At 40.1% G+C, this 144179-nt stretch overlaps 3 protein-coding genes across 3 annotated transcripts; 2 read left to right on the forward strand and 1 right to left on the reverse strand.

The window, feature by feature from the left end:
* Window positions 1-2304: 2304 nt before the first annotated feature.
* On the reverse strand, window positions 2305-112322 carry immp2l (inner mitochondrial membrane peptidase subunit 2; the record flags this gene model as incomplete). Its single annotated transcript, XM_084555546.1, has 6 exons — window positions 2305-2999; window positions 8146-8248; window positions 18263-18328; window positions 90949-91052; window positions 95796-95937; window positions 112273-112322. The coding sequence occupies 6 exons, from the start codon at window positions 112320-112322 to the stop codon at window positions 2874-2876; spliced, it is 591 nt and encodes a 196-aa protein (XP_084411672.1). The 3' UTR covers window positions 2305-2873.
* Window positions 34249-37309, forward strand: LOC311495895 (leucine-rich repeat neuronal protein 3-like). The gene has a single exon (XM_084555543.1). It carries the CDS (start codon window positions 34264-34266, stop codon window positions 36367-36369), a length of 2106 nt encoding a protein of 701 aa, XP_084411669.1. The 5' UTR covers window positions 34249-34263; the 3' UTR covers window positions 36370-37309.
* A 10444-nt stretch (window positions 112323-122766) lies between the features above and the next one.
* Window positions 122767-136616, forward strand: znf277 (zinc finger protein 277). Its single transcript, XM_084554773.1, has 12 exons — window positions 122767-122987; window positions 123508-123715; window positions 124118-124206; window positions 124431-124513; window positions 124816-124907; window positions 125751-125861; window positions 126534-126666; window positions 127841-127908; window positions 128141-128237; window positions 130387-130429; window positions 132320-132494; window positions 133861-136616. The coding sequence occupies exons 1-12, from the start codon at window positions 122960-122962 to the stop codon at window positions 134039-134041; spliced, it is 1308 nt and encodes a 435-aa protein (XP_084410899.1). The 5' UTR covers window positions 122767-122959; the 3' UTR covers window positions 134042-136616.
* Window positions 136617-144179: the final 7563 nt, after the last annotated feature.

The following is a 144179-nucleotide window of genomic DNA, read 5'->3' on the forward strand; positions in this document are numbered from 1 at the left end:
TCGAGCTGCAGGTTTGACAGGACGAGTTGCAGCAAGAAAGCCATTGTTAAGATGTCAGAATAAGACAAAGAGGCTCGCCTGGGCCATGAAACACCGCCATTGGACTACTGAAGACTGGAGGAAGGTATTATGGACTGATGAATCAAAATTTCAAATCTTTGGTTCATCACACAGGATCTTTGTACGCCGTCGAGTAGGAGAGGATGGTTCCACAGTGTGACATCAACTGTCAAACATGGAGGAGGAAGTGTGATGGTCTGGGCCTTTTTTTTCTGGATCCAGGGTCGGTGACTTGTACAGAGTGAGAGGCACCCTGAACCAAAACGGCTACCACAGCATTCTGCAGCGCCATGCAATACCCTCTGGTATGCGCCTAGTTGGTCATCCTACAGCGAGATAATGACCCAAAACACAAGTCCAATATCTGAAGAATATTTGATTTCTATTGTAGAAAGAATGCCACGAGTGTGTTCAGCTGTTATATCTGCCAAAGGTGGCTACTTTGATGAGTCAAAAGTTTAGAATACATTTTGGTCTATAAATTGATTCCATGATTTCTTTTTCAACTCAAATTGCTCGTTTGTTCTATGCTTTCATTTCAGAGTGCAATGAGACACTAAACTGAATAATTTTCAGTAAAAAAATGGAAAACGTGGTGTTCTAAAACTTTCGACCGGTAGTGTATTTCATGTAATCAACACTTCTTATTAAAATCCTGTGCATACTTTGCATTGTTATTGACGCTTTAAGAATAAAAAAAGAAATTCATGATGTTGTAGTAGGCTGAAGTCATTGTGTTGCAGCCACTGAGTGACAGCTAATGTTACAAACATTCAAAGAGGCTCATTCAAAGGGGCAGTTGCAATTCTATAAACAAATTTAACTCCACGGTGCTCAGATGGCATGGATATTTGCTGGAGCATAATCATATCCCAACAGAGTGACTCCAGATCAACTTTCTGCCACAAAAACTTTTTGTATGGAGAGTTGATCTGGCTTCCAGGCTACTCTGGTCTGTGAAAATTTCAAATTTCCAATAAGATAAAAATAAAATAAAATCTCAACATTCCTTTCAGTGGTCACTGAGACAACTAATTCACTAATAAAGTCTTTTTAAAATTGTATTGCATTTCCTGTATTAGAATATTATTGGTATTATAGTTTTATAGTCAATGTTTTGCAGTCAGTTGGATTGTGGGGCTGGTTTAAAATATAGTTGCTTTTTATAGTGACAATCTTTTTCCTTTGTACTTTTCTGTGTACTAATCGAGTAAATTCAATCAATCAGAATCGTACTGAAAAATAGGGTTGCATCAAGAGTCTTTGTGTTGACTGATGGAGGAAGGAGTCTGGTAATCCTGAAAGTCTAAATGAGGCCGTATCTCACCACGGTGACACTGGTATCCTAGCAGCTGCAAACGATGGCGTTTGTTGGCACGGAAACTGAACAGCAGCTTAGAGACACACACACACTCATACACACACACACACAGACTGATCAGTCTGTTCAGCTCTCTGTAAATAAAGTAAATGCAGGATGCAAAGTACCAAGAAATGTGCAAACACAAGCTTTATTACCCTAAGTGGATGTTACTCAGTCAGAGCTAAATAGTACAACAGCAATATGTGCAGTGGGAATTAAATTCATTTTGGTCTGGATGTCGCAGTTTATGTGCAGTCTTCTTTCATAAAACTCAAACATAATCTATAAAGCTTTAACGTAGGATTCATTTGACACAAACATTCACAGGGCATTTAAGTGAATCAATTATGCAGATGTGAGCCCTTCGTTGTATTCAGCCTCAGTGTGAGGGATGAGTGCACCTGCATTTAGCTCTACTTGTTCCTTCCAGAGTCCAATTATTATATGTGACACAGCTGTTAGCATCGCAGGATCAACAACTACATCTAAAGGCTCCATTTATCTGAATATATCACAAGTGCTCCCTCAGTTTGATTTAAGGACATCCATTATGTACCTCTTCAAAGATAGAGCTTTTCTGCTGTGACAGGAGTCAGCTGGCTGCACATGTAGCCTACTCTCTTGTGTGCTTTTACTGTAAGTGAGACTTGAGGAAACCTTATTGATATGGCTGCAGGTTACAGACTCATTTGTCTTCCCAAAGCATTTTGACCTCTCAAAGGATTAATAAAGAATTGAAGGTTTCTGTGAACCTCAGCCGACAGTTGACAACATCAGCAACATGTCTGTGAAGGTTCTCTGTCATCCAGGTCATGGTTAAAAAAAAAAAAGGCAACTGGACAACTTGTCCGTAAGCATATGAGCAAAAACTTCAAACATCACAACTGACATTGCACTTTAATGGGTCCTTAGCAACAAAACAGCAATGTTTTGCACACTCACAAAGTTGATCAGATTAGCAGTTGTCCAGAATTAAACCACAGGAAGACAGAGATTCCTCTGTTTATAGTTGATGTTTGTTTGCCAAATGAAAGACATGACAGTACAATACTACATGCACCTTGACTCGAAACTCACTTGGGAGAAAACTTGAAAGAATTTAGCTCTATTTTGAATGTGGTAGTGGTACCTTTTGTGGTCAGAATGAGTATTTCAACAAATTACAACAATAAATAATACACCATTTTCTTCTGCCTGTTTTCAAAGACAATCTTGGTAAATCTTTAGATCAAACACAACCGGACCGTGGCAAAATTAACAAAACACAAACTCAGTATGTAGTCAATGCAGTTTATATAAAAGCACTCACATATTCACAGAGTGTCTTTCTTCTCCTGAGTGACATTTTAGAAAAATAAAAGAGATACAATATATTGTAAAAATGTGTTTATACAGAAACTGTGTGTGTGTTTGGGTGTGTGTGCGTGAGTGGGTGTGTGTTTGCCATTCGTCATCCCTCTTCCTCATCTGTATCCAGAGGTCCTCGGTTCGGCGGGAGAGATGGTTTGATTCGTTGCCAACGATTTGGTGGCCAGATGATGTGCGAGGCCCGGCCATGAAGCAGCCCTACAGACACCTGTTCAGAAACAGATAATATCTTAAGGTATCCGGATTAGAGATTCCCTAAGGTGATCATGGGAGTCTCAAAGATCATCAAGGAATGCACCAATAAACAACATGAGAAAGCTAACACCTTCTCTACTTTTACTTTATTTAATAAATGGTCTTGTATTTTTATAGGGATTTCCTACTTATTGGTACTCAATAGGTAGCCTGGGTGTTCCCATACTGCTTTGCGCGCGATTTCATTCTCGCTGCAAAAGCAGTCTGGAAACCATCGCCCTTATTTTCGCCTGAGATAGGGAACCAATCACAGGGGGGGGGGGGGGGGGGGGGGCAGCAAGACGATGACGACGTCTATGCGCGACACCGAAGCTTGTAGTGTGTTAATCCAACATGGCAGCGGACCTAACGTTACCGTTCGATGCAGCCTTAGACAGTGTTTTAAGTAGCTTAGAACGCAAGTTTATTTTAAAAAAAGAGCAACGTTTGGCGTTGAAAGACTTCATTGCCAAGAAGGATGTGTTTGCTCTGCTACCAACAGGCTTTGGCTATGAATCGCGCGCAAGGCAGCATGGGAATTACCAGGCGCATTTGATAGACATTTGTAGCGCCCAATAAACGGTTCTAGGCATTTGTAAAACCACGCCTCAAATACGAGAAAATAAACACGTAGTTTCCAGACCAGCATCTCATTGAGATGTGCAGTCGCGTCAGCCAGGCTACTCAATAGGTAGAAAATAAAAACATTTTATAGTCACAATATCACATCTACCCATTAGTCCATACAAGCATACACACATTCACATACAAGTGTCAAGCATAGCTGTCTACTCTGTGGGTTCAGTGTCTTGCCAGCCCACTCTACCTACTGAGCAACAGCCACTCAAACCGACACTGCCTGGCCAACAAAAAAGTCGCCACCTGGATTTAACTAAGCAAATAGCCTCCTATTGGATAATTACTGCATGGGAGATTATCTTTCAGCTGGCAACAAGTTATTTAACCCCAAGTGATACAATGAGTAGCTTCTCATTTCTTAAAAACCACGTTGAAAGACATATCCTATGCTCAGGTCTAGGTTCAACAACATTATGTGTCCAAAGAATGACTGACTACCTGATTATACTGAATGACCAGGTATTCCATCAATGGATTTTTAGTTCCCTGATGGCACAGGCATATTCCAGTTCCAAATCTGAACTAATTACTCACCCAAGAGCCAACAAGAGACAACTCTGCAATTTTAAATGTATACTGAGCTCCAACAGAGGGAGTGCTGTCCCTTTAGGTAAAGAATCAAAAGTTGATGATATAGAACACAGGATGGAGGACATAACATGGTGTTCCCTACTCTCATAAGGAAGACATATTAATTAGTGTAGGTATTTGGATCATCTATTCATCTTTCTTGTCTAGATCAAGAGCACCTTTCACCTATCAGACACTTCTGACTCTGAGCTTAGATTATTTTGTGACGTCGCAAAAGGAAATCTCTTTTATAGTATTATTTAAAAAATGACACGTGTATTACTGTGCAGCCTTGGCTTAAGTGTTTTTTAGTATTGAATAATATAAGTCTGAAATTAACAAAAAGTAAAGAGCCCATCTGTGTTAACTTTTAATGCACATATAAAATGAAGACTAAATAATATAAAGAGCCTCAGTGTATGCAGATAAAAGCTTGAAGGGCAGAACAATGCCGTCTGGTTAACATTCAGATCAATGTTGAGAGACTTGCGGACATCAACATCAGAGATAATTAGAAATGGCTGACAGCTGAAAATGTGGTTGCTTACTGCTGTCCAGCATCGCCCTCGCTGCATCACTTAGAGCTGCTTTGCATAAGGTTAAACACACACATGCCAGAAATGTCAAATGCTTTTAATGATGCCTGATATCTCTCAAAACCAGGCATCTATATTAAACACCATCATGCTGTGTTCATCTCTGTCTTTAGCGTAATCTTTAGACAGTCGGTGTGTTCTTGCCTATGGTGTGATGCAAGGTCTACTGCAGTGAGATGATGAGGTGTTTGGTTTAACTTTTAGGTGTCCCAGCAGCTGATGGAGGGCTGTAGTCTGGGCAACTGTTAAAACAAAAAATAACGTCTAATCTCAGATCAGCTGCAGAACAGCTGCAAGGCAAGATCCAGTTTAATAACATAAAGTAATGAAGGAGCAGGCTAGTGGGCTATTAAAGCAACAGTGAGAAATTAATTTGATTTATGTAAACAATATAACACATTTCATAACCACTGTTAACCTAGGAGTTTCTTTAAGAACTATGTTTATTGATCAATATCAATATATTCCTTCTTTCTGTAATAGTAGCTGAATGATTCCTTGTTCAGTTATTAATTCATTCTCTTTGGGAATACAACTTTTTCACATTGGAAAAATATGCTAATTATTTACTTGACTGAGCAGTTACATCAGAAAACCATTCCAACTTCTAAACTCAAAATAGTCTGTCTAGAATTAGATAAAACCAACTGTCACAGCAGTTACTCACATTTAAGCAGTTTTTTTAAATTTCAGTTCTTGAATAGATCTTCTTGAAACTTGTCATTTGTTTTTGTTTTTTTTGGGGGGGGGGGTGTAAGTGGTACATTTTCTTTGAAACTAGCTTTGACAGCAGTTTAATTCTTTATTTCACAACTGTGTACATTTTGTTTGTACACAATTGTTTGTGTTTGTCTGGTTTCTTAGTTTATTCTTTGCTACATTTCCTACGTTCCCTTCAAGGTTCCCCACTTTCGTTTCTCATTTTTAAGGTTCATTGAGTTCTTTAATCAGTTGTTCACTCCCTTTTTGGTTTTGTCTATTTCTCCTCAGCTCTTTCGTAGGATCACAGGTTCATGATACTTCCTTGGTTCTTAATTCATTTTCTTGCCTATTTTCTTCCATCTTATACAATATCTTCCAAGTTTCATAATTGGTTCTTCTTTGGCTTCTTCACTTTAAGATGATCCTTGGGCTATTATTTGTTTTCTTCATTCTCTACTTTGATTTTCTGAATCCCACAAAGGTCCTTATTTTTATTCTGTATTTTCTTGGATGATCGGTTGCTTGGTTCTTTATTTGACACAGTGGTTATTTGTGTAAATCACGGGTTCATCCTTCAGTTCAACAGTATAGTGTGTTCAGCATTTTGGCATCATGGTTGGGTATGAAGGTCAGAAATCTCAGAAGCTAAGTTCTGCCTGACTCACAGGTATTGATCACCAGCTGCCATTTTGTACTTTATTATTTTGTATTTATTGCACATTTAAACGCTTTAATAGACAATACTTCCCACAGAACGAGATCGACTGACATAAAACCCTGACTTATCTGCTTACTGCTTTCAGTTCTCCTCCATTTCACATTTTTTAAAATTTTGACACGACCCTCATTGGATTGATTTCTGATAGGATCCACCTACAGATGAGAGATTGATCGTCTGGTGCCCTGGTGTGATACTAATAACCTAACCGCCCTATCATCCTGAGCGACTCCTAGGTTGACACTGTGGAGTCCTTTTCGCTTCCTTGAAACCACCCTAACCCAGGACCTCAAGTGAGAGCTGAACATCATCTTTTATCTTTACACTCTGCCTATTAATGCTCACCTTCTTACTGTACAATATGTACAGTAGAGTTTATCCTCTAGTTATATATCACCACAACAAATTCCTCATAATTGTGAACATATGTGGCAATAAAGAGAGTTTCCTATTCTAATTCTGACTGCACCTTTGAAAACAACTAGTTTTGACAGGAGTTTAATTCTTTATTTCACAATTTCTATACAATTGCTCCTCTGTCTTCCAGTAAACAAAGCTTGATGTATTGATCTTGTGAAAAGGTGGCCACTTTTGGCCTACCTGATCATGATAGACTCGATACACCTGTTTACAGATATAAGTAACTGTATTTTATGGTACAGTGCACTGTCCTCTTCATAATCATCCATAGAGCCATGGTTTGATGTTACAAAAGCTCTCCTTTACTTAGAATTGCAATATAACTTCTAACGCTTTCATCTAGTTTTCATGTAATGTTTCCCAATATCACAGTGATACATGGCAGAGCATCTGATTATGAATGTTTCTAAATCCACAAACATTCTGATTATTTCCAGGGTTACTGGACAACATGATTGACTTTTGGTCCCTATATTTAAGGATTCATTTACTGAGCACACATTTTGGGAGGTGATTGATAAGGTAAGGTCTCTTGTGTATTTTGAAAGGCAGAATTGTCCTTCTGTCCCTCTATCTAGAGTAAGTGCAGGTTGCTACTGCTGTGCTACACTGATACTTCCCGTGAAAGTAAAATGTAAGGCCAGACAATCTGAGCTGTTGGTCCATGTGTCCTGGGTTTGAGCTCTGAGGGGATTTCTTCTGAGCTCCTGGGATATATATGTTTCAGCTCAAGATCTAGGCCTTCGTCTGGCCTGTAATATGCCATCCATAACAAATAGCTGCTTCTTTGCTGAAAAATGCATGTTGCTCAAACCAAGAGAGGCAAACTACAAACAGCACACAGAGAACAGGAGTCAGTATAAGAATATTAACACTCTGTCTGCTCAGGAGAGGGAGGCAAGAGCCTAAAGCCCACATTAATGAAAACTTTATGTCCAGAGGAGAAGCAGATGCTGCAGCGTCTATCAGAATGGACAAACCAAGTCAACAGAAACATCCAGATTGATATGCCAGTGTCCTCTATGCTGAGCTGACTCCAACCAAAGTACTGGCAGACAACACTCACACAAACACTAATTAAATGCAAAATCCATCTCTTCAGATATGACAGTAGGTGAGGCTAAACTCGCCTTCTCATTCACTCTTTTTCTTTATAAAGAGCAATACATAACAAATCTTTAAAACCTTACTATTTCAGCCAAAAGTACACACAAACTTCAAATCTTGAGATTAATTAGATATTTTTGAGATTATCTTTATATGGACACCAGATGTGTGCATATGTATAATGTGATTTTAAGTTACTTTACTGTTTAGCTTAGATATGTGACTGTGATTATTTTTTTATTTTAAACTCTGCACCAGTTCTTTCTGTTATGTTGGGAGAATAACACAAACCCAGAGATGTACAGTATGGATAGTTTGTTTGGTTCATCTGACTCATATTGTTTAACTGCAGTGGGATCAGTTCATACCGGTCCAAAGCTGTTGCTGTCCAGGCTGTGTCCATGATGATCCCCCTCAATCCAGAAGTGACCATCAGGAACTCGAACGTATCGGTTCTTGTAGCTCAGAGTCCTGAGGAGACGGACAAGCAGAAAGAAAATGTCATTCAAGCTTTTATTATTAATTACACTTGGAAGTCACTGTGCAAAATGACAGGCAAGTGGATGAGTTATTCAAATTCATCCTTAGAGGAACATGGTCATCTGAACCAAATTGTTTCAACAGTTCATTCACATGTTCATCCACATCCCAAAAATGTGGAGCACAAGAAAAGCGTGTCTACAACAAAGCTGACTTTTGATTACTATTAATCATTAACCCTCAAGTCATCCTTGTGGCGTCACTTCTTGAGACTGACCGTATCGCTCAAACCAAGGTCCTAACCAAGGACACATACAACCTAATAAGGGCGGAGGGGGATGGTGGTGTTCTTGCCATCTTGTAGCTCCTTCAGTCAGGTTGTCGTGTTTATAAGGAGAAAGTCCAACACCTTTCATCATACTCCTTGACTGTTATGGACCTATTCCAGTCCTGATTTATCAGTGAGCAGGGAACGCAGTGAATTATAGCCTCTGTGACTTTTTAAATGTCTGCAATTCCTTGTGTGTATGCCTGTGCATTGGTCTGAGAAGCCAGCTGACCGAAGAGGCCTTGGATACATAAATATTGATTTAGCCATAGTGGCTGCATTTACTGACTCACAAACAAGGGGGAAAAAAGGCTACAAGCTGGGAAGTTTTTTCAAAAACAAAAAAGTTTGCAGCCAATATGACACCATTTCCCTGCTACATTTGAGCAAAAACAACTGTGAACAGAACCAAGGACACTTGGCTTTGCTGTATTTAGACTTTCTTCAAGAAAGGGCAGGTTGTCCATGAACCAGACGGTTAGCGGTACGATCTCCGGAATGTGCCACATGCCGAAGTGTCCCTGAGCAAGACACTGAACCCCCAGTTGCTCCCAGCGCGTGGCACTGGTGTGTGAATGTGTGTGTGCTTGTGTGAGCGAATGGGTAGATGTGTCTGTGACTGTAAAGCGCTTTGAGTACCAATAGGTAGAAAAGAGCTATATAAAAGCAAGGCCATTTACCATTACCATTTTAAACAGATTTGGTGTATTGAGCTAAAAATATCTGAACAGCCACATGGCCCTCACACTGTCTTACTGCTACCACCATCTGTTTTTAAATGAATCTCACCATTAATTTAATTCATTTATTCAAACTTCACCAAGAGTAAAATAAGTTTCATCTTAGAAAACTCCACAAACATACTTATTCATCTTAAGTATTAAGTCTTACGTATTAACCCTAACGCTAACCCAGGAGGAGGACATTAATATCATTTCAACATGAACATAACAGATAGACTACTATGAGCTATAGAGACAGCATCTTACTGCAGGTCCACTCATCCCTTCTTGAACACGGTAGACAAATAATTAGAAAACACACAGTGATGCAGCAGATGCTTCAGAATGTTTTGTCATCACCGTCTGGACACAGCTGTGTTTTGTTTTTAACTGAGTCTAGCCCATTTCTGAGCAAAGGGTCCTCCCCTTTGCTCAGAAATGGGTTCACTAAGACAACTTATAAATCCACATTTTTCCTGAATAGACACAGACACTTCCCTTCCACCAGTGTTACCATCCTCTGATGAATGTTACAGCAGAGTTTAACAAGAGTTTAATGAGGCAGAGGTCGACAGCTGCCAACGGCTCCACCCATGTGTTCCTGTAGGATGATGCAGATTGTTATGTTTTTGGACTTAAGGTGTAAACGGCCAAACACTTCCATCAGTTTTTCACTGATTTTCCCTCCTGATGAGGTGATCTCTGACATCAACTGTCAAGTACTAGAGCCATGGCTCAATGTAATTGAATAGAAATATCTAGACTGGGATGTTTACGGGTGAATTTCAACATGTATGATTTTGAACAGTCCTTTGTAACTAAAAAGATGAAATAAAGTACTAACACTGCCAGAGACAGATGCTCGGTTCTGTCTGGATTCACGGTTTGCAATAAAATTAGCGCCCAATCATGGTACCACTGCTAGTTGCAGTTTTATTTAAATGTACTGCCTGTTTATGTCTCAAGCCAAATCCATTTTTAGAAGGTATCTCAAAGTTTTCCACAAATTATAAGGCTGAGCTAAGGCTGATTGAATGTCCTTAGTTAGGAAGTAAGTAAGTACTGGACAAATCATTTTGACCTCATAGAAGAACTAGATGAAAGCTTTCCATACCCCCTAAACTGCTATTTATTTTGGAGCCTTTCTTGGTCTGACTTGAGTTTTAATTTAGTTCTTAACTGTTCTTAACTGTATGGTGTTGTGTTTTTCTTTTAACTGTTCTAACTTTGCTTCATGTGCCTGCTTTCAAATTGTAAATTTGTTTTTTTAATGTTGTTGTGAAACACTTTGTAATGTTGATTTGTACTATAAGTACTATACAAATAGAGTATTATTATTATTATTATTATTATATATTGTCTATATCAGTTCTCTACCTATTGGTACACAAAGGACTTTACAGTCACAGTGATACATCTACCCATTCACTCACACAAATCACACAGCAGTGCCAAACACTGGTTTCAGTGTCTTGCTCAAGGACACTTCGGTATGTAGTCCTCACACTGGGGATTGAGCCACTAACCCTCTGGTTCAGGTATACCCTGCTCTCACTACTGAGCCACAGCCTCCCTGATTCACAAAATTAGTGGGAAGTATTTGGGCTGTGGTTGGTTTTGGTGTCGTGCAAGTGATTAGTAATGAAACTTTTCTTTATAATTACTGTATGTATGTGAAGCCAAGGACAAGGGTTTCCCTCTTTCCTTCAGGAGTAGTGACTTTTAAAGTCAGTTATGGCTGGAAGTGGAAGGGGATGTGTATAAAGGTTTAAAAGACAAATAAACTTTACTTGTTACCATTAATTCAGATTAGCGTTTTCTCCTGCTTTGCGCTACAGGTAACAGAGTTCCTGACACCAAATGATTGTAAGACAATACAGGGAGGCTGTCATCAGCACAGCCACTGCCATGGAAACCATCCCAGGCCTGTTAATTATTCATCTTGTCCCCAGCCAGTGACCTGTAATTTGCACAGTGGCGCCTGACTCAAACAGCTGCCAGGATGAATCACATGACAATGGTGAGTTATGATACTGCGAACACGCTTGTGTTACTCTGATGCTCTGCCACTTACTCTCAGCCTCACTGGCACTGCTGCGAGGTCTGACTGTGTATGAGGCTTGATGTGTTTACTGGTTCACTGGGTGGCGTGTGCTGCCAGTCAGAAGGACCGTGTTCACTCTGTTTGTCACATAGTTGATGTTTTGATGCCTGATGTTGTACGGCATGTTCACAGTAAACCAAGAGCTGAAGATATTATATCCTGTGTATTATTTTCTGCAGATTTAGACAGTTGACTGATTCAAGGTTAAATATATTGATTCACAGACATTCAATTTTATCTGACGTGTCTCAAATTCTGTCCAGGAGGACAACAAGCTCAAACATCAACCTATCATTATAGAGTTTGTCTCTCAACATAATGAAGTCCATCTGGTGTTAAATGAAGAAACAAAACACTAAATTGAAGACTTGATGGCTTGTCAAATACAAATACCTTTGTTTTTTCTCCACATGGCCATATTAGTACCAGAACCCTGGATTTTGCCTGTGCACCGTGGTGAAAGAGACATTAAAGTATAGGAAATTCTTTGCTTGTGTTGTTCTGACTCAACATTAACATTTTACTTTGAATGTACTGTGAGTTCAACAAATAGCTATCAAAACGTTAATGGGAGCAATTTGCTTGTGCAGCTCGCAACGGATGAACTTGAACTGCTAGCTTGGCTTAAACGGCTCTCTGACCCTCCAATCAGAGGACGCGAAAACACTGATGCTACAGACCACAGAGAAGGCCTAAGAATATGAACTTGAAATGTGATTGGTTAAAGGAACAGCATTATCGCAATGTGTTTCAGGCTTCAGCTGCCTGCATATTTCTTTAACTCCAGCAACACATGACGGCTGAAATATAATTGGATAAAAGCTCTAATGCAAAGCTACACTGCTAGAAGCATTGCAGCAGAGAGACAGATAAGCCATAAAATGAAAAGAAAAGGCTATTGGGAATAATTTAATAAGATTAATGGGAAAATATTAAAACGTAAGTCAGTGATTTTGATAAAGTTATGTATGTGATATATGTATGTGAGATGTATATTGTGTGTATTTTGATGAACGTTTTAATTCTGGTGTATGAACTGCTGTTTTTGCCAAATCTTCAAAAATATTAAAAGTACAATATGTAATGTTCTGACAATGAAACTAAAAGACAAAAAGGAAGGATTGTACCGGATCTGGGAAGTCTGGGGAATTTTGGTTTACTATAGGCTCCACTATGGCATCAAGTATAAAGGGAAAGGAAAGCTAAAACTAACCCAAGTCTTACCCAAGGTTTTTAATTGTGTTGCTCGTCTCATTTTTGCACAAATGTGGAGGCTCAGTGTGCTGGCCTCGGCTTCAGAACAGATGACGGCTCGTCAACATGACTGACAGACGCGGGGGTGGAAACTTGACCGAGTGGATTTGAAGGAGAGAACTAAGAATAGGCCAACTGTCTCAAGACATAAACTTGAAGGAGAATTCAACAGTGACTCACAGACAGGAGGAAACTGCTGCTGCTCTACATTCCTGTGATGAAACTTGTAATGGTACATTTCTTTAATGCCTGGATTCAAGCACAGATATCTTTTTCTTTTGGATGTAATTGTAATTTTTTATGGTAAATATTTTGACATATCTAAACATAAAGACAACACAACTGGCATTAATAACATTAGTCACACCTGAATTACATTTAGGTGTGGAACTTTAAGAGGCTTAGTGTAATGGCCTACTGGGACACTTAAATGGACCATATCATTGTTATTATCATCATCTCTGCCTCTACACTAAAATGTCTGCACTACTGTGGAACAGTAGTAGTAAATATGCACAACAGTTTAACACCCTAGAAGTTTTCATTTATTGTACAACAGAAGTGTTTTTTTCTTTTTATTCTGTCAGTGCAGTCCAGGATTTCTGGGAGATGAATATCATTGCCCTATATTTCCTAAAATAAAAGTCAACTAAAATCCACAACTCTGGTAATGGCGAGGTCTGAGGTCAACACAACCACGTGGTGAAACACACTCCAGTTTGATTCAACAGATATACCAAGCATTTAAGATATACCATTTCAGAATTTGCTGTCTTTTATTTCACAAGCACCTGCATAAATTACATGCATAAATTAGTATTATAACATAATAGAAAATTACATTTCTTAAAGTTCCAAAAGTTGTATGTTCTTTTGGTCCTGATTAAAAGGTATGATGACTGCAATGCTAATGGATAGAGAAAGAATAACTGGAGACACGCCGTTCTCTGAAATAAATAAAAGTTTGTCTAACAATCAGATGGTGAGTTTTTGGAAGTGGAGGTATCAGAGCCAGCAGCCCAGCCTGCTCTGTTCTCCTGCTGCGTCTCATTATCTGTGGAGCTCATTTTCTCACAAGAACGCAGTGTAACACGGCTGAGAACAGATCCCACTTCTTCCTGAAGGCAATCCAGGGAGAATAGCACGACTCACACACCAATGCATGCACACGCACGCACACACGCACAGTCCCAGCTATCCAATGTACTGACACCGAGAATAAAAATAGCAAAATGCAACCTAACTTTAATGTGTTCTTAATGCTGGGTTGAATGCATTTCAAAACCAATCTCAAAACCATCATTAAGCTTGAAAACCCTTACAAAAGTATAGTACAATAGAGCCTAGGAAAACAAATCTAACATTTAGAAAACACTCTGTAGTTAAATGTGAATTCAAGCTCATTACAATAAAACCATTTGTAACGTTAAAAGGTTTTCAAGCATCCAAACACATCCAGTAATACACATCTATGAAAGAACTGAGAGGTTTTAATGTATAGAGGGTGTATAAAGTCCTCATAACAAACACAATACAACATTTGGTGGCGACAAATCTGCCCTCATTGTTCATTCAGCCCAATCAGCCATGAAGGAACAACAGTAGATGATGGGACAAAGTATTGTTTTCACTCACTGTTAACCTTTGTTTCATAGCTAATAAAATGATTTTGGTAATGTTATTAATTTTATTTCTTTTTCATTTTCATATCCTTTGAGGACATATATCAGTCTTCACACACTTACTGTGGAGAAAATACTTTTTTTCATGCACTGATTCCATGAAAGACCAACATTTTACTTCATTTGTATCCTACCATATGTCCATTTCTGTTTTAAGTTACTTGTCCATTTTAAATCGCGATTTATGAATAAATAAAACAGAAGCCTGTATATTAGCATTCTTGATTTAGTTTTTTTCAGACATAGATGCAATGCATCATCCAACAGAGAGTGTTTTCTGTTTAATAACAAAGTAAAATGCAAGTTGCTTTTTGTGCATTCTGGCATAAGTGGTCAATCGGAATGCTTAAATGTTGCTCTCACCTAAAAACAAACACAACGCACTTATAAATGATGAATGCCACAACAGTTGTTAACCATAATTTATGTAATGATTTAAATTCTAGAAGTCTCAAACACCTCTCAGCTTTAACACATTGAAGTCTCTTTCTCTGAGGAAGCAATAGGACCACCTGAGAAGCTAACAATTTTTCAGAGATATATTTAGATTCCACCAAAATCCAAGCACATCCACCCCAGTAAAGGCTAGAATACATTAGACAAGTCTTTGAAAGCATGGTTATTGTCTCTGTCAGGGCACCTTCTCTTCAGTCGATGAATGAAAGCTCACTCTAAAGGTAATGATAAGCATCTTCCTCGACACTGTCTTCTCACTTACATATCAGGTATCATCCATATTTAAATACCTTCAAGGAACAAGTTCTTTTTATGACATTTAGGTCTCTTAGATAGTGGAAGTTCACATGGCCTCACTATTTCTTGCTTCTCTTCAAATAACTTTATGTCATAATGTTTATATGTTATGCCTGATCGGTGTACTTTAATGTGTAAAAATGAGAAAGATCTCCTTTAAACCTCCATCTGAAGAATGAGCATGATTTAAGGATGTTGCTGTGTCCACAGACAACCTCTTTCCTGTCAGTCAAACACCTGCCACAGTAGTTGCATGGACAGGATATTTTGTCAGTCACTCAGCACGTATACTTTGCTGTCTCATCACAGTGAACTTAACCTCAGCTGGACGAATAACTGTGTTGGTGTAAGAGGAAGTAGTCGTCGCTTATGCTGTGAAGATGACAACAATAATTTTTACAGGATAAACTAGAATAGGAAATGTTTTATAAATCTATATGGTGGCTGCTAACACTAGTTACTTTTATTGATTGCTAGGATATTCAACTTGACCCAGCAGCACACAGAAATAATATTAAAAAACTAAACAAAAAACGGAAAGCTCTGTACGAAATAAAAACATTTTGGAATAATAGAAATATACCGTATACCGCACTGTGATGAGCTTCATGCCGATCACAACTGATGCGATTAGTGGAACACTTCTTTGTACGTGTATGTAACAACAGACCTGACAACACATCACTAGTTATCCATAATGCTTAAAACGGAGCGAGTTAGGGAGGACAATGCGCACACAGAAAAGGATGGAGGGGTATGGAGATGCCCAGGACGATGTACACATAACAATCCAATTTTTAGAATTTTTTCAAGAAAAAAAATTGATGACTTCCCCAGCATATATTCTGCTGTGATTTGTGAATGGCTTTCAGTGTGTACAAGTGGCTGGTAAGATAGCAGTTGTCATCACTGGCCAGGGATCCAGCTACGGGCTGCTTGGCCTCTACTTCTCACAGCTCTCGACTCTCTGCTGCTTCGCTGGTCACGCTCGGATTCTCTGTTGCTTGCTTTCAGATGGTCCACTTGATCCAGTCTGTGCTGCTTGGATGCTCGCTCTCGGCTGATCTGCATTATCCAGTCTCTGCTCCCTGCTTGCTTTTGTGCTCGACTATTCTTTCGATTTCTGTTGCCTACCTTGTATCAAGACGTGTGGACCCTTTGAGTACAGTTGATGTTAGTTGTGGTGGAAGGTGTGGACTATAGGTAAATTGGGGTACCCTATACACCTCACTATGTAGGTAATCTTTGTTTATACACACTAGGATTATTGGCTGGTGCAGTTTTGGTAACATGTTTTAGTAGAGAAGATAGTTAGGCTTTTTGTTTGCTGTTTTCGGTATGGAGAAGCCTATTAGCCAGGCCTGGTTGTGTTGCATTGCTTACATTTATTTGGTACAACCACATGGTCCAATCCTTCTCCACTGTTTCTGCTTCAAGCGTGATTTTCAGTCGTCTTGGTATTTAAATAATTTTCTTTTTCTTTACCACCTGACTCTACTTCATTGGTTGTCCTGTGTTAGGGACGTAACGGACAGGTTTCCAGTGAAGTGCATAACATTTCCGCTTGTAAGTTAAGTTCCACATCATAGTAAATTTTAGTCACAATAAATCATCAGGACCACTTTTGCATATTTGCTATATGAGTAAAATGAATCGCTAGACACTATGTGGCCTTCACCTATGCCCTAAACACAGACACAAGCTCCAAAGAGACCAGAACAGTACCAGGTAACCCTGCTACAGCACTACCACAAATCCATGTCCAAGGTGGTCCACTAACCAACCTGATGGTGCTGGGTGTAGGTATAACTCAAAATGACAGGAAAGAAAAAGAGGTGGTCTATTTCATCATGAAGGATGGAGGTATCCTCGACCACAACAATATAGGTGGTCTTTAGTCAAACCAACAACAAAAAAGCAGCCAAGCTGTGGACAAGTAGTGTTGGGCACGTAACCAACCAGGTCATCACCAAAGAGGTTACCCAGTGAACCCATGTACAGGTCTATTGGCATAGTGGCAATAACGGGAGCTAGAGGAGCCTGAGGGTGAACTAATACAACATGTTGTTTTATCAAAACCACAGGGTGATCTGTCATCTATCAGTCGTGAAGGCGTAATGCATGGGACGAGACATAGGGTTCAACCCGCAAAGACCCTACAGAGCATTACCCGCCATTAACAACTGGTATCAACAGTAATATGTTACAGGCCACACAGTGGTGCAGCTGGTGCCACTGAGATAAAGGACCAGTGGACAACTCTAGCCTTGCAACTGGTCCAAGTAGGGGTCCTTTTCCAACAGCAGTCCCACTTAGACTATCGGTGCTCCAGGATACCTCTATCAAGTCTACTCAGCATGACTCGACCTGTCAGAAGTTAGAAGCTTGTACTACATCCACCACTGATTCTTCTTCCAAAAACAATTACAAACAAAACAATATTTTCTCAAGCCAAGAGCCACCACATATATAATCCCAGCCCTCCGAACCCACAGCAGTACACTAGCACAGATGTTAACAATCAACCAATCAATCATCTAACAACCTTAGACGCTGACCTAGGCATTGAGCTTTGATGTGATTAGATTATAGAGTTGGAATTAGACGATTAGATCACTGAGAATCAGATATGAGACAGCTGTAGTTCTGACAAAACAGGCTGTTGTTTCACGTCAACCTTTTTTTTCATTCATTCGTTCATTCATTCATTCATTCATCTTCTGTAACTGCTTGTCCTGTGAAGGGTTGCGGGGGGGCTGGAGCCTATCCCAGCTGTCATCGGGTGAGAGGCAGGGTACACCCTGAAAACGTTGCCAGTCTATCGCAGGATTTACGCAGAGAGACAGACAACCATTCACACTCACACCTATGGCCAATTTAGAATCACCAATTAACCTAACAAGCATTTGGATGGTGGGAGGAAGCCGGAGTACCCGGAGAGAACCCACGCAGACACGGGGAGAACATGCAAACTTCACACAAAAAGGAAATTTAATTCAAAAAGCCACAATTCTTTCCAAAAACATGTTCTATTTACTGCAGGTAACTAAAGATACTTTTTTCAAAAACACATTATTTCTCTCATCAGTAACGCATAGTTACAATAAAAAAGGTGGATCTTCAGTGATATGCCATTGCAAGGAGAAAAAGGGCTAATCCTACCTGATGAAATCTCCCTCCAGGCCAATGACCCGCTTGATGATCTTCTGCTGGGGATTCCTGGGGGATCTGAGGGAACAATAAATACATAAAAGTCAGTAAACATAAAACCCAAACAGGAAAACTACCAAATCAAAATCTTACGAGTGTGATGCAGTAAACCCTTGCTTACATTCAGATTAAGGTTACTATTCAGATGAGGTTACTCTATGTTTATTTCCTCTCTTCTCTCCCATGTTTCTGTAATGACGCCAGACACAGCTCAAAGCTTTGAAGAACTACTTGAAGACCAAGGAGTGCTCATATGACCTTAAACCCATCGAACATTTACATGGGCACTAGAGAACTGAGAAAGACAAATATTCCTAACATCACAAGAAGCTCTTTGGGTTATCCAGTATGAACAAATTGAACAAACCCAAATATATTCATGAATTTCAGGAGAACTGGAGTATTTACCTCCCTGTAAATACCCAAGTTCTCCTGAAATTCATGAATATTCTAACAAACATACATTTTTTTTAATTAAAATTATCTTCCCTATTACCCTCAGACCTTTGGATCCCACTGCCTTTCGTTTTCCTGTTTGTGATGAAGCTCTGATAGGAATGGATCTCACCTCTTTTATCTTTGATTCCCCGCCTTACTCAACCAACTGCAACTCTAAAAACCGAGCTATCAAAAAAAAAAATGCCTTAAACGTTACATGCCAGTTTACACATTGGGTCTGTATAAGTATGGGTAGAATTTTAAGTGTACAGGTTCATCTCAGCAGGTGGAACACAATCTAACCTAAACCTTGTAACCTCCTAAAATTTAACTAAACTTCAAAAGCAAATACTGTAGGTTGTAGGCAAGGGGTATAAGGAGTAAATCTGTAACATGTTCACTGACAACCTATGTTTTCCACCCAAATAAAACAAATCACTAAATGCAAGACACATTTGGGGCCACTTCAGAATGAAATCACCTTTTGTAGTTATGTTAAGGTTCTGTCGGCAGTTTGTTAAAGTGCTTTGTTTGCTTCTCCCAACAAGAGACAGAAACAGCTGACTAAGTTTACTTTTGAGCAATTTTGAGCTCAAAAGCAAATCTTCTAGCCCCTGCTATCAGCCAACACCAGCAGCATCTACAGGTCCAAAGTTTCTCGATGGTCCATGATGATATTTCAGCAAAATGTTGGATTAGGTCTAACTGTGCTGTCTTATTTGGGTTAATTCTGCACCTTGTCTTATTGTTTGAAACATAATTTGAGAACTCTTCCTCATCCTTTCTTTTCACGCTCATCCTCTATCATTTCCTTGTTCTTTCATTCACCTTCCTTCTCCTATTTATCCTTCTCTTTCGACTCCAAGCCATCACCTCCTCCTCCTCTCCGTTGCTGTGGGGATACAGGGGCTCCTGACAGGCAGCTTGCTAAGCCAATTGCATTCACCCTCAGCCACACAGTTGAACACTCATTGGCCGGTCCCTGGGGAGCTGGGATGTATCAATGTGTGTATTAGTGTGTGCATGTGTGGATTCATATCGTGTGTGTGTGTGTGTGTGTGTGTGTGTGTGTGTAATAGAGTGATGGATGATCTCCTCTCCAGCAGCAGAGGAGAGGAAGGATCATTCACTCTCAGTGTCTCTCTCCCCTCTCTCTTTTTAATTCCTGTTCTCTCTCTCTCTCTCTCTCTCTCTCACTCTCTCTATGACGGTGTCTCTCACCCTCCACATCTCTCTGTCGCTGTGGAGAGCAAAAGAGAGAAGACGTTTGTTCTTGGAGATACTCGAGGAAAACAAGAAAATTGCTGCTGCTGCTTGTGCTAGATGTTAACATGCAGCACTGCACGCCTTGAATATAACACACACACACACGCTCCATGTTGCTGCAGCCATGCCAGGAATATATACCTGCTGTATATCTGCTGCATAGTGCATGGGACATGATGGATACCTCTTATACTGGTGAGTGTTTGCTTTCTGTACTTGTGGAAGTGTGTGTGTGGAAGTGTGTGTGTGTGTTTCTTGCGAGGACTGCGGTAGTCCTTGAGTCAGTCTGCGGTTGTGACAGCTGAGGGGAGTAAGAAAACGGCTGGGGATTTTTGTCGCAGGTTTTGAAGGAGTGAAAGGACGCTGCAGGTCCTCGCCGTCAACCCTCATGTTGCCGTGCATCTCGAGGTTCTTTTTGTGTTTTGTCACTTTGGTTGCTCTGTTCTTACTGAGGAGAGACAAGAAATTGTGTCGGCAGAGTTGAGTCAGTGTCAGTGTCACTCCACAGGTTCATGCCCTGAAGTCAGAGAAAGGCAGAATGTGCAACAAGACCAGATGATGATGAGGTATTTTTTAAAAGGAATGAGGGTATTTTTGTCTTTTTGGAGCAGGTCAAAGTGACAAGAGGAAGGAAGAGGCAGGAATTATACAGCAACAAAGATTTGGATTCCCCAGGTTTAGGCGTAGGGAGTCACATTAACAAGATATGGCCCTTGGGAAACTGAGCCACCATGATGCTTCCAGAGTGCTAACAAGGTGAAAGTGCCCAAGCTTCGTTAGTTCCATTTAGAGCTGGTGTGGACAGACGCCATAAGCTGGTGTGTGATGTGGCAACATGAAACAAGAGAGAGCACAGTCATTCTTATGTCTGGACGGATGCAGTCAGAGTTTAGATACGCAGGTCAAAGGCTTGGCTGAAGACTGATCTGCTCTAACAGGAGGATAGAGATTCACACCACTGCCTGCCTAATTTACCAGATCCACCATCTCTTTCTGCCCTACCCCCCCACCCCTCCAGCCTCACTCATAATTAACAGCAGTGCACTAAGGTATCTTTTAAGGGTGAACACCGATATTCAGTGGATTTCCACCCTGATTAAATGGAGGTCAAGTAAAAGGGGTCGAAACCTCGTGACACTCAACAAATGGTTCAGGTTCTCATGACAACACGCAGTGCCTTCAGGCTCAGAAAGATTGAGCGTTAGCTTGGGAGACTCTAAAGACGTAACCCTCTCCAGAGTTCCACAAGTAATATGTTAATGTTTATCCTTCATTTTTATCACAGGATTTCTCAGAGTTCTCTCGGTACATTTGTTATGATTTGATAGTACAAGCAAAATAGGCTGCTTATTTTATTGAACTGAAAATAGCAGGAGGACGACATCAGTGTGACTTAGTTCTAATTAAGTAAGGAAAGTATGCACTTTTCTCTCTTTTTTTTTTTCATTCAAAGGAGTGCCAACAATAACCCATCCTTCAAAAATAAGGTTATCTTACAAATATTTGACACAACGTTTGCACAGGCTCATCACAAAAAAAAATGCAATGCAACGCAAATGAAACCCTCACTTTCCACAGATCTTTACAGATCTCTCTGGTTCCTCCAGGCAATACCACAAATTATATCTTCTTTCCAATCAGGTCTTTTGTCTTTTACTGATAGGAGTAAAAAAGTCTCCCTCCCTCCTTTAATGCTTTAAGAATAAATCTGAATATTTCAAATACTAAGCACAGAGGTACTGAGAATTAGAAGCAGTGATAAAGCAAAGGCTTTAGAAATACGTGTAGGAGCCATTAATGCATTTCATATTTCTGTTAGTAGTAAGGTTAAGGGATATTATTTGGGTTTTTGTGTTTATTAGGGTATCGTTTATGTGATCATGTTTATTAGGGGAATAGCGAGTCACATGGTTATGGGCGGGTATATTAGTTGATATTCACCTGTTGATTTTTGGTTAGAGAGAGAGAGAGCGAGCGAGAGAGAGCGGGTGGGTCGCCGTATTTTTAGTTGACCGCTAATTTTCTTTGATCACTGTGACTATTTTTGGTTATATTTTAGAGCACGTTATCATGAGTTGATTATCTTTTGTTCGTTAATAAATGGTTAAACTTAGTTTCGAAGACTCAGTGGATTTTTTGTCGCGCGTCAGACAATAGGGCCCATCTTCTGTCTCTCAGCGACTCTTTGGAAGTCGCTACAATACGAATTCCAACATAGTGCCAGAGTAACAAAGTGCATTTACTATTAGCTCTGTGGTTGATCGGAATTTTGTGTTTGTACTTGTACTTGTATTTCCATTTCCACTTGCCACTGATTAAATATTAGGCAGTTAAAATCCATCTAATAATATAGTAGCATTCACAATGATGTAGTCGAAAGTCATTTTAATGTATTGATAATAACAATCCAATAATGTCTAGCAACGCTGTGCATAATGAGTACTTTTGATATTAATAACATCCCATCTTCTTCCTGAACTCTGTTTGCTTTTATGGAAATTTCTCTTACAATGGAGCTTCCTGCTCTACTACCAAGCACCACTCCCACACCAGATAATGAAGAAGTAGTAGAAGCCAGCTGTTTAGAATTCGATATCGCGTTTGTTGTAAAAGATATTGATAGGGAAACAACTTTTAAGAACAACCAGTCGATGACTAACTATTCCTTAAATACATAATCCATGGCTCTGATTGGGTGTAAGACTATATCATTGTGCGCAGAGGTATTTCTTTCTCTGTATTGGTTGAAACACCCCATAGTGTCATCAGACTCTATCCTTAGCAGGATGTAGGTATGGCTAAGCCAGGCTAGGATAGGATGAATACGTGTGAAGCTCCTTTTTATCATCATACAAGAAATCTGAAGTTTTTGTCCTGTCAATGACCTTAATCAACTTTGTAAGCACAATTTTTGCCAAATTTTCTTTATTTTTTTCTTCTGAACACATGCTTTTAGGTATTTGTTGAATCTACCACAGACATTTATAGCCTCTAGCCCTCCCCACCATCAGTCAGAATACAGCATGAAACAGACTCTAGAAATTTTTATGCAGCACCATCAGTTTTGTATCTAGCGACCTGTCAGAATTGATATAAAAACCCATCTGCTGCTGCCTCCTCCACACTGAACACACAGGCCACTGTAGATTTACACATGTACCATCATAAACCAACAAACAGAGGTCACACTGTTAACCTGTGTGTTTAGAGCGTGTGTGAATGTGAGAGTAATTAACAGTAGACAGGCCGCTGATTAAAGAGAGAACTGTGACTCGTGGGAGTGGAGGCTAAGTGGGAATTCTAATGTTGCTAAGGGTAACAAGGAGTACGTGTGGTAGGACAGGGGTTAGAGGGTGTATGTGGGAATAGGTGGAGGTGCTACACAGGATGGGTTAAATAGTAAATCAATGGCAGACTGATGGAGGAGAGAAGGAGGAAAGGAAGGAGGGATTTTCTTCAAATTCTGATCTTATTTTAATGCTGTGGTGATATTGCTTCCTTCGTTTCATGCCGCCAATAACAACCAGAGAAATAGAAAATAGAAAATTGAAAGAAAAAGGAGGAGGAGGAGGAAACGGGAAACTGAGATAGGCAGTGGGAACACACTGTTCTGCTCATGTCTTGCCTTCATGCTGGAACTCGAGATGGTCATGACTCTTATTTATAAATTGGTTCCAAATTATGCTACAGCAGGGGTTTCTTTTGATTGACATTTATTAATCACATCCATCTTCTCACATTTATTTGACCAAGGGTTTTGCTTGTTTAAGTCATTATATGTCTTAACTATGCATGACACATATAGTTGGCTTTTTGTTTGTTCGTATCAGAATAAGAAAAAACATATGAGTGCTACTATACATATTTTATGTGCACATTAGTGACACATGACAGGTACATGACATGGGCAGAGGACAGTGTGGGATTTAGTGTTAGCCAAGTCAAAAATGTCTCACAGATTTAAGAACTCTGAAGATACGTCAAGTTATAACTTTAAGAAAGTTTCCCAGTTTTGTTGTAAATACAATATAGTTAATATGAAAAGATAATTCTAGTTTATACACCTATTGTCGTATTGTCATAGTTTTCTATAATTTCTTCATTTCAGTTATGACACTTGCGTTCTCACCAAAGTAAAGTCAGGGTTGTGGAAACGCAGGGACAATAAAATGAAATTAATGTTATTCTGACATCAACAACAGTTAGTTTCTACCTCCTGCTTCACTTTCCACTTCCTGCTTCACTTTCAACAATGCAACAATGCAAAATTTTGCCCGAATTTCACCAAAATTTCTTGCGCTCCCCGTCCGCCTGCCTCCGCGGAGCGTAGTTACATTTCTGGGGAGGTGCACGTCAGCTACACCGCAAGGATCTATGTAGGGTCGGGGCTGACGCCATACCTACGGCGTTAAATTGACACAGGAGCATAAACCACCTATTAGACCAGTTAACACATCACTTCCCAAATGGACCAAAATACAACTGGCCACCTCCTGATACCAAAATGCAATGTGTGAAATTCATGAACCTGGGCAAACACTGCAGAGAGAAGATCAAGTAAAACAAAGATATCCCAAAACACACAGCACAGTTGGAAGATATAACACTCCAACTAGTTAGGGGTGGTGTGTGTGTGTGTGTGTGTGTGTGTGTGTGTGTGTGTACGTGCTGCTTTTATTTAAGAGTCAGTCCAGATTGCATCCAGTCTCATGATCACTTTAGGACCTAATTATCCAGTGTCACATTTGGTTTATTAAAAGGTGATTCATTATTCAGGGTCTCTTAGTTAGAATGGCATAAGCGGAGAACACAGAACAAAAGATTCTGTGAATTTTTCTGCATTTAATTAAACAATTTCTTTGAAAAAGCGTGACCTCAGCCATGCTCAGACATCTCCACTGTCCCATGACTCATGAACTGCCAGCTTACAGATTTAATGTGCCACTGCAGGACCAGGTGGAGGAAGGATTTCTCCCCTGCTGATGAGTTTGTTCCGCTTTTGTTCTCTCTTTTTTTCAGGCACTGACTTTTTGTACAGCAGTGCCAGCACCAACATGTTAACTACATTTTACTGTACACTGGAATTCTGTGGGGTTTCTTACCACGATGTTAACTTTTAAATAGCGTTTCAAACCATCAGGATTGAGTTGTGGGGGACACTAGAGGAGGAATATATTAACATCTGGGTAACCAATTAAAAAATAGACAAAGTAGAGAGCTGAATGTTCCATTATTTATTTTATCTTGTAAAAACAAATCCAGGGTGTATTTAGTCTGCTAATATCTTGAATCTTTGTATTGTTATTGATGCTATATAAATAAAATTGAATTGAATATAAATGTAATTATCGTTATAAATGGATGGCACATGAAACCTCCCCAGCTGATTACTTATGTTTAGATAAATGATTCTACAAGACAGGTTTTCTGAAATGTTATGCTTACAGATATCCAAGAAAGGTTAAAAAAAGAAAGCAACTGGACTTGTAGATTTTTAGAGAAGACGTTTCACCACTCATCCGAGTAGCTTCTTCAATTCTAGGGGACTGGTGGGAAGTCCGAGGTTTAAATAGGAACTCCTCCTGAAAAAACTTGCTTGTTACTCGGACTTCCCACCAGTCCCCTAGAACTGAAGAAGCTACTCGGATGAGTGGTGAAACGTCTTCTCTAAAAATCTACAAGTCCAGTTGCTTTTTTGAACCTTTTTTGGATAGACCATGACCTGGATGACTGAGAACCTTCACAGATATCCTTACAGATGCAAATCGGACACTATCTTATTAACTATGTGCAAGTTTGCATTAATGTTCAGTTGACAAAATGTTTTCTTTCCAAAAATCAAATGCTAAAATCTCAAAAATGATTCATCGATTCATTTGCATGTTTATAACAAAACGTTTTTAATCATTACAAAATCATTACAAAAGTTCTGCTGGGAAAATAAATCTGCTTGAAGAAAATCTTAAATTGAGAAAGTTTTCATCAGCACACAATTATTGCTAATTTGTTGTAGTTCAAATGATAATGTATTTTTGTTTCAGGATGCCAGTAAACATATGTCCTTGTTTTGTGTGTTCGGGAGTTTGGATTTGACTTGGAGAGCTTTTGTCACTCCTCAAGTTTGCAGATTTTCCACAAATCATCAAAACTGGATGACAAAATCCATTGTCATTGCAAAGCAATCAGTTGTTGTTACTCTTAAGTGGCACTTTAGCACAAAGATGTAATTTATTATTGCCTTCCAAAAGTGTTCTAAGATTTTAACTGGTTTTAGTAACTCTTTCTTTTCCTGGGATCTCCTAAAAATGCGTGGGTTCTCTCCGGGTACTCCAGCTTCCTCCCACCGTCCAAAGACATGCTGGTTAAGTTCACTGGTGATTCTAAATTGTCCATAGGTGTGCATGTGAGTGTGAATGGTTGTCTGTCTCTCTGTGTTAGTCCTGTGATAGACTGGAGACCTGTCCAGGGTGTACCCCGCCTCTCGCCCAATGACAGCCTGGGATAGGCTCCAGCCCCCGCCCCCCCTCCCAGAAATATAGTTATATTACAATTACGCTTTTGTTTTGTTTCTTCTAATACCAATTTGGGACTGCGTTCCTAGTAGACATCCCATTTACAAAGTCAGCTATGTTTAGTTAGTTACTGTACATTCGATGGATTGTTAACAAAAGAAACGAGTAAATAAAGTAAATATACAGTTGCTCGCACCCAGTTGCAGGGCATTCATTTGTGTACTGGCCATCATTAATGGAGACTGTTCTGCCAAGTTTCTACGACATACAGCATGGGTGGTGCAGCGGAAAGAGAAGCCACCTCCAGTACCGCAGAAGCAGCTGATCCACACAAGCATTTGAGTTACTTCCTAGTATATACAGTCAATGGTCTATTTAAAACAAAACAAAACAAAACAAAAAAAAAAAAGCAGTACAGATCCTGGCGGAAGAAATATCACAGGCTGGGGATGGATGGGCAAGTCAGTCAGAGATTAACAAATGTGAAATTTGAACTTGAACTAGTTCACTTTTATCTATGTGAACTGAACTTTGAACTAGTTCTTGTTTAGTATGGACTAGTGTGAAATAGTGTGAACTAGCAGCGGTTCATCAGGTGTGTGGAAATACTTCACTAAAGATGAAGTCCACTCTACCATGACATGCAGAATATGCAAGTCAGTCCTGAAGTACAAAAATGATTAGACCTTTAACTGCTATACACAGAAAAGGCTTCGGAGATATACCACTGTTTTTTTTTTCATCCTGGCTATATTATCCTGTAAACAAGCTGTGAAGTACTATTAATGAATGCTACTGATGGTGATTTATATAGGCTATACATATCTGCAGAGCACACTGATCAGCTCATGTGTTTATGCTCAGTGTTGTGTTCTATTAGTTGACATTGTTGCTGTGGTTGTAGAGTGTGTTTTTTGTTTGTTTGTTTGTTTGTTTTTTTTGCCGAGCGAGAGCCGCATATTAGAAGTGTCAGACTGATGGTGTAGGGTGTCGGAGTGGGCTTCAGCTGACTATGTTCAAGTCTGAATTACCTTGCAGAAAAGCCCCCGTAGCTACAATATGTATTCAGATCAAGAATATAGACTTCATTGTTGCAAAGCATTGCTTTCTACTGTGTTTTTATGTGTGACGTCATCGACCAGTCGAGGTCGACTCGACTTTAAAAAAAAAAAACGTCATTCAACCCCCGAAATTCAGTTCATTTAACAAGAAAGATACGCTGCGTGATATTCCTAATATCGCTGAATCACTGAATTCTAATGACAAAAATTAGTGGGTAATGATGAAATGAACACAACAGCAGCATAATGCATTGCTCCCAAGAAAAACACAAGTATCAGGACAGTCTCATATCCCACCAGTGTTTACATAAACTAATGTGGACAAACAGTAAATCCACAGAGTCTCATTTGGTGCAGACACCTTTTAATGTTATTCAGCAAACGTAGAATTTAAGAGTGGTCAGTATTTTGCTCCATAGTACTTATTTTCGAAGGTCAAGTGGTTGAAGGACAGTATCCTACTGTGGGGTCAAACTGAGATTTCCAGCTAAGTCTAATGGAAGAAAACACAGCAGGGAACACACATTAAAGAGGATCTGATGGTGATTACCCTATCTGTCTTTAGGGAGGAGAGTTACTAATAAGGAAGCTGTACAAAAGGAAAGGTCAGGTACATCAGAGCTATGAACACAAGTCTTAATTACAGGCAAACCTAAAAGCTTGCAGCACAGACCGCCCAGACTTTAGTCTGAAATACATTCTGTCTGAAAACACAAGAAGTTAAATATCTGATTTTCTAGCTAATATTTTAGAGACTGTCACAGCAACTTTTCATCAACAAATGTGTCAACATATGTTCAAATCTTATCTGTGGATATTTGACAGACCTCTTAAGAGACAACACAAAGTCAGGTTCAGAATCAGTCAGTCAGTATCTTTAATTACCTGCAGTAAATAGAACATGTTTTTGGAAAGAATTGTGGCTTTTTGAATAAAACTTTTGAAATGTCATGTTTCATTTCTGTAAAAAACAAAAACTCTAATATAATTATATTTACATCCAGTGCAATGAGGCTGTGACAAAAATATAAGAAACAGAAATTCCCCAAAATTCTGTAGTGTGGCATTCCTCAAAAATTACAGTATTACAGTAATATTTCATAAATCTTGTAGTGTATAATAAGTGTTTTCTTGCTGAATCAAGTCATTCATATCCAAGTCTTGTAAAATCCAACATACTGTTCCCAGAAAGTATTCAAATACCGTGGTACTTTACGTAGCTTTAAAGTCAGAGGAATTCCAAATAGTACAAAAGTAAATATATATATTCACTTCCTGGTTGAGCATTTGATGTTCAGATTGACAACACTCCCATTTCTGTCCGTTAAACATTGAAAAACCACACTGTTAAAATTACACACCATTGTTTTATAAGGGGAGGTGTAAAGCTAAGCTAATTGGCTGCTGAATATACTTTCATACCATATAGTGTACTGACAGGGATATCAGTAGTATTTCCTTGCATATCAGACTCTCTAGATGTTAATATGCCCCATAAAACTGCTACTGTCTGGAAAACACCAAATCTTTTGTTTTAACCCATTAAAGTCCTCACCAATGTTTCCTAACTCTTTTGCGTATCCTACCCAACCCCAAAGCTGATTGCCTGATGTCTAACAGCCTACTGGTTAAATCTAAAAACCTAAAAGTCAGGATAACAATTCATGAGCTTTCACAATCTGTCCAATTTCTACTGTGAGGTGAAAAACTCATAAGAGTCCAAGTGCTTTCAAAAGGTTGAACTGACTACAGAGAATGAATGGCGTTCATCGTTTGGGATCAGTCACAAATCTACCTAAAAAACTAAAGAGGAAGAACTAACCAAATACTAAATGACATGGTTTTCGCAGACAACTCCTCAGAGAAGAACGATGTACCAGGCTGTGTGTAGCTGTGTGCATTTGTGAGTCCTGAATAAAACATTGGGGAGTGAGACCACTTTATGAAATGTCTGCCACATTAAGACGACAGCGCCCTAAGAGGTCCGGGCCTCTGCATCTCTCTCCACTGTATAATACATAAATATTTCACATTTGGGCTGCTTTAATCCATTCTCAGAATGTCAATAGTCAGCACTTAAAAAAGTGCCCAGGCTCACAGTCCTGCCAGGTTAAACCGAACTGATCTCAGGTCTGTATGCAGGTCGTATAATGCATTACTAAATACTTTTGTCAAAAAAGGAGGATTCTTTTTCCTTATTTGGTGGAATGTCTCCCTAAATGCTGCACTGGCAAAATGTAAGCAGGGAAAGCTAATATCACGGTTAAATCAAGCAGACTGTTATCTCAGTAGAAATTTGTTCCTCTCCATGCGATGAACTAAATGCTGAGTCTACAGCCCCTGATCTCTGATGTCTTTACATTCCAGGAGAATATATCTTGAAGTGATGCTGTGCAGCTTGGGATGTCAAGGGAAGGTCTACCACTTTGAGCTGTCCTGCTTCACATGTCTATATACTGAATGAAGCAATAATCCTGCAAGGCCGATGTTTGTTAAAGCTAACTTTTAGGCATTTGAATTTCTGGTTGATCCTAATCCTATTGGTTTGATTCTTCAAAGGCACTTGAGAATTTGATCAGGGATGCTGGATTCAATCATCTAAGATGATTTAGTGCTCTTGTGAGAAGGTTATATGGCACATATCGATACCGGAAACCATGATCTGCAACTGATCATGTTAGAGGGTTAATGAGGGTTATGAGGAACATAGTGAGAGGATTCCATCTAAATGTAATAAAGCAAAAGCAGTAGAAACACTAAACACAGAAGGGATGGCAATATGCGGCTGACAAATTAAACACAGTCCTGATCTTCGTGCTACTACGATTAATATTTTCTCAATGGAGTTTTCTAAGTAAACATAGTAAAAACAAGAAAAAGAAATACAACTATACTGCAACTCATCAAAACCTGGCACAGCATGAACATACTGCATGCCAGAAAAATCTAAATGTAGGACAATGTAAAACTGGAAAATACATTCAAGGGAGATAATTAGAGGAAGAGAAACAAAGTACGAGAATCAAATTCTAAAAGTGGAAAGCAATAAAATGCAAGTTATTTTTAGTTGTTCACTGACACTTTGTAACCTTTATGTGTGCAGTGTGTTAATGTTCATAACATTTATAAGGTCTCATCACTTATTCATATATATTCAAAGCAAGACTTTATGATTTTATTATGCTTTAAAGAAGTGTTGATATATGTTATTAACTGTAGTTACCAACATTTGCATGAAAAAACTTATTTGTTGTTAGTTCCGTGTGCTATATAATGTTTTTTATTTATTCTATTATGATTGTTGCTTGCACAGAGATGTGATAAAATTACAATACACTTGATTATTCCCTCACAACTGAAATGGTCCAGCACTTAGGTCTGGTTATGATAAAGGACCCCGATGGTAGCACAATGGTCTTTAATTTGTCAATCAGAGCTTTCTGTCTTGCCTGATGTAATTAGAAAGAATGTTTCAGGAAACAGCTGCTGGAAACAAGAAAAGAAAGTGCCATCTAAACCGGTGTATGTGTTATGCCTTCCCATTGTTTGGCTTCACCATTTTTGGAGGAGAAGAAGTCAGATTACATTCAGGATATTGAGGAAATACCCGTTGCTATTTGCATTTAAACAAAAAATGCATTTGCTTTAAATAAATGTTGTTGTTTTTTTAAACCGGCCTTCTTCCATACTTCCGAGTAATCATATCATGCAACTAACATGTATTGTATCCCACACTGCAAAATAATAGTAATGTGTGATCAGGTGCCAAAGCTTAGCTAGGTGGTGGGTGGATGACTTATGTGTGGATGCAAATTCAGATGCTGTCAGAGCTGATCCATGTCACTACTGTGCAGTCCAAACGGGGACCTTCATGATCATGGTTTGCAGTATTTCACTTTATTTGGACACCATCAACCTAGAGAACCTCTTGCATGCTTTCACTGACAAATGTTATACTTACTGGGTTTATGAAACCAAAACAAATAGCACTATTCTTATTAAATGGTAAATCCTTGTTCTTAGGCGGTAATTGTGGACACACCAAATAACAGCATCACTTATAGCTTTCCATGTGGTAGAGTTGGCCTTATTATACCAAAGTTTAAATTTAGTTTCAGAAATGTGGTGTAAAATATATTGAGGTTAACAGCACACTGGAATCAGTTATATTATATTGTGTTATATTACATTAAGTGTTAACTAGTAAGTATTAGCACAATTTGCTACTTGTCAGTCACCACTGTAATCAGTTTTATGTAATTGTGTGTATGTGCGCAGGAAGGGGAAATAAAGGAAGCTATGGCAGGCTTTTAGCGTCGAGTAATAAGAGCGGAGAGAGTGTGTGAGCATCGTAGAAGTAAACAATGGAAATTAAACTAGTGTATGGAAGCGTCTCCTGAGAGCACATTCTCCAACCGAGAGAAAAAAATGTTTAACAACACACCATTAAGCATTCAAAGCATGCCCTCTTCATTAGCATATAAGTTGTTTTTGTTGCTACCTAAATACTATACATAAAGTCATTGTTTCCATCTCTGTGGCGAGGCATTTACATAATATTGCAACGTTAGATACAGTACAACAACTTCCTCCTCTCTACGGGCAAAGATGGATGCATGCAAGGGTTTTAATAAGTTTTAAAAAGGCCACACAAAGAATGATTTCAAGTGAGCCTTGTAAGGATGTGTATATAGTGTGCTATGGCATTTAATCTAGATTGGATGGATTATCTAAACAGATATTGTTTCAATAGTGGTGATGGAGAGTGTTTAGAATCTGCTTAGTATCTTTCCAAAATGGTGTTCAGCCGGTTTGAAATCTGGAGACTGTGAAGGTAATAGCATATGTCAAACGGTTTTCTACTCCTATACACCCATACTATAACTCCTTGTGCCCTGTGGTAGGGAGAATTGTTATCTGGGATGTGGGATGTTCTGATTAGCAGTGGTCCTTCCCTTTAGTTGGACAAGTGGACCCAAACCATGCCAGCAAAATGCTCTCTCACAGATTTAAGCCACAGCATCCTCTCGTTGTAGGGGTCAATCAATCAGGCCTGTCAAACTCATTGTTGTGAATGTGCTGAAGGATGACTTATCTGACCAAATAAGTGCTTTTCTCATCTCTTTAGACTCTAAGGCTCCGAGCTGCACCACTGAACCCTCAAATGTATATTCATCTTTGTGCTGAGGTGTTTGCACATGGCAACCTGTAACAGTGTGAGCTTGTGCTTATTTGAGAAACTGTCATACAACAAAAGATAACCTAAATGATACTAATGAGTTGTTACAAACCTAACAAAAATATCGGTTTCTATGCAATTGACTGTTCTTGCTGACACAGTGCTGTGAGGTTTTCAGTCACCTGAGGAAGAGTTTTTCTTCAAATAGACAGAGATAGAGACAGGTGGAAAGAGATGGAGACAGGCGAATAAAGTGACAGGGGAACTCTTTCAGTTTTGAAACATGTATGCTCACACTGCCATAAACAAGCTAATATATGCATGACGTGTCATAGCTCGTCCTCATCAGCAGTAAACTGCTCCAGCCTTTACCGACAGCTTCATCTACTGCTGCACACTCAGATGTGGCTTCTGCACTCAAGGTCACAAATTAATCAAAACATCAATATGTGCAGTCGACACAGGCAAAGCCTGCTGTAGACCTGTCACCTGTACCAAGCATAGATTCAGTTCCTCATGAATTATGCAAAAAGCAGCAGACGAGGTTCAGCACAAGACATTGCATGACAGACAGTTTTGGTGGATCAACAGAATCTTGAGGTTGTGTGTATCAGCTGCAGTAAAATGCATGTTGTTTTGTGTCTGTAATTTGGGTCTGCAGGTGCAGTTTCAGGGGGTAGTGAAGCTTTGTTAATTTACTGGTGAGTGCTATAGGAACCAAAGGTTAGAGAAGCGGGGCCTTTGGGACAGGTGGGTTACAGATTCACATCCCCCTATGTCCATACTTGAGTAAGCACTGTGTGAACAATTTGATGTGTTAAATCCAGAGAAAGAATTTCCCTATGAGGGACCGGTAAAGGAGATTAAATTAAATTCTGGGGGAAATGGGATAGCATTTTAAATAAACATGTCTTCATCGATAAGATAAAGCAATGAAGAACATCAACTACCCTTCAGCATTATAAAAATGCTGCAAAGGTGTAGTTTTGATACTAACTTGTCAAATAATATGCAGCAATGAAATAAAATAAGGCTGGAAAGGCTAATAAGTCCCAATATTCATAAATGTCAGTATAGCTTCATATCTCAAAAGCAACATCTTACATCAGCTTTTATTCTCTTCTGCTCCCCAGGTGGAAACTGACACCAGTGACAACGACGGAGAATGATGATGACGGAAGGGAGAATGATTCATCCCCAGCAAGACCCACTGCATTCCTCAACCTCCCCTCTGCTTCGCAGCACTGCTCCCTAAAGGATACATTGACCTTGACATATCACAGCGTGCATGACAACCTGGCAAAGACTGAACTGAAAGGGTGCCTCTCCTTGCCAAGAACTGGAAGACAACAGGGCTAAAGCTTCAGGGACCAAGGATCAGCAGAAATCCACTCTGTCTTGGTGCAGTAACAAATGAGCTTTTATTTTTGAAGTTAACAGTGCTAACAGCTGACTCCATAAGGGCCAATTACTGGCTGAAGGGAAAACGGGGCCAAGATGAAGGAAACAGCCGTTGTGGCTTGTTTGCTGGCTGAGCTGTCTCTGGCTGCTTTTGTTCTGGCCTCTGAGGGTCCCGCTCATTGCCCTGCATTGTGTCGATGTGAGATACGACCCTGGTTTTCTCCCAGCTCTATTTACACTGAGGCTACCACTGTGGACTGTAATGACTTGGGCCTTTTGGCATTACCAGACAGACTCCCCTCCGAAACACAAGTACTACTGCTACAAACAAACAACATTGTCAAGGTGAAGCAAACTTTGGATTACTTGGCCAACATCACTGAAATCGACTTGTCTCAGAATAACATTTCCTCAGTGAGCGATGTTTGTCTGGGGTCTCTCCCCCAGTTGTTATCACTCCACATGGAGGAGAACTGGATTCAGGAGCTTTCTGACAGCTGCCTTACTTCTCTGCCCAACCTCCAAGAGTTTTACATAAACCACAACCTGATTTTCTCCATTAGCTCCCAGGCCTTCCATGGCCTTAGCAGGCTGCTGAGGCTCCATCTCAATTCCAATCGACTTACAAGTATCAACAGCCAGTGGTTCCAGCCTCTCCCCAACCTAGAGATACTGATGCTTGGAGAAAATCCCATCCTTTATCTGTCAGACATGAATTTTAAACCCCTGACTAACCTCCGCAGCCTTGTACTTGCGAGAATGAATTTAACTAAAATTCCTGACAATACTCTGGTTGGTCTTGAGAACTTGGAGAGCCTCTCTTTATTTGACAACCTGCTTAATAAAGTACCCCAAGCAGCGCTGACAAGAGTCCCAAATCTGAAGTTTTTGGATCTGAATAAGAATCCCATTGATAGAATCCAGAGAGATGATTTCATGGATATGATGCACCTCAAGGAGCTTGGTATCAACAGCATGCCTGAGCTTGTATCCATCGACGAGTTTGCACTGAACAACCTGCCAGAACTGACAAAAATTGAGGCCACCAACAATCCTAGGCTGTCCTATATACACCCTCAGGCCTTCCACAAGCTCCCCAGACTCGAAACCCTGATGCTCAACAGCAATGCTCTGATCGCACTCCACCACAAAACCGTGGAGTCCCTGCCCAACCTGCGAGAGGTGAGTCTGCACAGCAACCCGATTCGGTGCGATTGTGTAATCCGTTGGGTTAACATGAACAGGACCGCTATTCGCTTCATGGAACCTGACTCCTTATTTTGTGCGGAACCCCCAGAGTACCATGGGCAGCATGTTCGAGAGGTGCACTTCAGGGAGATGACAGAGATCTGCCTTCCCCTAATCGCACCTGGGGCCCTCCCAGATCGCATTGAAGTCAGTAAAGGGAGTTCAGTGTCGTTGCATTGTCGTGCATTTGGAGAACCAGAGCCTGAAATCTATTGGGTAATGCCATCAGGTCAGAGGATCCTTCCTGGCAGCATGTCAAACAGATATAACATGCAACCTGATGGAACTTTTGAAATCAATGATGCCACATGGCAAGAAGCTGGCTCCTACACCTGCATTGCCCGCAATCTTGTTGGGGCAGATCTCAAGTCTGTGCTCGTTTCAGTGGACGGATACACTGCCCTGCCTTCAAAACAAATTTTACATGTATATATCACGTCTGTCCAGCCACATTCTGTTCTTGTTTCCTGGGGAAGCAGGGGTGCTTTGCTATCACAAATAAATTGCTCAAGTTTATCAGGAGGTCATCACCTCTTGATGCCATTTACAGCCAGGCTTCCCGCTGACGTCAAAGAATATCGCATCAAAAAACTAAAGCCATCCACACACTATCAAGTTTGTGTTGAGGTCACAGCGACACAGCTTGGATACATCAGGGGCTGTGTCAACGTGACCACAAAGGAGACAGTGGTCCCAAAGGAGACAACCCAGAACTGGGACAGTCTGGTAATGGCTACTTGTGCTGTGTTTTTTATCGCGGTTGCTGTGGCTTGCTCTGTCATCTATACATCTCTGTACAGCCAAGTCTTTTACAGGAAATTGATTGCAGATCCTGCGGAAACGTTACTGATTCCCAGCACTCATTCCTCCGCTATGTCTTCTTTCCATGAATCTGGTGTGTCTGGGATACAGGTGAGGGCAACTGTAATAAACGTACCGGACAACTCCATGTAAGAAACATCCTTGTACGTACAGCTGTGCTCATAAGTTTACATACCGTGGCAGAATTTATGATTTCTTGGCCATTTTTCAGAGAATATAAATGATAACACAAAAACTTTTCTTTTACTCTTTCCCAAATGACCCTGATCAAAAGTTTACATACCCCAGTTCTTTATACCATGTACTGCCCCCTTTAACATCAATGACATCTGCCCATTGTTCTTGGCAAAAAGCCTCCAGCCTTCCTGTAAATTTTTGGACTGTCTTGCATGAACTGCACGTTTGAGATCTCCCCAGAGTGGCTCAATGATACTGAGGTCAGGAGACTGAGATGGCCACTCAAGAACTTTCACTTTATTCTGCTTAGACTTGGCCTTGTGTTTTGGATCGTTGTTATGTTGGAACGTCCAAGTACGTCCCATGCGCAGCAAATTTTCCTCCAGTACTTTCCGATAACATGCTGCAACCATCTTGCCAATCAATTTTGACCAAGTTTCCTGTGCCTTTGTAGCTCACACATCCTCAAAACATCAGCAATCCACCTCCGTGTTTCACAGTAGGAATGGTGTACTTTTCATCATAGGCCTTGTTGACTAATCTCCAAATGTAACATTTACGGTTGTGGACAAAAAGTTTGGTCAGTTGTGGTCTCATTAGATTAGAGCTGGGAGAAGTATTGATTCACAATGAATGGCTTCACCCAACCATGAGTGAAAAAAAAAAAAAAAAAGGTTTTCACTTATCATTCATATTCTCTGAAAAATGGACCAAATCACAAAGTCTGCCAGGTTATGTAAATTTATGAGCATAACTGTAACTGGGATTAAGTGAAGATGTAAAGTGGGGGACACTGGACAATTTATGTGCCCTCTTTCCATACCTTTTAGTCTGTCATTTTTCACTGGAATTCAGCATTGTGGCAACAAAGGAAGATTCATACACACTTAAACTACAGAACTGGCTAAAGTCTATTTTCTATTTCAAATATTGCCATTATAGCTTAATCAGGCAGATATCTTGACTATAATCTACATGACTAATGGTCATTCATGCTGTGCAACCAGAGTAATGCACAGCATGGGAAATATTCTGTCTTAAATACGTTGATGACGCGGCTTTGATGTCTGCAAAATGCATTTTCTTTGCTGTGTTACATTAAATGGTGCCAAGCGAAGATAGTTTATTACAGCAGAAAAAAACTTGTAAGCCTAGTGTACAAAAATGACTATAATGTAAACAATTTTATGAACAAATACATTTTTCATTAAACCTGTGTGGTGTCTTCTAACTACGATCTGCTCTCTTTAAATGTGGACACTTTTCACGAAAGAAAGGTGTTTTGAGATGTATCTACAAAGAATAACTGTTGCACGTGAACAGCCAAATACTGATTCTTATGGATAAGTCTCTTGTGTCCCTGTAAGAATCATACGACAGCAGAAGTGTGAGATCTGCTGCAGACAAACACAATTAAAGGGGTTTGCCCCTCAAGGCAGAGAATCTAACTCTGTTAGGGAAATGCAATGCACTCTCCCACGCAACATGGTGAGCATGAGCTAGTTTGGTTTTTGTGTGCCTGTAGGGACTGTGTATGTAACTTAATGGGTGTGTACATGTGCGTAAAGTGTGAGGACATTGGCAAACTCGTTGACTTTGAATTACATTATATTCTCTTTCATTAAAAATCCAATATGGATTCCCAGCACAAACCTCGGCGCAGTGATGAATCGCCGCCATGCACAAACTGATGGGAGGCATTTATCAGTGGGACTCAGTCGTAGATCAACTGAGTTTCAGCACTTTGGACAGGGCTCTTAGAGTACAGTCATTTGTCACTGCCACAGAAGCTAAAATATGACCTATTAGAGGCAGGTAGTGAATAGGTCAGCAAGAAAATGGTGCCCCCTTCCTTGGACGACCCTGGAAAGATACAGTATTTGCAAGAACAGTTCACCGCCTACTGGGCTTATTTTTTAAGTGTCTCACACTTATTAAGTGAGTGGAGTACACTCCACAGCCTTACTCAGCTCCAGCACCAAACAGGACAGAGGAGGCCAATATCTGATGCTTCTTAATGTTGAAGGTCAACCAGACCTGGATTCTCTGGAGAGTCTACTGTATGGCTATTTAGTTGTATGAGAAAGGAAAGGAGATGACAAGTCACTTAGAGCCTTTTCATTTTTGTTTGCTTCTTTATCTGTGCTGCTGGGATCAACTCTGGTTCATTCCCACTGAGACAAGCAGATGATATGTCAATGTTTAATCCTCGAAGCAAAACTAAAAAAAAAAAACAGCATACTTACTATTCCATTACAACTAAAATGAGAAAGAAACTCCTCTGTAATAGTAATTGCTCACTACTGAGGAAGCACATCAAGTACAACATGCTGCGGCAGATCCAGGGGGAATGTGTTCGGAACAGGAATAGTTTTCTACACAGTACCCACGCCATCTTACAGGTTGAATTAAATTGTCAGTCCTTAGTGAAATCAGAACTCAAATCTGCATCCACATAAACTGAACCATTCAATGTCATGTTTTATAAAAGCTGTGCTTACATGACAACTGTATTACACATTTTTAGAACTTCAGAAACTAAACAACTGTCCAGGAGTACAGGAGTGTTTAGAACTGAGAACTGAGAATAGAATAGAATAGTTTATTTGCCATTTGCACAGGTACATTATAGTACACGTACAGTGGAATTATTATGTGTTTCCCTGAGTCAAGCTTACTAAAATTTAAAGGATAAAAAAATAAAATAAAAGCATGCATACAAATGGGTATGGATAATAAAAACAAATACAATTAAATACAAAACAAAATAAAGTGTCTAATATAGGCACAAAATGAATATCAGACATGGTCTTGGGGGTCAACGTATTCCTCATCCACTACACAGTTAAACCTAGAGCTGAATCTGCAAGTCCAACATGAGTGGTGAAGCTGAAGTCTAAAATGCCCTGCAACAAGATGCTGAGTGCTCTTTCACTAAGTGGTGCAGCTTTAGTAATACAATTTCTGTGATGTGACAACTGGAAATACTTCTGCTCAAATATGCTGAGAAGATGAGAAGTGAGTAAAGAGAGTCCCATATTATCTACAAATGACTACAGCTGGTCATCAAGACTAATGTGCAGTACAATTTCAATAAAACTAGCCTATAAGACATGCTGCATGGAAGCACTGACATATGCATGGATATTACTTTGTACAATCAATAGTTGATTTCAAAGTTACCAATCAGTGAGTTGCCTTTAGGAAGTTCGTAGCAGCAGGATTGATGTCCCGATGCACTGGATGTGCTTTACTCCTCCTTTACCAGCAGCGTGTAAGGACGGCGACTCAACCACTCAATGGAAGAAATTGAAACATCTTTTGGTTGCCAGAGAATCAAAACTCAAAGACTGAAAAACAGGGATTTGCACAACAAGATACCCTACAATGACATTCTGGATATACAATGAAAACCACAAGCTGCCAAACTAAAGGAGCTCTGACTGTGCATGTTTAGTCTCAGTAGAATCCCATCTGTGGTCATTATAATGTATTACCAGTGTCTACCCACAACTATTTCTCCATTTCATTTTATGCTAATAATCCATGAAAAAAAGCCTAATGATCGTGGCTGAAGGGGACTAATACCTCATTACGACATCTCCGCCTCTAAAATGTCCCACTTCTCTGCCGTGTGCTAACAGGACATATAAACTTGGCGAGAGAGCAAAAGTATTTCTCTCATGAATTATTACCCTATCAAAAACATTTGGTATTTAGGCCACACCTGCAGCTTTTTTTCTTAGGGTAAGTAAAAAAAAAAAAAAAAAAAATCTCACATTTATTTACTTTCCCTCATGCATAACCTCCAGGGTTTTCAGCAATTATTCTCCCACTCACTGGCCCATTAGGTTAAAACAACATCACTGACTTTGAGCGATCTTGGAGCACAGAGCTTTTTGAGCTTTTATTATTGTTTCATGATGGAGAGTCACAGATGGTGTGAATGCACTTAACCTCTACTGCTAAACTGAAGCAGATAGTCACTTACAAGACAAGGTTACATACAATAAGGAAGCAGGCACCATTCAGGCTGAGTAATGTCTACCTCTGACTTGTGTTTTGCTCTTGGTTCTGTGGTGGCTGTTTGTAAAATATTTTCAAGGAAAAACTGACTCAGGACATTCTGTCTCACATTAATACAGATAGATAGTGACAGTAGAAGATGTCGGATTCCAGTGATGGTCACTGAGCTGCTGTAACACACACTCCTAAGCGTTCCATTGCTTTGCTTAAGGACACTTCAATTGTTGAGAGAGATGCGAGAGTTTTCTTTCCTATTTTCCTGCTAATGATTTTTTTTTCAGTGGTGATAGTTTTTGGTGCTGGCTGTCACATCAAATCTTCTTTTCCATGATATTTACCAGCAAACTGTGAGTTTGTTTCCCCACAATTAGGACATTATGATGTATTAATGAAGGGAGAACAGCTTGAAAGCTAAAGTACTATTTTCAGACACAACACAAACAACAACGCATAGTCTAACCATGACAGAAGTCTGATCTCAGCATCATGGAGACAGTCGGAAATTACGAGTTGAGACAGAAGACACTGAGACTTACTAAATCCACAGAAGAACTGCACCAAGCTCTCAAAGGCGGTGACAAGCTTCCTGTCAATTGCCCTGGAAAACTGTGTGCAAGAAGCCTGCTGTAGGTGGACTCAATTCTAATCTCTAAGAGTCCAGTAACACTCCATTTGGTTTTCATCGTGGGGTGTGTTCCAACCAATACAGAAAAAAAATCCATGCAATTGGATAATCCTACAGCCAAATGATGATTTTGTTTAAAAAAAAACAAATCTAACTTCACAGTTTTTCACGTGATAAATATCATTCAGCTGTGCTTCCGACCACAAACATAGAAAATTGATGTTTATAAGACTAAAATATTGCAGCAGGACAACTATATAGCTCACCTGGTTGGGTGGATGTGTGAACATCAATTATGTCTTTCCAATGAAGACACAAAAGGCCGTAAAATGACACCCAAAATACCACAGTGAAAACATGTCATTAACAGAGGAAATCCTGATGGGTGGAGGAATACTTAAAACCCAAGTCCTGCTAACAAGCTGCTTTCAGCCCTGCAGTTTATTACCTGTGGATTTACCACAGCTGCCAAACCTTTCTGTGTTTTGTCCCCCCGGTCCCTCATGGCCCCATCAGTGCTAAAGGGAGGGGCATGGGCATGCTACGGGAGAGTAGGCTGTGAATACCCTCATCCTCTACTAAAGGCTGCTCCATGATTACACATTCCGTAATGAATAATTTACCTTTTCCTAATCACCCAGTAAGCTGCTTCATTTAAACACTGGCTTCCTCCTAGTGCAGTGATTAGAGCTGGGAGCCAAGGTGAGAGAGGAAGATTAGAGGAGAATTAAGACCCGGCTGTTGTGAGCAGTGTTGTCCTGCCGAATGGCACTGCTCCATTAGTACAGCTCATTACTGCCCGGCCAAATGTCCTCGCCACGGACAAGAGACGTACAATTGAAGCCTTTCAGGACAAATAACTCCACTTTAAGGCTTCAGCCTTCGGCCTTCTTTTAAATTTTTGAAAGATAAAGTGAAATTTTGTGGATCTAAGACAGTAAGCCTTCTTTTATGGATGAATGTTTCTCTCAAGCAGAGCTTTTAAGAGTGCATTCTTCAGTGATGCGGGATTGTGTAAACATGAGTCTGGACATGAAAGCTTTTTAAAAGCACCAGTCAGACAATATTCAGCGGGCTAACTGACAGCACTTTCCTCTGCACCGCTCTATCTCCACGCTGCCATTCAATGTGAAGACATTCAGCCTGGGAGGACAGTGTCCCACTCTAAATTATTCCTGAGTGGTGCTGCACAGTGACAGATCTACACTGGGAAAATCCAACAGACCAACAATAGAAGTCTGTGGTTTCTGAAGGCTGTGAAAGAGAATCTTGCCGGTGGAAATCGTTGCAACTGGTTGAGTGTGAAGCAGAGCCATGCTGAAAAGTTTAGTTCCAAACCAGATACAGCATTGGTCAAACAAAATAGGGGGTTTAAATGTGATCCAACAAACACAGTATGGTTAAGATATCCTTAGAATGGGTCCCACTATACTGAACAGCTGTCTATAATACTACAAAACAGGATTTTACAACGTTATTGTACAGAGAGTATATTTCTTACAAACACCGAACATGTTTACTTGGTGCAACCCTAACCCCAAGTAATAATTTTTGACCTGGATATGTCCTTTAACTCACATAAAATGTATAATTTAGACTGGATTAGTGTAATTCCTTATTACCAGGATGTCCCAGTAACTCTGGGAAAAGCCTCCAGTCCTGTAGACACAAGGTCAAGTGCCAAAACTAGAAAACTGTTTCCTTTTCTCCCACTGGCTTCTCTGCACTGGCTCCATGTAGCTTCTAATGACCACTTACAAATGAGATCTCACACTAGCATATTATCCCAACAGAAAACTCTCAGATATCAGACTTACATTACTTGTGGTTCCATATACGAGTTTACAAAAGTAGAACAGTTGGTAGATTCTTTAAAAAATGTGTCGACATTGTTGGAAATAAATTGTGTCAAAAACATACAAGATGAAGAAGGTTTTGTTTACAGTAATGCCATCTGTAATTGTTAGTTGGAGAGTGAGATTTAGCAGAACTGCTAAAAACTGTTGTGTGGAGGTGGAAGTACAGATTAAGTTAAAGCACTAGCACAGCTAGCCTATTCAGTATTATTTTTCAGAGTTATTGGAGAATCCTTATAATAAGAAATTACCATAGTGCAGCCTAAAAGTAAAATAAATAAATAAATAAATAAATGTATGAACCAATTTTCAGCACCTCTTTTAAGCAGGATGTTTCTTTTTGGCAGAAGGCTGTTCCAGAGACTTGTGTTATGTTTGTTGAAGGATAAGTCCTGGTCAAAATTAACTCCAAGATTCCTCGCCGTATTATTGGAGGCCAAGTTATTGCCATCCAGAGTTAGTACACAAGATTTAACAATATCGTTGGGTTTGCCTGTGTTTAGAAGCAGAACGTTACAAAATATCCAGGCCTTTATGTCCTTAGGACAACCTGGAAGTTTGACAAACTGATTAGTTTCACCTGGCTTCATAGATAAATATACCTGGATGTCTGGATAACTATGGACATTTAGGCATTGTTACCTAATAATGTTGCATAAGGGAGAGATGTATAATGTGAAAAGTATCAGTCCTAGCACAAAACCCCGTGGAACTCCAAGACTAACATTTTTTAATTTCGAATAATCATTGTTGACCAAACAAATAGTATGATTGAAACCACTCTACTGTCGTTCCTTTAATCCCAATATGTTTCAGTCTCTGAAAAAAAAAGGTTGTGATATTGCCAAATAGAGCTCTAAGATCTAGCAGCTTGATTATAGAGACATGTCTATTGTCTGAGACTGTGAAATCACTGATGACTTTCACCAGTGCTGTTTCTGTGCTATGGCGTACTCTACATCCTGATGTATTATCTCTGAATAAATCATTCAGTGTTCACATTATGGATTTTTCATGTTTTTACTATATTCTTAACTAGAGCATTAAATGTTAATATGTTGATAAAATTATTTTCATTTATTTGTAATATGTACTTTGCACTTTCAAAAGATTAGTGTTTTATATAATCATGAAGTTTAAGCACAATTACTTCAAAGTAATTACATAACCATGATGTTCAGTGACTCTAATGTGATAGTTCAGGCTGTTTTTATTTATTATTATTATTTTGCCATGATGAGCGTTATTTCAGCATAGATCAACTATGACACCATCCCTGCAATTAAAACACCTCCCCATAGGCCACTATTATGTGTTTATGTGTTATGTGTTTCAAATGAAGTGTATAAACTATGTTTAGTTCTCTGAAAAATCACCATACTGAAACAAAAGAAGTGGCCTATTGTTCAGACTACTTTCTGCCAACAGCTTAATTTACTGCTTACCATCATGTATAGATTGATCAGACTCCCTTGTCCACTCCTAAAATATGTTGAAAAGCCAGTTACTTTGAGCTAATATCATCTGGATTCAAATTTAAAAAGCAATCTTAGGCCCCCACAAGTCTGACGCCTACCCTACTTACTAAATGTTAGTTTTTGTCCTACTAACTGTCATTTGTTTCTGACAAGTCATCTATGAATGCAAGACTCCAAGTTAGACATGGTCCTGCTACTGCTAGCCAATAACTAAAACGACCCTAATGTCAAAAATCTGAAGTATCCTTGTAGTGTAGCATCTGGGGAATAATACGTTGGAAACAGTTAGAGGAAAAGAGGAACAGATAGACCTGAATGTCTGTCCATCGTTCCAGACCAGAGGACGCCTTGTGTGCTCACCATTCGATTTGTCACCTTTTGAATCTGTGGGCCTGTGCGATCAATTGGCCAGTCTGGACTTTAGTGAATTCTGCCTGCTGGTTAAACACTCCAGGGATCGATGAAATAATGACTTGCCTGAGTTCATCTGCTCCAAGGTGTACTGTTGGAGGCATTAGAGTCATTTCCTCCCCTCCTATTGAGTGGCATACACTGTAAAAGGGAGATAGCTCTAAGTCCCGACAGATAGTCCCTACACTTTCCAGACAGGCGACGCAAAGAGAAAATAGACCCATCAATCTCCACCTAATGCTGAAAACCTGATGAGAAAACACTGGGCGAACATTGAGCTGAAATGTAACGGCTGTTGTCCTGGGGGGAAATGACTTGAATTCATCACAGCACATATCTATTCACAGAAAATCCCGGCAGCAGTCCCAGTCTTGACAGAATGCTACTGTCAATAAATGCAGTAAGGTTTCAGAAAAAAAAAAAAAAGCTAATTTAAACCTATACAAAGTCCAGAAGAGGCCGATTTATTTTAGCACTGAGACGGGAAAACATTCAGGGACGCAAACATCCTCCAGAGAGTACATGAAGCTATAAACTGAGGTGTTTGGGGCACCTTTTCTACCTCCTTATTGTTGTTCAAGCCACTGTATTGAGATCCAAGATTCATTTTAGGTGATTAAAACGGACTCAGCAGCTTCTCAGTACCTTTTGAGGAAAAAAAACAAAGTAATTGGAGCCGAGTTCTTTGGACTGGAAACACATTTTGGCTCATCATTGCTGTAATCTTTAACAGACTATAAATAAAAAAGGTCGATTTTTGCTCCTTTCCAGGATCATGGTTGATAAACAATAGCAATATTGAGGTTCTGCCAGATTGAATGTGACATTAATAACATGTATGTCTGGATTACTCGCTATTAAATACCCGTCCAGTATCTATAACTGTTTAACCAGTAGAGGGTTGCGGATGTCCAGGGAATTTGGAGGCCAAGTCAACACCAGGAATTTCCTCAAACCACTCTTGAGCCATTTTTGCTTTGTGTCAGTATGCATTTTCCTGCTGAAGTCCTGAGTAGACTGCCATCAGGGAATACCGTTTCCATGAAGGGGTGTACAAAAACTGTGGTGCACCGTGTGTTTTGACACAGTAGTAACTTTTTCAGCAACTTGAGCTTCATCCAGCTGATCGGGAACACCCCACAAAAAACACAGTTTTGAGGATGCTTGGACCCGAATCCTTTAACTCAAATTGCTTATGCTGATTGTAAAAAGAAATGTATTATCTGTAAAAGGTTGCTTACACCAAATTATAACCTAACATGACATGACAACTTACAGATGGCTGCCAGGCATTGGATAGCAACCAAGCTTGCTGTAACAGTCCAAATACTGATGTTGCTATCTTGTTGTTTTGAGGTGAGAAAGCGAGCAGATGCCCTTTGTTGACATTTTCGCTTATTGCAGTTTGCGCTGCTGTGGTGGGTCGTGACATTTTTAGAAAGCATGTGTCTTTTTATGTTTCTGTTTATAGAATTCAGTTATTTTCAGCGCAGGGATGAACGTCAGCACGTACTGTACATACATAGCAGCGCAAAAAACATACTCAACATGAATGAATGCTTTGTGCAATTGATCATTGATGACGTTGACACATTGTATTGGGACATTCTGCATTAGTCCCCACCAAATGTACTATTCCCTCCTTTTAAGTGACTCCTGGATATAAGATTGAAGGCATGTTTAGTTAAATGGTAGTCATAAGAAAACCTTTCATACAGGTATGACATACAATATGGACACTACAAAAACCCTGTGTGTCACTCTGTCAGACACAGCGGGATAAGATTTGTTCCAAATGTAAAGGAACTGAAAAAATATCCGTTCTTAAGGAAAATCAGTTTTCAGACTAGACCAGGTGAAAGTGTGACTCACCTGATGTACCTTAGTGATCTACCTTAGTGATCTACCTTAGTGGGCTCTGTGACTTCTTTTTTGTTCATTGATCATTGCTGGCTGCTGTTGCCATATTTCAGTGTTGCTGGATTACAGACAGCTTCACAGTGAGCAAGCTCCACTGCACTCAGCATAATGAAATTGAATATGTTCAAAACATGCTGGCTGAGAAGGTTTTCTCTTTGTATGAAACCTTCCCATGAATAATTTTTTTATTTTTACCAGAACTTGTTAACATATTAAGCAATAAAACATTTACATCCCATACTGTATGGAACCCCAGACTGCCATTTAGCTGTTTTAACAAGTCTACAGTCATGCTAGCAGTGAGGCTGTACTTGGGCACATTGCTGCTGTAAGCTAAATGTAACATGCTCACACTGACAATGTGAGCCAACATGCTGATGTTTAACTGGTATAATGATTATCACGTTCACCATCTTACTTTAGACGTGGTCTGATAACATTAGATCATATTTTCAAAGTATGGTTGAGGCTGATGCTAGTCCTAGTAGTGTTATTACTGCAGTAGTATTACTCAAACCATAGTGTCTGACGCCTTAAAATTTTGATCTGATGGTGGAAATGCAAGTCCTCATCTAAAGGGATCCAAATTAATCCTGGGGCATGAATGTCTGCAAGTTCTTGCATTTACTGTCCGTTTCAAATCGTTTCAATCATTTCTTTGGTTTATTCAAATAGTGTTTATGACTATTGTGGCAAAACTATTGTATTGCTGATTTGTCTGTCCAGAGAATACTATTGCAAAGGCATGCTTTTGCCTGTGTAGTTATTGGCCATCAAAGGTTATTTGAGTGATCTCTTTCTCTTTGCTCATTTTGAGCAAATTGTCTCCTCTTGGGCTGAATTTGCGGAAGCAGCCAGTCCTGGACAAACTGGCAGTAGTTTGAACTCTACACCACTTGAAAATAATTTTCCTTACAATAGAATGATTTATTTCACATAATTTGGAGACCTTTTTAAATCCTTTGCATAGTTCATATGCATCCTCCACCCCAAACTTGCTGAAGGTCTCAGATATTTATTTCAGTTATGAAACTGATCATAACATGTCAGTAATTAACTAATTGAGTACATTGCCTTGATTAAAAGACATTGTTTGCCTGTAAAAAGCCAACATTTTCAGGTTTGTAGTTGTTGATTCACATGACTGTATATAACATAAGACAAGATAATCCTTGTATCTACATACAAGAGATAAAAAAAAAAAAAGTAAGCATTAAATAAATACAAAAAAAGATATACAAATACAACAGATACAACAGCAGTTATACATATGTGGTCTACTGGGAGCAGACTCGGTTGTACAGCCTCACAGCCGCAGGAAGGATGGACCTGCGGTAACGCTGCTTCACCTTCACACGGCGTGGGTGTTACACTGTATAAAGTCTAACCTATTACTTGAAAACTGGACATACGGTAAACCCCAAGGTAAGTGATAAACATGTGCTTGAACAACACAGATTTTTGCGTAGGTTCATAACTCTGCCCCAGACATATTGAAAGATAAAGGTGGCCCCTGAAGAGCAGGAGGGAGGAGACACACCAATTAAGAGAGTGAAGGTAATAGAGAGACAAGGGGCCAAAGGTCACAATGACTCTCATAGGAGAATAAAAATGAGGTTGAGATAAATCACCACAGGCTGGAGGTCTGACACAGGCCATCTCCTCCAGATGGCCACCCCACCATCAACAAACTCTTCATCTTCTTTACAACAACTTATGTGTCACAACCTTGAAGATCTAAAGACGCTTGAAAACTTCTGTGTTTTGATTTAAGAATGACTTTAAACTAAAGAGAAAAGTCCCTGAGCCAACTGGCATGTAGGCTGATGGGAGTGCTGCCAGTTCTGCTAGCACCACATAGAAGTTTTGATGTGCCAATGAAAGATTTATCCACACGACCGTGTGGTGAATCAGGCAGTAAATAACACGCTTTTGTTTTGCAGCTGCAGAGAGAGTACAGAGAGAAATCATTGTGCTGTTCAACACTCTGTCTGCACTTTAAAACAGTACTTCATATATTTAAAATTGAAATCAGAATGGATGCAAGAATACCAGATATAATACGACATAGTCTTTTTCCTTATAATGTGGCCTGCAGCATGAGGTGACAGAGAGATGAGCAAAAAGCTACAGTGGGAGGTTAGACTCACTCTTTTCTAATTCCACATCCCCGGTAGGGTTTACTTTTATAACTAGTAACCAACAAAACTTCAATGTATGGGCTGACACACAACCAGCCAGTCACGTTTTACACTGTATGTTAAATCTGACATATATAGATAAAAATGTGAATAAGATATCATTTAAAAAACAAGAAATGAATATATTCCATAATCTTCCGCACCGACCTACACATCACTTAAAGCAGGGGTGCCCAATACGTTGAACGCGATCGACCGATAGATCGCAAAGGTAGTGCAAGTAGATTGTGTGGCGTTACAATGTTGTGTTGATGTTAGTCTATCATCTATCCTCACTATGGCATTGGACACTTGGTTGACGTACAAGACAATGACAGACTGACAGAGTCAGAGAGCAAAGTTCTGAGTTTAAATCAGTAGAAGACTGTAGATAGCTGTGGCCAAATTACTAAAATTAACTTGACATCTGTCATAATTTCTGAGAATTTTAAGATTTAATTCACAAGACTGCAAATACCGGTTGGTTCCAGAATAACTGTGTCTCCTTTGGAGAGATGCCTTAATTTAGCATGTTACTCTTTTAACAAGAATCTGTACAGTAACCACAAATGAAATGACGGACTGGCCAACATTGCTCTGACATGTGAGCACTGAGTTTGATCTCTGCCGTTATCTCCAAGGTTATTTAAGCATCCTTAAGGTGCAGGTTCAGGAACATCAGATAACTGTAACGATTAACTGCAAATCAATAATTCCCTGGCGTCATTGGTAGATGTTGGTCGGCTGGCTGACCAAGCAGCTGTGGGTGAAAACACGTCAACCACACTCATCTGAGGGTTTACAGTAGAGAAAAAACACCTTTCAAAAATTAGCCAGATGCCAAAGAACGTAATATGAATTCCAGGCTTAGTTATAAATCAAAACCTTCAGCTCCTTCACAAATATTAGTTATGGCTTTTTCTTCTTTTTTTTTTTCTTTCAGTACAAACCTAAACCTAATACAGAAAATAAGGAGGTAATAAAAATGACTGCTTAAGTAGAACTCATTCACTATACTCTGTTTTGAGCCGCTGATAATGTATTTACTTCATCATTAGCATATTCATCTGTGCTGGCTTGAACACTAAATTATATTTTTTATAATTTTTAATTAATGCACAATGTATTAAACTGTTCCCAGCAGTCTGTTCCTTTCATTCCACAGATCTAAGTTGCACTGCTTCCAAGACAGTCTGTTTATGTTAGAGTTTTCAAATTTTCAAATCAACAATGCATGCATCAGTAATTGAAAATAAATGGAGATCATTTAATTATTCAGTTTTTGAGTTGATGAGACTATGGGTCATCTTTAGCATTTTCACATCTTTTGATTTTTACAGTCAGAGAGCCTACTGGTCAGTGCTGGCAAATGAAAGTGCAAGCTAAAACCCAGATGGGTCAGATTTAGTAGCCATTTTTTCAATTCATTACGACTGATTGAGGAGCAGAAATTGATTTGGTTGTGAATGCACTTGCAATACCTTTTTCAAGAATGACTTCAAGAAAACCTGGACATCATGAAGAATGTTTTGCCAACCGGGAAGTTGGCATGTCTGTCCCATCAGGGAAAATGTGTTGTGCGCCACTTTCAATCCAGAATCAATGAACAATAGACTTGGCTCACAGCCTTTGAGGAGCATTGCCTATTGTGTTGCTGGGAATGTCTGTCATCTGCAACTGATCGACTTGGTGTTTGGAGACACACTAGGAGAGCGCACTCACCAGAATAGTAGGGTACTATATAAACTTTTGGAGAATGACCTGCATGACCACCTGTCCACTAACAAAGTGTTAAATGGCACATTAGGTGAAGTACAAAACAACCTGATGAATGCTATTGCTATTGTTATTATAGATGAGATAAAAAGGAAGATTAATAAAGCACCATTTGTTGTTCTCATGGTGGACAAGATGAAAGACAGAAGTAATGCAGCACAGCTGGCACTGGTAATATGTTACGCATTGGACACTAATGTCAAGGAATGACTTGTCAGATGTGAGGATATTACTAGTGGCAAGTGAGCCAACAACATTTGTGCTCTTATCATAGAGTTTTTGGAGGAATGAGAATGTCTCAATGGCGGTCAGGTCATCTGGACTCAATGTCCAGGCTAAAGGTAGAGAGAGGGCATCCATGGCTTTATTCATACAATGCTATGCATATTGACGGAAAATAGTACTGACTCAAGGGCCACAAAGTTTACATAATGTAAGATTTGTTTTGCCCTGCATTTTTCTCCAGATCCCCAAGGCACACACAGCTACTAGATAATATTTGTGACAGCATCTTCCTCTTGTGGCACCAACATGCTGGCAATACACATTGAGATTGGTCGGCACAGACATCGAGAAGAGAGGAGCTCTTAATGCACATACTGGAACGTCACAATGAGCATGTCTCAAGTGCACCAAGCACACAGATAGGCCCAGTAGAAGAAGTCATTGTGCAAACTACCAGAAGTGCACATTATTTGCCAGATATCACATCTAACCATGTCTATCTTAATGCTGAACCACAAAATCCTATTTGATCTGTTTGAGATTAATAGACAGATTTTGAAGGGAAAAGCCCCACAGTTCTCCTTGTTTTCCTCCAACAGAATAATCTTACTATGACCTCAAAGCACTATTTGGTTTCAAGCCTTGTCCTGGCTCCTTTCCTTTTCTCCCTCTACACCGCAGACTTCAGACACCTTTCAACCAGCTGTCATCTGCAGTAATTCTCAGATAACTTCACAGTCATCGGCTTCGTCCAGGATGGGGAAGACAGAGAATATAGAGGACCCATCTGAGACCTTGTAATCTGGTGCCAGGATAACTGCCTGCAGCTTAATGTGGGTAAAACCAAGGAGCTGGTTGTGAATTTCCGCAGAAACAAACACACACCACACACACTAGTGAACATCCAGGGAATGGACATAGAGATAGTGGACTCTTATAAGAACCGGGGTGTTCACCTGAACAAAATACTGGGCTACCATGCTAGATGGCTTTATAAGAAAGGCCAGAGCAAACTCTACCTGCTAAGGACACCTAAGTCCTTTGGAGTGCAGGGATCACTCTTGAGGGTCCTTTTATGACTCTGTGGAGTCGTCTCCTATGGAGTGGTCTGCTGGAGAAAAAGAGATTAAACAGAGTGGTGAAGAAGGCCAGCTCTGTTCTGGACTGCCCCCTGCCTGTAGAGGTATGGGTGATCTGAGGATAATACCAAAACTGTCCTCCCTGATGGAAAACCAGTCCCACGCCCTCCATTATGTTTACTATTTTATCTCTTATGTCCACTGTCATTTAAACCGTAAGCTGCTGCAACACTGCCAGTTTCCCCCACTGTGGGATAGATATCTTATATCTTAAATGAACCTAGGTATAAACAAAACTTTTTCTCTGTTAGAAACAGGAACTTGGGATTCCCTCCAGAAAGGAACTGAATGTCTTTTTAAAGGTCTGATTGTAAAAAGCTCCAACTTCAGACCATCTGTCTCTGTCAGATGGTCTAAATGCTCTGATTCTTCCATCAAACAGAGATGACTCATTTCAAGGAGTACTTGCTGGAGTTGTTAGAACTAAACAGTTGGAGCCAACTACTACAGGGTCTAAATCTGGCTCACTTCAGTAACTTGTTCTGCCCATGGCTAACTGGCTAAATGCAGACAATATCTTGCTCTACATTTTAGTAGTATTTTCTGGACTTGTAATATCCTTAAAGCACAGTAAAAAAAAAATACCTGAAAAGTTAAGAATTAATGGGAGAATTTCATTCAGGTATAGGAAATACACCCGAATAAAATGCAGCTCACTTATTATTACACAGTCAGCTGATACCTCAACACCCCATGTCCTGTTTGTAAATGTCTGTGTGAATGTTTTTCTTGTGACTGGAGCCTTGTCAAAGACAATTTTCTGTAACCTTGTGTAACAGACAATAAAGTATTATCTTATCTTATCTTATATTCCCCAATTGGGAGTTCTGCAAGTTTTTTTAAGGCCATGTCCAGCTGGGCATAAGTTCCCACTCACACACTTGGGGCCACTGGACAGGAATTCTAGGAAATCATCACATCAGTGGGAGCTTAATACCCCACACTGAACAGTGCTAACATGGGAAGAGAATAAGATATGTAGAGATTTACCCCGGTAAAAAAATAAAAATAAAAAAATAAAAAAATATATATATATGTGTGTGTGTGGGTGTGTGTGTGTGTGTGTGTGTGTGGTGTGTGTGTGTGTGTGTGTGTGTATATATATATATGTATATATATATATATATATGCACTCATGGAGACCTTGCCTCTCTTTCCTAAAACAAGCGCATACGCTGTCATAAGATGGAAAACAGTTTTCATCAGAGTAGGTCTGAACCTGTTCCTCTTCCTCCCTGGGGTGACAGCTTACTTATTCAGAGGAGCTCTTATAGGGTGGCCTCTGAGTGTTACATGGCAGAGCTGTGAATTAATAAATGGGAAATAGGCTCTAAGCATGGACCCCAGTGCCAGAAGGGGAGTCAGGCAGTTAGCCTGCTGCTCAGTTTGTCGACACTTTCCAGAAAAACCAGAACAAAGTATGCAGATGGAGATTGAGCTTGCTCCGAGGAAGCCTCCTGAGAGCTAGATTAGGAGATCTGTTGCCCAGTTTAAGACTTTGTTTAAAGCAATCATCGAAGCATGGAGCACAGGCGGATTCTGCTCCCAGTGGGAAAAAAGCTGCATTTGTAGCTGGAACCACCTGCTAGTGTTGGCCTGGATATAGAAGACCAGTGAGATACCATTAATCCAAGGAGAAGAAAGACCCCATAACTGAAAGCCTTTTCTCTTGCATCAGTCACAGACTCATACTCTTCAGGGTTTCCATACAATGTTAACACTATGGCGGCCCGCCAGGGTCTAATCTACTCTGCCATGGTCTCATAATAATTCAAACTAGCTTTCTCTGAAAACAACATCAGTTATTGGACATTCTGACAGAAAGATACAAATATCTCTACAGAATTCTTTTTTCTTTTTTTTTTAATTACTTTATATCGTGGATACTTCACAGACAGTGTGCAGTAGGTATCCTTCAGCAGAGATCTGATTGCGTCTGATGTTCTGATCAAAGAGTGTGTTGCCGATTCTGACCTCATGAGGGATGAAAGTATGTCAGGATCTGTCGCTGTGGAACGTACGCCTCCAGTTTAAACATCACATGCTTATTTCCTCTGGAGGCTCTGGACTCTGATGAACACTTGGGGAACTTGTTTTCCATTTTAATGAAAATAACCAGGATTCTAAAAACACTTTTTAACATTTTTGGCTGTGGGTGCACCCTATTTGATAACAATTTGGTGTGAAAACTGCCTTAGGTCAAATAACGACCAGGATCTTGTTGAGAGTCACTTGTGAGTTATCCATCCACCCGGCCCTCATGCCTGTTGTTAGGGTCATATGAGTTCAGGCCAGTTGCCTTAGATTTAGCATCTAGATAGTACCATCACCACAATTTATACAACAAGTAACTAAAACTATCTAAACTAAATGTAGTAGACTGACATGTACAGTATGTACAGATTAACTGTTCAAATATTCTTCTAGAGAATCTCAATGTCATTTTGACAATGCAAGGAAGACGAGAATAAGAAGTAGGGTGACAGCTTTAAGGAGGTGGAGGATGAGGAGAATGGAAAAAAGAGAAGTACTGGGAAGGATGAAGAAGCAGCTCAAGTGGATCTGGATGAAGAGCAAGAAGAAGAAGAAGAGAAAGACAAGGACCTGGCAAGAGTGGACCCACTGTACTTCGTCTTCGTTGAGGATTTCTCTCTGGGTTTAATTACAGCCCAGCATGCTGCAGCTATATACACCATTACACAAACACACACCCACACATACACAATTTTTATAGTACTACTTCTTTCCAGTCTCTTATCAGATTTTTCCAAAACATGGAGATGTCTGGGAAAAAAAGTATTTCTGGCTGGAAGTGAAAGAGTTTGTTTTAAGAGGATGGAGGATTTATTTGTTTATTTTTTCATCTCATTTCTCTAGGCATCAAATGCTTGACAATAATGGCAGATGCAACTGGGTGTCTAGGATGGCAAATACAAGCTCCCACATGTCCATAGCTACCAGTAGTGTCTGCAGCCCTGGCAGAAACTTTACAGCTCTGGTGTAAATTGCTGAGGAGCTGTTGTGTGACTGAGACAAGTCAACTTAATTAAAAAAGAGATTAATGTCCATCTTAATAATGTGTTTGATAAAGCAGCAATGCCTAAAATAACAACAACAACAAAAAAAGAACAGGTGAAACTTTATTGATCGATGAGGGGAATTAGGAAAAACAACGGGGAAAACGTATAAGAAAAAAAAAATAAAAAAGGAGGATTGGAGTAGAACACGTAGTATGAGTCAAAAGTTTGGCCAGAAACAAAGAGTATGGAACGTACATCTGCAAGTGTCTGAAGCATCTGCTGACTGACATTTTAGAGCTGGTGTTGCTAAGAGACACTATCAACACAGTGACTACCGACTCGAAAAAGACATATTGATTTTTTTTTTCTTTTAACAACATTTGTGCGAGATGTTTGTGTACGACAGTTACTGCTGGACCACTGGACTCAGAACACTGCATTCAGTGGAAACTACAGTACAACATATACAAAATATTTCTAACAGCCATAAAATACATCCAATCCATCCCTCCCCCTAAAAAGATGAATCCCGTCATGAATCCAACAGGTGTGTACAACGCATGATCTAGTTAAAACACAGAATCATTGACACGCACTAAACTGGTGTGTAACTGCTGTTGCTGATGAACACATCTGGTGGGACAGCCTGAAGATGATGTGACTCAGTCTCCTATCGTTACATAATTGACTCTGTTGTAATCAACTGAACAGAGCCGGCTCTCATTCAATTACTGTTGATCTACTTGCTCACACAGTACAGTGCACGCTGTGTGACTGAGCGTGTTCTGTGTTTTACTGAACATGCAATATGTAACTTTTTTATGAAACCCTTCTGTATGTATGATACTCGGACGACAGCATGGCCTAACATGCACAGATGGGATGCAACATCTGTGCCCGTCTGGTTAACTATTTGTAGCCCCTTCCCACATAGGGACCAAATGGGTAGAACATTAAATGCAAAAGGTGCTGCAGATTAAATGATAATCTTCTATCCCCAGACTGCTCATCTAACATATTGGAATTGCGAGGTCTTGACTTGAGGGTTAAATTCAAAATTGTACCGTATAAATACAAAATGAACACCCACAGACACACTCACACAGAAGAAAGATGTGGGCAGCACAATAGAGGCAGCCTCGGACATGGTCGTTGCCATGGGAACTGCTTCCAACGATCAAGTCAACACACCAAAACACAAACATTCTCACCTACACACACACACACAGTTAAAGGAATACAGTTAAACAACATGCACTTGACTGTCACACTCACAATAAAATGGAACCACCAGCTTCAACATGCTATACTATGTAGTTATGGTTTACTGCTAAACTGTGTGTCTACAGAGATGTTGATAAAATTAAAAGATAAAAATGACTGACATAACTTAGACATGGAACTGACTGATGGTGAAATCCTGTAGGAGATGATTCACCAACCCAGAGCCTGACAGATATCCAGTTGTTGACAGGCTGATGGTTTGTCCTGATATTTGCTTATACTTTGTGAAATGATGTCTTCATGCTGCTTTCTTCTGTGTCCTTCAAAATAACTAAAATAAATTATTCACCCTATTACTTGTGGCAACTCTGGCTATATTTCAGCTGAGTTGCGCTTTATCAGTCTAATTCTAATATGCCTGCATTAGAATGCAAAGGGTGATGAAAAGAGTCAGAATACATTTAAAAATGTTATTAATGCCAGCAATCTGCAAATGAATTGTGTATTCCATCAGACGATCTGCATTTGTGAGCTAATAATAACAAGACAGTAACATTTCAGCTCATTTCCGAACTACACTAGCAGGTGTCCTGTCAAAGTTCATCAGATAACCATTCTCGATTACAAGTAAAATATTTATGTATTTATTTTCAAAGTAAATTAGGAGTAAAGGATTGCTGTGCATATCCTGTGACAGATATATTATCATCTGTATTACTGTGTGAATATATTTATTACTATCATACACTATTCTGGATTAATCTGCATGTTATGTTCTCTATTCAATTACTTGTGGTTTGTAAAAAAATGGAAAAATAGTGAGAACTGACCATGACAATAACCCAGAGGCCAACACCACACCTTCAGTACTGCATACCTCATTATATATGCATAATGTTGTATAACCTAAATATCTTTTCATCTGTTTCTATGTGATTAAGCTACTGGACACTGAATTCCCCACAAGATAAATAAAGTATCTATCCAATCTATCTCATCTAATTATTAAATGTGAATTTGAATAGTTAAAATAACTAGCCAGAAAACTGAATTTGACAGTGACATGACACATTTCAACATGTGTAGATTGAACTGACAAATCATTTTATACAAATGTATCAATCCACACTGGCTCAGAGACAGATGGAGCTCCCTCTGATTTTTTCCCTCCCTGTTTTGCTTGCCCGGTTGATGTTGATTCAAATCAACTCTCTCTTATTGAGCCCTTCACTCACAGACCGCAACACAAGTGAAAAATACTCCAGCTGTATTTTAGCTCCTGCCAAATTTGAATCAAATTAGACAAATTACACATTGTTTGCAAGCACAAACCTCAAAGATTAAAATGGTGTGAGGCATCTTAGGGTAGCAGTATGCCAGACAACAATTAATTAGTAATAATAGTGCAGAATCACCATGTGCTCAACAGTATCTTCACTATATAACTCCAACAGACAACATTCTTACTCAGTTTGATAAATAAATGTTTAAAGGATTAAATGTTAAGGGATTAAAACTGTGTGGTTTGCATAAATTGTACATTATCTGATGAAGACCCTCTGTTTGAATATATTTACATATTTGGTGGGTCTGAAATATACTTTATCCACGTTGGATGTACCACACCCCCAGATAGATAACACAGAGCCCTCATCTCAATATCATGGTGTCAGTCTGGATTTTCATTAGGAGACAGAAGACAGACTAAATCTGCAAAATAACTGTGGTGAGATGCTCGGAAACAAACTGCCAAGTACCCTAAAAAACTGTGTGTAAGTGCGTCGAGGAGAACCAGTACCACTGAAAAGGCAAAAGGAACCCAGACCGAAAATGATGATATAATGATGATAGATATTATTTCACTACATGCTGCACATTAAATGACGTTAACTTATAACTGTTGTATGTTTTGATTTGTAGCAGGGCCCCTTTTATTCATAATTTAGCTAAGCCACAAAATTAGTGTGTTAGGGAAATACCATATATTTTAGTCTCCCTTTCCTTTTGACTCACAACTTGTCATGATGGCTCACCGAAAAATATTCCCTCATCCCAGCCAAAACAGTTCGTAGCACTACTCTATGCTGAGGTGCTAGATTGCCAAATGGACAGCCTAAACGACAGCCGCCAGAGCACGGTTAAAAATAACATTTGCATGTCAGTACATTGTAACGAATCATCTTCAATTAGATCAGGTGCAGAGTGAGTTCAGGCGGGTCTGTGCTCACTGCTGTTGAAGCTCCCTGCTTAGTAATAGATGAGAAATGTCCGTATCAGAGCTGCCTGAACCTGCACGGTATGCTCCTGCATTCAAATGAGCTGCAGGTTAATGGAAAGAGAGCTATGCCTCAGAGAGACGGGCACAGCTACAGTAACGCTGTGGTGGATTTTTGTCCAATTAGACCTGACTAACTGCCTCCTTAGACATGAAGCATCACAGTTTCTAATACGTGCACACACTGATAACAGGGCCATTACGGCTTAGATTACTATCCATCAATTAAAATATGTGTGATGTTGTTTAAGAAGAAATAAAAACAATCCCGCATGTCCTGTCATTGCCATGACAACATGAGGTAATTTATGGCTAATGCTACACCATAATACGCCATAGAGTATTCTTAACGAACATTATTATAGCAGACACTCTGTTAATTCTGGCATTGCAATGAACACATAAATGTCAAGTTGCGCTGTAAATCTGACTTTTAGGCCTTTGATGGTGCCTCAAAGTCTCATTTGCAAAACAGGGTTGAAGTCAAAAAAGAAAAAAAAAATCCCAGACAAATTATAGACTTGTGACACTGTGCACATTATAAGCAGTGCATGCCAAAGTTCCTTAGTGTTCTTTAGGAATTAAAAATGATTAACCCAGCAATGGTAGTGGCTAGCATGTATTACATGTTCAATGAGCTGCCAAGGCTGAGATGTGAATTGCTAGGCTCACTGCATGACTACTAAAGTTTTGTGAGTGGGTATCAGTAGATACCAATCAACCACAACATTAAAACCACTGACAAGTGGAGTGAATGACATTTATCACAATACAATGTTCTATTGGGCAACCCTGGGTTGATTCGTGTGGATCTATTACATCTGTTATATATATTATACAGTTAAGGTGAAAACCAGTAATACAGGGAAATCAGAATGAAAAGTACAGTCATCTGACAAATGGCTGACCACTGGATAATCATTAGGAGAACCTGACTTCCATTGTGTTTTATCACCAAACTTAAGCGGATTCAACAGATGACATGACAAACCCACTAAATACATTATATGACTAGATGACTGTACTCTCTTTAGTCTCATTCAGAAATCCAGAAATTCTTGGATACATTCCTTGAAATATTTCCATTGAAACAGTTCCAAGTCACATGTGAAACCATCCCCACTCAGATCTGCACATATAGTTTCTTTCATCCCAACTTCTGAGGAATATGCTGTGCTCATTAACACGTATGTGATGTCATGCTAATTTATGCAAAAAAGGTAACCATGGAAGTCCTCCCAATCACTAATCATCCTCCAGGGACGAGCCGCTCAGCTGCAAGGAAGGTTTCACACCAACTCCAAAAGCCGTATCTGATGTTTAATGCAAAAGGCCAAGATTTAAAAGCCAATGCCCAAGTCTTTCATTGTATTCCCGTCAGTCTGTAGTACCAGCTACCAGCAGGTCACTCGGTCTACGAGCAGTCTAATGAGAATTTTGGAGAGTTTTAAAAGGGAACCGAGTCTGACTTTCACACCCAATCCCAGATGTTATAAGCATAGAAACTACTTCTAAGATGGAGGAAAAAACTAACAAAATATCTAAAACTGGCCTCTTCCCCTACGTTATTACATTTTATAACTAAAGAGGGAACAAACTTAATGTAGGTTTAGACATGAAAGGAAACTGTCTTAAGTCACCATTTACCACTGTAACATCATGAAATAAATGCATTAGGTGAGACGGAGGTTTAAAGACGTAAGAGACTGACTAATATTGCTGTGGTACCACATCAATATATACAACTATTACTAGTACTACTGCCACTCTATTGGACTTTATGGACTATTATAGCCTCTGACTAAAGTCATTAACAGGATTTAATCAGTTGTTGGTTAGGAGTTATTATTTTATGGGCGCATTGAGATTGTCATCATATTAAATAAAATTATTAAATATATTTTTGTGAATCTGCAAAGTAAAATGTGAAAATGTAAAAGAGCAACTTTTGTACATTTGGAAATAAAGTCATATTCATATAGTAGGTATTAGAACAATGTGCATTAGGTATTAGGAGTAAGTTTAGATTTAGATTAGATTCAACTTTATTGTCATTACACATGTACATGTACAGAGCAACGAAATGCAGTGCACGCATCGCAAAATCCCAAGTCATACACTGACATGTAAGAAATGGTTTCCACTGTTGCTACTGCTGAAAACCCCTCTACAGCCACTGATTCACACACATCCATGCCTACAGCGAATGTTAAATCGCCAATTAGCCTATCAAGCATGTCTTTGGACAGTGGGAGGAAGCTGGAGTACCCGGAGAGAAACCCACAGGGAGAACATGCAAACTCCACACAGAAAGGAACCAGTCGGGCAGTGGATTTGAACCCGGAACCTTCTCGCTGGGAGGCATCAGTGCTAAGCACCACACCACATACTGCTAATATCATCAAATTAGAAATGAACGGGAAATGGCCTGGCTTTGGAGGATATGCTGTAGCTGTGTTATGCTACAAAACTATTTGTTGTACAGTACAGTACAGTACAGTACAGTAATGATACGCCAAGCAAGCATAACAACCAGAGTTCAGTTTCTTGTTCAAGGATATTTGTTCACAGAAGGCAACCAGATTAACAGACTTACAGAATTAGTTTACTCAGTCTCTGCTCTACAGTTGGCAAAACTGCAGGTCCATTACCAAGCCCTGCTGTTAATCCTATGACTAGTGTGGTTACTGCTGTCTCTTACACTGTTATTTACACATGTCACAAACTGCTGGAGCCATTTTCTCCAGTGTGAATGTACATAATAATGACCATAACATTATGGATGTGCTATTGCGACGTGTTTGCGTCAATCAGCTGATAGAAAGACACCTCATTTTTCCACTAAATGGAAAGAGTGAGGAAATTGTGAAGAAACGGATATTATAAGCAATGCACACTGAATGTATGTGTGTTTATGCCAGGAGTTTCTGTAATTTACTGGCAGTGCGGTGGAGGTGGATAGGTAGTCCAGTTAACTGCCCCATGGGGGGGCATTAGAATGAATTGCTGCCCTATGAATGTGGAGGAAAAAGAAAGCAAATACTTCATGTGCCCCTGTGGGAAACAACTTGGTCCTGATGCCTGAAATGTAGGACCGACTTCACCACCACCGCTCTTTAATAAGGCACAGCGAGTGTATGTGTGTGGGCGAGAATTATCCTTTTGGTTCTATTCAAGGAGCCGCACCACTGACTCAACACACACACACACACACACACACACAACAGAAGAGACATACTGTGTGCACACAGACATCCCTTCCTGTCTCAACATTTAAAGCCAGCTTCCTACAAAGTGACAAAAATACATAAATGTGCGACAGTGCAACAATGAGTCTTCAGTAAGTTTAGACCATCAGGACAGTTCATTTCACTGTCTGGTTGATTAGTCTGCTGCACAAGATACACAGGGGAGGCATCACACCATTATTTCATCTCCTCTATCCACATCGTTAATTTTTCACACCTAACCTCTTTGGTTTTTTGGAAGTTACCAGTTGTGTCTCGACCAAACAATCAGGCATGGCCTTTAATTTCAAAATCTTCATACAAAGCAATGCGAAAAAAGTTTAGATGTTTTAGAGGTGTGGACTCTTCTTCTTCACACAGTATCAACAAGGCCAAACACGCAGCCACAGTCATAAACTGTATGAACTACCATATTCTGTATGCTCTGACATTGACACAATTTGTGTATATTTTAGCTGCTAAACAGAACATAGTGAAGTTACAGTCATATAATAACTATACCATTAAAATAATAAGTAAATTCTTTCAGCTTTCAGTTGCAGAGAAAATGTTTCACCCACTTTCAGGTGCACAAAGATAGTTGGACATACAAACGGAATCACAAAAAGATGTCAATATGTTGTGCAAAATTCCTCCCAGGCAATGACTGCCCAAAGTTTGGAACCTAAAGAATGGGTTATCTCTTTTGTGATGATTTAACCAGCCTCTACTGCAGGTGTCCTCATTTATTATTTGTTCATTGGTCTGGCTTTGGTCTTCAGTAAGCCTAATGTATGCTCAGTCAGGTCCAGACCAGATGTCTGCCATTACAGAGTATTCCAGTACTTTACCTGAAACAATCCTGGATTAATGTTACAGTATGTTTTGGGTAGTTGTCTATATACTGTGAACCACCGTCCAATCAATTTTGGGTTTTTTTTTGGCTGAGTCTGAGTAGACAGTATATACACTTCAGAATTCTTTCAGCTGCTTCTGTCTTCTGTCACAAAACAAAGTTCAGTGCCAAAGTGAATACTTGCCTACTTTCAGCAGTGTTTGGGAATGATCTTGATCTGGTTTATATGGAAAGCAGCAGATTTCAAAAGAGGTTCAGCCTTCATGGACTCTCACTCTCACATGTAATTTGCCGTTAGGAAAATCTTGATCAAAAGTCTAGACACTGCTGGTATCTTAGCCATCATAATGAGACTGTCTATTCTTTTGCCATAAAGTTAAAGTGTTATAATATGATAAATATGGAACGCACATTGCTGGTGAAATTAAGATCAGTCAACCAAAGTAAACAAATGAGGACTTCTGCACAATAAACTTATCTTTTCTGTCATTTATCTCCTGTTGACATTTGCGTGCGTTTTAATAAAGTGTTCAGTCTTTGCCCCTCATATTATTCTTCAGTGGAAGCTCTCAGGGGCTTCGGAAGTTCAAAAGGTCAAGGGTTTTACACTCCACCTTTATCCATATAAACCAAAATAAATCACATATTTTCATGCAACACAGAAATATCAATAGTTTAGCACTCATTTTTTAAGATGACTGAAGTTTCAAGTGTTTTTTGTTTGTTTGGATTTCTGCTGTTTCCCAGGTAAAGGAGAACTCTGTATCATTCCTGCCGCTGTGTTAATATCTCAAGATGGCTAATAGGCTGTTTTATCAGTACACAAGCCCTGACTGTGGTTCTTAATGAGGAAGACATCCTGACAATAAACGGAAGGGTAATTATGCAATGAGAAATTATTAGCGATTAATACACCGTCACTGTCATCCTGGTGCCCTCACTTCACAGCTGGGACATCATGAAGCAGATTAAGCAGATCTCTTAAAAAATACAGCCACTCTCCAGGCTTACAGTAAGCAGGCTTAAAGAGGAATGGTTGCCCCAGGTTTCCCCATGCACCTCCTTTTGGATGGGCTCCTAAAACATTAGCTGAGTGCCAGAGCTCATCTTCCAGCACCCCACACCCCAGGCTTTTGTGTTTGAATGACTGATTGTTTTATAGCAAGACTCTCCCACGGCTACAAGATCGAAAATGTTTAATGTGACACAAGCAGCAGCAGGGAATTTTAGGTTAACACTAGCATTAGCATAACCCACATCTGATATGAATGTAGGAGTTGACAGTAACAGGGAAACAGATTATAAGTTAGAAACAATAATGCTGGATGACATGTTGTAATGTCTCTGTGGGTGGGTGTGCAGGGAATTGAAAGTGAGCACGGAAACTCTACCACTAACTTTAAACTCTACTATATAGAGAGGAAATTACAGAATTGTTTTAGTACAATCAAGTGCTCCACCGATGAAAACAATATTTTTATTGTCTGGTTTAAAAAATGAGGTCCCTTCCAATTTGTTTTAATTTATTTAGTTAATTTGTGATAGGATGAAGGACTCCACAAACATATACAGTAGGTAGCTGTCTGCCTTTTAAGCAGATGAAAGAAAAAGTGCTTTGCGGGTTGAATCCAGATCTTGTGAAGGAAGGAAGGTCTCCTTGAAGAGTAATTAATGTCCATGACATTTAACAGACAGATATCAAGTACAAAGACAGGTTGTTGTGAACTCTATTTCTGTTCTTTCCATCTGCAGTCCATGTCACCTGCCCCATCCTGCCAGCTGCCCTGGGAAGGAACCACCTCTCTCAAATGCTCCCAGTTCTCACACATCAGAACAACGTTTATCGAGCTCATTTGCCCGGAGCCGCCACAAATAATGACTTCAAATAGCAAGTGTCAAGCGTCTAATGCGGTGCATGCCTAACATGTCTGCGTAGTAATGCTCTTCTATTCCCTCATTAGCCTGCCAATTACACAAAGAGGTCTTATTTCACAGACACTTAATGATGGTCCCCCATAATAAGAAAAATAGCTGAAAGCCTCCCGATGCTTTTAGCATTATGGACGAGATCTGTAGGTTACACTACACAAGGTACAACACTTGCATCCGTCTGAAAGGAGGAAATAAAAAGGAAATAGTTCTTTCCAAACCCTAACCCTCTAACCCTAAACCAAAATCAAGAATCATCCAACCGAGTCAGTAAATAAATAGAAATTAGTTGCAACACTGCCATAACTAACAAGGAAAACAGCAGTTCACTGGACACTAGTCAGTCAGAACTATTTTTAATACATGTTAGCATGCACAGATAAAACACTAAGAATTCCAAAAAAAAATATATACCTCATAACAACTGTATGTTACATTAGAGCATGGACAACAGTTAGGACATCTGTAGGAGGGAGTACCAGGCCGTTCTTTTTTTTTTTTTTTTTAAGAAACATTGTTTACAGTGTTTTCAGAATGTATTCCTATTGCAGCAACACAGAGAACAGGATCTAATGAGCTTCCCTCGAGGCACACACACACACAGGATGATTCACGTACACACACCTCCCACACAGCGCCAACACAAGGCCACAACATAAAACCACAAATATACAGTCCTATTCACTGGAGAGATGACAAATGGAAAGAGCAGGGAAGACGAAGAGAGAGCAGTGTGCTGGAGGGGTGAATTAAGGCCTTTGGCTTCTGTTTGTCCTCTGTATGACCCCATCTTTCATAGAACCACATAAAAAAATAACAATTTCCAACTCAAACTGATATTTTTTTGGAAGAGCTGATATCAATGAATAAAATCCCTGGATTAAATTTGTGTAATTTCCCGCATCTTCTCATTAGAAATCTCGCTATGATCTCACAGGACTGATTTAACTGAGTAGTCCTGCAAAACTGTGCAACGAGACGAGTCCACATGTGATCCAAGAAGCTACTGTCAGGCCTGAAGCTAATGTGTGGTGGATTTTGGGATTTAAAAAATGTGACGATAGAAAAGATTTATATCTTTCATAGGAACTGATGAGCTAGAGGCTAAGTTCCAGTTTACAGAGTCACAGCTCTATTGAGAATAAGCAAAACAGAATAGCCAGTCTTGTAGTACCAAGACCTGCAGCAAAGCCCCAGCAGGAAGCAGAGCGCCACACAGCCCGCTGCCTGCTGCCTCAGCATGCAGTGCAGGGACTAATAACATCTGGTTCCTGCTCCACTAACCCTGCCAGACCCTCCATCTACACCGCACCACCACCTCCTCTCTGCTGGTTATTATCGGAGACCTACAAACCATCCTTCTCCCCAATTGCCGACCGCTCCTATCTCCTGGTCTTTGTCTTGTTTAATTAAAACTCTGACAGGACACAGTGACAAAAAAGTGGAGCAGCAATTTATAACAGTGACATATCTTCTAGACTGAGCCCTTGTTTCTAGCAGACTGAACACTCAACGTAATCAAAACTCTCTGTGGGAGGGCGGTGGCAGTCTAAAAGATGGATGAGCCTGTTTGACTGCAGACTACAGCCAGCATTTTCCCCTGCCTTCTCCTCTCTATTTCCTCTAAAGCAATTCTAAAGTGTATACTGATTAGTAATTAAATGAATAAGTAACAATCAATATTAACATATCAATAGCTAAAGGTTGAAGGATGTAAAAGATAATCTAACTGAAGAACAAAAGATGTTAGTGTGACACAAAGAGTGCGTGACTGCTTGTGTGCGTGCGTGTGTGCGTGTGCGAATGTTTCTTTCTTTCTTTATTCTGTCTCCATTTATCTGCAAGCACATGAACACAAAAGGATGCAAAGTGTCTCAATGTGCATGTGGTTGTGTTTAGAGCATGTTCAAAGCCTGGGTGTGTGATCCTAATGGTGCCCAGTTAGAAATAGAGGATTGTGTGCAACATACATAACTCATCCAATAAAAGGTGCAGCAAAGCCAGTTACCCAATAACTATGGAAAGTCACAAAGATGATAATATAGGGGGCTGCACACGCCACATGCCGAAGTGTCCTTGAGGAAGACAATGAACCCCCAGCTGCTCACAGTGGTGTGGCACTGGTGTGTGAATGTGTGTGGGCTTGTGTGAGCGAATGGGTAGATGAGTCCCAATAGGCTGAAAAGAAGTGTATAAAAAAACATTTACTATGACACTTAATGGAGAAACCAGATAAGCACAAATAGACGGTTATGTACAGATAGAGACGAGGTTTATCGACAAACTCAATACCAACAGTTTCCAAAGAGAGAGAATGGTGCAAAGAACATTGCCTTAGTCTTGCTGACATTTAAAATGGTCAATGAGACCATAGTGCAGTAAGTTCAAATCAGACTGAAAATTACAGGCAGATCTGTAAATTGAACAGTTTCAGATGAACAAGCAAAGGAATACAAGACTATCATCAGGACACATTTGGTCCAGTGTTACTGACATAAATATAGAGAAGAGGCCCCACAACAGAACATTAACAGACCTGACAAACTGCATGCAGGGCGTTAAATAACTCTGAAACCAACTGGCCATTTTACGTCCAATACCAGGCTTCACCAGGCTTCCACTGAACACATTATCTTCTACTGCATAAAATACCTTCATTACATCTATAAAAACATCTTCACAGACTGGCATCAAAGGTCCTTTCAAACTAGCAGTTGCAGAACTGTGTCTAGATCCAAATCCAGATTGCATGGGATTAAGAATAGTGTGTAAATCTATAGGTACTTTCAGGTAGTCACTTAACACTCCCAGGTTTGTTATTTTTCAATTAAGTAGAGTCTGTCAGTTTTATGGTGCTAATTAAAGGATTAAAAATGTCAAAGTGTCCAGCAGCCTTAGGTCTGCTGCAAGACTTCACAAAAAAGACATAAAAGTAAAATCAAAGACAGAGTAGAATTAACTGTCACTAGCCTATAGACTATTGTCACCGTGTACAGATACTTGACTTTATTCACATATGACCAGCTCTTTTTAAAGTGAACATTAAAAGTATTTGACATATCCTTTTTGTCATATATACTGAAAATGTTCTTATTTTACAGGGTTTTAATTGTTTCCAGAACTTACTCTTCAAGACTCAAAGCGTGGTTAATATCAGATAGTGTTCTGATTGAAAGAGCAGTCATCTGCAGCATGTAGATTTCTGGCCATTTCTGGCTGTAAAGTATTTAAACAGTGCTAATTTCTCCTTGGAAAGACACCAACTGCAACAGTGAATAAAGATTAAGCAGAGTAAGATAGAATTGCATAAAATTTGACAGTCCCAAATCACCCATCAAAATCAATTCAGATATAATTAAATTACATAGCACTTTGCTTTGACTTTGTAATGGATACGTTAATAGCAAACAGTGGTTGCAGCTTTTGGAGCAAGACTGCTTTAACCAGATTTAAGAAACTACTACAACATCAGATTGAAGATTGAGGTAACACCAAGCAATGGAATTCTTACTTTGCGAGTTCCCTTCACTCAACTAAAATAAACAACTAAAATAAATAAACTCACTCTAAGCAGGCCCATGCAATCAAACACCAGGTCTTAAAAATATGTAACGTAGGCACAAGGTTTCTTGCATTATGATGGAGAATACTTAAAAAACCCATGCCTGCTGCTGAATTCACTGGGGATGATTTCGGTTTTCTGCTCTGGGCCTGGGATGTTGTGGACGTTCCCAGCAACTACAAGCTGTAACAAAATGAACAGCCCTAAAAATTATTTGAAATTAACATCTTGTTTTTTTGTTTTGTTTTTTAACTGGTTTTTGGGTAGATGGCCATTGTGAAGAATGACACAGAGGAAACAAAATCCAGAAATATACAACATTTCTATAAAATGAAGGCAGTTTGTAGATTCCAAGATTCTAACAGCACTTCCTCGACCACGGCAAGAGAAATGCCCTTTGTGAAAGCTGCCAGAGACCAGAAACTCGGGCGATAGCTCCAGTACACAGAAAAAAAAAATAAGAAGAAAAACGCCCCTGTGAACACCAGCAGAGAACAGCAGCATTGGAAACAGCAGGGTTGGAAAAACCCAGTTAAAAGACAACAGAGATGAGCCAGGCCTGGCCATGGGAAGAGGGAACAAATTATTAAGTACATCACCAAAGCATAAAGCTTCATCTTGTTTGATGAATGTGTTAGACCCATGGACAGAGGAAGACGCATGACAGAGACAGATGGACTTCAGAGGTCTGCCTTCAACAACACGCATTTAAAAAGACTTTAAAGTATTCACACCAGCCTCAGTTTCATACCGACAACCTCTCCAGAGAGGCCTCTTCTTCCTGCTTATCATATTGTGAGAGTTTATGCCAGCTGAGACAGATGGACTTGTGCCAACATGCATTCCATCTCCATCAGTACAACCCACAGACTGTATAAAGATGGACGGCAGAACTGCTTCTCAAAAGTGAAGCCAAAGCAAGTAGAGGTCCCCCTAGTGTCTGGCTGCAGTATAGGTCATAAGCTCCAACTACACCATGTTGTGGATGGGACTTGGACCGAAAAGCTTCTAGAGAAACAGCATTTGTGTGTGTGTGTCTTGATATTAACAAGACAAACACACACTGTGAATTTTCAAGTACCCAAATTTGAGTACATGGCAACAGGACATCCCATAATAAAGATTTACAAATACACCCCCACAGATCAGCAAAGAGGGCCTAAGAAGCATGTAAAGAAAGTCCTGACCCAACATAAAGCTCTAGTGTCATGTTGGTCATAACCAAGACTACATATTGCCAATAACTGCTATAGATTTTACAATACACTATACACATTCTCTCAACTTTCAGTTAACTTAATAACAAGATAAATTACCAGCAGAGTCCATTTGAAGCAGAAAATCTAAAAGTATAATAACTGATCTTGACCCTTTACTTGTTTTATGAACATAATCTAGTGTTCATTTTCTCTATAGAAGCTCTTAAATTACTGACTGCTGTAACTCATACACTTTGTGAAATGAGGACCATATCTATCTACAATAGTTTCTGGTCATCCAGTAACAGACTTACAAATGACCTGTCCTGGCTCCATCATGCATCTGGTGTTTAACATATGTACAATCTTAAGAATTTGCTTCGCTATGTGTTAATAACAATAAACAAGAACAGGATCTCCTCCATCAGCCCAGATACTTCTGCATGCTTTTGTTCTGGGGCTAAAAAACACACTGAATGTTTCCTAAAATCTTGGCAGACAGGCTGAGTCAGCCTCGTAGGGGAACACAATCCACCCCGAACTGATACCAAAAAGAAAAACAGAGCATAAATAAACCTTCCTACTCAGGTTTTTAACTGTTAAACTAAAAGTTGTGGGTGTCAATAGGTTGCTTAGCCTTTGTCCAAAACTAAAAGAAAAAAAAGGAACTTAAAGTTTTACAATCAAACTGCTTTGCACAAGACAACTGTGCTACTCAGTGAGTCCAGGATTGGGGGCCAAGCAAATTATAGAGTTCAATTTTATCAAAAGAAACCCAAAAAAGAAAATAATGTCAGGTATTCAGCTTCCTGCAGAGTAGCTCTGACAGCAATCTGCAACAGCAGTTTCCACTATCAAGACTGAGAGACGCCCTGCTGTCTGGCTCAGATGAGCTCCCCATAGGAGCAGAAATACGAACAGCATAAATCAGTCGCCTGGGAACTCCAACATGCTTAAACATGAGTACTGGCTGAATGTAAACCTCAGAAGCAGCAGCAGTCGGCCACTCAGATGCACGCTATGAATAACAAACCAGGGGGACCATCTTTCACAGGAATAAAGGCGAGTGGATCTGGATATGGTGCATCTTTTAACAGCTTCCTATCTCTGTTTTGCTTTTCTGGTGGTTTTTGTGATAATGATGGGGATGAGGTGATTACTTAAGAGTTAGACAAATCTACATGAGTGTACAGAGGGTCTGGTAAACAGGCAAGATGCACCAAGCTCCTCAGTTCACTTACATACAACCTGGCAGTTGTGACATTGATATAAAACCCACGCAATACACAGTTAATGAGGCCGACATGGACACCATGACTTAGGCAAGTGTAAAGCTGAGGGCTCTGTCACTGCAAGTGCTTAGACCAAATACACGCCGCCGTGTCCTGACACCAGGTACTGTAGCTAGCAGGTAATGACCTGTCACTGTGCCACATTCACAGCAGCGCAATAAAGACAAATAATACATCTACAACAGTTCAAGCAGCTTGTTCATGGAGGAAGACCATGCCATTTTCCTCTAGCAGAAAAATACTGCAGTCTACTATCTGTATCTACATATAATCTTTAATATAAGACCTATTTAGAGGTAATTACCCACACACCGTTTTTCGTTTCTGGAATAATTTTCCTTCTCTGGGGAGATTATGTGACAGAAGAAAAATAAAGTCCGCCTAGCAGTGCTGAGTTGTCCTTAACCTTAAGTGGGTACATCCCAGCTCTTATCCAGCATTATGGGTTGAAGGTACTGACAGAAGGTAGCAGTTAAGATCTTCTATGGCAGCTAATTGTCCCCATTACCCTCTCTAGGCCATATCTGGGTCAACGGCCAGCAGGATAGGGGGAGGCGGGGTTGCGTTGCTGGAAGAATAACAGACATTATTGGTGAGTAATGGCAGTGGCTCAAATGCTGCTAAATTGAAAAGGGCCAAGGTTGCACCACCAAGCCGTTCTGATATTAGACCCCAAGGGCAATGCCTCCAATCACCACAATACCTCAAACACTGACCCCTGCCTTTGCACTGCCTGGCCTTTACACAGACACTGTCCAGCTTCAGGTGTGTGCTTTACGGTACTTTCCATTGATTTGGGGAAAGTAGCCAAAGATTTAATTACACAAGTAACACATAAATTTCCCTTGGCCAAGTGTAGTTACAGGTTGGGAGAAATACAGCTGTAGTTAAAGTAATGGGAAAGGCCTGGATTTGTGGGGCGGTTGTGGAGTTTATTGGTGTGAAGATTTGAGGCTTTTGTTCTCCTGCATCAGCTCCATTAGCACCATCCCCACATCTCATTGTAGACGAAAACAAGAACACCAGCCAAGGATTTACAGCTTCAATTTGTCAATTTATTGAGTGGCCTTAATGCTATCTTGTCTGACACTAAACCAGACTGACGACTTTGACATTTTGTGCTTTCAAATATCATTTTAGATGTGTGCTTTAAAGAACCTACCTTTATCTCCAGGATGTATTCATTCTAATTTGCAATATGAAACTACTGTGGTTCCAATCTGCACATTACAGATGATTTTTATTCATTCAGATAGGTTTGATTGCTGCTTCTTTGCCTGGAATATCAACTGACTACTGTCCAGAATGGACTCCGTCCTTCTCAATGTGCATCTCTGTGAACAAAAAGAGACCCCCTGTGCTGCTCACCACAATTCAAAGGACACAGTCCACTAGCCTCATGAATTGTGGTCTTCCTGTTGGCTCATTTGTGATCCAAGAAATAAAGAAGGTTTCCACTCCCGTTCTTCAAGCATCATATGAGCGGTTAGATGGTATTAAATGCACTCAAGATGTCAAAGAACATAATCCTCCTTAATCATCTGCATTCAAGAGAGAGAAGGTCTGGTGTAGCGGACAACATTGTCACTTCAAAGGCCTCCTCGTATGAGAATTGCCGAGGTCAAGTACATGGTTAATGTGAGGTCTTGATAGGTGGAGAAAAAGCCACTTCATGGCCCATATATAGTGTGTGATGTGAGTGTAATTATAGCCCACCTGCATGCCCTAATTTAGAACAAGACAACCAGAGGAAGACTGAAAACAAGATGTTGCTGTGCCAAAGCCAGCGTAATAACGACACAAAACCACTCCTATCTGCTATTTCTCCAATAGGTCTGTTTTATATTATTATTATTATTAACTTTAATGTGGGCCTTTGGACCACATACTGAGAGTACGTGGTACCATGAATGACTACCAGATGCAAATGTCTTGACAAGGATTGAGACCTTTTATTTCCTTAATTTGCCGTGAGATAATGAGGAAACAGGCCAATCCTGTCTACGAAATGGCTTATCAATCAATTGTTGGAGGCTGTGAAAGCTGAGGGACTATAGCTGCCAAGGACAAATCCTTAATTATGTAACCACCACACTTGTATATTTGGCACATGTAATACATAAAATTATTCCTTTCTTCGTATAAAAATCACACACTCAATCACATGGCCTGCTATAACTCCTGTATGGAAGAAATTAATTATATAAATGTTATAATGTCAGAGAAGAGGCAGAGGCGGCTGGATACCAGCTGAGTAAACACCCTGTGTCAGTTTATCCTGGTGTGTTATACTACCCACAGATAGTATGCAACTCTGTGACCAGATACATCCTTGTTTCAGATCAGCTGCACTGATGCTGCATGCGCACTATAGCGCACGTCATTATTTCTTCATTTGTGTCATTAATTACACACATATCGCTACCAGTCGGGCCTTGATGGACTGCATTGCTGGGGGATATCATTTCAGCCATGGTCATCAACTCATCAATCAGCGACTCTGACTCTTTAGTGTTATATTCACTAATGATTGCGGAATGTTTTTCTTCTGTAAAGTAGTTTTTTCAACATCATATTGAACAGCAAAAAATGCAAGTAAGCTTTTTTATGTACTGGCTTATGTGAAAAACCAATAGTACGCAATTACATGAATGCCATGAGTTGTGTGTACAAACAATTAAGATCATCTCTTTGGGTACATACAATCCATGCATGAGGCCCATTGCCTTTATTGCTCTGCATGTGGAATGAGCATGCTTTCTGACATGCTTAGTCATCCCCCATGGCACTCCAAAGGTTCATTCAGAGCCAGACAAACCATTGACACCAGGCTGGAAGTTGATCAGATCATCTAAGATGATCCTGAGGTGATGATGAGTTTGTGTTAGTCCAGCATAGAGCAAGTACAAGTAAGGAATTTGCTCTCGGGACCCTTATAATACTAGCATTAACATTAATTACACTTAATCAAGTAGTAGTAGTCAAGTACTACTAGTTTAGTACTTCAGAGGACTAAGCATTCCTCTGGAATACATGTAACTTCTCCTTTAGACTGCTTAGAACACTGTCAAGCGTTGTGAATTACAGCCATGGTTTCTCCCAACTCAGCCACTTTGTTCACACTACCAGCAGGTTATTTTCAGTAGAAGCTGGCGATATGCAGCCTCAAACTGACACCTGACAGTGACATGTGATGGACGTGACATGCTACCAATCAGTCACGGCAAATCAACATTGTGGCTTAGAGTGTTGACACAGCATTAAGAGCTACTTTCAGCTTTTGGATGTTTTGTGAGTGCAACCCCTGGTCCTCCACCAATATGTGAAACAGAACATAGCCATAAATGATTCCATGACTGGAAATTCACATCCATCCTTACAGGTGAGTTGGGAAGCTGACTTGCCAGTCATTTCCCCCAGGAGAAATCACACCAATTGCCATTTCGAGAATTAATTCAGTGACCTATGGTAATTTTAAGATTCATTTGCTCTGTGTTGGCTGTGCTTGAACTAGGAATGAGATCTGCTTTCTTGTCCCTTCACTCATGCAAAATTAATTTTGGATAATTATCTTCAACCACCCCCAGTCCCTCCAACAAGACAGAAAGGGAAAGTCTAATAATAAAATATTTCCATTTGGAATGCGATAATTAAGATCAAACATTTTATCAGCAGCCAAACTGGCATAGCAGAGAAATGTCCACAGTAGTTGCACTGGAGAGGCAAGCCAACTCTGGCCCTTTAAAAAATGCCTGGAGTGTTTCTCTAATCTAGCTACACTGACTTCTTTGCTCAAGGTCAACACTGAAATGGATTGGACCTCCAAAAAGTAAAAGTGTCAGTCGAAAGAAGTATTCCCCATGTCTATTCTGAACTATTACTCATGATGAAATGCGGTGGTTTGAGGGGCCAAGAGACTGTTTGGACTGGGGACGTCTTAGTCCATCTGTGTAGCCAATGGTATTTTTAACATGTCTGATGAGGCCTCTCAAAATTACACTAATTGGTCCAACGGGGGCGCCACAGTCAAAGGTCAGCACTAACAAGTTGTAAGTACTTCCTCACTGCATCAACAAAACCTTCCAGGATTATGTCTTTAGGTGCTCAGTTGTGCCATTTAAACAACTGCAATGACTGACCATCTCACTGATGCACATGAAACATGACTTTCCTCAGGGACTGCTGCAATTTTTTAACAAACCCCATGAAAAACAAAAGCAACAATGTTATCAGATTTGTAAAAGGGTCTGTTAAAATTTGCATCTGGATTTAATGTGTGTACTTTTTACAGTTATGATTCAAATGTGAAATACCTGAAATAAATGATCTGAAATGTAAAGATTTATTAAAATCCCAGTCAGTGTACAACTGCCGTGCCCAACATATTTTGGGTTGTTACGACTGCTGATCATTGTGACAGCATTCCAGCCATTTCTTTTTCTTTTAAAATACATATTTTTCACCATTTCCCCTATTTTCACCAACGGCACAAGCCACTCCCTTTAGCGGTGTAATGTCTATGTCGCACAGCAGAGATGAAGATGTTCGACAGCTGTGGTGGCAACCATTCACTGCCTGAAGTGACTTTACTAAAGTCTAATAAGGGAATATGACAATTAACCTCCAGTCTCCACAGATGAGCCTAAGAGGTGAAAATAAAATCAACCAAGTATCGGCCTGCATGCGAGTAACTACTAATGTACTAATGAGTTGTCTGTGCCTTTGTTTCTTTTTACAAAATTAAACTATAAATGTATCACATCTAGCTGTTTGCCTTCTTCGGTTTTGTCTTTGTAAGACACAATAGGAAAGGTGTAATCAAACCCTGACGAATAAAGGCCAGCGATCATCCTTCCTCACACATCGGCCGTCACAGCATTTGTACCGCCACATATCCTAAACCCACTTGCCAATATGTTAGCAATCAGTAATCTATTCACAGAAAGTTTTGAAGCAGGTAAAAAGGAGGTGCATTGGCAGCAGTGCTGTGGCAAGAACACACACACAAGGGTTTTATAAAAAAGAAGCTTCTTTGAGTAAAAAAATAAAGCAGTTTCTGTGGGAACGAGAAACCAAGGCTTTCTGTCAAAACAACCATTTATTTTATTTTTTTTAATACAGCACACACTTTATATTACTGCCAGTTTTCTTGAGAAATTTAAGAAGGAGAAAGTCTTGCTGTGTTCACAGGAAAACATCCCGCAGCTAATGATGGCAGTGGAAGAGTTTGCTGTCATCTGGGATGCAGAGGAGAAAACTGACTGGTTTCCATATTGATGGACAGTTATTCTTCTGACAGCAAATTGTCTCACATCATACCGCATACCGAACCTGGTAAGTCTCAGCCCAATCCAAATGTAACATAAGAAAGATTCGGGACTAATTAACATACCATTACATCTCCAGTTGGAAGGTACATGTTGTGTTGTTAAGGGCATTATGAAAGTTTTCACAAAAAAAAGGGGTATCTGTCTTTAAATGAACCACTTTCAATTATTTCCTATTATCAACTTTAATGCTTAAATGGAAACATGTAAACCCTTCCCAGAAGCTCTGTCTGGCTACAGTGCTGGGAAGACAGAGTTCTTCACATGACACTTTGTCAAAAAGTGCCAGACACAAGACACGAACCTGTGTCCATCACTGCAGAACTATTTGCAGACATCTGCAATATGTTGTGTTTAAACAATAAAACAGAAGCTTAGCAAAGAATAAAGAGTGGGGGGAATAATCAAGAGACAGAGGTGCAGAGAGAGGTAGAGGATGAATGGGTAGTCAGCTGTCATAGTAACAGCGCAGCAGAGCTTTTTTTTATCTGGATAAACATGTCCACAAAGTCACGGATGCAAGCTGGATAATTAATACCGCCATTACATTCTGTTCGATTCTCCCGGGTGGTGACTGCATTTGACTGTGTGGGATGATGGTTTGTGTTTGCAGACTTGAACACAGTTTACATCCTCTGACAGAGTGCTGTGGTTCAGTTCACTTTAAAGAACATCAATTCACTCGTTATCAGCAAATTCTCCAGACAAGGTGAAGCCACAGGCCCTGATTACACACTGAAATAACTCACTGCGCTCTGTTTGGGGGTGGGGGGGTAGAAAAGTAACCATGGCAATGCCTATAGCTAGCTAGAGACAGAAGTGTGGGAGAATCAGAGAGACCAAGAGACGCAGACCAAGAGACGCACATCTTTCATGGATGGATGTGTTGACAGTGAAAAAAGAGCAACACTACCCACGGTGTGATCTGCAACTACAGTGCTTCCAGCCAAGAAATTTTAGTTATGCATCTAGACTAATATTTAAACTAAAAGTTGCATTTATTAATTATTTGCAGAAATGTCAGTAGTAGCTGACTGACCAAGCAGAAGATATCTGGAAGTCCACAGCGCTTGCTAGCGCTTTGAGTAGCAATAGGTAGAAAGGCGCTAAATAAATACAATATCATTTATGTCTTCACTGTTGTGTGGCATGAAAACAATAGAACATCATGTTGAATTGAGCTGTTAACTTCAGCTAACAGCAGGTCTTGTTTGCAGCTTCAAATTAGAAGAAGCTGATGAGAAACAGGAAGCAACCTCCAAGCAACTTAACCAGAAAGAGCCAAAATGTCTCGTATTACCTTAATGTAGAACAAAGAATGTACACCACAGATTAACAGTGTCTTAATTCTTGGAGTTATATCATTTGTAACAAGTTTTGAAACCAGCCATGATGTAACAAATGCCACAGGAAATGATTACCCTTGATGTTTGCTTCTGTGTGGATACCTCCGTCTCTTTAATCATGACTCGTCTCTGTATCTGTTTATGCCACAAAACTATCTGCGTAATCTGTTATTTGATTTCCATTTACACTGCAAGACGGTTAGCAAATGTTGGATTTAAATAATTTTACATATTTTATATCACTCCTTGTGCATACAACTGTATCAAAAACACCTCCAATATAAAACTACGCCCAACTAGAATTACTTCTGTCTGCCTCAGCCAAGTTGTAGTTTATGTTTCTCTCGTAAAATACAGTACATGCAAGTTACCTATGCCATGTGGACAACTTTTCAACTGTGTATTAGCATCAAGCCGAATGGTCTCTTTCTCCTTGTCACTTGCACACAGATTCTCTAGATTTATTTTGTCTGTTAATTACATTATGCAGCTTCGTATAGCCAATCTGCTACCTGCTGCCAGCAGGTGTTGCTCAGTTTCAACTTTTGTTATTTTTTCTTTGTAGTGTTTTCTATTACATATTGGGTATAAATGATGTGCATGTCATTTCATTATTATTCAGTAATGTTTTACACAGCGTCCTAATCTTTTAGTAAATCAAGTTATATGTGTAAACATGACCAATTCACTGCTGTACCTTAAATTTGACTTAATCAGAGTCTAAATATTGAATGTAGACATATCTTATAGTAGATAGACTTGTCAGCTATCCTAAACTCACAATGAGCAGAACCACCCACCCCAAAAAATGAACTGGCAAAACTCAAGATGCTGTTCCTTTAGACATTCACTGTCAGTAAAGATGAATGTCTCTGAGACCTCATAGTTTTTGCCAGTGACATTACAAATCCTGCCTCCCTGCCTTGCTGCTGTGCTTTGCTGCCCAGGGTACGGTCCCGGCTGAGGTCCTCGGAGAGCTTGATCCGCTGATGTGATGAACAGGCTTCGAAGCTGTCGCCATGAAGCCTCCCACAGTTATCTCTCATCCAAGCAAGGCAACAGGGAGTTTGGAGGGGATGCGCCGCTTAGACGATGAAATATGACCCTGAGCCTGAGGCTGGACATACTCCCTCCCCTGTCCCCCACCACATCCTCCTCCACTCCCTTGACAGTCATACTTTAAACATGACAAATGATAAAAGTCACACCAAGGGCAGCTCTGTGCTAACATGGGGACCCTTAGCATCAGTCTGATGCGTAGGCATATTCCAGTTAACTGTGAAAGTTTAATGCAGCATATGAGTGGGAATACCCACAGTCTCCTCATTCTGCAAGCAGACAGGGTATGTGAAAAGGAATAATCCATGTGAATTAGATCATGGCTGGCCATGTTAAATCTCACAGCCCTCGTTTATAAGCTTATTTCTTCTCACTCATCACAAACTGACACTTTCATTCTCTGTGTGTTCTGTAATTATTCTGTCAGTCATGTCAACCTGGCTTCCTGTTACCCTCTTCATCCTTTTCTCTGTCTACAGTTTTATAAAAGTTGCCAAGGAAACGGGCAAACCCTGAGTCATCTCTCTGCTTCTGATCACATCGAGCCGTTTCCTGATGCTGAAGCAGAGGCAATACAGTCCTCACTGAAAACTGATTAGAATTTAGGGGACTCTGACTTCTGACACTTGGAAAGCAAACGGATGAAAGGGGGACGCTCCTCCACATTAAATAGGAGCATCACACTGTGTAACAGTGCAGAGCATCACTGTCACAACAGTAGTCATTCTGTGTGTAGCTTCCAGTGGGAATGACAAGGTGTTTAACTGCCCCAGCATGATAATAAAAAGACATTCATTTACTTCTAAACTCATGCCATCCATCAATGCAACCAATAATTGAATCCATAAAATGTTCAATCAACCTCAAGTCATTTACAGTTTTTCTTGTAAAGAGACAGCCTGTAATCCTTTTTTTCTGTAAAATCTAACTTTTGTGTTGGTGGGATTTCACACAGTCACTGTAAGTGGTGTCTGCATTCCTGTCCAGCCCTTTGAGGCATTGCTGTCCTGGAGGCCTCTTGTTTCCCATCCATCAGCCTCCTGGAGGTGTGACTGGCATTATTACCTCCTCTCATTTAGAAGCCAATGATTTCCTGTTCTTGAGGCATTGATTTTCATTTGCATTGTTGATAGATGCAAAGCTACCCACCGTGCGCTTCACATAGGAACACCAAACTACACTTGCTTTAACACTACTGTTTTTCCACACAAAGAATCAACTTTAAGAGACTGTGATTCTTCACAGTCATTTCTGATCAGGAAGTTCATAGACTGCTGTCTATCCCAATAGGCTCAGAAAGTGCTTACGTTCTTCTGAAGATGTACATATGAGTTTACAGTGTGCTTGTTCATAAGGCAATGGTTTAATTTGTGGTTGGTTTCCTGTTTTATTTTGATAAAGCCACTTTCCTTTAGTTTGTTTTGCAGCCTGTTCCAAGCATGCCTTCTAGTCCTCAGCTCATTTAGCTTCTGGACTGTGTCCAGTGTAAATTAATTTTGTTGGAATTTGTAGAGTCTAAGAGAATATATTAGCAGCTTGTCCTTTTAAGATGTGGGCAGCAAAACAGGATGAAAGGGAGAAAGTGGCATTAAGGGCAATTACTTTTCAAAATTGACCCAATCTTGATCAGTGAGTCTTTCTTTTAAACCACTAAGATCACCTCTAAAAATACAAAACCTTGACCATATGACCATACACTGCCAGTCCATTTATCAAAGGCTTCACTGTAGAAATGCGGGTTACAATGTAGGGTAAAGTGAGTGTTACGCCTAAATAAAACTCACAGACTGGGGAATAGACCCAAAGCAGATGGATGGTTCACCACCTTTGTTGTCTTAGGACTAAATTCCTACTGGTGCATTGCTTGTCTGATTCTGCAACACACAGTGAGACACTGATGTTCAACAGTGTTTGATTCCAAGTAAAGCTCAAATCAGTAAGAAAATAATATCATAAAGCCTGAGTGCAGAACTTGTGGCTCCACTTTTGACAATGAGAGTAATTACTCTCAATAAGCAATACTGTCAATAAGTGTACGGCACATGCTAGGAGTCTCCTGTGACAATGGGACTGCCCAGTTTGATTATGCACCAACCCAAGTCCCAGGGTTGGCATTGGGATTTTGGGTAATCTGAGAGACATAGTTACCTATTTTATCAAAATCACAATCAAAGATAACTCTAGCTTGCTGCCATGGATCACCATTGGTGTGGTGTGTCCTCCTTGGAGAGCACTGAAATAAGTGAAGGGACTGAAGACACTGATGTTGCCATACTGCTCTTGGAACAGGTTGCTATTTGTAACATACTAATAGAATATGTAGTGTACGCATTTGCTCTACATAACTAATTGGCTATTGGCTTGTGATCAGTTTATTTTATTATTATTTTTGCAAGCAATCCTGCACATGAACCTTGGAATCCTAGATTTCTCCAACACATGTGGCGCCATACTTCAGTTTGTGGTAGGATCCACTCATCCACACTGGGAACGTTCACAGACACCAACTTTAAATGCTGACATGGAAAGACATGGATATTTTTACCTGGCACTGACAAGCTTAATCAGCACAAACTCATGTGGCAGGGGCATGAAAGTAACAGATGTTGGTTTTAAGTCCACACTATAAACATTCAAAAAGAATAAAGAATAAGAATATAAAATAACAGTTTGAACATTATAACCTTCATGAAGATAAAATATGATGCAGGTCTGCTGTCTAAGTCTTGTCAGTTTCTCTGTAAAAACCACCACAATAATTTTAAATGAATCAATCTATATTTGCTTGAATTACAGACCGTCATCAAAAAGATCACACGCGGCGATCAGGAATTGCAACACAGCTTTCTATTTTCAGGGGTTCAAATGTAATTGGGCAAATTCACGTAATCTTAATTAAAATGGCCATTTATAATACTTGAAAATCCTTTGTCGGCAACGTCTGCCTGAGGTCTGGAACACATCATCAAAGAATTCGTTTTGTCCTTTGTGATGCTTTGCTAGATCTTTCCTGTCTTTATTGTCTGGGATTATAGTTTTGTCTTCAGCATGTAAAATGCATGCTCAATTAGGCGATTATAGAATATTCCACTTTTCTTCCTTCAAAAACTCATTGATTGGTTTTGCTGTTGCGTTTTGGGTCACTGTCCATCTCTACTGTGAAGCACCAGCCCGTTAACTTTAGCTCAATTAAGCTAAATCTGAGCAAACAGCACGTCCCTGTAGACTTCAGAATTCATCTGTCTGTTTCTGTCACATCATCAATAAACACTGGAGTCCCCATGCCATGACACTACCTCCACTGTGTTGTTCTACACTTCATATCATGAGACATTTTGGTAAAGGTAAACTTAGTTTCATTTGTCCAACAAACTGCGAACTGCTCTGGCCATTTTAAGTATTTTTATGCAAAGTCTAAGCTGGCTTTACTATTTTTCACAAATGCATCTGTTCTTTACCCTCGGTATTATTTCCTCTTGAAGTCTTTGGTTTATCTTCAGCTGGGGTTATGATATAACTTCCTGATTAAGAATGTTCTTCACTTGGCTGGATATTGTAAAGAGCTTTTTGTTCACCAAGGAAAGGATCTTACAATCATCCATGCTGCCGTCTTCTTTGAATTTGTTTAGTTTTTGTAGCCTAACTTTAAAATGCAATTTATATTACTGACTGAATATACTACACAAGGATCCTGCATACATCAGGCCTCATAAGCTGATTACTGAAAGTGATCACATCCTTGGAGTGGATGAAAACTGTGAGACATCTGAATGTAACAACCGAGCTAACTTGAAAATATTAACTTTACTCAGTTTTTTATGGTCATTTTAATTTGTCATCATTACGTTAAAAATGAATCACTGACAGTTGTGATTTATTGGACTGGTTTTATACAGTATACTTGCTGCCTCCATAAAACTGTATGTATTGATTAAGCAGTAAATCTACACCCACATTTCCAGTTGTTGGTTATATAACTCATAGACGAAAAAGTAATTCCATGGCTGATGATTCATGATATATTGTTCTTCACCAGAAAGCATGGTGACAGAATGAAAAGAAATATCAATCAGAAAACCACTTTTAGTTAATATCTATATAGTAAAAGTTTGAGCGGGGATTCTCGTCAAGTGATCAGTGTGTCCCGGCTCTAGTTTTAATGCTGAGTCACCACAGGACAAATTAGTATAACCATGTTAAAACTCCGGAGTCCCAAAGCCTGCTGGGAGCTCAGGGTCCAGAGGTAAGCCTCCCAGCAGCAGCAGAATTAGTCTGGATCAAAGCTCATTTCCAGCACTGGGGTAAAAGGTGTTGAGCAGCTCATCTCTACATGTCGCACTTAAACCTGTTTACACATTCAGACTGACTGATTCTCTCTAATTTCATTTTCGGGTTTTTGTCTTCACACAGAAAAAGATGACTGAGCTGCAACAGTCTGCTACCTCAAAATGCAGTTCAGGAGAAACTCAGTTGAAGGTCCTTTACAAAAGATGGAACGATGAAGAACTGGGCTTCAATAACAGTGCACAGATCAGAGAACATCCTATCTCAAACCTTTTTAAAGAAAAGGCTACAGATGCTTCCTTTAAGGTAACAACAGTCTGAGTTAAACCCATCAACTGGATATCTTTGTATTTACCACGACAAGTTCATTCTTGATGTGCAGTACAGGAAGTATTAAATTCAACTTTATTATTATTACATATTCCAAATCCAAAAGTTGCATTTTGCATTTCTGTTCAGTTTATTTTTATAGCACTTTCCAAAAACAATTTTGTCAAGTTTGTCACGCAACTATAAAGAAATAAACAGGAATTAAAAGAGCTACTTTTATGCCTCCACCCGCTGGCTTTAAGTATGTCACTCCCTCTGTGTTATTATACAGTCTTCATCGTGCCCTCAATATGTCAGCGGGCTAACAGGTACTGGGAAGGAGGGATCTGCCGCCACTAAACGGGCGAACGAGGAAATATTACACACGGAGGCAATTCCCAGCTCGCTCGGGGAGGAGAGCCATGTGAGAAGCAGATTGTCAGCTTTGATGTTGATATGAGGGAGAGGAAGCAGAAGATCTACTGTGGCTGGACCGAGCCAACACAGCACATTAATCAGTATGCATCACAGAACGGAGGAGTGGACGGAGAGAGTCAGAAAGACAAATACATTTATTTTTTAAATTACTTTGTTTAATCCTTATAATTAATTCAATATTAGAACAGTGTATAATAATGCTCTGCTACATGAATGTAGTTAGATGGCACACTGCATGCAGAACACTAAGGGGCCATGAACCGTATGGTTCATTGTGTATTTCATGAGTGATCATGGGATCAACTAATATCACTATTATCATGTATAAGTCGGGTTTGTTCCTACCAGTAAACACACCTGTACTACATGCCTGCATCACTATGACATGTGCACTGAATGTGCTGCTGAAAGACTGAGCAGTGTTTTTCCTTCTTTAAGACTGAAGCCTCTGTGGGCCTATTTAATTAGCAAGGCTTTAATACCATTTTAATGGAAATTAGTTTCAGATCCCCACAAGAATTCCATGTGTGGTCTCATAGATTATGGACCCCCAGTTAATATTATACTTTGTACTGAAAGAAAAATATCACACTCTTACTTCTTGACTTATTAATGTACACGTGACTTCTATTTAGAGTTTGCATCTGTATTCCTGTTCCCCAGAATAAAGTCTGAGAGAAGGGCCAACACAAACAACCAAATACAGCTAGGGGAAAAAAGATGGATTACCTGACCAATCATACTCTTATGTGTTGATTTACATGGCGCTGAGACTATGTTCATGTTTAAAGATGTAATAATTTAATTCTCCTAAATAAAAATACACAGTTCAGACTGCTACTACCACTACTAAAATGATCAAACTAGAGGAATAACTAATGCAGATCTAATACAGACCTACTTCAAATAAATGCTCTGCAGCGGGGTTAAATCAAGGCCCCGATCAATATATGAGGCAATACTTAATTTTCTGCTCAGCCGAACAAGAATCTAACTTATGATTGATGAGATAAGTATATAAAACCAGCTGCACCAAGAGACATCAAAGCTATGTGTCATGACCCGGTTTAAGTGGCCCCAGCAAAGTCTAGACACACCCACATACCGATAGAAGAGCACTTAATTATTCACCAAATTAAACCAAATTGAATGCGCCGCATTAAAGGTCAACTATGAAATGAGGAAAGTCAGACGTGTATGGTGTACATTAGTGAAGGGTGATAACTTAAAAGAACAAAAACAAACTGGAATGTGAAGTGCCTAGGGAGAGGAGAAGATAGTTTAAACAGGCAGGACTTATGTAACTTATGTATGTATTTAACTCTAACCAACTACCTGAAGAACAAACCAAGACAGGTTACTCTCAGATCATACCACAAGAGGACACCACGGGCCACCACTTAAGACAGAGTCCCAAAGGGATCATTGAAATACTAGCATAATGTACAATGTGGGACTAAATGAACAAGGCCCACCTGATCAAGAGGTCAATTGGACAACTCAACATATCAAAGGAATAGTAGTGTAGGCAACGAAGGGGCTGACACCACAGCAAACATCATCTCAACAAGCATCTCAAACTAAGGCCGTTCCTTTTCAATTCAATTCAATTCAATTTTATTTATATAGCGTCAATAACAATACAAATCGTCTCAAGACGCTTTACAAAAACCCGGCCTGAAACCCCCAGAGCAAGCCTGAAGGCAACGGTGGCAAGGAAAAACTCCCTTTTAACAGGAAGAAACCTCGAGCAGAACCCAGCTCATATGGAGGGACCCATCTGCCTAAGGCCAGCCGGGTACAGACAGAAGAAAGAGAGAAGAGAACAGCAAAGTGGAACAATAGTTCCACTAATAGTGTTCAATAGTGGAACAGTTACACTGGTTAACTGCTTAGCAGAAGTAGTAGAAGTAGCAGACTGGTCGATCTACTCCCTTGCTTTCCCACTCTGTGCCAGGAACCTCAAGACTTGGGAGCACGGACATCACCAACATGGGACTGGCACTGATTTTTCAAATCATACATCAGTCAAATGCACAAAGGGTGGGCTTATTGCTGGAATAGAATGAAGAGGCTTCAACAGTGAGCAAATAATTAATAAATCTAAACAAGACTTAACAAATGAAAGGATTTAATATGAAAACTTATCTGCATGTGGTTAATTATTGATGATATCATGTTGGCATATTGTGGAGCCACGTGGAGTAAAATGTAATTATTTACCTTTATTACCTGAGATTGTGGTGCATATGGAAGCTTCCAGAGTTCCAGTTGTAATATGAGCTTTGTGCAGGTCTCTAAAATAACCAACATCAGTGTGGAGATGAATAGATATTAAGGTGTGTGCACATGACACACCCGCACACACACACACCCACACACACAACCAACAACTGTTCATGGTTCTGACACAGCGATAAATAAAGATGCATTTGAGACTGCAGTTGTTGCAGTTGTTCTAATATTCTGCTGTGCCCCAAACAATCTCAGTACACTGGTACTTGGTCACTTGTGATCAGATTGCCCAGATGGATTTAACTGCAAGGACTGAATGAGGCCTATGAAATGTGTTGAAAGCTCTGTGATCACACGCTGTAAGAAGGTGTGGTGAGCCTGCTGGGTGATAGTGTTGTGAGAAAGTAAAGTCCAGTTAAATGTGTTCCACTATTTAACTTTTATATGGAAATGAAACCTCTGCGTATGTACAGGTATTGGAAATGAAAGACTGTGGACCGAGATATTTTCTTTTCTTCATCTACCAACAGATTGTTGAATTCTGGTAAACACAGCAATGTGTGTTGGTCAGACAGTCTTGTTTGTCAAGTCTGATGACTGCATATTCACAAAACACTTAACCTACAATGCTAACCACTGGGCAAGTTTATTTAAAACACACACAGTCTTGTCAGAAAATCACTTCCGTTCAGGTAAAGAATTTGTTGACCCGTTATCAAAGAACAGAGGTTACACAGTGAGCAACCTCAGGATTTATATATATATATACATCAGCATTTATCAAAAAACCATGAAAACATCATTTTGTTACTTCAGCTTGTTATTTCAATAACATCTCCATTACCACACATAAATAGCACGTATTTTGTTTCATTCCTTTCACAACCTCTCCTTGTTATTTCTGCGTTGTTGTTTTTCTCTCTTGTTATCTGCATGTCTATTTTGCATCTTGTTCTATTTTGTTCGTTTTTAGAAACCCCACAGGGTTGTTGTTTCCTAACCTGAACTGTTTGTACTTCATTTCCTGTGGTTATTTTCACTTACTGCTTCCCAATGCAATGCTTTGTGGGGGAAGAAAACCCACTGAACTAAATAAATAATTATAATAACTGTGACTTTTTGGCATATGTTGGTAGAAAAATAACAATAAGAAAGATTTGTTGCAATGCACTGAAGTTATAATAAATGACTGTTGCAAAATGCTCACAGTGCTGGAGAAATCTGAACAGTGTGAGAGCGTAAAATACGGGAAGCTTTCTGAACATTCAAACTCTCACAGTCTGCTTTAGGTGCCGACAGTCAAGCACACACATCATCTTGTTAAGATAACAAGAGAATGCAATTATTGTGCAAGTGTAAATGTTGATGGATCCTGCAAAGAGCCGAAGACAGAAGAACAAACTCACGAACACATAGCAGACTGTCATTTCAGCGGAACATTTGTTCATCTTTTATTTGAAATTGGTTCTCATTACTTGTTTAATTAGAGCGCCTGTTTTTATTCCAAATCCTTTATTATGGCTAGGTCAAAGTTAAATTAATTTTTCATCACTCATTAATTTTTATGAATGATTCCTGATCATACATCTGAAAAGACAAATTGTGTCTCATTTTCAATAATTATCCATTCTGGTTGGCCCGTGATTTGGAGTCAGTTCTTAATTTTGGCCCCCTCTTTGATTGAGTTTGACACCACTGCTCTACTATGCATGAAAGATTTAGCCATTACACATGAACCTTTCCAAATTATTTACTTTTATAGGTTAAATCCCCCAAATAGTTTTTTCTTACAAATTAGTCATCACACCTCAATGCTATGCCGCTAACTGAACCACTTATCAGCCAGCATTAGCTTGCCAGTGTCAATGAGAATAAAGAGAGCAAAAACTGTAATACATTTCATGAACAATATACAAATAAACAATACACATTTGTAATTTGATATAAGTGGCATGGCTGTGGTGTCCTTGTCCCCCTAATTCCTCGTGTTTCTGGTGTTGTCTCCTCCTTATTCTCTTGTCCTCCTGTTTTGCCTGTGTGCGTGCGTGTGTGTGTCTGGGTGTAGCTATCCAATCACCTCCTGCTCTGCAATCAGCCTCCACACCTGAACCCTGTCCATCCATCAAGCCCTGCAGTACATCCACCCTGGTATCAAGTTTGTTAGCTGTGTCTACCTCACTGATTCAGGCCAACTAAGAATTAGATTTTTGTATCTCTGTATTTTCAACTACTTTCAACACCTCTACGTGCTTCAGGATCATTACCTGTCAACTAAAGTGACAGACGTACAGCCTAGCTCAGCAACACTACAGCTGACAAAACATGCATTGTCCAGCAGCGCAACATATGCATCCTAGCAACTGATTTACCCATTCTGCTTCTTCTGTTTTATTGCTATAATTACTGTTAATTATTATAGTTATTTTTATTATTATTATTATTATTATTGTTAAAGAGCCAATCGTTCAACAGTGTGTCCGTTCCAGCGCTTCACTCTGTGTTTGCATTTTAGCACCTCCTCACTTTCCACAAGTTAGCAATATATGAAAATATTCCAGGTGTCAAACTAAGTTGAACGGATCAATGATATTTTATTTATATAGCATCAAAAACAATATGAATTGTCTCAAGATGCTTTAAAGAAACTAGCCTGAAACCCAGAGCAAGCACTAAGGCTAGGGTGGCAAGAAAATAAAACCTTTCAACAGGAAGAAAGCTTGAGCGGAACCCAGCACACATGGGGGCCCCCCATCTGTTTGAGGCCAACCATCATTAAAGATATTAGAAAATATGAGTAGTAGTATGAGTGTTTTACCATTAAATGCATCTGAACATGAGAAATGGACTAAATCCAGGACCTATCAGTGTGCATCTTTTCCTCCATGTTTCCCAGGGGATAATTACAGTTATAACCCTGGCAGTGTTTGTGCCTGCTCGGTTCGCAGACATTGAGTGTCGTGTCAGTATGAGTCCAAGAAACTATGACAGCAGCTTGGAATTACAGATGCTACAGATGTGGCCTCTGAGATTCTTGACACAAAGCAAACAGCAACAGAATGATGCCATAGAGGAATGACGCTCAGGTTTGTTTTTTTGTGAGTTGTCATTGAATATTCACAACTTCCCCACAGCTCCTGTCTGTCCCCTGATAATCCAAGGTGGCTGCCATTAAGCCCTTCTATGCAAAAAGAAACCAAACGATCCAGGAGCAGAGCCTCTATTCATTTCGCACGACGTCCGTTTATGAACCGTCCCTCCCCATCCTGGAGAAAATTATGTTTTGCAGAAATCAGTTCTGAGGTCGCTCAGAGGCAAATGGTCCTGTTCACAGTCGAACATAAAATCAATCAGGTTTGCAATGGTCTAGGCTGAGAGCATGACAAACACCCATGGCACTCACTGAGCTCTCTGGAAATACTGGGACACAATCATTTTCCTTAGGCAGCATGCACCAAACATGTGAGGGAATCCGTAAATAAGATATTTCTCTACAGACTGGCCTATTCCCTTGAACAATTTCCCCTTAAAATTAGTGCAAATTATAAACAGGAATCAGACTCCCCTGCAGTGTGGCTGTATCACATTTGAAATTTAAATCTGATTTTGTTGGAGGATGACAGAGGAGTTCTTAGGAGAGATTTTAACTAAATCCCAGGTGATGAGGCGATACAGATCTGTTTCACATGCGCAGGGCTCACTATCTGTGGCTTTGATGAAAAATCTCCTTCGTCAAAGGGTTGCCAGGTAAACAGGTGGTGTTAAGATTTAAAGACAAACAGACAAAAAGGCACAGTGGGGAAGGGGATTGTAGGTGCACAGAGCTGATAGCGAAACAAGAACAGTAGATTGAATCAAAATGTCAGAGGGCTCCTGCACTCTGATGAAAATGTGAGAACCAAAGTCTCCATTTCCCTTCTTTAACCTCTCACTCTCTGTATGTGAGCTGTTCTCCTGGGTGGATTTGTCCTCCTCTGCACTGGCAGGAACAGACTTTCAAAAACTTCTCTTTTCCAACAAAAACAAAATACTATGTCCCTAACAGAGAGCGGTTGACATCCTGGGGTATTTATTTAATTAGTCTTGTTCTCTTGTCACTGGTATGGGTCCTCTACAAGCTGCACAGCCAACTCCTCGAACATAACAACCGACAATAATTATTGGACTTGTCAGAATGAAAGTCAAGTTGTTCAATTTCATCACTTGAAATCACTTCTGACGGTCTCAGAGCAGCCGACAGGGCTACGGTGTCTCCACTTTACATGGGTTAAATCTGTGTGACTCACAGAAATGCAGACGCCTGAGAGGACAGATGTCTGAGAAGCTTTTATTAACTAATGTATGATATTTTTTATAGATGCTGGTGACACGATTTTTTGCTATTATTTTTACTTAAACTATTGTACAATATTTTTCACTTCCAAAGGTGTCTGCCAACCACTGAAAGACAATGTGATCATATTTGTACTGAACCATGGTCCAAATATACATAACTTCAAATGCAAAATGCAGAACATAATAATAATCCCACAAGTGCCCTAAAACAGTGCAGTATATCATAAGGAAACCCAGACAACCACAATATGAATTTTCTAACATTATCCTCCTTTAATTTCTTTCAGTGTTTGAGATTCATACTATAGAATTAACATATTGCAGTCAAAAGTCTTCAGTGTGTTTGTGCATTTGGGCCCAGTCACACTGTGTTATCAAATCTAAAGTACTATAATATAGTGGCTGGACCAACAGCTGGGCTTTGACAGTTTGAGAGACAAATTGTGTTTTTATATGTATTACTCATCTCCTAAAAGCTGTGAAATGTCAGATAAAGACCAGTCCTACTGTTTTATTCTCAGAGAAATAAGCAGAGAAAAAAGAGCAAAACAATGTAAAAATGTCTGCAACACATTCTACATCAGAGCTCCTGAACTTTTAAAGCACAGACGGTGCTATTAACCACGCTGTTCTCACTTGTCAGTTTGGCTATTTATTTTATTTTAATTCTAAAACAGTTCTCTTTGGTCACATTTGCATTTTTTTGATGGACATTTCAGAGAGCTCTTTATTTAGCCGTTTCGTTGTCCTTGTTATATTCTCTTGCAGGACATTTTGTTCAAACAGTACTGTATATTTGCATAAGTAAGGATACAACTTATACACTTATAAAACTATAACAAGCTTGCTCTGTAACATAGGAATTGTGGTGTCCGTTGGACAGTTGTGATGCTTTAAATCAGCGAGATATTCTCCGCTCGAACTTAAGAGTTGCTAAAAAGATCGAGTGTAAGTACATGGCGTGTGTTTGTGGTAGTTACTTACAGAACGGAGACAATGTCACCTCGTTGGACTCTGTAGTTCCTGACACTCCAACGGTTCAGCAGGACGACGTCACACTCAGATCCCCCTTCTGGGTTGAGGAATGGCTATACATAAACAAACAGCATTCGTATAACATGAGCAGTATAGTGCTGTGCAAAGGTTTAGTTGAATCGGGATGCAAACATAATTTCACAAATAGTTCCGTGTTAACTGTTTTTTTGAGTAGCCGTTTGCAACTTGTGGTTTCAGACGTTTTGGGCTAGGAGAGTATTTTGCAGGGTTCACATGTCTGCAGTGGCAAACCTAGGCGCTGGGTGGCCCCAGGCACAGCTGTATGTGTGGGGTATTGTCAATGCACTGTAGGGCCTTCATAGGTTTATGAGGGTTTATGGTTGTCATTACAACATATGCCAAAAGGTAGCCATCTAGGGACCTTTTTCTCATTTTGTTTCCCCACAGGGCCCCAAAATATTGCTCGATGTTGTACCCCAGCATGTGTGCTGTAGTAACCTCAACAGCAAGGATAATGCTGTGGAAGTTTACAATTAGATGCATGCTGAGAGTAAATCAATGGTATTGGTGCATTTCATGGATGTGGAAAGAGTATGATATGCTACAACAGTTGTTTTTCAAGAAGCAGAAATTCTGAATGAGGTCGGTTTGAGTATTTCTGACACTGCTGATCTACTTGGGTTTTCACCACAACAGTACTGTGTGAAAGACATAAAAGCAGCCACAAAGCACCAGTTCTCCAGGAGGAAATGCTCTGTTGAGTGCTCAGATCACAGATGGAAGGCCAGACTGGTTGGAGCAGACAGTAAGGCTACAGAGATTCAGATTACCACTCTTTACAACTGTGTCGAGATGAAAAACATTTCGGACTCACAACATCTCAGACTTTTGAGGCCGAGGGGCTACAACCGCAGAAGACCAAGATGAGTTCCACTGTTGTAAGCCAAAAACAGTAATCTGATGCTGCAGTGAGGAAACACAAAAGCGGGACAATTTAGAGCTGGAAGAACATACCCTGGTCTGAGGAACCTTAGTCCCTATTCGGCTGCAGAGGCAATCAGCTGATCATGGACTCTGTATCTGCTGTGACAGCCTGAATCCTGGAGCTGCCTTGTGTCATGGTCTGAATGCCACAGCCTATCTAAATAAGTTGCTGATCATGTGCGTCACTTTATAACAAAACAAAGATCATCACCTTTGGGATTTAGTGAAAGCACAAATGTTTCCAACATCTTCTAGAATCCCTGCCATTGACAATTAAGGTTGTTTTAGAGCAAAGGAAGGCTACCGCACATTAGTGTGGTGTTCCTAATAAAGTGCTTGAGAGTCTACTTTAGCATCCACTGGTCCTTCCTCAAACCAAACATTTCCCTCTCATCACATTGTCACATCACAACAAACTCCCAAGAACCCATGACAGCTCCAAAATACGCTTGTCTATGATGCTCCTTGCTTCCCTTACTCATTTGACAACAACAATATCATTATACGCACAACTTGGTTTGCACCAAAAGATCCAAGCGTGACAAAGCCCATTCACACCAGCAAACACGATGCACGATTGTTTCATTAAAGAGAATGTGCACAGGCTATTTCACGCTTGCCGGAGTAATTGATAGAATATGTCTTCCCTGTCATCTCCAAAATAAATATCCCTGTGAGTGCTGTCAGCTTGCAGGTTTGGTTTATCAGTTAGAGTAGGACACTTCCCTCATCAGCTTCCCTCGCAGTCATATTTCACCATATTGCATGCTGGATTGTTTCTGATCCTCCTGCTGTAGTAAGTCTGAATGCATTCATAGAGTATTAAGAGTTAGGCAACAGCCGAATGTCTGATCATTCGACAGGTTTCACAGAGATTATGCATGAGCTTGAGAATGAAAAAGAAGTTTATGCAGAAGAGTTTCACTGAAAAATCCACTATCACTAGCCAATTGCAGTGACCTCTGTAATAGCAAAATCGAGATCCTTGACCCTGAAAGAACGACCAGTGGGTCTATCATTAAAAATGCATGTTGTGGAGTCTTGCATTATTCAAACAGGATTGTATTTTAAATCTTTAGTCTAAAGTCGAGATGCAAAATACAAAACACTATGGGGAATGTGCTTAATACGACTCACAATGTTAGCTGTGATCTGCTGCAATGCTGCAGTCACTAACAAAAACACTGTTTTTATTCAGTGTACGGATCACACCAGTATAAATAATAATAAATTGATAACTTACTTTTTAAACTATTAATTAGCCTGCTGACTCTAGGCTGTACCGGTACTAGATGAGTGACAGAGAGGGAGAATGAATTTGGTTTAACCACGATGGTTTGGAACCGATAACATCTGCTATATTTGAGGTGGACAGCTGTCTGTTATGTCACCGCAGAGCAGACGAACATCCACACTGAAATGGATTATTCTGTTAATAGAGGTTTTGTGGAAACAGCCTCCATATATAGACGATAATGTAATTAATCACAGACATGAGCTTCACACTGGGTAGTTCATCTGGGAATCCTCAGGGAGAACTACAGTATATACACTATATTGCCAAAAGTATTCGCTCATCTGCCTTTACATGCATATCAACTTAAGTGACATCCCATTCTTAACCCATAGGGTTTAATATGACGTCGGCCCACCCGTTGCAGCTAGAACGGCTTCAACTCTTCTGGGAATGTTTAGGAGTGTGTTTATGGGACCATTCTTGAATTCTTCTGGAATTCACTGAGCTCCTCAGAGTGACCCATTCTTTCACAAATGTTTGTAGAAGCAGTCTGCATGCCTGGGTGCTTGGTTTTATACACCTGTGGCCATGGAAGTGATTGGAACACATGAATTCAATTACTTGGATGGGTGAGTGAATACTTTTGGCAATATAGTGTACCTTTAAATTGTTTGAATTCTCAATGCCAATATGAAAACTGTATTGACTTAACAGGCAGCTGGAGGTTGGTATTAAAATGTCTTGTAGTGATGTTCAACATACAACAACAACATTCGACTTTGCACGTATCCTCAATAAAGCCTGGACTTCACTGTCAGTCCATGTCTGTGTTTTGTTTCAATGAAAAATGGCTGTTCTTTACACAGCTAATATTTGACAATGTTTAAAACTCTTTTCAAAATGTATCGCTAAGGGCTCCTATTCTGTACATACCCCAAAGGAGGAGCAAAGGGTGAGGGTTACAGATCATTCTCAGTTTCTGCATCACAGGCACACAAAAAGCAGTATTTACTTAAACAGATAAAGAAAACATGAAAAGGGTCTTGCTGTCTGAAATAGTGCCATTTTCATTCATTTTTGGCATTATGTTGGTACAAAAGCATTTTGTTCCCGTTACATTCCTAGTGCATGATAAACTTGATAAATGCTACAGAGGGCTTGACAAAAAAAAACGGTAGGTCAGTGCAGCATCTCAGAGCACAAACTGCAAAGGCGGTGGCTACAGATAAGCACAAACCCCGAATTCACTTGAGCCATGCACTGGCCTGTGTGTCCACTGACCACTGGTAAAGACTACAGACAGATGTCACAGCGATTGGTGCTACTTAGAGCTATCACACAACATATTTTTGGAAAGTATTTCTAATAATACATCTGAAAAGACAAATTCTCTCATTTTAAATAAATATCAAATCTGGTTGGTCTGATTTGGATTAAGTTCTTAACTTTGGCCCTCTCTCTCTCTGACTGACTTTGACACCACTGTTCTAAGAGTCTTAAGAGACAAGTAACTGAACATTCACAGTAAGTCCAATTTATGATCACTTGTCCAGACTATAGGGACGTAACCTGACATGGACCTCCTATAAATGTAAATTCCTGTCACAGCAACGCAGACTCCAACAGCTGTGATTAGTCTGATATTGATTTCTTGATTCCCGTCTCTCAGTGGCCGGACTAGCACAAAAAGTTCTCTCTTGAACAGAGAAGACAGGCTAACTGTCTTCTCTGTGTTCTGTGCTGCTGTCATGCCAGAAGACCAGCGCACAGGTATAAATCAGTAGCCCTCTACTTTACGGGGATATACATCAACTGATACTGCAACATTGCATTAGCTCTTTCTAAATCTCATGGTGGTGGCTGCATGTTTGAAGGTTGTCTCAGCTGTTTTGCCGCTGCCTCTTGTCTAATTCTCACCGTAATTTGTCAGAGAGTTTAGTTAATAAACCTGTTCCTTCTGAGATCTGGTATCGTCATGTAATATTACTGACCGACCAAAACGTCACTGAATGTGAAAAGCTCCTTATCATGGTAGTAGACAGGTCAAATAGTGAACACAATGTTTTGGGCAGTGGAGGAAACTTCTGCTAATTAGAAGGTGAAGTGTGTGATTCCACAGATGTTGCAGGTCAATAAGGGCCAGGTGAATAAAACAGTAATCACTTGATTTGTGCATTCATAAAATGAGACTAAATCAATAAATTTCCCTAAAACTTAATAAGAGATGTATTTGTCTGGGAACTTTATATTAAGAAGGGGGAAAATGGGCAATTTAGAGAGAATAGAGAATTATCTTCTTAGTTAATTTATTGGTGCAACCACAGAGTTGCACACAAAGAGAAATGGCTCCCAAGAATACAATTGAAAATGAGGAAAATGGTTCAAAATTGTCCAGTCAGCTTTCAGATATAAAACTGCTTTTCAGCCTTTTCTCCTCTATGTATTTCCCAGATCTCAACATGATGTCAAGACCGACCTCTGAGCTGCTTTTATATCAGTAGTGTGTAAAGTTTGACATCTACAAATTGCCACCTCCCCTCCTTTTGACCTCTGGGATGTCTCCAAAGGCAGATATTATGAGGTTTTCTCTCTAAATGGTGAAGCAACATCTCACCTGCATTGACGCTCCCTCCACTCGTGCAACATAGGCGAATCGGTCAAGGACGGTGACTGTAACAGGGACGGCGACAAAGAATCCGCTAACAAATGCTCGCAGGTAGCGCCGCCCTGCTGTTGCCTGTTGAGCCATCAGGAAACTGGACAAGAAGGAATGACAAAGAAAAATCAGGCCAAGTAGAACCATGACAATATGATGGAAAATAAACAGCAGTAATAGTAAAGCAGTAATAGAAAGCAACAAAGAAACATATCCATTAAATATGGGAAAGGAGGGACAATTGCTGTGTATTTGTGACAATGAAGATGAAATGCAGTTATATAAATTATATTAGTATTATTATTACTAAAGGAATACAAAGAAGAAATAACACAAGACTGAGACTAGATTTAAAACAGGTTAGATTACAAAATTCTGGCCAATGACTCATTTTTATAAAATAAGATACTGTATGTGATGACCCCTGGTGTCCTCTTGAGGTATGTTAGGGGAGTAACCTCTGTCTGTCTGTTCTGCAGGTAGCTGACTGGTGTGATCTGGTGTGAGCAATTGTACAGTAGTGCCCAGTGTGCCAAGGTAACATAGGTCCTACCTGTCTAATCAGTCTCTCTCTGCTCTTCTTCTCAGGGACTTCTCATTGCAGTTTGGTTCTGTTCTATTAGGTATGTCTCCTACAGTCTACAACATTTGCACACATACTCTTCACTCATGCACACCATATGCTGCCACCAACTTTACAGACTTCCACATCTCATATGTAGACTCTTAATCTGGCAGGCTAATAAATAAAGTATTCTTTGATCAATGTACTGGTGTGTCTTCCTGTTGTTGTGGCCTCTTGAGCCAGGTCACGACACTGTACCATGCAAAATGATTCATTCTGGAACAGGAAAATTAGTCCAAACATATAACCAATGTTAGAAAGACCTCCACAGCCTGTAACTGTAGGCACATGATGGACATAGCCTTAAACTGAATTGAAGCACTCACTCAAATAAACAGCATTTGATAAATGGAGTACCCACACACACGACAAATATAAGCATATAAAAGTAAAATAATACGGCCGTTATATCTTTTTTAGCAAGGGCATGCCATCTTGCCGTACTATACCGATAGCAGTGGACAGTGATAGAGAGAACAGATAGATATAGAGAAAGATAGATAGCAGAATATAGATAGCAGAAGGTAAAAAGCGGAAGATAGATTGTTTTGGTCAGATAGTGAAATATACATTCAGTGAAAAACAAGATCATGAAAAAAGACAGTGAAAGATGGACACAGAGGAGCAACAGGACATCAGAAGACAAAAGGCAGTTCATTATTGCACTGGAGAATGATTACATTGAGGAGAAATCATTTGATTCAGGCAGGCTAGGACCACAGACTGAAGTCTGAAGTTGCTCCATCTATTTTCAGTTTCACTGCCTATAATATGTCCTTGACTGACGAACCAAGCAACTAGAGTGCCACAGAGGCATCAGTCCACCACAGGAAAAGGCGATAAAATGCGCCAGCAGCCAGGAAACAAAGAAACAGGTAGGGCATTAGGCAACAAACAGAAGTTCAAAAAGTACATTTTTAACAAGTTACTTAACGTGCAGTACCACTGATGTGCCACCATCTTCAAAAACTGTCCCATTCGGCCTCCCCATACAGATATTTTTCACTTCTTAAGCAGAGTTCAGACATAGACACCGTAACCTACGCACATAGCCTGCACCGGTGCAAGCCATTTATACTTGTGCGCTCATCAGTCCTGTGTCTTTTTTGCCAGTCAGATTGATTTTAGTTTCTACTTCCTGCTTTACCTTCAACAATGGTGACTCTCTCCTCGATGTGTTACATCTTTATTGATCCAAAACAATCAATTTGAAAATTGCAGTGATGGAGAAGCAGCTGGAAATACTAAAGCGGAAATACGCTATTACCAAGCAGACCAATCACAGCTCTTGTGGTCTGCGTCGCTGCTGCGTGTAGTTACGTTTCTGGGGAGGTGCACATCAGTTACGGCGCTACGCAGGCTCTGCATGGGGGTGCTGTCGCCGTTGCCTCTGCGTCAACTTAGAAGTCTAAACCGCCTATTATGAACAGTGTGCTGGTTGTCCACCAGAAAATGATTTCAACCATAAAATTATCTTTTAGATTTTTTTACATTCAGACTACAAAGTTTTACAAATTACTTACACATTATCAGAGTTAGTTGGAGGTATGCTGGGAATTTAGATGATGACTGTGAAATACTGACTATTGTTTCAGGAACAAAGAAAGAAGAAAGTGGATGAGGGCCGCTGGCTTCACTAGAGAGCAGAGATGAACTTTGCAGCAAAGAGAAAAAAGTTTTCATGGTACTAATAAGAAGTCATGAAAACACTCACATCCTGTTTGATCCAAGTCCAGTTTCATTAAATGTGATCAGATTCTTCTTGACAGAGTACCCCATTACTAAAATATTACCTAATTATTTTGTATGATGGCTTCATATACAAGTTAACCCCACGAAATGGTCAAAGCTAATCGCATTATGAGTCTGACTGATAAAGCGGTGCAGGAAATGTGGCTACACAAAAAGAAGTCCCTCTCTGGACAATCTTCACCACAGATTTGGCGACACATCACACTGAGCGTGTTCTCCCCAGACAGAGTTTTTCATCCACTTTGCTTTTAATGGCACGCACCAGGAAGCCCAGACAGGCGTGAAATGACCCACTAGCCAGCAGCAGCAGCAACCATGCACCGCTGCCTTTGCCTAACAGCTAACAGCCTCGTCCCCACGTCCACCGTCATCACACCCCGACATCAAAAACACACTGCACTTCCACAACGCTATCCCCATCTGTAGTTGGATAGTGTCTGTCACCGCTGAGTGAACTGTTTTGAGGACTGGGGGAAAAAAAAAATGCACAGCTAATTTGTATCTAGCAATCCTTTGTTGTATCTCATACAATATGATTGCCAATAACAGATTTACTGGTTTACTACAACATACCACGCGTTATATCAACAGAACAGACATTTACATTTCAACTTCATTGCAGTCAGGAACATTTCCCTGGGGGCAAGTGCAGTGAGTGAGCAATTTCTCTTGGCAACATCAGACAGATAAAAGAAGCCCTTTAAGAGCAACATCTTTCTCAAGAAAAACAACAGCTATCTGGTTCTTAGAAGCAAGTAAACAAGCTGCTATTACCAGCTCAATGTAGATTCTATTTTAAGAGATTTTGTAAAGGGAAGAACTAAGAAAGCCCTTTTAAAATCATAGGCATTCGTCGTTACTGTATTTTTAATTGTATTAAATATTTTACTTCTAAAAATGTAGGTCACTTTACCACATAGCTGCATTTATTGTTGTGTGTGCTTTCATAACTCACAAATGAGCCCAGTCCTACAATGCATGTGCACAGAGGTTCAAGGAATAGTGGAATAGTTTAGTTTAGTAATAGTCTGTTTTCTTTCTGAGAGTGATATGCAAACACATCAATCTCAGACTCTGCAGCATCTGACGACCTGCACATTAGCAGAAAACACTGCACAGGAGTGTTGCACAGGTAGGAGAGAAAGCTGGTCCAGTTGTTTTTAATTGTGTGTTTCTGCATGGAGTAAAGCTAGTCAGTAAGCTTTACCAGTGATTCTGGGGGGATTTGTGAACTTTGGTCCGATTTAGCTACTAAAAGCAGACATGAAATCTATCAATCTTTTCATCTCACTAAAAGAATAAAGATATTAACTGTAACTGCAAACTTCCCAACTGGATGAATATTCCTATTCCAGAAACATGCTTTACCTGAACAAGGCCGTGGATGTACATACCAAGGTCTCATAACAAATCACTGCACCATGAGACCTCACAGATATACTTACATGTACACCAATACCATGCTCATCCTGTACACACACACACTGACATAGTTTTCCACCCACCTCAAACACTGAAGAGTGTTCTCAGGCTCAGTGTACGTTACATCCTATTAACCACAGTGATATGCCTCCATCTGGCTTTGTGAGTCATCAGTTACCAACCATCTGCTGGTGTGAGGAAACTCCTGTGCTGGTGCAGAAAATCTGTCCTGCCATAACAATCCATCCTGACATGAACATATTGCAATTTCACTTCACTACAACCCACTATGTAATTTCCATCACAGTGCATGAGTTGTGTTTACACAGACACCTCGGTGCCACACAGCACTCACATTAAGGTATAATTTTTAAATAATGTGACCGGCACAACAGTACCCACAACAAAGCCACAGTTAAATAAAAGATCTCATCCTACATGTCCAGATCTAAACATACAATTGTCAACAGAAGAACTCAACCACATTTGACTTTCTTGGTTCTTCAGTTTAAATAGAGTAAAAGCCTATATCTCAATGATATCAACTTTTTGAAACATCAATGAGATAGCTTACAGTAAAGCATATGGCCACGTGTACATTTTCCTTGTCGGTATGCATATTCATCCCCAATATCAGTCAATGATCCTATGTACTTTGCCTTCTCTTTAGATTAATGCTTAAGACATTCAAACTATGAGATAACACAACTCAATTCATGTAGCAAGCGAAGAGTATACGCATAACCTGTTTGAAATTGTAGATTCTGCTAATTAGCCTCCTTGTGGTTGATTAACAGCATTGCACAGCCTTCATGAGGTCATTCCTTGACACACACGATCACCTGACACATTGCTTTTCCTTACTCTGCAGTTTACCAATCATACTCAGCACTGGCATAACTTTGGTGAACAAACCGGTGAGTCAAGCTAGGTTTTCCAAATCTAGCTAGGACCATGTTCACATAAAAAGAGTGGCATTGGAGACCAGGTCCCCAGCTGCAAACATGAGGCAAATTTGACAAATGAAGAGGAATCAGTAGCAACAGACAAACACAAAGAAGTCAAACACATCATCAAGACAAAAATAAGCCTGCACGACAGTTGCTGACTTTACGGAAGCCCAATATAACTTACTATAAATACCATTGTTCATTTCATAAAATGAATATGATGTCTGGGTGGCAATTTTTATCTTATTTCAGATTCAGCACAGTGGTATCGAATGGATAAAAACATAACACAAAGGGACTTTGCTTCTTATTTTATAACTTAAAGTCTTCAATCACTTGGTCACAGCACAATGAAATAGTTTTGACACTGCTTACAGCCAACAGAAAAAAAGATCCAGGCTAACCTTGCCAACTATCCAATCCTTTGTAAAATATGCCTCCAGTCATTGGTCAGAAACCCAGCTCAACGGGGACTCAGTCAAAGCTCCAGTTCATTGTGACACTGTGAAAAAAAATCTTCAGTTCTTTTTGGTTGCTGTCCTGCCACATTAGAAGCCTAAATGTGACTTTATTTTTTATTTGTTTGTTAGAAAGTGTGGCACAACCAGAAAGGGAACTCAAAACTCATGTTCTATCAAAACTCATTAATGAAAGAAGATTAAAGAGACCCTCTGTGGTTCTTAGTGTTAGCGGCCTGTGCAATGCATCTCAAACAGGTTGTGCTTCTACAGTTTCTTTATCAGCTGCCCGCCTCACTTTGGCTTTGTTTATGATGTGGTGACAACTGCACTCCAGCACATTAAAGTGAATTCTGCTGGGGAAACAGTCTTTATCAAGTGTGTAGAATAGGCATTAGTATTGTCGACATAAAGACAAATAAATGAATGCAGCACATCTCTCTCAGCATTAATATTCATGCCGGTGCCCAATATACAGAGGCAGCTCTATAACATGTTCTGGCATTAGACCAGACAGGTTATCATAAACAAACGCTTATTAGAATTATTAGACTGTGGCAGCCACAGAAATAAAACCTCCTGCTTTTCTATCAGCACTATGAAATAGCAGAATGCATTCAAATGATGCCACTCCATGTCAGTTCAGGATGAAGAGGCATATTTATGTCTAAAAGCAGCTTTTCAGAGTTCTGTCAGGAGTTCAACAATCTGACTTCACAAACCGTACCCAATTTATTCAAATGAGCCAGATACGGAAGGTATAAATATCTAATTCATCCAGCAGAACCCCACAGCAGATCTCAGGTGAGTATATCAGCCATTATCAAGCCAAGACATTGTGATGTGCTTTGCCCCAGCTGTTAGAATTGAATTTCTGGGTCTCCAAGTTGGACTCAATCTCAGTCAGTGACTAATGTCAGAGTCCGAAAGCTTTTCCAGACCAATAAATCCACAGGGGAGGGTGTAGCAAGTCAGCGGGGATCCTGATTACATCCAGCCTGCTGAAGATTTTCCCCAAACCAGCTCCACTTCTGCCTCTGCAGCAGTTCTGGGCTTTAAAGGAGAAGCAAGCAGGGACCTGTATAAAAGTCCTGACCCACAAATAAGTTTGATGGAGACTTGCTTTAAGAAAGTGAGAGCTGAGGAAGAGGGGGTGAAGAAGAGGGAGAGTTCAAAATATCGCTGCTAATAAAATGTGTCCGATTTTGTACAATTGCAGTTCAGATCATAGACTGTGTATAAATATGGACAACACATCACACCCACAACTGATACTATTTTCCCGGGGATATGGGCGGCGCCATTTTGCAACTTTGGAGGAACCCATGCTTGTTATGTTTTCAGGTAACACTGTGTTACTGGACAAAAAGCCTTTATTATATAGCATGTCTGAAATTTTTAATGGTAAATGGTCCATTTCCCTTGACTTTTTTTTTCTTGCTTCCATTGTTCTACGTTTTCTTCTTTTTAGCTTCCACTGAAAATTAACTGATGCAGAAAGTTGTCTCACAGTGAAAATGTCCTTTTAAAGTGGAGAACAACTGAGAAGCTGTCTTCACATTCAGTAGAATACAGAAGGTCATTGCTCCAGTAAATGTCACAGTTTGACCAGGGCCCATAGTTCACCTCCACCTGTTTCAATAAGTACAAGATGGGCAATGAAATGGCTTTTACCTTTTAAGATCAACGAGACTTTTCCAGCAGATTACCCAGAATTACAAGCTGGGCTGAATTCCAGACAGTTCAGCTGCTTCTTCTCTGCAGAGCTTGAACATCGGCAGCTCTTATTTCATTTCTTTTCAGTTCAACACAGTTTAACAAGTCAACTTTAGCCTATAGATTTGTCCCTTTAACCTGACAGAAAATGATTCTGTACGTGACAAGCTGACGTCGGACTTGTCGTTGTATGTCAGATGAGATGTACAACATGAAAGTTAAACTGGCTTTAAAAGCTTTTAATACTCCTCTAACGTGTCAACCAATCACACGCACTTGCCTTTGTTGTATTTACAGTCAATGCTTGTTCCATACCCACTTTGACGTCAACAGCAACTCGACGTCAGTGTCGCTGACAGCACTAAGCATGTTGCCCGTAATTGGAAACGCTCCATCAGACTCACATAGCTTACATTTATGGAGCCAGAGTCAGTGCAGTACTGTCCAAGAATGGAGCCGGGTTAATGATGACCTGCCTATACTTTCGTCAGACTCACTGGCGTTTCATTTGCTTTTATTAATACTGTGCTGTGTTCTACCATTGCCAGTTACAAAGAAATGTTTTTCTTTTTCCTACTCTCACCATCCTCTTTCTGTTAATCATGGTGCCAGATCCTGTTTGTACACTGTCAAATAACTATAGAAACACACTTCAACATACTGTACATCAGCATTATATTACTACAGTGACAGAAACTATCCTTGAAAAAAATGGATGGACATGTCCTTTAGTGTTTCAGTTTGGTCCAAGTCCCATCCACTGACATCGAGGAGGTGGAACTTATGACCTATACTGCAGCCAGCCACCAGATCCACATGCTTTGGCTTCACTTTTTTAGGAGCTGTCACTGCCTCCATTAAAAGGCAGTGACAGCTATGCAACCATGCAACCAACCCATGGATCTTATTTTTATTAGACCAATCTCTTTCTGGCTTTCCTATCTGTGGACCCTTTTTCTTTCTCATCTATGTGCAAAACAAACAAGAAAAACACTAATGATGTGAAGAGGTGCAGTACTCCTTCAAACTCGGCACACTCGGAATGGGCTTTGTTGAAATAAAGGAAACACAGGAAAAGGCTAATGTAAAACAATCAAACAAGCAGACTGTTGTGAAAGAGAAAAAACAACTTTTAGCCCAAATATGATGGTCATCCAAACAATTTCACAGTAAAGATCAACCTAACCGCACCTGCAGCTACAAAGTGTACAGCATTAGCAGTAGTCACATTACTGTGTCAGCCTTGAAGTGAGTAAATTAAAACAAGGGCAGAGAGGTGGGGCAATATGATAGGCTTTATAGAAAAGGACTTCCTCCCTATATAGATACTGAGGGCTCTTACTATGGGCCTGTTCAGACCTTGCATTAACATCTGACCTAGGAGATCCAATCACGTAAAAGACAGGTGTGAACACACCCAGGACTTGAACGCAATGCATCCTGAGTCGCATTAAAGACATCATATACGTCAGCGGAGTTTTGCCTCATTCATTCATAAAAAACACACCACATAGTATAAATGATCGGCTACAAAGAAAAAAAAAGTTATGCCTGTTAATTAGTAATGAGAGTCTTTTAAAATATTCTTGTGGCAGTTAACTGAGTGAAAATAAATAAATCTAAGTAAGAATGTGCAAATAAAGGTATTTAATATGAGTCTTGTTGATGTATGAGAAGCCCTTAAGTGGTTACGAGACGTATTTCCTCAATGATTTAGCTTTATTATGGTGTGCATGGAAACTTCCAGGGTTGGCGTTATAATCCTTGGTTTTGTGCAGGTCTAACTAACATCAGGGTGAAGATCAATAAATAATAACTTAACGTGTGTACTGAAGTCATGATGCACACACATAAAACTGTACTCTTCTTGGTTCTGGAGCAGTGGTAGAGATCCATTAGAGACAGCCGCTGTTAAAATATTCTACTGCATCCATGATGATGTCCGGGTTTATTTGTAAATGTGAAACTGAGATCGGATCTGCAGACGCATTTAAAGACGTACTTATGTTAATGCCAGTTCTGAACACACATACCTAAAGCTGGTCACATGCAATCTGATTGCAAGGTCTGAACAGGCCCTAAGATAACAATAACAACAAATATTCATTACATTATACACTAATGAAAACATAAGTATGACTGCAATATTACATTGCATACATATAGGTTAATGTGTCATGTACAGACTCAAATTACCTGTTTGCCTTAAGAGCCATAAGGGCTTAATCTGAATGCATTTCCAGATTAAATATGATAGCCTGCTGAAATAAGAACAAAATAAGATGATTTGTTACATGTGACCATCTTGAAAAGTAGGCAATTCAAACAGCTTTCAAATAAATACTGGGCAAGTGACTGGAGAAACCATCCGTCTATCTCCGTCTATCACAAGCTAAACAGAACAAGCTGCCGCCTGTGGAGCTAACAACTACCAAGCAGTCATTGTAGCTTTAGTAGCTATTTAATTATCATCTCGGTAGACCACTGATGCCATGATTATAAGGTAATGTTTGCACTTTTAGAACTGAAAATCAGCATGCCATGCTTGAAATCTGGCAGGGTGGAGTGTTTTGTGATCTTGTGTTCTCACAAACCTCACAAGGAATCTAAGAAATTTTCATTTAAATAAATGAAGGCCAACTGGGCCTTTCTGTGTGGAGTTTGCATGTTCTCCCTGTGTCTGTGTGGGTTCTCTCCAGGTACTCCAGCTTCCTCCCACCATCCAAAGACATGCTGGTTAGGTGGTGATTCCAAATTGGCCGTAGGTGTCTCTCTGTGTTAGCCCTGTGATAGACTGGAGATGAATGAATGAATTCAGAATGCTAAATAGTCAACAGACAAAAACTACTGTTGCAACTTCACAATTAACTTGACTGAAGTAGACACATGGATTCATTCATTTTCTGTAACCACTTGTCCTCTGGAGGGTTGGGGGGGTACACCCTGGACAGGTCTCCAGTCTATCCCAGGGCTAACACAGAGAGACAGACAACCATTCACACTCACATGCACACCTACAACCAATTTAGAATCACCAATAAACCTAACCAGCATGTCTTTGGACAGTGGGAGGAAGTACCTCGAGAGAACCCACGCAGACACAGGGAGAACATGCAAACTCCACACAGAAAGGCCCAGTCAGCCCATGGATTTGAAACCAGGAGCTTCTTGCTGTGAGGTGTCAGTGCTAACCACCACACTACTATTTAACACTTTTAATTATAGGGTGGTAGTATTCTTCAAGACCAGAAAACCATGGTTATTTACAGGCACTAATGATCAAATGACTAAGATGCATATTTCAGTTAGTGCCCAGCTAGTGATTTACAACATGTTTGAAAATCCAAGACTTTCTAGTTGTTTTACTCTGCCCAATATGACTGTCCTAACTGTGGAGCTACTGGATAGGTGACCCAAAACATCACAGTTAATCTTGGTTGGACCATGAATGTCTTCAACAGATTTTATGTTAATGAATTTGGTAATTGTCCAGATTTTTTGCTTAAGATTAAAGTGTTGGACATACTGACCAACTGAGAGTCACCTTTATGCCTTACCTTAATGGGGAAACTAAAAGTCACCACAGTGAGTATGACATTTGGTCTGACGTTTTATGGGGTACTTATTTGAAATGAGTCATTCACTGGATAATCTCTTTAACCTTATCACTGAATATTTATTCGCTGAGCCTCACGGTGCTCACTCAATCAAAACTAAGGTGATTACTGGACGGTTGTCTGTGTTGACTGTAAGCTGCGAGGATCCAGGCCCATGCCAGGGACACAAATGGGATTTTTCTCTCATGCAGCACATTGAACATGACTTTTTAGGCAACGGATTTTAGAGCATTACAAAAATATTTGCTTCTGCTCATCTTGGAGCCCTAATAGGGAGTTTGGGTTGCCAGTGATGCAGTCATTAGCTCAGGGAGCTACTCTGAGACACAAATACAGGGTGAAAGCCACTTGACAGCACAGAAACAAAAACATAAAAAATAAAAAAAACTGGCTGAAGCACCACTATCTGTCTTTCTCAATGTGGCTCGTTCAGATTACTGTTAAAGCAAATATCAGATGCCAAAATGTACTTGTCAAGAGATGCGGCAGCAAAATCACAATCGACAACACTAACAAATGAGATGTTACTAGGAGTTTGATATTTTTGATAGAAATGTGGCTTGTTTGTTTCAGCCAGACACCACAAAGCAGAACGGCTGTTCTACCCCATATCACGCTGTAGCACAGCACAATACAATCAAACACACACTGACACAAATAATAAAACAATACAATAATGCAACTAATTTAACAAAGCTCCAAGCTTTAATGACGGTGTCACTGGAGCTGGAGCAGATACAACACGTTTGTGAAAAACCTTATAAGCCATGTTATTCCGCCTTGATCTGAAAAGAGGTTCTTGTGGTGTCAGCAGTGTTCATCTTTCTCAGTCTTCAAGCGCTCCATACATATTTGGTGGGGTTGATGTAAGGTGACTTTAGACAAAAGTCCATCACAGTCAGCACTCCCTGGTCTTCTTACTTTACAGGTAATTCTTCAAGCATTTTCGATCTTTTTAGAGACTGCACTAGTACTACATTTTGTACGCCACGACTCTTCCACAAAGATGCAAAGTTGGGGGCATGCAATCTCTCTGAAGAATGGTGTGAAACTGCAGAGTAGCAAGACACCAACAGACTTGAATATACCACCACCATCTCTGTGGTATTGTTATCTTTTCTATTTGTCTCCTAGCTTTCTGACAGTGACAGAAATCTCAAATTTGGAAAAAGCAATAAAAAGAACTGTTTTTAAATCAGCGAAATGGCGAAGTTGGAATGTCTTATTCTGCCCCAAGAGTTTGGCATAGTTTCACCTCCTGAGAAGTGGTTTAAAATCTCCATTCTTTGCGTTCTTCATTTAGAAAATTCAGTATCTGAAATGAAGTTACTTTTCCATCAGCAATTAAAGCTTGATGTATTGATCTTTTGATGCCATGGCCACTTTTTGTCCGCATGAGCAATCTGCAAATTCAACTCATCTAATTTCTACTTCTTAGAGCTCCTTACAAACCTTCAGTCTAGTCATAATTTGATGCCTTTTTTTAAAAAAATAATCTTACATCTGACACTTTAGTGAGCATGTCAAATCCATCGGATTATCATCCGAACACTGCTTCAATGGATGGATACAACTCAAGGAACTCTGATGTTTTGCACTTGACGTGTCAGTGTCATTGGCCCTGTTCTGAGCTTGCATTAACATCCATCCACAAGTGATCAGCTTCAAGTACAGTTGTGAATACACAACTTGAGATCCGATTCACTCATACCACATATGGAGGGGGTTTGGGCCGCTTGTGAACACACAGTGCATTTTGGGTTGCATCCTGCTCAGCTGTCATGCTCTTACATAAGCAGTGAATCAAAAAAAAAATATTGTTATGAATGACTGAAAAGAAAAAATGCCTGAAAAGAAAAAAAGTGATGTCTGTTGAGTAGTAAATAAGCGCTTCCTAAAATATTTTGTTATATACACTACATACATATACTGGCCCAAAAAAAAGCTGCCACCAAAACAAAAAGGTCACACACCACCTTTAGCTTTGATTACAGCACACGTTCGCTGTGGCATTGTTTCAGTCTTTGGGCACATAATGTTGCTGAACCTAGACCTGAGCAACTGCAGCAACCCCAGATCATAGCACTGCCCCCACAGGCTTGTACAGTAGACACTAGGCATGATGGGTGGATCACTTCATCTGCCTCTCTTCTTACCCTGATGCACTGGTTCCCCACTACCCTTCCAGTTTTTAATAATGTGTTGGACAGTTCTTAACCCAATTTTAGTAGTTTCTGCAATCTCCTTAGATGTTTTCTCTGCTTGATACATGCCAATGATTTGACCCTTCTCACACAGACTAGCATCTTTTCCACGACCAGGGGATGTGCCTTTCAACATGGTTGTTTAAGAAATGAGAAGCTACTCATTGCATCAGTTGGGGTTAAATAACTTGTTGCCAGCTGAAAGATAATCACCCATGAAGTAATTATCCAATAGGAGGCTCGTACCTGTTTGCTTAGTTAAATCCAGGTGGTGACTTTTCTTTGGCCAGGCAGTGTATAATCTGATGTTTCTGAGGAGGGAAAACAGCAGCTCTGCCGATTACATCTATAACATCTGACATATAATTAAGGTTGCTGTTCAAACTGCCTTTCGGCAACAGACCACAAATCTAATTTTTATTACTGCAGCAGAGCAAAAGCAGAATTGGATTGTGATTATTATAATGTAGCAAAATAGAGTGAATGCCCACCAAAAGGAGAACTAAGAACCACAAAGAAAAAGAATCTCTGACATTATTTAATTAGTAATGCAGAGTATGTATAAACAGCAGTTAACGGTGCAGTCTCTACAAACGTTGCATGTAAACAAAAATGTTGCCCATTGAAATAATCTAAATGTTTGCATAGAGCTGCAACACCTCCAACCTGGTCTGTCAAAGCATCACTTTGGAGATACTTAAGTGAAAGTTTAAGTTAATAAATGTGGATCACTGTCATTATAATGTGGATTACTGACATTTCTGCAAAATGGTACATGCAGATGAGGGCACACTCAATAATAAATCATCATCACCACCACCTTAGAATGTTGGAGGGGTGTGGGAAACTACAGAGAAATGTGCTAGTGTTAGAACCCTCTGCTAGGGGAGGAGGGAAGCAAACAGTGCTATGGCTTGTGAAGATGGTGTTGACAAATCAAAGAAATTGTTCAAACAAAATGTAACTAAACAAAGATCTTTTCAGTCTTCTCTTAAAAATGAAATCTCAAAAAATAAATTAAAAAAAGCTGCCTCCCTAACCAAAGCCAAAACACAATACAATACAAATTCAATGCTGTCAGAAGTGGACGCTAGTGATGTGCGGATCGATACTGAAATATCGATACCTCCTATACCAGATCTTTATGCTCAAAAATCGATTCTCAAATCAAAATATCGATACTTTTGATACTTCAGTCATTTGTAGTAATCTATATTATGAACAAGAACACAGTGGAAAGTAACTAAACTATTGAGATCCTGTCTAAATGATATGTGATTGGTGGGAACTACTTTTACTTCCGCCTTCGTAAGTGTGTAGTGCGGCACGCTGCTCAGTCAGTCAATCACTCAGTCACAATGACAGAGCTTAAACGGAGTCATGTGTGGAGCTATTTCAACTCTTGTATTCTTTATGGTGCTATGATTTGAAGTACACTACTTTTTTTTAGGGGTGTAAGAAAATGTCGATACACTTAAATATCGCGATATTTTCTTTCACGATACCGTATCGATATTCAACAGTACTGTATCGATTTTTTTATTAACAATTAACATGCAATATTCACGGCGTTTGTTCATTTTTGTGTTGCAATTAAACCTCCGGCCGCTAGGTGGGCAGCATGGGCAGCAGTCATTATGTCCTCCGCGCCAAAGAAACAATGAAATCCCGCGAGATCTCGCGAGAGCGCCAGTCTGTGCCAAATTGCATGCTAACCGCTAACTTAGCACAGTTCACCGGCGATGACTGAGAACGAGCGGATACAGCCGGCTCCAGCAGCTTTTAAAGCGGATGTTTGGGCATATTTTGGTTTCAAAACAAAGGAAGGCAGTTGCGACTTCGACAAGAGCCATTCGGTCTGTAAACTCTGCAACGCCAGAGTCAAGTACTCGGGCAATACTACAAATTTGCGATCACATGTGGCGAGACACCATGACAATGTAGCATTACAGGCTAACGTGAAACGAGTGGATCCTGGTCAACGAACTATTCAAGAAGTTAACTCCTCATTGGTTGTGAACCTCTAAGCAGATATCTTAAAATATCTACAGCCTTCATGTAACATTGTTTACATATTTTTTCTTATTATTATTGCTTATTACAGTTAAGGGATAACCTTTTACCAGAGTCAAGAAATTGTTAACTTATTTTTTTCATTTGTTTATCCAAAAAATCCTGCAAATCCTGTATTTCTTCTCTTGTGAAACACAAGCATGTAACAGCATTGTGTGTTTACTATGCTATGACAGTTTTCTCACAATTAAATCTTTAAAAGAAACTCAATATATCGTTGTTCATACAGTATCGCAATATATCACAATATATCGTATCGTTGCCACTGTATCGTGATACGTATCGTATCGCCAGATTCTTGCCAATACACACCCCTACTTTTTTTTAGATTTACCAGATATATTAGTAGTCGTATTTGCACAAAGTATCGGTATCGGATCGGTATCGCCGATACTAGCCTGAATTTTACTCAGTATCGGATCGAAAAGGAAATCGGTGGTATCAAATGTCACTAGTGGATGCCTAAATGCACAGTGACCTGAACTATAAATAATACCGTTTTTTTTGTGTGTGTGTTGTTGTTTTTGAAAGAAAAGTGTTGGTTATTTGTGGAATAATTTCAATTCAGATCGAGTACCAAATCTTTAAGGTCTTTCCATGTGTATACTAATACTGGGAGCTGCAAATAAAATAAAACATTAAATGTGGAGATAACTTTCATCATACAGTCCATGATGGAGCAATGACACAAACCAAATCCTGGAAAGCATAGGTTTAATTTTATAAAGTGTTAAAAATATAAAACTAAACACTACTTTTTATTAAACAACTGTTTGATGTCTATATACATATTTTTGTAACATTTTATACAAATGTAGTGTAAAGTGGCAAGAAACTGAAATATAGTACATATAGTACAATCTCAAAATTGGTACGTACAGTGCAGTACTTTCCACTACTAACTGCTGGTGTCAATGAATGAGTTCCAGCGGCCACAGTTCAGTGATTTGTAATGATCAGACCGACAGAACATGTTCCAGCGGCTATTTTAATAAGTGAATAATCATTTCACCTGATTTAGCCATTTAATAATCTCCTACATTTAATAAAACAAAAGTTTCACTGTGTCCTAATGCTTTAAGCTGTTTCTGCCTCCCTTCTGTCAGGATGTAAATTTCGCCATTCGTACACATGAATTATCGGAATATCTCTGAATTGTGTTCAATTGGACAAATCAAGGCACATGGAGAAATAGATAAATAAATAAATGAATACATTTGTGACGTTGTATCAGGAACTAAGAATCAATACTTTCAGCCGTGCACCTGCAGCAACAAACTTCCCACACACAGACAGACAGAACAGCCTTTCCTCTAATTGCAGCCAATGACAGAAACAGAGCAGCATGCTTTCATTCCACCTTTACACTATCAGTTTGCATCTCTAGGATTTTTGTACCCTGCTGCTGTCAGTTAAGTGCTGACCTGAGTGTGCTAACAGCTAGCCGTTTATGCTAACCGGCTAACTTTCCCAACAGTGTCGAGGTCATAAAAGGATGTCGCTAACTACGGGTTAGTGAAACATACAGGACAGAAGTTGAAAGACTCTGAAACACAGTTTAAAATGTCAACTTCAGCAGTGAAGCTAACGCTAAATGTGCACAAGCTAACACACCTACCAGCCACGGGGACTCCGTCCTCCTGGTGTCCTCCTGCCACATGTGCCCATGCGGGGTCCTAAAGCCTGCCATGTTAATGCTGAACTACGATTCTCTGCTTTGGGTTCCAGACCAACAGAACAAATGAAGACGATCTGCAACAATATTAAAATAAATTAATAAATTGATATAAAAATATAAACATTGTTCAGATGAATTTACCCAAAACACATATTTTCAACCTGAGGTGCTTCCTCAAAGGAAATACGGCTTGCACGTGTACCTGAGACAGGTATTTCAAATAAATTCACATCCAAACCTACCTTCAGTGCAGTCTTAAGAAAACAACAAAGGACAAACTGTTTTTTAAAAAACAACATTTACTGCTAAAGTATGACAAGATAAGATTGTTTAATGTCACTGCAGGTTTTAGTACATTCAATGAAGTTCAAGCGCACTGCCAAAAAAAGGCCTTGGTAAGTGTATCAAAACTAAATAGGTAAATAATAGTTTAATTAATAGTTGCATTTACAGTATGCATAAGGTGAAAAATAAATATTTTTTTGCACATGTTTCTATTTCATCGCGCGTGAAGGGTGGGCTTTCAGCGCAGTGTTCTGTGGTGTAATGGCTTTGGATTAAAAACTGTTTTCACGGAACTATAGCCTTTTCCAGAAGGCTGCAGCTCAAACGTATGTATTTGATCTGAAGAATTCTCATTCACTTTAGGACGGCGAAGATGAGTGTTATACAGTGGCCGAGAGAGCTCAACACACTGCAAGTTGAGAAAGCATGTGCAAAAACAAAACGCACTGCAAACTCACACAATGTTTCCAGAGGACCCTACCTGATCCTCACCTGAGTTAATGACTACAGTGTTTGAGGTTTCTGAAGGTCTCTGTAGCTCTGTAGGCACCACGCTGGACAAACATGTCACCAGTGATCCACATGGTAACTATGGAGGAAAATAAAAGTATAAATACTTACAGTAATGAAAAATATAAAGGCAATACTATTCTGTCACCAAATATAATTACTTGGATTAAGATAACATAATACCAGCCGAGGGCGGCACAGTGGAGTGGTGGTTAGCACTGGTTCCTCACAGCAAGAAGGTTCTGGGTTCGAATCCATGGGCCGACTGGGAGTTTGCATGTTCTCCCTGTGTCTGCGTGGGTTCTCTCCGGGTACTCCAGCTTCCTCCCACCGTCCAAAGACATGCTGGTTAGGTTCATTGGTGATTCTAAATTGGCTGTAGGTGTGAGTGTGAATGGTTGTCTGTCTCTCTGTGTTAGCCTGTACCCTGGGTGTACCCTGCCTCTCACCCGATGACAGCTGGGATAGGCTCCAGCCCCCCACGACGCTTCACAGGAACAAGCGCTTACAGAAGATGAATGAATGAAAGAATACCAGCCATCTATTGTTGAAGCAGATACTGGTACATACAGTGTGGCAGACATGGAGGAGATATCACAGCTGGGTATGACCTGAAAGAGAAAATCATCTTGTAAATAATATAAATGCACCCTTCATTCATATGCAAAATAATAAAGTCTCAACATAGCTGACAGCAGTTTAATTCACCTGCAGATTTAGAGTCAAAATCCTGGATATGTGCTCTATTTGCTGTAGTGTCTTCAATAGGAGCTGTTATACATATATAAGTAAATGTATATAGTATGAACTATAAATAGCTACCATCGAATGTAACAAAGTTTATTAAGAACCACTTAATAAAAGTATCATCAACTGATCCAAATAAACTACTCTGCTCAACTAAAGATCTAAATTTACTTTCATTATTTTGATTAACTAACGTATTTTTAGACATGTAATAAATGTTATCCTGCCGTAGCGAACTCTAGCCAAAGCTCTGCAACAGTTCCCATCGTGCTAGCGGTGAGCAGTCCATAGTTTTGGGCAAATAAGGTCCATTGCTTTTTAGGGTCCTCTGAAAACATTTCGTTGTGTGAGTTTGAGGCACGTTTTTGTGTTTGCAGCGCGTTTTTGTTTTTGCTGGTGTTGTAAGTCTATTTGCAAGTGTCAACTCAGTGGGTTGAGCTCTCTCGGCAACCGTAGTACAACCATACACTGACCATACCCTTCAATATGGTCAACTACCAAGCAGCTCAGAAGTGTCAGTACACAGAGTTAATGAGAGAGACAGCTTTGTACTATAGATACTGATACTACACTGATACTGTCTGAATACTGATACTCTCTGGGAAATAAGAAGCAACTGATAAGATGGAACTTGCTTGCAGATTGGAGAAGCTACACATAGGCTGCATTCTGATGGGTGTACCACTTTACTGCTAAGCATGCCAGAAAAAGAAACAAATTAGAATGCTCCCAAAAACATGGAACACCATGTGCAGTGCACCTAAAGTAACTGGATGTCCTATTACATCTTGCACTGTTTTACAGCTATTCTGACAAATAATCAGCATACAGGCTGTTAGAAGAACTACAGCTACAGACTCTAGTGTTTGCCTAAGTATTCTGTGAGGGTGCTTCTTGTTTAAGAAGAAGAGAATGATCAATTATGACCAGGAAAATACTCCGTTGCTGTCCACTCTTCTCCAAGGACACAGTGAAACTTTTGTTTTATTAAACTTAGGAGATTATTATTCAGATGAGACAGACGTTTTGAGAGGCCACAACAGCTTTGTGAAATGGATGTAGAGGGAAAACAGAATGAACCCAACTGAACCCACTGCAGTTTACATCAAACACACTAACAGTATAAACAGGCAGTCCTGCCTGAGAAAAGAAGAGCAGTGCACTGTAAAATCTAATAAGTTGTCCTTACTTAAAAAAAATATGCAAACTCATTGCCTCAAAAAAAAAACAAAGTAACATACTTAATAAGAGATAAAGTTGTTTAGTGTAAGTACAAATTAATTACTACTACTTGAATAGTACAACTAACTTTAATTAACTTAAATAAACCATTAACCACAAATTCAGATTTAGTTGTGAGTATAAAATCTTCTGTTAAATCTAATAAATTTTATTTTTATACATAATTCCAATATTATAGCAGTGGTGATGGGTTGAAAGTCTAGTGAATGAATGTGTACCGCAGTGAGCATCAGTCAGGACAGAAAATCAACTGTGACAGAGAAGACAACTCCATTCAGTCTGATCATGTCACTAATGCTGCATTACCCAGATCACTTGATTTAATTACAAGATTTCTCTCTTTCTTTCACAAAGTAACATCATCAACATGGCCTGGACGCCAGTTAACGCTACAACCATCAGACTCAGGATGTTAATCTGCCATTAACTTGACAGATACAAACGCTTTGGAGCTTCTAACATCTTTTCTTGAAAATAAACCATTGCTTAGGGGCGGCTGTGGCTCAGTAGGTAGAGCGGGTTGTCCACGAACCAGAGGGTTAGCGGTTTGATCCCCAGAATGTGCCACATGCCGAAGTGTCCTTGAGCAAGACACTGAACCCCCAGTTGCTCCCAGTGCGTGGCACTGGTGTGTGAATGTGTGTGTGCTTGTGTGAGCGAATGGGTAGATGTGTCTATGACTGTAAAGCGCTTTGAGTACCAATAGGTAGAAAAGCGCTATATAAAAGCAAGGCCGTTTACCATTTACCAACATGGGCAACCATGGCAGGATTGTTTATAAGCAGTGTTGGGCAAGTTACTTCAAAAACGTAATACATTCTGTATTACTTGTTACTGTCATTTCAAAGTAATTCGTTACATTATAATATTACTGTCTCTGAATTGTAAGGCATTACACTACTACTGCATTACTTTTAAGTTACTTTCACCAGAATAACTGGAAATATATATATACTTATTCTAAATGTATCTTATTATGCTCCTAGGCTTAAGGCTAACAACAGAAGAATGTAATAGGCACAGTTTAAAAAATAAAGAAAAGAAATTGTATTTAAATGAGAAGATGAACAATAAGTGCAAAACTAACTTAAGGTCAATAAACGTCAAAAAAGCAACCCCTAGCAAGCTAACCTCCTGACTACCAGGAAAAAAAATATTATCCAATCACATTTTTTTTTTTAAATTCCCCAATCTTTGTAAGGTAATAAGAATGCTGAAAAAAAAAAAATTAAATAAGTTTTTAGTTTAATTTATTTTTAAGATTTCATATAACTGATGGATGACATTTTCCTTAATGAGAAAGAAAAAGGTACCAAAGCCCCACCCCTTTACATTTGTTATCATTGCAAAAGCTGTAAATGACCTCTGTAGATAGGCAGTATAAGTCTTAAACCTTGGCTTTAACATCAACACATATGCACAAACCAAAAGCTTAGAAACTGTGGACAGTGGTTGATTGACAACCTGCACCATTAGCTTACCAGAGAGAGAAAAAAACGTCAGCTAGCAAACAACTGTGTTGGTGCTGAGTGATAAAGTAAATAGATCGTTTGGTAACTTATAGGAGCCACGCCCCTCAGGTGGTCAGCCAAACCTAAGGTGTGTGCGCGCTGCGTGCGTGGGGGAGGGAGGGGTAAACGAGGGAGGTGGATCATACCACTGGGGGGGTGTGGAGGGGGTAATACTGCATTTCCTCGTTAAAATATTATTTTTAAACCACACACTTTCTTCGATTGTGCTATTTTTTGTCATCTTATCATAGACAACCCATTTTAAAATAAAACAACCATTTTTTTAACTCTTATTTTTAGGGGTGCTGGGACAAAGTTTAGGGGTGCTTGAGCACCCCTATAAACGGGCTACTGTCCGACGTCGAGCCTGATTCAGCCGTACAGGAAGAAACGTTTTACAATTTGCGCTGAATTTTTCTCCTCTGCTGCTCTCGCGGTGTTGTTGGCGATAGTATAAAAACAAAACACCACTTAATTTCGGGTGAAAATCCATTGTAACGCCCGTTACTGAGTAAAATATTACCCAGTTTGTTTGTTTTTGGAATGCCTTACATTACCGCGTTATAGCAAAAAGCAATACATTACAGTAATTACATTACTTTTGTAACGCGTTACTCCCAACACTGTTTATAAGAGAGTTTATGCAGCAAAACGTGTGATTCAAACTTTTGAACCTTGGTCCATGTCAGTTCATTCAGTCATTCCAATCAGTAGTAGACTTAATATAGTGTTTATGTTCAAAAATTCAGTGTTTTGTTTTGAAAATGTTTATAATTGAATCAAACAAAAACAGAATGCTCCTATATCCCATGTCCTGCTTTAGTAACTACTGGACCTGAACCTGCCAGTCACACACTGATCTCACTGAGGGAAAGTACTCAAAGTTGTTTTTGCTTGTGAACTATTTCTTAGTGACCGTTGTGGTGTCACTGGAGAGTCCAGGATACTGGATGTACAAAAGGCTAACAAAGCTAAGAGGGATGCGTTAATGTGACATGCAGAGGGGTTGTACACCCAGAGATGCTGTTCTGGACAGACTCTCTGTTCAGCCTATCGCTTCACCTCAACCACCAGCCCTTCACAAAAGAAAGAAACTGTTCACGAGGATAGAGGATCAGCCCTCTGCTCGATGGAGAACACATAGACAAGGACAAAGACACTGACCCTGGTGTGTAGATACACTTATTCATCACAGAATCGCTTGCTTGTAACTTTAGACTTTGAACGATCAAAGACATGTTTACAACATTTACTACATAGACATCAGCTACTCGCTACAATATGTTAATTACTGGACCTGAACCTGCCAACCACACACAGCAGGCGAGGACCTGGACCTGCTGATCCCTGGCGACATAGACTGGTTCTAGGCACGTGGAACATCACTACGCTGGTGGGGAAGGAGCCCAAGCTGGTGCGGGAGGTGGAGCGATACCAACTGGATATAGTTGGGCTCACCTCCACGCATAGTGTGGGTTCTGAAACCAAACTACTACTACATACTCACAAGTCCCTGGCTGGGTGCCTCCGTGCTGGAGTTCTCCCCAATGAATGAGAGGGTCGCCCTCCATGTGATTACAAGCCTTGGGGGGAAGGCTCTGACTGTTGTTTGTGCAAGTTCAAATAACCTTGAACTTAAAAACGATCCCCTATCTCTGCAAACTTAGTGTACACGACAAGTTTCAGAAAACTAAGTTAGGGCCAATTTATTTGATTAAATACCATGTTAGAATTTACAGTGTGGTGCACTGAAGACGAGACTCTGAACGTCTCTGGCAAGTGGCAACACATTTGGGGCAGTTTGTCTAAGTAGAGTTACCGTTGCACATGCGCAAATGGGCAGTTGATCTGGTAGTGACAGGTAGCAGAACCACCCGATAAAGATAATGTGCTGTTTAGCGTCTTCCATCTTTATCAGTTGGTTCTGCTGATCCTCACCTGAGTTAATGACTACAGTGTTTGAGGTCTTGTTTGGGATCTAGTGAATTTGGAGGCCAGGTCAACACCTTGTGCTGTTCTTCATATTTTTTGAGTTGTTCCTAAGCCGTTGTGCTGCAGGCATCCCCTGGTCTATGTGTCCCTACAGCTACTTGCCAGTTTTAAATTAGATATGTGTGTGTGTTCATCTTCTCCACTATAGAGGAGAGGGACACAGAAAGAGCAAGAGCAAGAGCAAGAGTCCTCGTGGCTATTGGTTGACATTGACCCATGTGGGCGACTCTGCCCACATAATGACATATTTTGAGGTTCCCCAGCTCTTAACAGGAGGATCAGTGTAGGTGCTGAGCAGGCAGTTGCTATGCAACAATTCATTGCCAGCAGCATCTAGGTTGGACTTGGCGTGCAGAACAGCAGATAGAGGGGGTGGATCTGTGTTTTGAAATGCTAAAACCAATGATTTTTGGCTGCCCAGTAGGCGAGCTGATTGTTTGAAAGGAGGGAATTTAGCCACCGCTGCTGCAAATTGAGGTACGATGCAGATATATCAACCTCGGACAGGGAAAATTAGTTTATACGAACAAATTTAATCTACTCTAATTTCAAGTGTGTGACTGAACAGCTTTTAAGACGATGGTGTCAAAGACAGCAGAACATGCAGCGTTGTACGCTTTTAGAGAGAAAAACACAAAATGCAATGTGTGAAGAGTGCAGTTTAAAGCCAATCTTAATACAATATGACATGACATATGTACACTAATCATTTATTGAATCCTTTGCCATGAAGTGATCCTTTTGAAGAGCCACTCCTCCATAAGAGATGAAATCAACTGCCCTTATATATAGAAGTATTGAACTGTAAGAGTTAGACAATATAAGAGTTCAGCTGCTTAATTTGTAGCCATTTTCATATTTTGTGTTCATTGTCTGCCAAGTGTTTTGTACTGTCTGTATTGTATTGTTTGTCTTTGCACTGTCTCACGTCCTTGCACTGTTCGTACTGTTTGCAGTGTTTTGTACTGTCTGCAGAAGCTTGCACACATGCACTTTATGCTCATACCCCTGTATTGTACTTAGTTCTATATCTTCAGCATGTACTACACCTGCTATATATGGTTGAAATGACAATAAAAACCTCTTTGACTTATTTGGGAAAGTAAATTCCTTCTATGTGTTTCCTTGTCGGGGCATCACAGTGGACTGTGGGAAGAAGCAGGAGCAGTCATACATCTTCAGCTGGTTTGAACGTCTTTGGCTGAGGCCTTTCTATGTCGTATGTACATGTTCTCTCTGCCAAACAGGCACAGAAAGAGCATGACTACAAATAGACTGTAAGAGTGAAGACCCGAAACGATGATTAGCCCCATTGCATCGTGGCAGGAGGGCTCAGGGTTTGAGCTTCCTGTTTGGCCCAGCCTTTCTGTCATGTTGGCTTGTTCGCTCAGGGTTTGCATGGGTCTTCTGTGTGAGCTGGCTTTCTCCCACAGAAACGTATGATATGTTAACTGGTGATTCTAAATGTAGATGTGCATATGTAAATAATGGTCAGTCTGTCTGTCTTAGGCCTGTCATGGATTTTCCACATCTTGTCCAATGCCAGCTCCTGATCCAGCCCCTCCTTGTTGAGCTTTAATCCAGCAATACATCCTGGGACATCCATGCGTTGGATTAGCGATTAGGATGGATCAAACTATTGATAACTTAGAGTGATCGCACATCTGTCTGTTCTTCACAAAACTTGTTGGATTGGTAGTTACCTCACTGATCCAGAACAAGGTATATCTAAAACAAAGGCATCTGGTCTTCTTTGAATTTTCTTGAAGACGTTTCACCACTCACCCAAGTGGCTTCTTCCATTCTAAATGGCCGGTGGGCAAATTCGATTTAAACGTCTACGGGTGGTGCACACTTGAAGAAGAGGATGTTGCTCAGATTAACCTGGGTGGTATTTACTTCTCACTAATAAGCATAGTCATTTGAGTTTGAGGTGGGCAACACTCACAAAAAATAAAAACCTGGCACTTCCTGCTTTTGGTTCTCCTGCTCGGTTAGTTGTACTCTGATTCTCTTACTCAAATGTCATATTTGTTGGATTTTATTATAGTTACTTTTGTCTCAACAATGTTTGCTGCTCTAAAGCAGAAAAGTGTCTTATAAAAATATAAATCTTCATAGCAAGAAGAATACCACTGTAGCGTTTAATTTGTTATCTCCTTAATATTACCCCTCCTTTCTTATTTCCGCTGCTTTTGTGGTATTCCATTAAATTGGAATCATTTCACCTTATTCCTCCTAATACTCACAAGAAGGGTCCAGTAATAAGTATTGTGCAAGTGTGCACATAAATAATTAGCACAATGCTGGATCTCCGCACCAGGACAAACAGAAGGATGATCCTTAATATACGAACTTCTGCTGCTCTGAACTCATCAGTCAGTAAGTGTTTTTCCAGACCAGACACTGCATGCAATTTGTTTGAAAAATGCAGAAGTGAGCTTTCCAGATATATACAGCTCTGCTACTCATCTCCACTGCAGACTACATTAACCCAGCACAATTCTAGGAATATTTTAACACCACATGATCTGTAGAATAGTGTCGGCAAAAGTAGCGCAAAGCTCAGTGGAATAATATTAATTAAGTTTCAAATTGTGAGTGTGGAGAGGAAAGAACAGGGAATGAGTAAGGCACTCAGATTTTGGGAAATCCAGGATCCAGTTTCTATGGTGATAAGTCTGAATAACTTGGCCTTGTTGCATAAATTTTGACCATTGATGAAAAACAGAATACAATACTCATCATAAGACAATGTTAAATTCCAAGAACTATTCTAGTTTTTCCACCTTGGGCTACGTTTTCCATATAGTATTTTCTGTGAATAACACTGCCGCCACAATTGAATACTCAACATTTAGAACGAAATGTCTTAGTGTGAATAAAAAAGAACATAGCTTAGCTTATTTTATTTACTGCTGTATGGGATTTTGCAGAAATTCATGAAAAAGGCAGGCAATATAGATTGTAGTATTTTAACAATGTCAGTGTCAATGTGGGCATCATAACTCATGTCAGATCCCCAGTGGAGCTACAATATGCATTTAGAAAAAGCTGTTTGGAGCTGAAATTGGATGTGTCTCATGTGGGAGTTGCGGTCTATATCCAAAATCCTCATGATATCCTGTCTGCGTCTCTCTGCGGCCGCCTCCCCTCTCCTCTCTCCGGGGTTTAATTAGAGCTGTGAGCTTAGTGTGAATAATGCAGCACCTGAACGCACCAGAGCAACCTGCTCAAGCACAACGAACAACTCCAGGGAGGCTGAGGGAACACCGCCTCCAGAGGGAGAAGGGTGGAGGGTTGAGTAGGTTTTAAACAGTAACCTCAGTGGATTTGAAGGTTTTCGTGACACTCTGATACAGCCATATGAAACCAGCCATTGTACAGATTGGTTAAACTTGTTAAACTTCATGTTCTATCAGGCCTGTCCATTTTAAGACTGCATGTTTTTATCACATGTAAACATTGTATTGTTGGTTACCTACTCCCAGTACCAACAGAGTTAGTATTAAAACTAGAACTTGTGCTGCATAGTTTATATTTTTGTGTGTCGATTACTTTTATCATTTTGTATTCATTTTGTTTATGTTTTTGCACTGCATTAACAGAATCTGAATTTAACTTACGTTAAATCTAAATGAACCCCAAAATTAATTAAACACACGATTAAGACATTAAGCAAGTGTTTTATGGACTACAGGTACTCTGAGAATTATGTTATTATTGTTATCTCCATATGACTAGGCAAAACATTATGACCACCTTCCTAATATTGTGTAGGTCTCCCTTGTGCCTCCAAAACAGTTGTGACACATCAGAGAATGGACATGGGCCTTCTGAGGGTGTCCTGTGGTGTCTGGCAACGTAATGTTGTAAGTTGGGGCCTTTGGGTCCTATGGGTTGAGAGGAGGGGCCTCTGTGGATCACGCTTGTTCCAGTGCATGCCACAGATACACAGATAATAAATAATCATTAACAATAAACCAACCGCTATCCACAGCATTATTTGTATTATTGATGTTTCTACATGACTGGGGGAGGATGAAGACTGAACTGTGTAGGCCCCCCAGTGGTCTTTTCCTACTCCAAATGATTCACTCAGAGTTCAGACATATATTTAATCCCTTTACCAAGACGGAATGATCAACTGCGTCACACGGAGAAATCACGTGGGGCCACAGACTAGAGCTCTCATGCATTCCTCTTTCTTGGAAGATGTAAATATACACAACTTTAACTGAACGCATCATTTCCATCTCACATGTGTTCACCAGGAGACCGTGAAGGCGGCCTGCTGTGATTGGTCAGTGTTCCACTATTTTGACCACGTGGTACGGAACATGGCTGCCACCGACCGAAGTAAAGATGGTATGTTGAAGTTTTAAACGTGTCAGTGGTTTTAATTAAGTTGTTCTACATACAGGATTGGGTTGTTTGTGTGTTACTAACACACGGAGTCGGTGGGACTGCAAAGGCAGTAGAAAAAGGCTACGCTCTTTGGTCCGTAATGGAACTAAACAAATAACAGCTACCCTGTTATCCTACCAAGCTAACTTTCACTAGCTGCCTGCATGTTCTCCATGTAACACTAGCTACATCGCCTGTTGGATTTAACTACATTCATTTACAATTCATGACACATACCTATGTCAATTTAATTTAATTTCGGAGGGGAATATTGTGCTTTTGCTCTGTAATACATTTATTTGCAATAGGTGACAGTCCATTAACACTTGGCTATTTTGTCATCGGAGTTTATGTTCTCCCCCCAAACTTTAACACTAGCAAGAGAGGACATCCTTGTATTTATTTCTGTTTTTAAGAGACAGCACACACTGGTTTGGAGGGATGTGTGTAGTAGTTAATCTGGAGTCGCCTTCTTCCTCAGGTAAGGACAGCATACTGGAGCCACTGTGTTTTCCAGAGGAGCCGGCCGACAGCTCCAGTGCTCCCGGTCTTACCAGTGCTGAAGGGCTGCTCTGCCTGTTCTGTTCCGAGTCCGTCCCTCAGCTGCAGAAAGACGACCTCCTCAAACACCTGCTGCTGGAGCACAGGCTGGTCATTGCTGATGTCAAACTCATCGCAGACCTCCCAAAGTAGGAACCCTACACTCTGTCTCACTGGCTCTGTCAGTCACTAGTCTCAGCAGGCAGTGAAAATGTTTTGAAAATGATGTAAATTAGAAAAAAGTCTAAACCAGTTCTCTGTTTTACATGTTGATCCTTTGGCATTGACTCATTTAGTTGGGTGCATTTATACTTATAGCAAAGTTAGACCATTGTTTAGACCTAAAATAATTTAGCTTTAGAATCGTTTTTAATTTGTTATCATGACGGATGTAGAGCTCAATTATATATTCTAATACTAGCAGTACAATAAAGTGAATATTTGATAGGAAATATGCAATGGATATTACACTAATGCTATCCCATCATATTTAAAGTAAAACTGTTGAGCTGCTCTTGTGCTTCTCTGATGGGTTTCCTGTCCTCTGTCAGGTACATGTTGTACTGGAAGGGCAGATTCCTGGAGCAGCCTGTCACAGATTTCTGCAGTGTGATCAAGACCAATTCCACAGGCCCAGTTGGTGAGTGAAGTTCAGTTATACACTGACAAAGGTACTTGACATTTCAGCACAACTCTTTAGACTGATTCCAGACCAGTCGCCATACATGGAAAACACTAAAATTAGGGTTCACGTGATGGAAACTGCAAGTATATATGTTATTACATATATATATATTTTTTTGAAGGTTAATGACATTACTGTTTTATCCCCCATTTTCTTATAACAAGTTTTTGACCTTTCAGAAAAACAGGAGGACTACTTCCTGCTGTGTGATGTCCTTCCAGAAGACAGACTCCTCAGAGAGAAGCTCCAGCAGAAACGACTGGTAAGGATCAAAACACCAAATTCAACATCATCCAAGTTGTCTTTGAAATAGCAGATTCAGTTTCAAATGATATGGTTCAAAAACAAAACATTTTGGTTGCTTTTGTTGTGTTTTTTGTTTTTTTTTTCTGCTGGAGGAATTATATTTTCCGGTTATCCATCCAGCACATTCTTTTTTTAAGGAATTTCTTCAGCCTTGGTGCAAAAGTCCATTAGACTCGAGGATGATTTTTATATTCAGATGTCACTGGAGCAGAACACATTTATTGTCATGGTGTTTTACTTAGTTCTGGTTGTCAACAGGAGGAGGTGTTAGAGCAGCAGCAGAAGGAGCGCGATGACGGCAGCTTCCATCGTCTCTGCATGTTCTGCAGCGAAGAGTTCACTGGAAACAGGTAGTGCACATGCAGGATTCCCACTTAGCCTGGAAACCATGAGTGTTATACAGAGATTACAACACAGCAGGTTATAGGTTAGAAGTGTAGATGTAGTCACTGTTAGGTTAGGGTAGTCCAGCCGTTGGACTGTCTGGTCGTGTAATCCCAGGGTGACTTCATAATGTTGAGATCAGGGCTCGGCAGGGGACACACCATCCGTTGCAGGACATCTTGTGAAAGAAGTTATTTTTTTTTTTTTACACAATAGCCATGGATACATTTTCAGGTTGTCCAAGGACGTATCTGTCCCATTCTAGCTGTTATCATATATCAGGAAGACCTGGAGGAGTTTCTTCCACAGGGACAAACTGATTAGAATTTGTCAGTTAAAGGTCACTATGACTTTTGCTTATAACTATATCTAGCCTAGGGCAGTTACAACAAAATTTCACTTAATGTCTAATAGGAATCCTGTCTCTTTACGTCCTCTCCTTGGATAACAACCAGGAAGCTTCCTGTTCCTCTGGTACTTTGGCTCAGCTGTTGTTGCTGATACTGAGCTTCATGTAATTGTTAATGCATATATGTGATAAAGCCCACTATGAGCCCTTTATACATTTTAGTAAAAGTAGTCACTATATGAAGGCAACGTGTTTCTCACAATAACATATTCACTGGAGACATACATGTCACTATAATGATGATTAACCACACATATCATATGAGTCCTGACAGGTGATGTACACTGTAACTTGACTGGGTGGCAAAGGTAACACACCTGGTCGGGGTAATTCTAGTTAAAAATGTCTATCAAATACGTTGTAGCATTCGTGAAAAAGTACTTGCCTGTCATGTTTTCAGGTCATCCCTGTTGAACCACATGGCCAGAGAACATTCCTTCAGCATTGGGCTTCCAGACAACATCGTCTACTGCAATGAGTTCCTAGACACACTGGAGAACAAACTGGACAAGTAAGAACTGACACAGTCATGTCAAGTTTGTGTCAAGAAAATACTCTTTCAGTTTAGTTGATTATACTGAGTTAAAGGCAACAAAAGACTGAAAATGTAATGTAATACCCGGTGGGACATTTCACAAATAATTATGTTACTTGGCAGCAGCTCAGTAGCCTGACTGATCTGAGACTGAGTAGTAAAGATGCAGAGCTCAGATAGTAGAAATAACTTCATGGACTCCAAACAGCATTGTCAATGAATACAGTTTGTCACTATATGCACAAATGCAAATTAAAACTCTATTTTTTAATATTTGAACAGACAGTGTTCAGTTTATGATTGGTCGTTTATTAGATGTCAGGAAAGTGTGGGGAAAAAAAATTGATGAGTTCAAATCCAACTCACCAATATCACTGGATTTGTTTCCCTGCTAGTTGTGTGCTGCTACTGGTAACTTTTCCTCTGAGAATTATTTCTGTATCACCTCAAAAACCCTGATGCCATCAGTGCCTCTTGAAATGGGGACCTATACATTAGTATAAAGTATGTTTTAGTAGATCCAGGTGATGCAAAGACTTAGTGAAGAAAACTGAGTTAATTTAGCATGTGTTTAAATCACTACATTTGTATTTACCTTTAGTGAATTAATTTGTTTTTTTCCATTTGTTTTTCATTTCCTGCCGTTAGTCTGCAGTGTTTGTACTGTGAGAAAACCTTTCGAGACAAAACCACACTAAAGGATCACATGAGGAAAAAATCTCACCGTCGGATCAATGCCAGCAACCACGAATACGACCGCTTCTACGTCATCAACTATCTGGTAAGAATACTACTGCAGCCACTGTCCATTTGACATGTGGCTCTGAAGATTGTAGTTGGATCCTGAATGGAGAAATGGGGCTGTAATCCGTTTCAGTTCACCGTGTTATAGTATAATAATCTTTCTGCACACCAATACATGTGTTTGCTTGGTAGGCCTGGTTTGGTTGTAAGTGCAAACTGGAAGACATGAGTTGACCTATGAAACTCCTTTGAGATGGTCTTATGTTGTAGACAACTCAAAACTCTGGAAAAGGACCCAGGTGCAGGACACAGGTGTTCAGGCACAAAAAATGGTGTTAAATGAACAAAAGTTAACAAAAGTTGGAGCAGAGTTCCAAAAAGAAACAAAGGAGTCTACACAAGCTGGCTGGGGAATACTGGAGCTTGGGCTGCATCTGTAGCAAAAGGGAGAAGGCAGGCCCATTAGGAATTATACAGTAATTCCAAAGTTGACAAAAAGTCGATGGCTGGTTCACAGGTAAATACCACAGAGGTAAACTGAAGAACTGGTTGAAAGAGTTGAAAGTTCTTAAACAGTGTTCCAGGCTTGATTGCATGATGAGAAGCAGAGGAGTTGGCAGCCCTGCTCCAGTGTACGGCCAGCAGCAGCTCTAATAAGCACATCTGAAGCAGGAAGGAGACACAAAAACACAGCAACGCAGACCCACAGAGGGCGACAAGCCTCCTCTTGACAGATGAATTTTCCTTTTTCCTTTTTAGTATTATTACCGGGGAGAGGATGGGTCTGTTGATTTGTGTGTCACTGTGTGTCACCAGTTAAAACTGGAGTTTTGTATGAAAATAAGTAGAGATTATAGTGTGTCCTCGTTATTTGGTCAGAACATAACGCTATCCAGGGAAAAACATCAAAACATCCACAGAAATGGAAAGCATATCTGATTTGTCTGAAATGGGGTTTCTTTCATTCCTCTCTCATGCATCACCTCTGTTTGTCTCTTCTGGGACTTAGTTGAGGGAAAAATAAACATGTGAGGGAAATTCAGATGCAACAAATAAATATTTCTCTCTTAACAAGTGATTCCAAATTCCTGAACAAATAAGTCAAGTTAAAATGAAAAGAGTCAAATAACTTATAGGGTATAAAGGGTGGAATCTAAGAGGCGTTTCTGTTCCCTGTGTGTGATCTTAACATGTCTGCACTCTCCTGTCAGGAACTGGGAAAAACCTGGGAGGAGGTGCAGAGTGAAGATGACCGTGAGCTGGTAGATGATGAGGATGAGTAAGTACCCTCAGCAGGAACCGTAAGGGTCAGAACATTCAGTTTAATCAAATCAAAACTGTGTACTTACTTTTTACCTACACACGTCTACTAGAGTTTCATTCATCTCTCTGAGGAAGGTTAAAGTGACCCAGCGTCTTGTTCTTGATACATCCAAATGTCTTCGTCTTCTGTGTGAAATGCTTAAATCTTCCTGGTTCCTCTCTTACTCCCATCTCTGTGTTGTCCACAGCGATTGGTCGGACTGGCAGGCTCATCCAATCTCTGCTGTGTGTCTGTTCTGTGACCATCAGTCAGAGACGATGGACCAGATCTACGCACACATGAAGGTACAGCAGCCCACGCTGTTGTTTCACAGGAGTTTAAATTAACTTTATATGCCTGCGGTGATTCCTCACTGATCCAATGCTGCTGTGAAAGATTTATTTTCTCAGCTTTATTTTCGTCGCTCTCAAAGGATATTTGTCAAAACATGTAACTATCAAAATTACATACAGTCAAACTTTAAAAAAAATAGCCAAACACAAAGCATAGTTCAAACACATAAACTTTCGCAGAACGACATGGAAAAGTACTGGCAGAAAGAAGGAGACTTTCAAAAAAAAGGGAGAGAGAAGACAGGATGTATGATATTAGAATGGTTAATGGAGTCTTGAAGTTTTTAATATGGATTTTGTTATTTGTGTAAATCCTTACGTAAGCAAGTGAGGATTTATTTATCAGATACCTTTCAAAAGATGAAAAGGATCGAATAATTCAGATATTTCCCTCTTAGACTGACAGGGTTCAACATAGACAGACAACACACAGCTGACTGTGACAAGCTTCGTCTAAAATAACTTCAAGTGGCCACCATACAGTGCATCCGGAAAGTATTCACAGCGCTTCACCTTTTCTACATTTTGTTATGTTACAGCCTTATTCCAAAATGGATTGAATCTTGTTCTACACAAACACCCCATAGTAACAACGTGAAAAAAAAACTTTTTTCGAGATTTTTATGAATTTATTAAAAATAAAAAACTAAGAAATCACATGTACATAAGTATTCACAGCCTTTGCCATGAAGCTCAAACTGAGCTCAGGTCCATCCTGTTTCCACTGATCATCCTTGAGATGTTTCTACAGCTCAACTGGAGTCCACCTGTGGTAAATTCAGTTGACTGGACATGATCTGGAAAGGCACAGACCCCACTATATAGGGTCCCACAGTTGACAGTGCATATCATAGCACAAACCAAGCATGAAGTCAAAGGAATTGTCTGTAGACCTCTGAGACAGGATTGTTTTGAGGGACAATCTTTGGAAGGGTACAGAAAGATTTCTGCTGCTTTAAAGGTCTCAATGAGCACAGTGGCCTCCATCATCCATAAATGGAAGATGTTCAGAATCACAAGGACTCTTCCTAGAGTTGGCCGGCCATCTAAACTGAGCAATCAGGGGAGAAAGACCCTAGTCAGGGAGGTGACCAAGAACCTGATGGTCACTCTGTCAGAGCTCCAGCATTCCAGAGGAGAACCTTCCTGAAGGACAACCGTCTGCAGCATTCTACCAATCAGACCTGTATGGTAGAGAGGCCAGACGGAAGCCACTTCTTAGTAAAAGGCACATGGCAGCACCCCTGGAGTTTGCCAAAAGGCCCCATGTCTGATGAGACAAAGATTGAACTCTGGCGTGAATACCAGGCATCACACCAGGCAGAGGAACTTGGTGGTGGCAGCATCAAGCTGTGGGGATGTTTTTCAGCACGAGGAACTGGGAGACTAGTCAGGATGGAGGGAAAGATGAATGCAGCAATGTATAGAGACATCCTGGATGAAAACCTGCTCCAGAGCACTCTTGACCTCAGACTGGGGAGACAGTTTATCTTTCATCTTTCAGGACAATGACTCTAAGTACACAGCCAAGATATCAAAGGAGTGGCTTCAGGGCCACTCAAGGACATTCAACTCTGTGAATGTCCTTAAGTGGCCCAGCCAGAGCCCAGACTTGAATCTGATAAAACATCTCTGGAGAGATCTGAAAATGGCTGTGCACAGATGCTTCCCATCCAACCTGAAGGAGCCTGAGAGGTGCTGCAAAGAGGAATGGGTAAAATTGCCCAAAGATAAGTGTGCCAGGTTTGTGGAATCATATTCAAAAAGTGTTTTGGCTGTAAAAGGTAAGGGTTAGGTCAACAAAGTGTTGTGTGTATGATTCTGAGGAAAAAAATGAATTCAATCCATTTTGGAATAAGGCTTTAACATAACAAAATATGGAAAAAGTGAATCGCTGTGAATACTTTCTGGATGAACTGTACAGTGAATGAGATTTTTCCATTTAAATTTAAACTTTGGCACCACCCTCAGGACAAAATGAGTCTTTACCAGAGGGAAATACCTCAGAATAGCAACGTTGTATCACATCTTTTCATTCATTCAGCCATTTCTGTTGTCCACAGTTAAATCATAATTTTGTTGTTTTGTGATCATTTTGTAGGAAGCCCATGGCTTTGATCTCCATAACCTGAAGTCAGAACTCAGTAAGTAAAAAAGCAATTGAAAACAAATCATAACATCCCATAAAAAGTGCTGAACTGTAACATCTTTAAAATGATCATCACCACCAAGCAGCAGTTTGCTGTAATAAATAACACACATTTCTCTCCTTTTTCCTCCATCCCTCGGTTCATTTGCTGTTGTATATTGAACACTAGAGTTAGAGACTTAGGTTTTTATGGAATTTGCAGGAATGTATTAAATGTCATTACTTCATTATCTATCCACATGTCATACATGTATATTATAAATTGTATTTTATTTCACCTTTATTTATACAAATCATAGACAATATAACATCAGAGAGCCTAACACTGCAGACAAGAGAAGCCACATTAGGATAAAGTTGAGAAAGTGCAGTAGGGAGAAGACAGAAGAATAATGGAAGATAGGGACAAAACCCACTAAAAAGTCGTCACATCCTATAACATCACATAAAGAGATGGACCTGAGTTGGGTGGGTGTAACCTATGAGGGCAGTCAAAGCAGCCACATCCGTATTATTATGAATTTCTTTAGATCTTGATAGAATTAAATTAAATTAAATAACTTAATTGAGTTATATAGAGATTCACCCCCATACAGTTGTCATACTTAGATCAATTAGGTATAGAGAAATCTAAAAGCAAAGCTAAAACAAAGAAAACTTGGACTATTGAATATTTTTTATGTGAGATGTTTCACCACTGGTCAAACTAACTGACTTGTAAATGACTAGTGGGGGAGTTTAGGCCTCAACTGGACATTTGAGGAACTGCAGTCCCCCAGAACTGAAGAAGGTAGTCGGATGAGTGGTGATACGTCTTCTCAAAAAACTCTACAAGTCCAGTTGCCTTTTTTGTTTTTAATGCTTTTTGTGGATTGAGAATACTGCAGTTGAGGAACTGCAGTTTTTGGCACATCCACTTTGGCTTCAGCATTCAGCCCTGGGGGTTAACACTTGTGGCTGGCTCATACAGGATCAGCATTTCTGTTCTGTAGCTTGAGCCAAACGCAGACATGCTTTAAAAGTGATCTGTAACATCTTGAAATCAATTCTAAATCGAGCAGGAAGCCAACAGAGAGGAGCCACGACTGGGTTGCATTCTGAATGTGCCGAAAGTGAGATGACTTGCACTTTATTCATCCACAAGGGAAATTGCTTGCTCCCAGTAGCTCAGTTGCACATGAAAACACTCTTGACTAGTAAAAATAAAGATGAAATAAAATAAAAATACGATAAAATTTAAGTAAAAATCTAGTAAAATAAAACAGTATAATCAAAAATCTGCATATGAACAAATATACAAGACAAGAGACCGAAGTAAATATTACTACTACATAGGAAGTATTAATAAGGTGCAATAATGTGCATTAACATTAATAACATGGAGTTATCTGTTGCAGAAAGGTGAGTTACTATACAGCTGGATTGAGTAGTGTATGAATGACGTTCACTGTGGGAGCGCAGCTGGATCAGTCTGTTGGAGAATGAGCTCCGCTGCCCCTCTGTAGTCTGGTGGAGTGGATGGCACTACTAAAGAAGCAGATTCTGAAGATGGTTCATATTTGCAGGATGTAGGGCTAGACAGTTTTTGTTATGTGGATCAATACCTAAACATGAATGACATATTCATAACTGATTGACAGTAGGGGATAAGACTGATGTGTTTTTTTTTTTAGGATTTTGATACTAAACAGTTAAAGCAAGTTGTCCCATTCTATAGAAGCAACCACTAATTGGATCTCAAGGGATGACGTATCTTTGTGTTGTTTGAGCAGCAGTGAAAAGAACTGTTGTGTTGCTGGATGTTTTGTTGACTGGTGGACATTGTTGACGTAATGTAACAATTTGACTAAATAACAACATCCTGCTCTGACGTCTCCTCTCTCAGACCTCAAGTTTTACCAGCAGGTCAAACTGGTGAACTTCATCCGGCGGCAGATCCACCAGAGCCGCTGCTATGGCTGCCAGGAGAAGTTTGACTCCAAAGCTGAAGTTCTGCGTCACATTGTGGCTGAAGCTCACGTGATGAAATTGCCAGAGATGTCCACCTGGGACCAGCCACAGTAAGTCCAACACATGAGTTACTACTCGCTGTTTTCTGTCTTTACATTGGTGTTCCACTTAACTCCCGTGTCTGTACTCAACGTATGCACTGCTGTCTGCTAGTGTTTTGTTTTGGTGGAAACTCTCCCAGGTGACTCTCAATTCTTGTTTCGTGAAAAATATGTTCGGATATCTACAGTTATAAACTGACTGGAATGTAGGTCTCCCTTGAGCCTCCAAAACAGTTGTGACTCATTAGAGAATGGACATGGGCCTTCTGAGGGTGTCCTGTGGTGTCTGGTAACAGAATGTTGTTAGTGGGGGACTTTGGGTCCTATGGGTTGAGGGGAGGGGCCAGGTCAACACCTTGTGCTGTTCTTCATGTTTTTTGAGTTGTTCCTAAACTGTTTTTGTGTGTGTGTGCCTGTGCCAGGCTGCATCCTGGTCTGGTCTAGGTAGTTGGTACATGTCTAAGTTACATCCACATGAATGCCAGGTCCAAAAGTTTCCCAGCAGAACACACTGAATTCTCACAAGGTGGTCAATATTATTTACTTATCCTGTCAGTGGTTTTAATGTTATGACTGATCGGTGTAATCTCCCCTTGGAAAAACATCCAATTACATACTTTAACTGTGTAATTGGACATTTTTCCCAGTAGCAAAGTAATCTCCTTTTATGCTTCTAGTGTCTGTTTCCATGACAACTAAATTCATAGCAGTTAGTTACGCACAATTTCACGTGACTCCAGCTTTTCAAAATGTACTGAGCCCAAGTTAGTTTTGGGAAATTTGTATTCATGATTCAGTCATTTGTGAACAGCTTTGGCACTGCTAAGGCAAAGAAGGCAGCATCACAAGTATCACATAGTATCCATGTGGGATATGTTGGTAAATTTAAGAATCATCTTCTCTAATTATCTAGCGGCCTACAGTGACAGGAGTGAGAGGGGCACACCCAAAGCATGACTTCTCATGTGCACTTTAGTTCCAAAGCTTCAGACATTGAAATAGCAAGACGCACATGTAATATGAAACAATGCGGAACATAATATGCATCATTTGTCAGCCTGGTAGCACCGACTGATCTTATTTTACTGGAGAAGAAAACTGCACAAACACATTGAAAACAGTTCAATGGGGTGATCCAGTAATCTCCAGATAACTTTCTCCTTGAAAAAAAACAAGAAGATCTGGCAACCTTTTAGAAATGACATATACTAGATGAATGGTTGTGTCTGAAGTCTGTCAGCCTCACTGTTCGTCTGATGTGTTTCATTTTTGTTGTGATGTTTGCGTAGTGCACCCGGATATGAGATGTAGTGACTCTTCTAAAAAGAATCTGTAAATAAAAGGGAGTAAATCTCTGATCTCAATATCTCCACAGGTATTACTTCCCCACGTACGAGAATGATGCTCTCCTGTGTACATTATCCGACAGTGATGAAAGTGACGAGACGCATCACAGCGAGGACATCCCGGTCATCGCAGAGGACATCTCCAATCTCAGAGTACTACAACAGACCAGTGTTCTAAACCAGCTGCTGAAGAAAAGAGGAACCTGCTAAAACATTTATGGACAGATTATTTCCTCTGAAAGACTCCCCCTCTCATCAGACTCAGTATTGTCTGTATGTCCAGTTGCAGACAACATATTTTTCTGCAGACAATAAAGCAATTAACTAGGACTAACATTATGCAGTCTGAACATGCACTTTTAAACCCATCAGAACCCAGAGGTGCACTCTAGAAGTTACTCAGTGACCATGTTTACATGGTCTTTAGTATCCCGATTTTGATCGGGTTTTTGAAGTATCCCGTTTTTGTGTTTGTCCATGTAAACACCATATCCCGAATTCAGAAATCGGGATATGCTCATTTCCCGATTTCAAGAAACCCGGTTTTGCTACCTGGAGTACTCCGATAGAAGCCGGGATACTGGAGCATGTATACACCTTATCCCGATTTCTGACGGCTGCCCACTATCTGCGCAGGCGCGAGTGACGCCAAGTGACGCACTAGATATACAAACAACATGGCGGCAACGAGAACTTCTCACTTTTGGAGCGACGAAGAGACAGAATTTTCCCTTAAAGTAATGAAAGAACTAAACATAACGACGTGTTTAGATGGAAGAAAACACAGAAATGCTTATGTATTCAAATCTGTTGCGGAAAAGCTACGTGACGCTGGTTTTCCACCTCGCTCCGTTGAACAAGTTAGGTCGCGTTGGAAAACATTGAAAAAGACGTGAAACACGCATGCGCAGATAGGATGCAGTGATCGGAAAACGGGTTACTGGTATTTATCATGTATACGGGGATATGAATAACCGGGTTTCTCTGTGTTCTATGTAAACACCAGTGGCGAACCGTGAGTACTACAGCTGGGCCTTCACCGCCAAGAAAAGAAATCATCACGGAAAAAAGCAACAGTACGATGAATTGAAAGGGTTTAACAACTGCAATCCTTTAATTAACGATGACAAGGATGTAACCAAATAGACCATAACATCAATAACATTCTCCGGAACAAGAAACATTATCCACATTAACTTTAGAAAACTGGAGACCATTTAGGCTACATAGTTGAAATTAAATAAACATAGCCTACTCTAAAGACAAATCTGAAAATATAAAATGAGGTCACCCAGAATGTCACCCCGTGACGCTGCTGACACGGACACCGAGGCTCGTTTCATCACCATGGACAGCGCTATGAAATCACGCATTAGCGCTGGGATTTTTACAGACAACCTCCGCAATAAATACAAATTCCTGAATGTCCACTTGGCCAGTAATATTAATCCCTCCTATTAATAATCAAGTTGGCTTATAACATAGGCCTTTTCTCTCTCTCTCTCTCTCTCTCTCTGTTCTGCCTGACCTTGTTGTTGTGGGCCGTAGTGTGATTACGGCGCTGCTCATCCAGCTGAAGATCAACTCTTGTGTCCCCAAAAGTTTTCAAACTGACCGTCGCTTGCAGGTGGGCTGACTTTGTCAGATTTGTAAGGCTGACAAATCCGCCGCTGACTAGGTGGATGACTTGTCAGTAGTAAAAAGTAAACAACTCCAGCAGTCCAGCCTGTTTGTTTTATTACAGCCCGTCATCCATGGATATCGCTGATCATTTTCGGTCTTGAAATGCCTTTCCACTTTCTTAACCTTTTCTTTTAATTCCAGTTCTGGAGTTGGTCTTCCGTTTTTTATTATTTGAAGTTTTTCTGTGAAAGGCCGCCTTGAAAAAGGCGATGCTATTAAGCTAGCCACAACATCACCCTCGTCTGCCGCCATTTAACTCTGAGCGGTTGAGTCCACTTATCTGTTTCTATGTATGATCTGATTGTCTGTACTTTTCAGATTTTCAATAAAGGTTTGCATTAAATGTAAAAAAAAAGTCTGAGCGGTTGAGTCTCAACCGCTCTCACCACTCTGCCGAGATTCCGATGTTCGGACTTCACGAAGGCCTACAATCTTTTGTTTTAGTCCCGCCCACTTGAAATCAAACCGTGATTGGTCAATTTGCCCGTCACTCTCCAAACCAAAACACATATCTCGGCCTTCCCCGGGATTCGTGAAGTCCTAACCAATTAATGAGCCAGCTAACCGGGCCTTGATAGAGACGGACGATTCTGATTGGATAACATGTTTTCAGGACAGTAACCCTTTCATTGCTGATGTGAACTTGACAGTAAAGTTTAGAACATAGATGACAGAAAATGTATTAAATGTATTGTATTAAATTAAATGAGATAGAAATTTAAAAAATATATATTATTTTTTATTTAATACTTCTTTTTTTTTGGTCCAAAATGTTTTTAGGCCTTCTCTGAAGGCGTAGAAGGCCCTGAAGGTTCCCCACTGGTAAACACCATATCCCGGATATGCTCAAAGCCGGGATAAGCCTCAAAATCGGGATACTAAAGACCATGTAAACGCAGTCAGTGACATTCAAGTAGGACTGACGAGCGTAAACATTTATATATCTTGAACATCAACTTTATTATTCAAAGTAAAAACTGTCTCTCTGATTACAGGTGCAAAATTCTTGACCACTGCAATGGAGACAAAGCACTCAAACCTTGTTAAAAAGTACCAAGCTGTGACTTTTCACGTTAAATGCACAGATAATTAAAGACAGTAAGCACCCCTCATCTATTTTCTGCTTTTGTCTTTGTAAAATAAGCGTAGTGGCTGAAACTCAACAGAGCTTCAGTTCTGCTTGACAGCCTTGGTCTTAGCCGGTACGATGTTCTGCGTCGCTTTGCCGAGTGAAACCTGTCGTATGGTGGAACCAAACTGCAGTGTGCTCAGAGTTTCCACCACATCCTTAATGTCAGGACTCACGTTCACAAACACACAGCACTGCAGAGAAACAAGAGGACACAGCTCCGTTATGAACAAGTGGCTGATTGTGTTTGTAACGGCTAAAGTACACGTTCACATGAGACTATAGGTGATTAGTATTTAACGGAATATGGTAGGGTACAGATTTAGCCATCCTCTGTGAAAATAGATCTGACAGAGAGAGAACTCTGAATTCATATTGTAACTTCAAACAAAATCACTGAACAGAATTTTTATTAATGAAGAAAGTTTACAATGTGTCTGGTTCTTACTATAACTGGATCTTGGTCATTATAAATGTCACATCATATAGTACAGATTATATCAAATGCTTGTAGCCCAAAGTGAGTAATATAGATGTAAAAATGTAGTATTACTACTATTAAAAAGACAGACACAGTTTAACTTAAGTTAATAATGAACAGTTGGTAATACATGTGAAAGAAAATCCACTTTTTAAGCCACATTTCTACTTATACGGTGTGTCTACAAAAACAGCAGTCAACGCCATTTCCCAGAAATGATCATGTTTACTTTCATCATCTTCTCAAGCATTGGTCACCCATAGAATTGGCATGCTTAATCTGTAAAAAAGACACCAATAAGGGCCCAACTGGTGGCTACAGTGCGGAACACACCACTAAATCTAGGTTATAGAGTTTGACTTGGTTGGGTGTGTCATAGCTTTAAGAGCTGTTGTTACTGGGTTTACCCTGTCACTCATGTGCCCCCTGCAGTATAAAAAAATACTCACTGTCCAACTTATAGAGTCAGATCTCTCTGGTATAAGGCTTTCCATCCTCTGCTAAATATTGTCCCAAATCAAATGGGAACAGTTGCTATACTCCCCTATAATTTGGGTCATCCTATAGAGCCAAAGTTCATCTGCATAGAGGGAGCTGAGTATGCAGGATTGTACAGATCCTGCTGCTGTGCCTCCGCTTGCACTTGTTCCGGTTCCCTCTCCAAGTCCACACTCAATACTTCGGCAGAAAAGGCTCTGCACTGTCCCAGTTAACAGCTGGTGCTGGGTTGGGCCAAAATGGTCTAGTTCAGCTGACTCGAAACAGTGTCAGCATCAGTAATATGACGGAAGGTAGGGTACGTGAGTCCTTTTCCTGCTGAACAAGGGAAAAGCATCCCTTTTCAGGACCAACACTTCCCTAAAAATATAATCTTCCTCAAAGTCACCCTGTACGTCAGAGCATGAACACCTGCTCTCCAGCAGAGGACTGTACATTCTTAAGGTGCATAATCCTGATGTCCCATAAATGTCCTTTGCTATTTCGGATGCTATAGGAAAGGTTCAAGGAGGGGGATGTGGAAGTGTGTTTGCCTCGCTGTAGTTCCCTTTGAGTGGTCAAACCAACGCTATGCTTTTTCTAACCGTCTGAGTTCTCAGTTCCCCTGATTCCTTGCCACCTACAGCACATTCAGAACAAGTTATTAACAGTAATTCTGGTGACTCAATGCCACAAAGAAAAAGGGACCCAGTAAATCCCTCATATATTCCTGAAGAATACGACTAGGATGAGTTTTATATCACTAGATTCGTTGCAAGTACCGAAATGAACTTATTATTTTTGTTCATTTAAACATAGGGTTAGTTTACCTTGGAGTCTCCGCTGAGGCAGGGCTGCAGGAGATGGGTGAGTTTAGAGTTCCTGAATGGAATGTGGAGAGCGTTACTCTTCAGAGCCCCAAACACCTGAAGGAGAAACACGTGGAAACATGGGGTTCAGTGTCTTGTCCAAGCAGACTTTGGCATGTGTTGGCAAAATATGAAACGCCATTACTGCTCCACCAGCAGTCGTATTTTTATAAAAGCCTGGGAATGCCTAGAATGTCCTAAGTGGTGCAAAACATTCCGTAATCTTTAAATGAACCTGGACAGGAACTACAACATGAGTCCCTGTGAATGAGTGTCATTGTGGTTCTGTACCTGTCCCAGTGCTGTCAGTGACTTGTTTATGGCGGCTGCCTCCACCAGCCTCTGACCTTCCGCATCCGTCTTGGAGATACGCTCGGATCCGGCGAGGTCACACAAGGTCAATGTGCCGCGAGACGTCAGCCCGGATACCTCGTCTGAGCCCTCAACCTCCAGCACCACCATCAGGTGAGAGCGAGAGCTGCGAAGGAGAATTATTACGTTTGATGAGCAGATGAGATGATCAACAGGAAGACATACATTTTAGATTAAATATACAAAATATTTAGTTTTAAGTAAACTTATAAAACCTCTGTATGTTCATCTTGGTTGAGGCGATCTTTCTGTTTTTTTCACCCATCTCCACGACCCTCAGGATGTCGGCCTCAGTCTGGACCTCGACTTGAGTCAGTCCTGGTACAGACACTGACTTTCCCTGAGCTCTGATGTCCAGGGAAGTGCTGGGGCTTTTGGCCAGTAGGTCATTCAAAGTTTCATTATAAATTTCTAACATGGAAATCTGAAAATAAGCACATTTGCATATATTTAATAAACTTCTTACATAGAAAAGAATACAACAGTTCTACTTTTAACTGCAAAACATGATATTGAAAAGCTGCACAAAGCTTACATTTCAGCTATCAAGTTACAAAGTTGTTTATGAGGAAAAAAAAAGCTAAAATCAGCTAAATCTAAAATATGATGAAACCCATTTTGCTGTCAAGTTCTTCAGTCTTGAACAGCACACTGTTGGCTTTGACGTGGGTTTGGCGTAACCAGTCTAAAAAGTCAAGTTTAGATATGGGAGGGCCGTGATGTTCTCCCACAAAAAGGTGGTTCAAGGTGGTTCCACTAAAACTACTTTCCAGGGCTCTGCACCCAGATATATGAAAAGCAACTGTTACTAAATCAACAGTCGTACCTTCAGAGTGTAAGACACCTTCTCTTTTTCTGCACAAATGCGTAGTAATTCTCGTATAGACCTGGGAAAAATAAACAGATATTACTGCCAGTCCGTGGCACCTCTCACCATAATGGAGGTAACAGAAGACCCCGATGACTGGGGGCTTTGTATTGCTATTGTTGGCCTCCTCTCTGACGGGAAACTGAACCTCTCTGTAAGCTGAGTCAGTGTTGAGGTGTTGCTTCTCCACATCACGTATTGATGAGCAGTTGTCAGGCGACACGTTACATAATGAGATGCAGTTAGTCTCATTTGGCCCCTGACAGCAACTCCTGTTCCAGGCAGACAGATGAGTAACTGCAGAGAGATTTTAGTCAACAAATGCTTGAGCCTTTGAAGAGTCCTTTCTGGATTACTTACAGACTAAATCTGTACTGTGTTTGAAACTTGAAAGAGTACACAGCTGCTTCAGAAAGTATTCACAATCCTTTATTGCGAGTCGATTAATCCTTAATTGACACGCAATCTTATACCATATTATCAAAGACGTTTGCTTTGAGAATGCATTTTTAGTTTTTGATCCATTTATTCTCTAACATTATTATGGGAGGCAGAGACTTTGGCTAGTTCATGTCCTGGGAAACAAGCTCACAGTTTGGGACTGAGAGGCAGACACATCCATAAACCCAACTTTAATATCAGATCTATAGTCTCCAGTCCTGCCCACACCTCCTGTCCAATAGTCATGGCTTACAGTTGTCCATTCCTACTTTCATAATGTATGCCAGCCTACTCCTCTGATATTTATTACTCATTGCTGATATAGTATTCTGCCTTCACGCTTTGGTAAAGTTTTAGAACAGTAACTTTATGAGCACACTGTATACTCACTAAGCTGTTCTATGATTACTGCTCGGAATGCTGGCTCTATCCATTGTTTTTATCCACCATCACTTTTGCGTGTATCGTCCATCATCTGTATCACCTACTAAAGTTTGCATCATGTCTATGCTGCAGACATGCATTCTTCTCCTTCATTCTGCTGCTCTCTTCTCCTCCTCTCCTCCCATCTATTCTGTTCGCATCCATAGTAAACAACTGAATTTGCACTTCAAACCACCTCCAAATGTTGTGCAGACTCGATTGGCAAAAATAATAAATCCATTTTTGTGATTTTTTTTTGTGTCCAGGCTTTTTAAAATCAGTCAGGCAATGAGTCTGTCTACATATGCCAAAAACTAATTTGGGCTTGAAGTTTGAACTGCTGCTGAAACAACTCCCAGCTGCTCTGGGATCATTTGAAAGCGTCGTGTCCAATTACTTCAGAGACCTAGAAATTTGCACTCTGTTAATAGAAAAAGCATACTATTTCACACTGTGGCGCACGTTTGGGAAGAAAATCAGTGACACATTTTGAACGCTAGTTTTACGGTCCGGTCTGGTAAGTGGTTAAACTTGAGCTGCAGGTTTGATTATAATTTACAGTGTGCTAAACTTTAAATGAACGAGCTGAAGAAAGGCCTGAAGAACAAAAATTGTCCTCGATTCTCAAACACAGCAAAGCATCAGTATCAGTTTTTAGGAACTGACCTTGTGTTGACTCCAGGGTTTTCCTTGCTGCCCATCATCGTGTATGTCTTTCCTGAGCCGGTTTGTCCGTAGGCCAGTATGCAGACGTTATATCCATCCACACAAGAAGTTATCACTGGAAGAGTTCCTGCAAACACATCCTCCTGCAGAGAGGAAGACATAGAAGATATTGACTAGAAAACTAAAAGATGGTGCACAGTTTGAAGGAAGAAGATATAGATTGCTGGACGTGGAGATGAAACATGTATACCACCAGGTAAAATAAACAAGGATTGATGTAGGATTCTGGACATTGACTCTGTATATATTTATACAGAATGTTTAGTTCTGAACCAGATCACCAATCCCAGCAGAACAAATATTAAAATTAAAGAGACATCCTGTTATTCTGTTTATGTAGAGTTTTAATAAATGGGAGGCTGTGGAGACCCAGAGCTCCTTAGAGTCCAGCCCTCATTAAATCCTAGAGCTTGTTAAGGCCATGAGCTCATTATGGTTACTACTGCTGGCCTTCCCTGCAGGGAAATGAACAACATTGCTATAATATTTTACATTATGCGTTATGTTGCTAGGCAATACATATAGAAACTCATCCTCAGACATTTAAATCAACACAACTAAGATTGTACAGCCATGCTCACAGCTCTCTGAGACAGATTTGCCAGAGACTCAAAGCAGTGCTTTGAGCTAACTAGTCACATGAGTCTTCTCACAATAATGCTGACATTCTGGTTAGAGTAATGTTTTGGTGCTTCTGTGTTCATTGCCATCTTAGTTTTAGCGTGTTTGCTAGTTACTACCAAAGCATTGCTGAGGCTGATGAGAAACAAAGGGTATTTCATCAGAAACTCCACTGAAATTATTGAAAAAAATCCAAATGTTTCCTGGATTGCGTTGCTACACGAAAACGCAAAAGTTACGTTAATTCATCGTGACGAGAGTGGAAATGTCAGAGCTGTCCATCACACTGTTGTTAAGATATTTTACTTAGAACTGCAAAAGACAATCTCATGTCAAAGAAAAGGTCAGCTGCATTCAGTCATATTTCTGTGTGAATCAAAGTAGTGTACTGATCGGCTGAAAGGGCTACACCTTCAGTTAACTAAGCTAACTTTTAGTCAGCATACATGAGAAAAAAATGGCTTATTTTTAAAACAGGTGGCATACAGGAAGTTGATTGATTGGATGGTGATTGAATGGAGAGTCTATACAAATGACATAAAACTAAAATATTTGAGAGATTATTTGACATATTTGGTGTCAAAGGGCCACTTGAAAATAAATGTTCAGTGTTTTTAAACCAAGCTTGGGTGTACAGCATGAGGACAAGGGTTTAAGAAGGTAAGCTAAACCAGTACCTGTGTGCTGCTGGGAGGGTAGACTTTGTCAAACTGGAACTTTTTTTTATTTCCCTTCTGGACAACTACCACCTCCTGGTCATCTGTTTTCTCTAGACAGCTGGAAGCTGAGCTCTTCCTGCAGCGGCAGAACACCCGGATGTTTCCTTGCAGCTCCAGCAGCTTGTTGTAAAGGCTCTTCCTCTCCACGGCCTCCTTCCTGTAGAGGGTCCTCAGTTCCTCCACCTCTTTGACTGCGTCCTGCTCCACTCGGTCTAACTTCCCCATGGTGCCCTTCAGCTCTTCCATCTGGTTCTTCATGTCTGCCAGTGCTTGGTGAACTGTGGACCGAAGATGCTTGTTTGAGATGTTTAGCTCACGGGTCAGCTGGCTCACCTGACGGAGTTGGCCGGGGTCCACAGCAGGCTTGGTGATAGATTTAGCAGGTGGGACGGCAGGAGCTCGGCGGTTCAGGAGGGATCGAATCCTCTCTCTTGCCTGCTGCTGGTCGGCCTCCAGCTCGGCCAGCTTCTGGTTCAGGTGCTGGACGACGTCGGTCAGGTATTGGACCTCCCTCGCCAGGTGGCTGTTCCTCTGGAAGAGGTTGTACACCTCCTTCTCCTTGGTCTGGAGATTCAACCTTAACTCCTCAATGACCCGGTCCCTTTCCAACAAGGCCCTGTTGGGTTAAAACCGTAAACTGGATGATAACTTTAATAGAGCAGCTCCTGCATTAAAATGATGGTAAATGGTAAGTGGTAAATGGCCTTGCTTTTATATAGCGCTTTTCTACCTATTGGCACTCAAAGCGCTTTACAGTCATGGACGCATCTACCCATTCGTTCACACAAGCACACACACATTCACACACCAGTGACCAATTCAATGTTCTGCTGGGAAACTTTTGGACCTGGCATTCATGTGGATGTTACTTAGAAATGTAGCACCCACCTAGACCATACCAGGCACCCCCACCCCATAGCCATGACACTCCCCTCAAAGGCCCCCACTAACTACATTATGTTGTCCACCACAGGACACCCTCAGAAGGCCCATGTCCATTTTCAGATGAGTCACAACTGTTTTGGAGGCACAAGGGAGACTTATGCAATATTAGGAAGGTGGTCATAATGTTATGCTGGATCAGTGTAACCTTTAACATTCCGTGTAAGCATAATAACACAGGAAATGCTAACGTACAGATACAAACATTTTGATCAAATGAGATTTACTGAAGGGGCTGCTACACTATAGCCAAGTCTCATTGTCTTTCTTGTGTTATAAACTCCAGAACTTCTTAGCATCCCTTTGTTGACTGAATTCTTGACATGTTTAAATCAGTTGCAATTATACTGCTGACCTGAAGGAGTTGAGGTCGGTGTAGTTGTGATCTCCACTTGGAGGGGCCTGCAGGAGAATTTCTCCAAACATGGTGAGGTACACAGAACTGACCTCTTCAGGGTCGTAGTTACACTGTCTGAGAGCTGCTACGATCTCCTTCTGGTCCACCAGGCCTGGTAGGGTTGACTGGAACACAAAACCCAACACTCTGTAGAAAATGGATTCAATTCTTTGTCTACTGGTTTTAATACTCAGTTTATC

Source organism: Chelon labrosus, assembly GCF_963514085.1.
Source record: "Chelon labrosus genome assembly, chromosome: 11".
NCBI classification, from domain to species: Eukaryota; Metazoa; Chordata; class Actinopteri; order Mugiliformes; family Mugilidae; genus Chelon; species Chelon labrosus.

What these genes read in the sequence shown, in the direction of transcription:
- LOC311495895 (XM_084555543.1), top strand. Translation starts at nt 34,264, where the DNA reads ATGAAGGAAACAGCCGTTGTGGCTTGTTTGCTGGCTGAGCTGTCTCTG.
- znf277 (XM_084554773.1), top strand. Translation starts at nt 122,960, where the DNA reads ATGGCTGCCACCGACCGAAGTAAAGATG. An exon ending in CTGGTAGATGATGAGGATGA is followed by an intron (nt 127,909 to 128,140) that starts GTAAGTACCCTC and finishes TGTTGTCCACAG; the next exon opens with CGATTGGTCGGACTGGCAGG. An exon ending in AGATCTACGCACACATGAAG is followed by an intron (nt 128,238 to 130,386) that starts GTACAGCAGCCC and finishes ATCATTTTGTAG; the next exon opens with GAAGCCCATGGCTTTGATCT.